The sequence below is a fragment of the Salvelinus sp. IW2-2015 genome, unplaced genomic scaffold (genome assembly GCF_002910315.2).
Source record: "Salvelinus sp. IW2-2015 unplaced genomic scaffold, ASM291031v2 Un_scaffold83, whole genome shotgun sequence".
In the NCBI taxonomy this organism is placed as follows: Eukaryota; Metazoa; Chordata; class Actinopteri; order Salmoniformes; family Salmonidae; genus Salvelinus; species Salvelinus sp. IW2-2015.
This window is the reverse complement of record NW_019942514.1, coordinates 3547673-3691851: the sequence shown is the minus strand read 5'-3', so window position 1 is coordinate 3691851 and position 144179 is coordinate 3547673. Positions and strand designations below refer to the sequence as shown.

Sequence of the window (144179 nt, the reverse complement as noted above, 5' to 3'; positions counted from 1 at the left end):
ATACCAATTGAACAACAATTGAACACCACAGTGTATCTGAACATTGCTGCTGCCCAAACCCAATAGAGCATCTTTGGGATGAGATGGAATGGGCTGTTCGCAGGATGAATGTACCACCATACAATCTGCAGCGACTGCGTGATGCCATCGCATCAGCATGGACAAACATCCCTGTGGAACGTTTCCGAAACCTTGTAGAATCCATGTCCAAAATAATTGGTCCTCTAACTCAGTTGGTAGAGCATGGCTTTGGCTCGTGCAATGCCAGGATAGTGGGTTCAATTCCCAGGACCACCCATACGTAAAATGTATGCAAGCATGTCTGTAAATCGCTATGGATAAAAGCGTCTACTAAATGGCAWGTATTATATATAAGAATTCTGGCTGTTCTGGACACAAAGGGGGGTCTGAACCGGTACTAGACGGGTGTACCTAAAAAAAAACTGTCTGGTGCATGTATATCAGCACTCCTACTCTAAGACTCTTTGTGAATAGGTGCCTGGTCTGTGGTCCCATACATGGTAAAGCTTGTGTGAAGCCGCACAGATCCACAATGTAAAAAGGGAGACACACTGCAAAGGTCCACTGATATTGAGTGACATATACAAGACGTACTAGAACAAACAACAAAGTACAGGATGTAAAATGGGAGATGTATTCACTGACAGCAGCTCTAGTGGGGGTAAAATATAGCTAGAGTGTGAACTATCTAGTGGGTCAGCTACGGAAGGCTCTGGGAGAAGAAGAAGAGAAACATACTGAGGTCGGCTGTGCAATGCTGTGGGAATGATGATGATACCTAGTCAGAGGGGGCAGGGCAGGGGTCTCGGTCAGTGAATCAAACATGATCATAAACCATTTTTAGTTGAGTTCAACATTATATATTTTCTTAGCAGAAACGCTAAAGATTTCCCCTTTGGTGAATTTGTTGCAGAGTGTTCACCATTAACATCAAGTAGAAATTATATACWAAAAAAAAGTTCAACCTAATTGTTGTCTGCTTAGTACAAAGAAACACATCATGGTATTGAATAAGCAAACATACAGGCCAGTACATCACCGTACGATGTTTATGGGCKCTGGGACAGAGGACAAGAAACAAAAAAAGTACCTTTGATACTGAAATTGGGTCAACAGGCCACCATTCCAGTTTATTTATCTACCTGACCGTGCAATTGTAATCTATCAACCAGATTTCCAATGAAAATCACAACCTTTAAGTGAAAACTCACAACCTTTAAAAATGACTCCTCTTGGCAATCAGTATTGCTTCATAAAGTCTCTGGCGAATTTATTTCAAAATTAAAATGATCAACAACAAAATTCAAAGAAGTAGAGTCCCAAGCCCATCTTTCATATTCAAGGTACACTCTGCAGGATGACATCATCATATACCATATGGATTCAACAGAAACCATATCTACCAAGACTTCCATAGTTTCACCTCTACCATGAATCCTTCATTTCCTGAGTGTGCGATCCTAACTAATCCTGGCTCCACACTGCAGCCCAGTGGCCACACACTACTCACCATGTCATCCTCTCCCTCCACCAGTCCGTAAGAGGGCAACATGGCTCCCTCCATGGTGGTGCTCTTGAACACCCCCTTGATCTTGCTGCCGATGCGGCTGATCCCAAACGACTCGCCCCGCTTCGAGGTGTTCCTATAGGCCAAAGAAGAGAGATTGTTTAATTTTGTGACAATGCAGGAGTTGTGCATGGCTTCAGAAAATCGCATGCAGTGTGGGTGCAGGACTGGAAGACAGAAGGGATACTGTATATTGTTCGGGGTTGAGGTGGGGGAGGTAGAAGCCAGGGTAGCCACACCAGACCACAGATAACAGTGAATTGAATGGATTAATAAAATAGAAGTGGATGAAAAATCATTGACGAGATTATAGGATGAGAGTGGCTTGGGGTATACACTCAAACCACACTCATTTGAAAACAAACTAATGTTGCTTTAGCCAAGTAAAAAAGTACAATTACAACACTGACACTTTGTGAATGACTGATGAAACCACACACTGTGTAGTCACCCTAATCAAAAATGAACACTGAAAGGCAACACAAAATTGACACATTCAAATCAAGACCCATAAAGGTCACAAACAAGGAGGCCATGCTGGTAGGGGAACAAATCAAGAAACATTAGCACCACAAGACAAGTACCCATGCGTAGGAGATGGGAGGCGAGGGCGATTTATAGAGGTGGGATGTAGGATACACACGGGCCTCGCAATGGACCCCGACTTACTTCAGCGAGCCAGGGCGTGAGGTTAGACAGCCATAAGAGCCGGATGGAAGGGCTACAATGGACTGGACATGAAGGTGGTGGTTAACGGATGCAGGTGAGGAGGAACCAGGGGTGCTGGACGGGGACTCAGGGCTCTGGGCATAGTCCCACTCCCAGGAGCTTTAGAGCGGGGAGCCATCAGTGTGTAAGGCATGGAACATCCAGAGGGATGGATGGATAAAAAAAAAAACAAGCACTGTCCAAGATGGTGGATATAGGCGAGCAGTTGGTGAGAGAGAGACAGACAAGGGGAGGGGGTTAGCGACAGGGCCAGTGTTCACGCATGGGGGTGCCGAAGCAGAAAGTGCCATTCTCTACTTTAAAAATTCTCCTCGTTCACCTCCTCCTTTCTGACAACCACAGTCCATGCTGCCTTGACCACTGCCTTTATAACAAAGACTGTTCCTACGAGAGAACAATAACTATTCCCCACCCTACCTTCCTTTTTGCTGCAAGGGAGCACAGATCTGTGCAAAAAAATACATTTTTCTCACTTTTCTTTAACAATGTGCGTTATAAAAAGGAGGCGATTGTTTATACATAGCGCCGTTGACTAAACTCCACCAGGGTTTGTCGAGTTTGTTACAAAGGCAGTATTCTTTTCCTCAGACTGCATCCAGGCAAGTATAGTTACATATCTTGCGTGCAGCGTTAACTCGGCAATGGACAGCCGTTGCTGAGCACCATACTGAGGGGGCATACTCACCGGATGTCATCCAAACTCAGGCTATTTCTGGAATAATAGCAGGCACAAGGAGTTAAAGATGACAGGCCACTCAAGCACACTACCAGACGACAGACACTAACTGAACTTAGCCACTGTGAGACAGGTGTGTACAGATAACAGTCTATCTTTATTTAGCTTGAGTAGTATAAGTCCAATGTTATCTGTACACACCTGMACGGCTCATAATAATGGCTGGAACGGAGCGAATGGATTGGCATCAATGCGTTTTGATGCATTTCATGCCATTCAACCTTCGCACTCCAGCCATTACCACGAGCCCGTCCTCCCCAATTGAGGTGCCACCAACCTCCTGTGATAGACACCCTGGTGAATGAGTTAATACGGCATAGAGGAGCTTCGGATTTCCCTTTTGGTCCTAAACCAAATTCTGATGGGAGAATTTATGTACTTGTGAGCACAAAAAGGATCCAAAAAGCTCAACTGTGCCTTCGAGATTAACTAGTCTACCGACACCACGGGTGCACAGTAAAGACAAGCCTACGTTAAGAAAGACACAGAACATAGACACAATATAGATACAACCATTGTTCTATAGCCATGGAAAAACAGCACCCACCTGCTCAGTTTAGAGTTCCTGGCGGGGGATTCGGCCCCCCTCAACAGTTGCCTGAAATACTGGAAAAAAAGGGTCAGGGAGGAAACCAGTCACACATATTAGGACCTCCTCCCCTCTCTGACTATCTATTTAACACTGAACAAAGTACCGTGATCGGGTCCCAGCGTTTTTCCTGATCATTTGACATGAACAGGAAAAACACCAGGCCATAACCATGATATCTAAGGAATCTTATGAATAACTACTTTCCAGATACTCCATGTATTCAGGGATCGGTAGAAGACAACACTATTTCACCTCATGTTTCAGTATGATAATAAAATGAGAGAATCTGTGTAGTGTAATGTATGATGACTTGCTGCACAAGCTCATTGGTCAGTCGTGTGTCCAGTATTGACGACATGATCTCACGTGTGTTTGTGTGTGTGAGACTAGGGTTGCAAAGCTACCTGTAATTTACCAACTGCCACCAGTTTGACGCCAAAACATTGACAACAAATACATAGACTTTCATTAAAAAAAGAAAATCCCCAGGTGTGTAAAACAAATATAAAAGTATATTTTATGGTGAGACCCTCATATTAAAACACCAATGGTATTCAATAATTTAGTTATAAATATATATWTTTTTTTTATCATCATATTTCATTATATGTAAATGTTATACTAAACAAAAATATAAAACGCAACAATTTCAAAGATTTTACTGAGTTACAGCTCATATAAGGAAATCAGTCAATTGAAATAAATTCATTAGGCCCTAATCTATCAATTTCACATGACTGGGAATACAGATACGCATCTGTTGGTCACAGACACCTTAAACAAAAAAGGGTTGTGGATCAGAAAAGCAGTCAGTATGTAGTGCCTAATTTGCTTCATGCAGTGTAACAGCATCTCTGTGCATTCAAATTGCCATCAATAAATTGCAATTGTGTTCATTGTCTGTAGCTTATGTCTGCCCATACCATAACCACACCGCCCCCATGGGGCACTCTGTTCACAACGTTGACATAAGCAAACCACTCGCCCACATGAAGCCATACACGTGGTCTGCGGTTGTGAGGCAGGTTGGATGTAATACCAAATTCTCTAAAACGGCGTTGGAGGTGACTTATGGTAGGTGAAATTAACATTCAATTCTCTAGCAACAGGTCTGATGGACATTCCTGCAGTCAGCATGCCAATTGCACGCTCCCTCAAAACATCTGTGGCATTGTGTTGTGTGACAAAACTGCATATTTTAGAGTGGCCTTTTATATCCCCCAGCACAAGGCGCACCTGTGTAATAATCATGCTGTTTAATCAGCTTCTTGATATGAAACACCTGTCAGGTGGATGGATTATCGTCACAAAGGAGAGCTACTCACTAACAGGGATGTAGACAAATTTGTGCACTAAATTTGAAAGAAATAAGCTTTGTGTATATGGAACATTGCTGGGATCTTTTACTTCAACTCATGAAACCAACACTTTACATGTTGCGTTTATATTTTTGTTCAGAGTACATGTGATACGGCCACACAAGAGGGCCAGAGACATGACAGACACCTGTGGTAATCTGAAGTACCCAAAAGGGCCACTAGATGTCTTGTGATAGATTACATCAAATCCTTGAAAGACACAAATTCTGGTAGACTTTGAAAGTTTCGAGTAATATACCCTCCCTTTGCAACCATAGTCCTGACCTCGTCGCTGTGGCAGAACATGGGGGTGAAGACGTTCTCCAGCAGGGACAGGACATGCTCGTAGGCCTCGAACAGGCAGCGCATGGTCTGCAGCTTCACCACCCCGGCATAAGGGCCCTCAGCAACTGGGGAGGGAAACCTACCACATGAGCATAACCTAACCAAGCTGCCATTTGTAATAATGAACATTCTGTTAATAAAACTGTTCATATGGCTATTTATAAACAGTATTTATAGACATTCTGTTGATAAGGCTGAAGATACCATATTAAAATCCATATCTGAAGGAGAGGATACGTTATTATAAGTTCTCAAAGAGAAAATAACAAAAAGCTATGACTGAGCTATGACAAAAGCTATGACGAATACAACGATCGTGCCTTAAAACTGGAAATGCCAAACAAATCCCTGTGACTCACTATTTTTTATCTCCTCTACAATGAAGGGATCAAAACGGATCTTGTCGATGCTCTCGTCCAGGCAGTAGGTCTCGTAGATCTTCTTCACCTCCTCGTGGAGCGTCAGCATCTCAGAGTCCGACAGCTCCGGACATAGGATCTTGTCGTTGAATTCCTCTGGTGGGGATAAAGGGAAATGTCCAACTAGACTTAACCCAGMGTTGATTAGGCAACAAATCGGAAGCAAACTAATAGTACACGCACAACCTACCAAGCAACAAAAAATAAATGCATATCCACACGGATTCCATCTGGCCGAGGTTATTTTAATAAAAAATAAAAAAATTGCCCAGATCAGCCTCAGCCTGACAGCTTCTGAAGATCAATATTGTCAAGAAAGGCCTGACAATTGTCTGTATAAAGCTATAACTCAGATTTAAGAAGTTGATCAAGGTAAAAATCAGACAATATTTATTTAATTGTGAATGTAAACAGTGACAATGTCTCCTTGAGAATGAATTGCCGAGAGGGCAGCCGCTCATTAAAAACAGAGTTTAATGTTTAGAAGATGTGATGGATGGCTATCATTACTTTTTAATGGTTTTGCAATGACCTCCGGATAAATAAATAAAAATTGACTTGATGCCTGAGTAAGGAATTCAGCTCGCTTCTTAAAGACGGAGCTGAAGAGCCTTTGAATCACAAAAGGAGGATTGCTGGGTTAAATCCAGAGATTAATATTTATTTTCTAAACAGATATTCTCGTCGTTCTAGATTTATTCAAATGGGATGCAAACCATGTTGTATTGTCCTTTACAAATCATTTAAAATAGCCTCCCAGACAATCAACTACTGAATTAATATTAAAAGAAATGAACTCTGGAGTAAAGATACGTTCAATTTCCAACAAGGTGCTCTGGGTTTGTGAGTTGAAATCAAAAATACAACAGTTTGCATGGTGATCTGATAAAGTAGAATGGAGGATCTAAGTGCTCTGTAATAATGGACATAGTGACAGAGGACAAAATGTAATCAATCCTTGAGTAATACTGACGTCTACGAGAAAAGAAAGTAAACTCTTTAGAAGATGGATTTCTCGGTCTCCAAAGATCAACCAGACTAAGGTCTGAGATCAGACGTTGGGAGGTCCTTGGATGTAGACGTCCGTGAGCTGCTCATAGTTGGATTGGATCTATCTAAACATGGGTTAATAACTGCAGTCATGTGTGCTTCTTTGACCAAATTTTAAAATAAATGAAATATATAAAATTATAATAATAATAAAAGGACAATTGAATCAATATATTAGATAGTGAAATTAAGGTTTTATCAAATATGACTGGAGCATATACAGAGATAAATGATCCTGCCTTCACTGTCATTCCAGGAGTCTATAATGCTGATACCTAGAGTTCTACAAACCACCACACACCTCTTGCCCTATTTAGGACAGAAGAAGCTACTACATTGAAAAGGGTATTGCTACATTTATGAACATCCTCTTTCAACAGATGTGATTGTTGTATTAAAGTAATATCAATATTTTTCCTCTGAATAAAATCAAGACATAGTGCTCGCTTAGTTCCAGTGTTTGATTTCTTGGAATCCCCAAGTGGCAAAAAAATACTAGTCATAAGTATCCAAAGAAAAGACACAGGACAATAGGATAGTAGATCTGATTGTCCTGTATTTCAAGTACATAAGTATATTTATACAGAGTGTACAAAAACATTAACAATAAGAGCTCTTTCCATGGCATAGACTGACCAGGTGAATCCAGGTGAAAGCTWTGATCCCTTATTGAGGTCACCTGTAAAATCCACTTCAAATCAGTGTAGATGAAGGAGAGGCGACAGGTTAAAGGTGGATTGACAAGCCTTGWCACAATTGAGACATGGATTGTGTATGTGTGCCATTCGGAGGGTGAATGGGTAAGACAAAATATTTAAGTGCATTTGAACGGGGTATGGTAGTAGGTGCCAGGTGCACCGGTTTGTGTCAAGAACTGCAAAGCTGCTGGGTTTTTCACACTCAACAGTTTCCCGTGTTTATCAACAATTGTGGGAACACAACTGTGGGAAGCATTGGAGTCAACATGGGCAAGAATCCCTGTGGAACGCTTGACACCTTGTAGAGTCCATGCCTCGATGAATTGGGGTTGTTCTGAGGGCAAAACGGGAGGGTGCAACTCAATATTAGGAAGGTGTTCTTAATGTTCTGTACACTCAGTGTAGGTCACACAACAATCCATGAATACTACCTGCTCTTTCCCTTTCCCCATACATTGGTGACATGCAGATGCTGAGTCATACCCCCGTGGGCACCAGATACCACCATATGCTGACAATATGGGTACACCATGCAAACCATAAACAACAACAACAAAAAAAGGTATAATGTTCTTCTATATTAGATATAAACTAAATCCACTGCCGAGTGAAACCGCTACACTCATAATATAAACCAGCCTCAAGACTCCAAGGAAAAGATGCAGTGAAGCAGCAAAAAAGGAAGTTCACATAAGGGTATGCAATTTTATTATAATAAATAGAAGACTTTAGAATACTCTGATACTTTTCTCTCATGCTCAGGCCTCAAAATGAAAGACTATGAGCAAAAGAAAAAGACCCATACAGATTAAATGGCATGTTTTAGGGAAAATAATATTACCACAATGCAGTATAGACGCGGTCTAGTGTAGATGCGGTGTTTGCGTTCCATCTCAATCACCCCGCGGGATAATAGGCTGAAGAGCCCCACAGGTAGCGGCTTCTGCAGGAATGAAATAGCGTCGCTACCCTCCTGGGTCTCAGAAAGCGAGACCAGGCGTAGGGATGAGCGGCATGAATAACACACGTGGTCCCGTGTGGCTCAGTTGGTAGAGCATGGCGCTTGCAACGCCAGGGTTGTGGGTTCATTCCCCACGGGGGGACCAGGATGAGTATGAACTTTCCAATTTGTAAGTCGCTCTGGATAAGAGCGTCTGCTAAATGACTTAAATGTAAATGTAATAATCCTCCATCTCAGCTAAACGATCCGTCATGCCCTGGATGTTCTCCGCATTGATGTTGATATCATGGTGTTCACGCTGTTCCGCTTGTATTGTGTCTGTGCGGGCTGATTGTGTTGTGGCGGACTGGTTTACCTTCGCAATTTCAATCTCAAATTTAGTGAATTTCATCTTGAATGATTCGAGGATGCTAGGATGAGGATGGCGATCACTGTGACTTTAGTAGTTTTTTACATCAGTGCACATTTCGGATAGACACTTTTAGCTCAGCAAGCCTTCCCGACATCAGGAGCAAGTGAGATAGAACCAACTCCTCTTTGACGGGGAGCTGCGTCCCTGTAGACCCATGTACAGAGGGATGCTAACAGCTTTATTTCTTATCTTCTTGATTTGTAGACAGAGACGGAGTAGCCGGCTCCAACATGTTGATATTTCTCTTGGCAGGCATTTCAGCGCACATTCTTGTACGTGATTAGTTCAGATGGTCAAAAGAACACTAGAATTAGCATTTAAAAACTTTGCACAAGAGTGAGCAAAACTCCTATGCCACCATCTTGCTCGTAAATAACACGTCGCTTTCATAGCGTATTACTTTTAATTATTAGGGTGTACTAATTGTCAAGTCTCAAAATCGATATCCATCTTACCTCTATATTGTTTTAAGTCCTGCGGATTCGAGAAGAACGATCAACAGGAAAGTGAGCCTGTCAGATAGCCAGTAATGTAATTTTCCAGATTTTTGACAAAATATTTTACCTCTGGCCTCCATTGATTTATTAACCCTAATTCTGGCCATCCTACAAGGGTAAAAACTCTAATAACTTTGAACGAATGCCCAGACGGCATTCCCAGCCGCGTCCTCAGAGCATGCGCAGACCAGCTGGCTGGTGTGTTTAAGCACATATTCAATCAATCCTTATCCCAGTCTGCTGTTCCCACATGCTTCAAGAGGGCCACCATTGTTCCTGTTCCCAAGAAAGCTAAGGTAACTGAGCAAAACGACTACCGCCCCGTAGCACTCACTTCCGTCATCATGAAGTGCTTTGAGAGACTAGTCAAGGACCATATCACCTCCACCCTACCTGACACCCTATACCCACTCCAATTTGCTTACCGACCCAATAGGTCCACAGACAACGCAATCGCAACCACACTGCCCTAACCCATCTAGACAAGAGGAATACCTATGTGAGAATGCTGTTCATCGACTACAGCTCAGCATTTAACACCATAGTACCCTCCAAACTCGTCATCAAGCTCGAGACCCTGGGTCTCGACCCCGCCCTGTGCAACTGGGTCCTGGACTTCCTGACGGGCCACCCCCAGGTGGTGAGGGTAGGTAACATCTCCACCCCGCTGATCCTCAACACTGGGGCCCCACAAGGGTGCGTTCTGAGCCCTCTCCTGTACTCCCTGTTCACGACTGCGTGGCCATGCACGCCTCCAACTCAATCATCAAGTTTGCGGACGACACTACAGTGGTAGGCTTGATTACCAACAACGACGAGACGGCCTACAGGGAGGAGGTGAGGGCCCTCGGAGTGTGGTGTCAGGAAAATAACCTCACACTCAACGTCAACAAAACAAAGGAGATGATTGTGGACTTCAGGAAACAGCAGAGGGAGCACCCCCCTATCCACATCGACGGGACAATAGTGGAGAAGGTGGAAAGTTAAGTTCCTCGGTGTACACATCACGGACAAGCTGAATTGGTCCACCCACACAGACAGCGTCTCTTCAACCTCAGGAGGCTGAAGAAATTCGGCTTGTCACCAAAAGCACTCACAAACTTCTACAGATGCACAATCGAGAGCATCCTGTCGGGCTGTATCACCGCCTGGTACGGCAACTGCTCCGCCCACAACCGTAAGGCTCTCCAGAGGGTAGTGAGGTCTGCACAACGCATCACCGGGGGCAAACTACCTGCCCTCCAGGACACCTACACCACCCGATGTCACAGGAAGGCCATAAAGATCATCAAGGACAACCACCCGAGCCACTGCCTGTTCACCCCGCTATCATCCAGAAGGCGAGGTCAGTACAGGTGCATCAAAGCAGGGACCGAGAGACTGAAAAACAGCTTCTATCTCAAGGCCATCAGACTGTTAAACAGCCACCACTAACATTAGTGGCCGCTGCCAACATACTGACTCAACTCCAGCCACTTTAATAATGGGAATTGATGGAAATTATGTAAAAATGTATCACTAGCCACTTTAAACAATGCCACTTAATATAATGTTTACATACCCTACATTACTCATCTCATATGTATATGTATATACTGTACTCTATATCATCTACTGCATCTTGCCATCTTTATGTAATACATYTATCACTAGCCACTTTAAACTATGCCACTTTATGTTTATATACCCTACATACTCTATACCATCTACTGCATCTTGCCTATGCCGTTCTGTACCATCACTCATTCATATATCTTTATGTACATATTCTTTATCCCTTTACACTTGTGTGTATAAGGTAGTAGTTGTGGAATTGTTAGGTGAGATTACTTGTTGGTTATTACTGCATTGTCGGAACTAGAAGCACAAGCATTTCGCTACACTCGCATTAACATCTGCTAACCATGTGTATGTGACAAATAAAATTTGAGGTTTGGACCATTTGTTGAGTTAGAAAAGTATCTACACAATTAACATATTTTAACCATTGGTCAAAAGATGCCTTTTTGATTGGACACCCTACACTTATCCATTTTCCTTCAGACTGTCCAAACACTGGGAAGGGTGGAGTTTCTGGGCCAGTACATAGTTGTCAGTCTGTATTGATCTATATCTGGGATAATGGCGAATGGCCAAAGCCTGCTTACCCACAGTGAGGCAGAACTGGAGAACGTGCACGGCCCCCTCCTGCTTGAGGAAGTTCATGAAGCGGAAGAGCAGGTCCTGCTGCTCCCTGATCTCCTTCAGCTCCAGCTTCAGCACCTGAGAAAGAGGGGAGAAGATGAGTGGTTTGGAAGGGCAGTATATGGGGAGAAGAGGGGGAAGGGATGGGTTACCTGGCTACTTACAGAGGGCTTCTTGTTGCGAACGTCAGAGTACTTGTGCAGGAAGTGAACCAAGGTTGAGCTGGGCTCCATGGCGGCCTCGGGAGGAGAGTTGTCGATGAATATGAGAAGCAAATGGTTCACGGTGTCCTAAAATGGGAATGAGCATTGATTTACAACAGAAAATCTATGCCCATTCTGGCTTGTTTATGTCCTCGGAAAGACTTGCAAATTATATCAAGCCTGAAAACAACAATCCTATATGAATCAGCTATGGGTCCGCGGTCAAACGACCACTCCTCATCATAGTCAAACGCTCACTCCTCATCATAGTCAAATGCTCCCTAAAACACTTCTGCGAGRAGGCTTTTCTAATCGACCTGGCCCAGGTATCCTGGAAGGATATTGACCTCATCCCGTCAGTCGAGGATGCCTGGTAGTTCTTTAAAAAGTAATTTCTTCACCATCTTAAATAAGCATGCCCCTTTCAAAAAAATGTAGAACTAAGAACAGATATAGCCCTTGGTTCACTCCAGACCTGACTGCCCTTGACCAGCACAAAAACATCCTGTGGCGGACTGCAATAGCATCGAATAGTCCCCGCGATATGCAACTGTTCAGGGAAGTCAGGAACCAATACACAGTCAGTCAGGAAAGCAAAGTCTAGCTTTTTCAAACAGCTCTAACTCCAAAAAGTTTTGGGACACTGTAAAGTCCATGGAGAACAAGAGCACCTCCTCCCAGCTGCCCACTGCACTGAGGCTAGGCGACATGGTCACCACGGATAAATCCATGATAATCGAACATTTTAATAAGCATTTCTCTACGGCTGGCCATGCTTTCCTCCTGGCTACCCCAACCCCGGCCAACAGCTCCGCACCCCTCGCAGCRYCTTGCCCGAGCCTCCCCAGCTTCTCCTTCACCCAAATCCAGATCGCAGATGTTCTGAAAGAGCTGCAAAACCTGGACCCGTACAAATCAGCTGGGCTAGACAATCTGGACCCTCTCTTTCTAAAATTATCCGCCGCCATTGTTGCAACCCCTATTACCAGTCTGTTCAACCTTTCTTTCGTTTCGTCCGAGATCCCTAAAGATTGGAAAGCTGCCGCGGTCATCCCCCTCTTCAAAGGGGGTGACACTCTAGACCCAAACTGTTACAGACCTATATGCATCCTGCCCTGCCTTTCTAAAGTCTTTGAAAGCCAAGTTAATAAACAGATCACTGACCATTTCAAATCCCACTGTACCTTCTCCGCTGTGCAATCCGGTTTCCGAGCTGGTCACGGGTGCACCTCAGCCACGCTCAAGGTACTAAACGATATCATAACCGCCATCGATAAAAGACAGTACTGTGCAGCCGTCTTCATCGACCTGGCCAAGGCTTTCGACTCTGTCAATCACCGTATTCTTATCGGCAGACTCAATAGCCTCAGTTTCTCAAATGACTGCCTCGCCTGGTTCACCAACTACTTCGCAGACAGGGTTCAGTGTGTAAAATCGGAGGGCCTGTTGTCCGGACCTCTGGCGGTCTCTATGGGGGTACCACAGGGTTCAATTCTCGGGCCGACTCTTTTCTCTGTATATATCAACGATGTCGCTCTTGCTGCGGGTGATTCCCCGATTCACCTCTACGCAGACGACACCATTCTGCATACATCTGGCCCTTCTTTGGACACTGTGTTAACTAACCTCCAAACGAGCTTCAATGCCATACAACACTCCTTCTGTGGCCTCCAGCTGCTCTTAYACGCTAGCAAAAACAAATGCATGCTTTTCAACCGTTCGCTGCCCGCACCAGCCCACCCGACTAGCATCACTACTCTGGACGGTTCTGACCTAGAATACGTGGACAACTACAAATACCTAGGTGTCTGGCTAGACTGTAAACTCTCCTTCTGACTCATATCAAACATCTCCAATCCAAAATCAAATCTAGAATCGGCTTTCTATTTCGCAACAAAGCCTCCTTCACTCACGCCGCAAAACTTGCCCTAGTAAAACTGACTATCCTGCCGATCCTCGACTTTGGCGATGTCATCTACAAAATAGCTTCCAATACTCTACTCAGCAAATTGGATGCAGTCTATCACAGTGCCATCCGTTTTGTTACCAAAGCGCCTTATACCACCCACCACTGCGACCTGTATGCTCTAGTCGGCTGGCCTTCGCTACATATTCGTCGCCAGACCCACTGGCTCCAGGTCATCTATAAGTCTATGCTAGATAAAGCGCCGCCTTATCTCAGCTCACTGGTCACGATAACAACACCCACCCGTAGCATGCGCTCCAGCAGGTATATCTCACTGGTCATCCCCAAAGCCAACACCTCCTTTGGCAGCCTTTCCTTCCAGTTCTCTGCTGCCAGTGACTGGAACGAATTGCAAAAATCGCTGAAGCAGGAGACTTACATTTCCCTCACTAAGTTTAAACATCAGCTATCTGAGCAGCTAACTGATCGCTGCAGCTGTACATAGTCCATCTGTAAATAGCCCACCCAATCTACCTACCTCATCCCCATATTGTTTTTACTTACTTTGCTGCTCTTTTGCACACCAGTATCACTACTTACACACCATCATCTGCTCATCTATCACTCCAGTGTTAATCTGCTAAATTGTAATTACTTTGCTACTATGGCCTATTTATTGCCTTACCTCCTCATGCCATTTGCACACACTGTATATAAACTTTTTTTTCTCCATTGTGTTATTGACTGTACGCTTGTTTATTCCATGTGTAACTCTGTGTTGTTGTTTCTGTCGCGCTGCTTTGCTTCATCTTGGCCAGGTCGCAGTTGTAAATGAGAACGTGTTCTCAACTAGCTTACCTGGTTAAATAAAAGGTGAAATACATTTTTTTTAACCTATATTTTCTAAAATAAACATGTTTCATGGCTACAAAGCACTTACAGGATCAGCCAGGTAGTCCAAGGCGGGGAGGAAAACAGAGCCAGCCAACACCTCTCTTATCAGAAGAGTAAGCGATCTGAGGATAGTGGAGAGACGGGTATGAAAGAGAGAAATGGGAAAACAGAGACCGGGTTCGTATACAGTTAGCATGAAACAGAAACTCCCCGAAACAAGAAGGCACTATCTGAACAACTAATAAGAAATTCGACATTTTGTTTTCTGTCATAACAGTGTGCCCTAATGAACACAACCCAGGAGACAATGACCTGTATTGCCTCAAGAAATATGGTGCCATGTTACCTGCAGTCACAGGCTTTGGGGGGCAAAATATAGGGGAAGAGCATCTCAGTCAACTTCCTGAGGTAGAGGAGCTCGTCTCTGCGACTGCGTAGTGCCACGTGCAGGTCAGGGCCGTACTCCTCCAGTGCTGCTTGCTGCAGATACTCAGCGTTCTTCACTAGGGGGTAGAAACAAGTCAAGGGTCCACTGGTCAAAGTTCCACTCTTTGGAAATAACTCTGGCAGTAAAAGATATTTAAAAATTAAGATGATTACCTTTTTGCCTTGCTTTGGTTATTATTTCAATGTGCTTCATGGAAACTTTAAGCAGTTTGGCCGTGATAAGACCTGGGATATCAACCTGAGAAAGAACATAGGACATAAATATTATTTAAAAAAATATATAATCTTTAAAAATCATCTGATATCTAGAATAGTCTAAATTCTGTTTGTTTCACCTTTTGAGTTCGACGTACGAGCACAGCGGCAAAAAAACGCAGAGTCACTCTCAGCTCATCCACAAACGCCTCATCGTCTGTGATATCCCTTCACAGGAAGGAAAAAAAAACTGGTCATATGTCTGCATATACCATGCCAGAGGATGTATTTAATGCAACACGGAGCACTTGTGAGTAATATACAGTAACAAACCTATACCAGGGATACACAAAGTTTTCAAGAACCAGTTCCAGAACCTTGAAACAGAGCAAAAACATATCACATCTTAGAATGACAGAAGCACTTTCCAGAAGGCACAAAATAAAATGAGTTTGATCCAGTGTCCCATACCTCTGATAGAGAGGCATCCACTTTGGAGGGAACTTTCAAGTCCAGCCATGGTTGATAGTTCTCCAATAGTAATGTTGGTCTGTCAATAGAACATTATTTACATAGAGCACCAGTCAAAAGTTTGGACACACCTACTCATTCAAGGGTTTCTCTTTATTTGTACTCTTTTCTACATTGTAGAATAATAGTGAAGAAATCAAAACTATGAAATAACACATGGAATCATGTAGTAACCCCCAAAAAAAAAAAGATTTAAAAAAAAAAGAGATTCTTCAAAGTAGCCACCCTTGCCTTGATGGCAGCTTTGCACACTCTTGGCATTCTCTCAACCAGCTTCATGATGAATGCTTTTCCAACAGTCTTGAAGGAGTTCCCCCATATGCTTAGCACTTGTTGGCTGCATTTCCGTCACTCTGCGGTCTGACTCATACCAAACCATCTCAATTGGGTGAAAGTCAGGTGATTGTTGAGGCCAGGTCATCTGATGCAGCACTCCAACACTCTCCTTCTTGGTCAAATAGCCCTTACACAGACTGGAGGTCATTGTCCTGTTGAAAAACAAATGAAAGTCCCACTAAACCCAAACCAGATGGGATGGAGTATCACTGCAGAATGCTGTGGTAGCCATGCTGGATAAGTGTGCCTTGAATTCTAAATAAATCACATACAGTGTCAACAGCAAAGCACCCCCACACCTCCTCCTCCATGCTTTACGGTGGGAAAAACACATGCGGAGATCATCTGTTCACCTACTCTGCGTCTCACAAAGACACGGCGGTTGGAATCAAAAATCGCAAATTTGGACTCAGACCAAAGGACAGATTTCCACCGGTCTAATGTCCATTGCTCGTGTTTCTTGGCCCAAGCAAGTATCTTCTTCTTATTGGTGTCTTTTAGTAGTGGTTTCTTTGCAGAAATTCGACCATGAAGGTCTGATTCACGCGGTCTCCTCTGAACAGTTGATGTTGAGATGTGTCTGTTATTTGAACTCTGTGAACCATTTATTTGGGCTGCAATCTGAGGTGCAGTTAACTCTAATGAACTCATACTCTGTAGCAGAGGTAACGCTGGGTCTTCCTTTCCTGTGGCAGTCCTCATGAGAGTAATCATGGACTTTCGTTTCTCTTTGATTATTTGAGCTGTTCTTGCAATAATATGGACTTGGTCTTTTACCAAATAGGGATATATTCTATATACCACCCCTAACTTGTCACAACACAACTTATTGGCTCAAATGCATTAAGGAAAGAAATTCCACAAATTAATTTTTAACAAGGCACACCCGTTAATTGAAATGCATTCCAGGTGACTACATCATGAAGCTGTTTGAAAGAATGCCAGGAGTGTGCAAAGCTGTCATCAAGGCAAAGGGGGCTCCTTCAAAGAATCTCAAATATAAAATATATTTTGATTTGTTTAACACTTTTTGGTTTCTACATAATTCCATATGTGTTATTTCATAATGTTGATGTCTTCACTATTATTCTACAATGTAGAAATAGTTTTAAAAAATAAAGAAAAACCCTGGAATGAGTAGGTGTGTCCAAACTTTTGACTGGTACTGTACATAATGACAATTAACTCCACTTTTTGTTTTCAATTAGTCTGTGAAATATTGATAAAACCCATTAGTTCACTCTGTTGTCTCATCTAGCCAAATTACCAATGTGGGACACTTTCAATTCCATTATGTGCTCCAGTATACTATTTTGCCACTGGGGGTGCAGTAAAACGCCATTTAACAGACTGGTGATAGACAAAATCAACAACTCCAATCAATGAATGTGAACATCAAAATAGTAAGGTATATGGAATTCCTGCGCTATTTTGTCAAATGAATAGAGAGAGATGAACAGTAAACTCAGAGACCCAGCAGTAGGAACATCAAGCAATATTATTCACGCTCAATCCCACATAAATACAATAAGGCCAACGTCCTAATAAACATTCATTCACATACAGTATTTTTGGAGCAGTGATCTCACCTGTGCCTTTTACACTTTATTTTCCCGCAGACTGCACAGCTGTGACCCAAGGGAAACAACTCTTGTTGGTCCTGCTGACAGATACAATACCACCCTCTATCAACCTGGACTATAAGTAAATATATAGTTACAGGTAGAGGTCGACCGATTAATTAGGGCCGACATCAAGTTTTCATAACAATCGGTAATCGGCCTTTTTGGYCGCCGATTATGGCCGATTACATTGCAATCCACGAGGAAACTGCGTGGCAGGCTGACCACCTGCTATGCGAGTGCAGCGTCAAAAGGACCTTGTGGCTGCAAGGAGCCAAGGTAAGTTGCTAGCTAGCATTAAAACTTATCTTATTAAAAAAAATCTAACTACACATGGTTGATGATAATACTAGGTTAACTAGCTTGTACTGCGTTGCATATAATCAAATGCGGTGCCTGTTAATTTATCATCGAATTACAGTCTACTTCAACTTCGCCAAACGGGTGATGATTTAACAAAATCGAATTCACGAAAAAAAGCACAATCCTGACACAAATATACCTAACCATAAACATCAATGCCTTTCTTAAAATCAATGCACAGAAGTATGTATTTTTTAAACCTGCTTTAGTTCAAAGAAATTCATGTTAGCGGGCAATAGTCACTAGGGAAATTGTGTCACTTCTCTTGCGTTCAGTGCAAGCAGTGTCAGGGTATATGCAACAGTTTGGGCCGCCTGCTCATTGCGAACAGTGTTTCTTCCTAACAAAGACTGTAATTAATTTGCCAGAATTGTACATAATTATGACATAACATTGAAGGTTGTGCAGTGTAACAGCAGTATTTAGACTTAGGGTTGCCAACCGTTCGACAAAATACGTAATTTCACTGAAATACTAAACGTTTTGTTTTTGAAATGATAGTTTCCGGATTTTACCATATTAAATGACCAAAGGCTTTTATTTGTGTGTGTTTATTATAATTAAGTCTATGATTTGATATTTGATAGAGCAGTCAGACCGAGCGGTGGTAGGCAGCAGCAGGCTCGTAAGCATTCATTCAAACAGCACTTTACTGCATTTGCCAGCAGCTCTTAGTAATGCTTGAGGCACAGCGCTGTTTATGACTTCAAGCCTATCAACTCCTGAGATTAGGCTGGCAATACTAAAGTGCCTATAATAACATCCAATAGTCAAAGGTATATGAAATACAAATGCTATAGAGAGAAATAGTCGACACGTCACAATTCCTATAATAACTACAACCTAAAACTTCTTAACTGGGAATATTGAAGAACTGGGAATATTGAACCACCAGCTTTCATATGTTCTCATGTTCTGAGCAAGAAACTTACACTAGCTTTTTTACATGGCACATATTGCACTTTTACCTTCTTCTCCAACACTTGTGTTTTTTGCATTATTTAAACCAAATTGAACATGTTTCATTATTTATTTGAGACTAAATAGATTTTATGTATTATATTAAAGTTAAAATAAGTGTTCATTGAGTATTGTTGTATATATACACACAAAGAAAAAAATTACATTGTCAGATTAATCGGTATCGGCTTTTTTTGGTCCTCCAATAATCGGTATGGGCGTTGAAAAATCATAAAATCGGTCAACCTCTAGTTACAGATGTATATTTTCTGTACATAAGGTAAACCTACCTTGGTCTTTGGCTTTATAGACAGTAAGATATTAGGCAACAGAGTCTCTGGGCCAAGAGAGCAGTAGAATGTGACAACGCCAGCCAGGAACGACCAGAAAACCATAATAATGTGCAGATATCTGTGAATTCAATAACATTTTACARATAGCTTACATTGGGAATGTATTATGACTCATTAGTCTACCTCAGTCATTCCTAAATCGATATGCTAACTCAACTGATGCAAATACTGCCTATTCGTGATCCTGAGCATCATGCCAGTCTGTTTTACTGTAGGCAGGCCTACAATTTGTAAACATGTGAAACATTGTAAACATACAGTAGGCCTATTTGTACCTACCTGTTCAACAAAACAGTGGATAAGAGCAAGACAAGTAGAAGGAAGCAGAAGACTGGATACTGGCGGCCCAGTTCTCGCAATAGGTCCAGCTTCATCCTGTGCCTCATCTTCTGCAGGTAGACTCTGATGCATCCCATTGTCAGGATGGACAACGTACACAAGTAATTATAATCACGTAGTTATGTTGCACTTTCACTGGAGAGCAATGGAGGACCTTCCATGATAAACACTGCGACAAATAAGTGCGATGTTAGACCCGTCATATACCTAGGCTAGGCAGAATAACGGTGCAATTTGATAATGTGTCGTCTATACTCACCACAATCAAATATGCAGGATTAGTCAAGCTAGCTAGTTGATGTTTGAAACGCTATCTATCATCATGCTAGCCAAACGTCAACATCCCCTCTCTATACTGCACGCAGCGCACCCATTGACATGCGCACGGTCTTTGACGTGTGCAGGGCACGCGCCAGTCTGCTGTAAACCTGTGTAACCAGTCGAGTCAATAAAGGCTTCACATGCGTTCACCGTCTATATACTTCTGAATATCATTATTATCAATGTCCATCCAACTTCAGCACGCGTACGTGTTTTCGTCGTTAAAATAACTGGACGGTCAGGCTGATGTCACATCCGGTTCATTATGGGATCATGCAACATTCTTGCCGTTATTTTTATATCCCACTTCACCTGCCATGTCCCCTGCGAACATAACGGTGAATATACAGTATTCCAAAATCTAATCACATCGCTACAGTACTGATTTCGTGTAGTGGCAGGCTAGCAGCAAACGACTAACATGCGTGGCAGCAGTACTCACTGTCAACGAAGTGCTTATTATAACTGAATGTAATGATTCAATTGAAATCACAGGATAGTGACGTTACACATGCGCCTCTAGTTGAAGACTCCCTGGGAATGAGAAAGTACACTCAGTGACTGTGTGATGTGCATCAGAAAGCTATAATCAGTGCATAAACTGTGTGACATGGTTTAACAAGATGTCATACAGAGAGTAAGACACAGATAGAAATCAAAAACTTTATTACAAAAATAAGTTACACTCACCTCCATTTTACAGTATAAAACAATTTATTTGCAGGAATGCAAAAACGTGGTTGGCCACCAACAATAGTTTAAAACTGCTAACATTTTTTCAAAAGGTGGTTGTAATTATTTTATTGAGGGAGTTAACAGTGTACAAAACCGGATGAATAGTTCAGTCTCCTTTTCGCTATACATGGAATACGAATAACAGCTGCAGTGTCCCTTTTACCACTGTATGATCACGATCCCCTTCGAAACAGCTACAGGCACACATGCTCGCTGGCTGGGCAGTATGGCAATTCATTTTTAATCAAGAGACTTGATTACATAGTAGCTGGCTTAGAGTTAGAGGGATCATTCAAGATGTCACATGATTGGGATATTTATTTTACAGTAAAGGGGGTGGTACTGAACATAATTCTGATCTATTCTAAAAACAAAAACAATTATTGGAGTGGCAAAGGGACACTGCAGGGCTTTTTCAAAGGCAGTTGATGCCTTTGTTGATGTTCAAGCCTTTACAAAAGTAACATTTTCCAAACTATACAACCAGTAACTACAATAATCTGAAGAAGCAAGGTGTCTTGTTCAGTTCAAAATAGGATAAAAGCAGGGCTTGTTCAGGCTCATCATATGAGATTATTTTTGCATGCCCAGTTTGACTGTTTGCCATGTCAGAGCTGCAGCAAGTCCTTTCGGTTCTGCTGCTGCTCTTGTGCATATTTTGTAGGAAACAAGCCCTGCTTTCATCAATATAGTTTCCCTATTTACAGTACAGGCTGGGTAGTTTAATCCTCTGTACTGAGGTAGTTAACCAACCCTTTAAAAAAGACAAGTTCTGAAAATAACCACTTTCCTGGAATGCCTGACTTATCCATGCCAGGTGGTTACACCTAAAACCTGCAAATGTTCTCTTCAAACATCCAAATCAAACGATTAAGATTAACAGGGATATTCCAACAATAAAAATTGTGATTAGCACAAAAATATACAATAGCATCAAGCTCCTTTGAGCCACTTCAAACTAAGAAACTTAAAAAGTGCAAATTCTTCAATAATTATTTAAAATGGCATTTTTGGGGGGGTGTGGGGCATACAGGGGGAGGCAAGTTTTTCTAAATAATCCGCTGATTGTTTAGGTGGCAGTTTGGGGGAGATGCTTCTGTAAGGCTGGAATATTGGACCATTTTGCTGACTTTTCCATCCGTATCCATTGCAGCTTCTGGTGTAACCCAACACAGTAAGTCAGTCTTCATAGTGACAGGTCAGGACCGGCCTCGACCCCTTTTCCCTGCTGACCAAGCAAATAGACAGAATTGGAATGGAATTCAAAATAATAATAAAAAACAATCACAACACAGAACATAAACATGACATTCAATCATGTAAAAAAAACAATAAAAAAAAACACTAGATTAGGGTGACCCTAAATCTGCAGAGGAGCAGACCTTTCAATTAGTGCTATGAAAGGTGACACAGAAATGTAAAAAAATATCAAACATGTCCAGTCAGATCTTCACGGTAAACTATCAGCGTAACCAGACTTAATCCAAGATAGAATATACATATTTTCATCATTTGGACACCGAAAGCTAAATACAAATCTGTACATTGAAAATTACCATTTGAATGTGAGGCTCAGCTTTCAAAAGACAAGGAATAAAATGGTGACGTCTGCAGACCTGCCAACCTTGAATAATTTTTACGGGTACCACTTCAGTGTGGCGGCGGCACCCCCAGCTCCCATAGCAGCCCGCGTCGACACCCACACTGCTCAAATCATAGGCAAATGCACCTTTTTTTTGCCTAATAATATAGGCAGAAGACTGGCTCAGTAGGAATGGTAGACTATAGACTGTTATGGGTACTTGGTAAGTGGTTGCTCTTCAGTAGATAACTAGAAATATGTTTAAAATGTACAAAATCAGGGCTCTCTCTAGAATTTTCTGACAAGGTGGTGCTGATGTAGACCTACGGTTGGGTAGGGGGAGGTCCACAGGAAGTTAAAGGATTTATAATTTTTGAAAAACCTGTAACTGCCATTACCTGAAACATAGTCTTAAAGTTCATCAAACAATGTAGTCAACAGAAGTCTTGTTTGATCCTAAATTATTTTTTTCCTATGTTAAATTTAGGGGTAATGATTATTCTAATTAATAGGTGTCTCTATGTGGATAGTCTAGTGAAAGTGTAAAACTGGCTTAATTTAGTTTGGGGAGAAAATTCTGAATATAATTCAATTACTGGATGCACTATAACATCCAGTAGTCTGGTTTACTGTAGGCTATTTGGAATATGAAACTGAACTAGGCCTTTCAGCTTGTTTCAGATTCTATCCCTGACATAATCCATCAAATTAGGTCGGACTACTAGGCTGCCATTCATTCAACATACCTTGGTCATTGGCGAACTGACTATTATCACGTCATTAGCAGCCTACTGTTGACACCTATATCAAGAGGACAGACCAAGAACTGACTAATTAACATAGGCCTACTAATCTTTAACATAACTTTGTGAAGAACGGTATTAGCGGAACAGTTCCCTCTGCCATGTCTATTGCCATCCACACAGCGACGTGCACTGAACTACCGCAACACTTCACCGTCTCCTTGCTCATCAATGCGCTCGCGCCTACTACCTTTGCAGAGATCAAAGCCTGTGCGGCCAAGAAAGTGTTCTCGCTAAACGCTGTAACTAACACATACAAATCTGGAAAATGTAGTCGGCAAACAGTTCGTTCTCCATTTTCCCTACCTTTTTTCCTCACACATCAGTAGTATCAATGGATGAAGTGGATTGGATCAGTTGTCAAAAACCACAGTGTGCCAACTAGAAGCCTATTTATTTTAGGGTTGTTTTTCGTACCAGCGTACTTTGACATCAAATTGCGTGCATGGTACGCAAGATATGTCCCGGTTGGCAGGTCTGCATCTTTATGATTCCTTACTTTCAAGGCCTATATTTTACACAGAATGTAAATAGCGAACTATGGTCAATTTATGCCATAAGGAAGAAATTAATGCAGGTTGAAAACATTTGTTTAAGGTTGTGGAGGGGGGGGGCAGTCCTGCCCAAATAGTATGTTTGCATTTTTGTGTAGCTGATAGCAAACATTTGCTATTGACCATTGCCAACACAGCTAGTCCCTATTTACCCAGTGCCCCTTTGGTCCCCTGCACACCTCTGCTCGATCCAGGGCCACTTCCACCTCGCTGAGAAAAGCCACCCACTCTGCCCCTGGGTGTGGCAGCTCCACGGCCCCGGGAGGATAGGGTGGCACCACCACGGGCTCCGCCTCGGGCCCCTCCTCGTCCTCTGCCGGGAGCTTGGAAGTCCTCATAGCCGTAGTAGGGGTCTTCATAGCCACCCCGGTAGTTGTGGTAGTCGTAGCCATAGTAATCGTAGTAATCTTCATAGCCGTAGTAGTCATGTGGGTAAGAGTAGCCTCCTCGGCCGCCGCCTCGTCCTCTGCCTCTTGTGGGAGGTGGCATGTGAGGTGGGCCGTAGTAATAGTAATCGTCATACCTGGGGAGAGGATATGCACTTGTTTAGTAACAGTACAGGACGCATTTGCGCTTGTTAGATCACGTTAACTTTTCTATTCAATCATTCAAAGGTGAAAGGCTGCCCAACAACGCAACTATAATTTTGACCCGTATTTGCAGGCCTCAAGTAACTGAAAATCAATTGTCTTTGCTTACATTTGTGTCTTAGCCGCTTGTCTCTGGGCTTTGCGTTCTTTCCTCTTCTGGTCAGGTGGCTTTGCAAAGACTATTTCAATGTGCTCTCCCTCCAGGTCTTTCCCATTCAGGTCTGCCAGGGCCTGTCAAAAGAGGCAAGTTGAATAACTACACAAAAACAGCCATTGTTACCAGTTTTGTGATACTTTGGTTAGAGTAATATAAAGACTCCAGCATGTACCTTGACTGCGCTCTCTCTCTCCTCAAAGTGGATGAAGGCGTAGTCTTTCAGCTTCTTCACCCGCTCCAACTTGCCAAAATGACTGAAGGCCTTTTCAAGTATTTCCTCCGTTACAGTGCTCGCAAGGTTTCGGACAAACAGCACTTTCACCTGGGAGGAAAATGGTAGTGGCTTATCAATTACACTTGAAAAGTCTGTGTCTCTGTCTCTCTCATACACTGGTGGTTACTTCCATTCTTACTCCCTGGTAAACAGCGTCGAAATCAAATCAATGTTAACTCTGAAATATTTCACAGGTTTAATGGACAGACAATACAAAACAATTTATCACAGGCGAAATGAGTCCTGTTAACTTTGCTCCACTTACCTTGGCCATGACCTCAGGATCAGGGTCTTCTATGGGGTCAGCCCACTCCACAGTCACCACATTCGCCCACACCTTGACCTTGCCACTCATCAGCCGGCGGCGGGCCTGAGCGGCAGTTTTGTGGTCTTCATATTCCAGGAAGCAAAAGCCTCTGTTCTTTTTCTTGTCTTCTGGCTGATGGTACAGTATGACATCGTTAAGACCCTCTGTTGAAAGAGAGGCAGAAGGGGAAAGGCATAAAGGGTATCCTAGCTGAACAGTGACCAGTGCACAAGAAAGCTTGCTCCTTCTCCATGCAAAAATGCAAAGCAAAAACGAATGGAACGGAGTTACTCTAGAGAGTACCTTATTGAAATAGTTGGCAGCAGAACAAAATATCACACATTCATGGAATGTTTCCTTCGGTTTAGTCAAAACATTTAGTGTTCCCTTTCTTTGACACAGCTGTTCTCTTTGGACAAGTCTTGAGACCACGGATTTGTGCCCAGTTAAGTGCAAAGTGTCCAGTCAGATCTTAGCGGTAAACTATCAGCGTAACCAGAGTTACTCCAGGATAGAATAGATGTATTTCATCATTTGGACACTGAACCCTGACATTGGAAATGAGCAATTAAACTGTTGAGCAAATATAGCCCAGCTTTGCATAGCATACCATACATAAACCCAAACTAAATGCAATCTAACACACTAGCAGTTGATCATGATTGCTGCATTCAGTAACATAAGGCAATGTTTAAACACTGTTGTCACTGTAAATATAAATCTTTGTCAAGACAGAATATGACTGGCCAAGCAAAATGTCAATTTGTCCCAGAAGATCATTCAACAAAAAGAGGTGCTGCTTACCTGTGACTTTGGCAAATTCTTCCACAATCTGCTCTTTTGTTTTACTCTTGGGGATGGAGCCAACGAATAGTCTATTATTGGCCACAGAGATGCACACACCAATGTGTTTGCCGGGTCGAATTTCATTGTTGTTACACTGTGGAAAGAGGGGAGTGGGTATGAGAGAGTGCATGACATGTCATGATTGGGTGGGCTAAATTCTCCATTCCTATCATGAGAGAGGATTCCAACAAGTGGTACATACCAGCTTGACAGCCTCCTGCGCCGCCTCTTTAGTGCAGAAAGTGACAAAGGCGTAACCTCTGTTCAGGCCACTGAGGGGGTCCATCATCAGACGCAGGTCCCAAATGGGCCCGGCTTTCTCAAACAGAGGGACCAGCTCATCCTCAAATAGATCTCTAGGGATCTTGCCAACAAAAATCTGAGATGAAAGCAAAATTAGGTTAACTTGGTGTGAAAGAAACTTTGGGTCATTGTTACACAATAAATCTCCAAAATACAGAATGAATGGGTGTCCAGTCAGATCTTAGCAGTAAAACAGCACAATCTGAGTTACTCCAGGAAAAATTACATATTTTCATTATTTGGACACAGAATGCAGAAACACTATCATACACACTGAAGTAAACTATAACACACTAATCAAATACACCATTMAATTATTGTAGAGACATACCTCTGTACCAATTGTGGGCTGTGCCCCTGTGTGAGCAGAATCTGGAGGGGGGCCTCCATACTTCCGCTGACCTGTTGTCACATCGAGCGTGTAGCCAGTTCTCTCCAGCAGGGCCTGTTTATTGAAATAACATGATTGAGGTCAAATGCCTTCCAGAGAACAACTGCACAGTATATGATAATGATGACATGTCTCCATTATCACTTATATTAAAACCATACTTTGATTTTGGCCTCATCTGGTCCTTTATTGGAGTCTGAGACTTTGGTACCCTGTTTCTCCCTCTGTCTATATGTCTTCATAACTCCACAAAGAAAGGCACTTTTGTTCTGTTGATTAAAGAAAAATCTGTACACTTTAGAGGGTGAAATGGTAGCATTTGATTTCAAGACTTGATCACACAATGCAATCAATCCACCATCCCCCGCCATACATACCTGAACATGTGAGAGGTCGCTGTCCTTGAACTGCAACAGAACTTGCAGAGCACCTTCTTCGTTGAACTCTTTCAGAGCCTCAATCGCTCTATCATCTAGGTCACTGTGTGATACCAAACCTGAGGGACATAAAAAAAACATCAGTTACTAGCAGGAACAGAACTACGGGATGACATCTTTTCAAACGGGTCTTGCCACAATGCATGTTTGGGGGTATCAAAGTTCACTTATTTCTGTGACTTCTTTAGGGATTGCTTAAAATTTGAATAATTTGCATAACATAAATCAAAGAAAAGGAACCATCTCAGGAGACCAATATTTTAAATTGGACAAAGTGCATTGAGTAAAAGCACTTTCTTCAACCTCTGCAGAACTAATCATAACAGACGTGATGTTTTAACTTGATATGGCAGTCCTGTGCACTGTACGCCCATAATGAGCTTGTGCACATTCTGCTTTTGGAGGGCCCATCACCTGTCCCAGCCACCGACAGCTGCTGCCATTGTTGCTGCATGTGCCCATCTGCCTGAGACTTTCCAGAGAGACCTCCGCTAAACTGTGGCCTAACTCTTTACTCATCTGTGCTGCTACACTGTAATTATTGAGAACACAAAGTGTCCGTGACACCAGTGCTCTGCCCAGATATACCTTTAAGACAATGGACATGTACCCAAAACATTTATTTCACATCGATATTGGTGGTGTATGAATTCTCTTTTTTCCATTACACTGCAGTACCCATTTTGGTAGGAAACCACAAAAAGTTGCTTGAGGATCCCAATTCCCACATTCAAAGTTAATGTAAAATATGACAGCACATGCAATAGCAAAAGTAAAATTTGTGTACGAATATGCTGGATATTCAATGTGCCTTACCTGCTATGTAAATTTCATCTAGTTTTTCAGCAACTTTCTGTGGTAAACCAGCTTCTAATAAAGTCTGGAAGTGTTCAGAATGGGTAACTGCAGCAGTGGTGTCCATTGGTTCTTCTGGACCATTTCCATTAATATGTTCTGTGGCCATGTCTCCAGAAATCTGTGCAAATGCAATGAGCCAAATTAATCCTGGGTCAAGTGCAAGACTGTTGATAGCTTTTTTTGGGAGGGGGGGTGTCATGCGCAACAGGCACACATGTGGGTTCCCTTAAGTGGAATCAGGTCACATTTCAATTACGATATTGSAATTTGCATATCTGTATCAATTTTGAAAATGCTGACACCTAATAAAAGTATTAATTGCTATTTAGGATAACTGCATACCTTATACTTATTTTCGTTTGRATGTGCAATTTATGAGGAGTTAGCTAGGCTACATGGTGAAATGTGTACACGTAATGACATTTCCCGCCTTTGACTGTGTTGGAATAACAACTTGGCACAACACTGCTATAGCTGCTAACGTTCGCTAACATCACGTTCATCTCCCGCTGCGTAAAATGGCATGGCCTGATCGCTAAATTATAAATTAGCCTACTGATTGCAGACTTGAGCACTACCTAGCTASCCGCTACACGTGTTCCTTCGGTAGAGTACCGCGACAGAGTCTCTCCCGTTTCCGGTAGCTAACAAGACAGTCAGCAAGCATTTGTGCAGGAGCAAATGACATGGTGTGGTAGGCTAACGTTACATCTATCTAGTTAAAATGTTTGATAACGTGTTGCAAATCACTGATAGTTAGCTAACTTGGCTAGTTAGGGTAAATGGAGCAGTCTAACGCGAAGCCATTTCAGTTTGTGCTCATGCAAAAAGTCATCAATGCAGCCAAATAACGTAACGTTTGCGAACTAGCTAACGTTACCCAATTCTCTAGTTAAACTTGTCAAGCAACATCGTTATAGTTTTCATATATAACTTAATTTAGTTAACTATAAACCACAAGTGTTCAGATTGTTAGCCAACGTCATCTAGCTGCGTTATCCATAACGTTAGCTACCCAGCAGCCAGCTAAATAATAGCACGCTAAGTTAAATAATCATGATCCTCCAACCCTGTCAAGTCACAATAACAAACCTAGCTAGTTATCCATACTAGCTAGGCAACGTTAGCGGAGTGACGACRAAATGTTTTCCTAGCCAAATTGGTTACGCTAAACTGTAGTTAGTTCGCGAGTTGAATCAAAACTCTGACAAAGGCAATTATCTCGAAGTTTACACGCTCACGCGCAGAGGTTAGCTCCCTGGTTGGCTAGTTCAGTTAGGTAGTGACAATGATCAAGTCATTCATGATGTAGCATAATTATCCCACTTGGCTGAGTTAGTTAGCGACACCATTAAAACCGCGAAAGCTCATATATGGCTTGATGGTTGACTTAATTCGGCTCGACATGTCCATATGTAGAGCAGAGAGAGGCCTTGTAGTATGGTAACTAGCTAGCTTCGTGGTTTGTCAACGTGCCGCCACATAGGGAGAGTCCATTTTCAAAAAGCCGGTCTGGAGAACCCGTCCCAACCACCCGTTTCCACATTGTTTGAAACACCACACGCTCAACTACTTTAGCTATAAATTGTGCTATGATCACGTGACCAGTTAGTAGTATTCATCATACCTGCCGATGGATCACCAACTTGTATGGTGTTGATTATTTCGGAAGGAAAATTTGATAATTACAAGAGGAAAAGTGTACAACTCCCGGCACTAGTTCAGCTCCACTCATTCACTCTTGAGGATGTAAAATGGCTGCCACGTTCACGCCGCGAGTTTTGTCTCGTCAATGGGGTTTCTTAGACACCCATGCACGGGCTTGCCTTCTATGCATTTACTCTACAGTAGAGTGGAAAATTATTTGTATGTAGTGCTACAGTGATATTTTGCCTCTGATTTTGCATCTGAAATGGCTTGAATGACAAGAGAGGCGAGGATTAAAACTCAACATTTCTGTAAAGATAGATTTTGAACAATAGGCTATCATAACAATGTTCAGCACCTTTGCCTAAATTATTATTAGAATTCTAAATATTTGTAAACAGTATATCAGTCATTTTATGTTTTGGGTCCATTCAGGAAGTTTTGGAATTGAAAAATATCCAATGAAATTTAAATTGTGGAACTTTACAGTTCTTGAATTAGAATTTGAAACGATTCCTGAAATGCCAGAATTTACATGGAATAAACCTCAACCCTTTTCAAATCTTTTATAAACTGGTTGGCTGTTCTTGAGACCATTGTGATGGGCTATTTTCAACTTCATTGCCATTTTTTTTTACATAACTAGTGTCTCATAGAGTGTCTCAGTCATGTTTTTACACAGTTCAGATTCTATTGAATTCCACTGAATATTTTAGAAGAATAATCAGGCATACTGATTTGTGCAAAACCCTGAGGCGTAGAGGCCGGTATTGTTCTCTCAGTCAAACTGTCCTGGTAATGCAGCCAGGGTTTTATTCACTAGTGCACACTGAAAACGTAGCAAAACGGAAAACACCTGTTTCTTATTGGTCAGTTCAGTCTGTTTCCTTCGTGTCTATAATGAATATGACCCTGCTTCTAGTAAGTTGAAATCATCATTGGTTGAGAGAGAGCCGTAGTAAAGAAACACCCTTGAAAATGCCACTTTCCACCACAGCGTGTCACCCTCTTCACTGGCTTGTTTCATACACTTATGATGTGAACAAAGAACTTCAACAAAACAAACAACCAGGCCAATACAGTGTTCACAAAACACAGTATAGTTTGAGTAGATGAGAATTTGCTGATGAACAGCTTTGATAGTCATTGGCTCTAAAAAAAAAAAAAATGCTAAACTGGCACTTGTGAGGGAGCACATGCTGTATTTATGCTTTTCACTCCTCCGACAGACCTTTTCTCAGTAGGCTAATGCTTGGCTTTCACATTTTTATCATAGCCTCTATTCTATCAAGATTGCATGATACTCCACCACAATCTTATCACTTACTGTTGCTATGAGGAGTTGGCTTGAATGCCCAGAGAGTTTCATATTTTACCAGAGCAATTTGAGCATGCCCTTTCCTTATTCATAAGATATGGAGCATGAGCAAAGGGCATGACTAATGTCATTATGCAGTGCCCTTGTCATTCATGAGCTCTAGGATCACCATTTGAGGAAGACAGGACCCTAATGATGGGTTTGTATCTAATTTATTCACTTGGTAGATAGAAGCCTTATGGATAAACGAGCCATCATTGTAAAATATGCAATTTTTTCTGAATATGTCACACTCATAATCAATTTACGTAGCTGGAAGGGGTGGTTGGAAGGACTTTCTGAACTTCATAAATATGCACATAGGCCCCCACACCTCAGTGCTTTATCGACAGGTAAAGCTGAGCTTGGTGACCTGACTCTACAGCAGTCGTATCCGAAAACTCTCCCTATCTCCTAGGGTTTGCTTTCCACCGTCCCTCTGGAATGGGAATCCTTGCACAGATGGAGCTAAGCATACGTTTGTACGACCGTAGGTATAACAATGTTTTATACTCTAGTTATTACAAAGCATTAGTTACACTAATTATTAACAACTGCAGCATTGTTATTCAATTACAAAAGTATACAATTCTCCATCAGCTGTTTAGTTTTGTAATTTACGAACTGTTTATATTGTGTATGACAAGCTAAAGGTATGACTGTTTGGACAGTTTAGGATGGTACCTACGAATTAGGGCTGAGAATTGCCAGAGATCTCACTATATGATATTTTCACGATACCAATAGGATATGTATTGCAATTATCACGATTCTTATGGGTTGAGATTCGATACTGTGATTTTTGCGATTTGATGTTCCAAACATATTGCTCACGATATGTCTGCTGCAGAGGGACAAGAAAGAGACATGCGAAAATGGGTTTTGATCAGTCATGGAAATAAAAGTGCTGAAAATAATTTGGCTCCCTGTTTAAAAAGAAGATGGAGAACAAGCTACACTACATGACCAAAAATATGTGGGCACCTCTCATTCCAAAGTCATGGACATTAATATGGAGTTGGTCCATTCTTTGCTGCTATAACAGCCCCCACTCTTCTGGGAAGGCTTTCCACTAGATGTTGGAACATTGATGCGGGGACTTGCTTCCATTCAGCCGCAAGAGCATTCATGAGGTCGGGCACTAATGTTGCGCCATTAGTCAGTGTTCCAATTCATCCCAAAGGTTGAGGTCAGGGCTCTTTGCAGGTCAGTCAAGTTCTTCCACACCGATCTCAACAAATAATTTCAGTAGTGACCTCACTTTGTGCACGGGGGAATTGTCATGCTGAAACAGGAAAGGGCCTTCCCCAAACTGTTACCACAAAGTTGGAAGCACAGAAACGTCTAGAATGTTATTGTATGCTGTAGCGTTAAGATTTCCCTTCACTGGAACTAAGGGGCCTAGACCGAACAATGAAAAACAGCCCTAGACCAATATTCCTCCTCCACCAAACTTTACAGTTGGCACTATGCATTCGGGCAGGTAGCATTCTCCTGGCAATACGCCAAACTCAGATTCGGCCGTCGGATTGCCAGATGGTGATTCATCACTCCAGAGAATGCGTTTCTATTGCTCCAGAGTCCAATGGAGGCGAGCATTACACCACTCCAGCTGACGCATGGCATTGCGCATGTTGATCTTAGACTTGTGTGCGGCTGCTCGGCCATGGAAACCCATTCCATGAAGCTCCTGAGAAACAGTTATTGTGCTGACATTGCTTCCAGAGGCAGTTTGGAAGTCGGTAATGAGTGTTGCCACCGAGAACAGACTAATTTTAAGCTCTACGTGCTTCAGACGTCCCGTTCTGTGAGCTTTTGTGGCCTACCACTTTGCGGCTGAATCGTTGTTTCTCCTAGATATTTCCACTTCACAATAACAGCACTTACAGTTGACCGGGGCAGCTCTAGTAGGGCAGAAATTTGATGAACTGACTTGTTGGAAAGGTGCATCCCATGACGGTGCCACGTTGAAAGTCATGGAGATCTTCAGTAAGGCCATTCTACTGCCAATGTTTGTTTATGGAGATTGCATGGCTGTGTGCTCGATTTTAAACACCTGTTAGCAACTGGTGTGGCTGAAATAGCCGAATCCACTAATTTGAAGGGGTGTCTACATACTTTTGTATATATAGCGTATGAAGGGAAAATACTGGCGTTTTGGTGCAGGTACAGCAAACTAGCGCAAAACTAATATTCCGATATTGTATAAACGATACGATACAATATATCGTGAAAAATATCGATTTTGCCCCCCATCACTACTATGAACTAGTAATTTGTGTAGAGAAAGTGAGTGATTAACTATTTTCAAGTATTGTAGTATAAGTAGATTTGATTAATATGTTTTCCCCCTATGCTATGGGCTTGCTAGATCATTAATCATTACTCTCCTCATCTTACAGTTTAGGCTGTGCATTTGTAATTTAAATGAAGATTTGGCAGAAGGGCTTTAGTTCRTTTAGTTTCTGTTCAAGTCCCCTTTGATCTTTTACATTAGATTCAAAAACATAATAAATAGCATGAAAGTCAAAGAGCTCCTTGAAAGTTGTCAGCTCTATTATGTGTAATGAGCGTGTTGGCTCTGATATGCATTACTCTAGCTCTCGAGAACCCAAGGCATTAACAAGGCATTCTGCTTTATCCCAAAGGTTCTCAGCTATAAGCACAGRTTACCGTTGGGACCATGTGAACTACGATCCCAATGCTCTGTTTTAACGTTTAGAAACGTCAATAATCATTGCTTGCGATACGGCTTTTGAAACATGGAACTTATCTTTCATATCAGCGAGAAAGAATCTTTCAAATAAAAAATATACATTTCATGTAGCAGGTTTGCACAGATCCATCCAACCAAATCTCGCTAAAAGGCTAGAGCCGGCCCTGCATATGGCTGTGCGCCTCCAGCCAAGGAACTACACTTCCTCCCCTGTTACGCTTACACACAGGTGTTCAAGCACGTTAGATAGCTCATTAGCACAGGTGGTCATCTCTGTCTTCCGTAAACAAGCGCTGTAACATGGAGATATGGCAGTGTGGGAAAACTAACCCTAACTCTATAAAGGTGTGTAGTAATTTTACCTTTAGTTTCAAAAATATATATTTCTCAGTGATATGAAAGATATGTTCCTTATGTTTCCAAAACCGCACCGCAAGCGTTGCGTGTTAATGCTCAGATTGCGCGTAGGGGCTCTTAACAAAACCCCTCCAGACAGAAAATACCTTCATGAATAGACACTAAAGATAACTATCGTCCATGAGAGGGCTATGCATTACTCCAGCTTTTTGGCCAATTGAGTAATGTACTGTATGTGCTATGCATTAACAGTTTTTCTACCAATCAATAAGAATAAACTGAGAAAGTACATTGAAGGACAGCCCAAAGATACTGTACCATCCAGGCCATATTTAGGCCTGAAGCTGCATGACACATCATAAATTGATCCAAGTATTGAGTCATATTAACATATTGTTGACATTAATGTTGTATGCAGGCATTCCAAGATGGCGTAGSAGTGCAGACGGGGTTTGTTGTCCTCTCGTTTACTTTTTGTATTTTTCGTATGTTTTGTATATATTCCAATTTATTTTTCAATCTCTTTTTCTATTTTTAAATTAAATATACCATCTGGTAACCCGTCTCACTCAATGTGACACGGATCCGCTATTTTTTTAGACCCTATAGCCAAAACTTTCATCAGAAGGTAGCCAGCTAATTAGCTAAGCCTAAATTACTAGCCATTTTGTAAAGGCAGTCATTGTTGTTCTCCTCCTCAGACGAGGAGGAGCATGGATCGGACCAAGATGCGGATTGGTGATTAATCATACTTTTAATGAAAACAGCAAACAAGACACTACAAAACTACAAAACAACAAACGTGACTAACCTTCAACCGTCCTGTGTGGCCCAAACACTGACACAGGAACAAACACCCACAAAACCCCAGTGAAACCCTGGCTGCCTTAGTATGACTCTCAATCAGAGACAAACGATACACACCTGTCTCTAATTGAGAATCATACCAGGCCGAACACAAAACCCAACATAGAAATACAAAACATAGACTACCCACCCAACACTCACGCCCTGACCAATAAAGACATACAAAACAAGAGAAAACAGGTCAGGAACGTGACACATTTAGTCATTGTTAGCCACTGCTAGCGACCTTTACCCTCTGCTCAGGCACCAGCCGTTTTTTAGCCTGGATAATACCTGCCAGCCTCGGACTGTTTTTCTCCACTACAACGCCAGATTCCTGCCGTAAACCCCTGGACCATTGATCATCACAGCTAGCTATCTTCAACTGAGTGACCCAGCCCCGAAGCTAGCCCTGAGCCAGGCGCATCTCCCGGCTAGCAAACGAAATTCCCACAACTACAATACCTCTTTCGCCATCTGGCCCGGTCCCTTCGTTGACACGGTCCCCCGCCGTACCACCACGACTGGTCCGCAGACGTAATTCCATCAGCTGTGCCTTCAACCGGCCTTTGCCGGACGACGGAGCAGACGCTTCTACTTACCCCGGACTGCTAACTTTACACGCTGTGTCTCCCGCGTGCTAGCGTAGTAACGACTACCTAGCGGTTTCCCTGTTTCATCTATTGCTCTACACTGGACCCTATGATCACTTGGCTACATAGCTGATGCCTGCTGGACTGTTCATTTATCACGGTACTCCACTTTGTTTACCTTTGTTTATCTGTCGCCCTAGCCCCGAACTCAGGCCCTGTGTGTAGTTAACCGACCCTCTCTGCCTATTCATCGCCATTTTACCTGTTGTTGTTGACTTAGCTGATTAGCTGTTGTTGTCTTACCCGTTGTTGACTTAGCTAGCTCTCCCAATCAACACCTGTGATTGCTTTATGCCTCGCTTTATGTCTCTCTCAAATGTCAATATGCCTTGTATACTGTTGTTTAGGATAATTATCATTGTTTTAGTTTACTGCGGAGCCCCTAGTCCCACTGTACATMCCTTAGATACCTCCGTTGTCCCACCTCCCACACATGCGGTGACCTCACCCAGTATAACCAGCATGTCCAGAGATGCAACCTCTCTTATCATCACTCAGTGCCTGGGCTTACCTCCACTGTACCCGCACCCCACCATACCCCTGTCTGCACATTATGCCCTGAATCTATTCTACCACACCCAGAAATCTGCTCCTTTTATTCTCTGTCCCCAACGCACTAGACGACCAGTTTTGCTAGCCTTTAGCCGTACTCTCATCCTACTCCTCCTCTGTTCCTCGGGTGATGTGGAGGCTAACCCAGGCCCTGCGTGTCCCCAGGCACTCTCATTTGTTGACTTCTGTAATCGAAAGCCTTGGTTTCATGCATGTTAACATCAGAAGCCTCCTCCCTAAGTTTGTTTTACTCACTGCTTTAGCACACTCCACCAACCCCGATGTCCTTGCCGTGTCTGAATCCTGGCTTAGGAAGGCCACCAAAAATTCTGAGATTTCCATACCCAACTACAACATTTTCCGTCAAGATAGAACTGCCAAAGGGGGAGGAGTTGCAGTCTACTGCAGAGATAGCTTGCAAAGTTCTGTCATACTTTCCAGGTCTATGCCCAAACAGTTCGAGCTTCTAATTTAAAAAATGTATCTCTCCAGAAATAAGTCTCTCACAGTTGCCGCCTGTTATAGACCCCACTCAGCTCCCAGCTATGCCCTGGACACCATATGTGAATTGATTGCCCCCCATCTATCTTCAGAGTTCGTTCTGTTAGGTGACCTAAACTGGGATATGCTTAACACCCCAACAGTCCTACAATCTAAGCTAGATGCCCTCAATCTCACACAAATTATCAAGGAAACCACCAGGTACAACCCTAAATCCGTAAACATGGGCACCCTCATAGATATTGACCTCATCCCGTCAGTTGAGGATGCCTGGTGGTTCATTAAAAGTATTTTCCTCACCATCTTAAATAAGCATGCTCCGTTCAAAAAATGCAGAACTAAGAACAGATATAGCCCTTGGTTCACTCCAGACCTGACTGCCCTTGATCAGCACAAAAACATCCTGTGGCGGACTGCCAATAGCATCGAAATAGTCCCGCGATATGCAACTGTTCAGGGGAAGTCAGGAACCAATACACAGTCAGTCAGGAAAGCAAAGGCTAGCTTTTTCACACAGAAAATTTGCATCCTGTAGCTCTAACTCCAAAATGTTTTGGGACACTGTAAAGTCCATGGAGAACAAGAGCACCTCCTCCCAGCTGCCCACTGCACTGAGGCTAGCGACACGATCACCGATAAAACCATGATAATCGAAAAATTTAAGCTGGCCATGCTTTCCTCCTGGCTACCCCAACCCCGGCCAACAGCTCCGCACCCTCGCAGCTACTTGCCCGAGCCTCCCCAGCTTCTCCTTCACCCAAATCCAGATCGCAGATGTTCTGAAAGAGCTGCAAAACCTGGACCCGTACAAATCAGCTGGGCTAGACAATCTGGACCCTCTCTTTCTAAAATTATCCGCCGCCATTTGTTGCAACCCCTATTACCAGTCTGTTCAACCTTTCTTTCGTTTCGTCCGAGATCCCTAAAGATTGGAAAGCTGCCGCGGTCATCCCCTCTTCAAAGGGGTGACACTCTAGACCCAAACTGTTACAGACCTATATGCATCCTGCCCTGCCTTTCTAAAGTCTTTGAAAGCCAAGTTAATAAACAGATCACTGACCATTTCAAATCCCACTGTACCTTCTCCGCTGTGCAATCCGGTTTCCGAGCTGGTCACGGGTGCACCTCAGCCACGCTCAAGGTACTAAACGATATCATAACCGCCATCGATAAAAGACAGTACTGTGCAGCCGTCTTCATCGACCTGGCCAAGGCTTTCGACTCTGTCAATCACCGTATTCTTATCGGCAGACTCAATAGCCTTGGTTTTCTCAAATGACTGCCTCGCCTGGTTCACCAACTACTTCTCAGATAGAGTTCAGTGTGTKAAATCGGAGGGCCTGTTGTCCGGATCTCTGGCAGTCTCTATGGGGTTGCCACAGGGTTCAATTCTCGGGCCGACTCTTTTCTCTGTATATATCAACGATGTCGCTCTTGCTGCGGGTTATTCCCTGATCCACCTCTACGCAGACGACACCATTCTGTATACATCTGGCCCTTCTTTGGACACTGTGTTAACTAACCTCCAAACGAGCTTCAATGCTTCTGTGGCCTCCAACTGCTCTTAAACGCTAGCAAAACCAAATGCATGCTTTTCAACCGTTCGCTGCCCGCACCAGCCCGCCCGACTAGCATCACTACTCTGGACGGTTCTGACCTAGAATACGTGGACAACTACAAATACATAGGTGTCTGGCTAGACTGTAAACTCTCCTTCTGACTCATATCAAACATCTCCAATCCAAAATCAAATCTAGAATCGGCTTTCTATTTTGCAACAAAGCCTCCTTCACTCACGCCGCAAAACTTGCCCTAGTAAAACTGACTATCCTACCGATCCTCGACTTTGGCGATGTCATCTACAAAATAGCTTCCAATACTCTACTCAGCAAATTGGATGCAGTCTATGTTTTGTTACCAAAGCGCCTTATACCACCCACCACTGCGACCTGTATGCTCTAGTCGGTTGGCCCTCGCTACATATTCGTCGCCAGACCCACTGGCTCCAGGTCATCTACAAGTCTATGCTAGGTAAAGCTCCGCCTTATCTCAGCTCACTGGTCACGATAACAACACCCACCGTAGCACGCGCTCCAGCAGGTATATCTCACTGGTCATCCCCAAAGCCAACACCTCCTTTGGCCGCCTTTCCTTCCAGTTCTCTYCTGCCAGTGACTGGAACYAATTTCAAAAATCGCTGAAGCTGGAGACTTACATTTCCCTCACTAACTTTAAACATCAGCTATCTGAGCAGCTAACTGATCGCTGCAGCTGTAAATAGCCCACCCAATCTACCTACCTCATCCCCATATTGTTTTTATTTACTTTGCTGCTCTTTTGCACACCAATATCACTACTTACACACCATCATCTAATCATCATCATCTGCTCATCTATCACTCCAGTGTTAATCTGCTAAAATGTAATTACTTTGCTACTATGGCCTATTTATTGCCATACCTCATGCCATTTGCACACACTGTATATAGACTTTATTTTTTTCTATTGTGTTATTGACTGTACGCTTGTTTATTCCATGTAACTCTGTGTTGTTGTTTCTGTCGCACTGCTTTGCTTTATCTTGGCCAGGTCGCAGTTGTAAATGAGAACGTGTTCTCAACTAGCTTACCTGGTTAAATCAAGGTGAAATAAAAAAATTATAAAAAAATGTATTTCTGWGATACAAATGACTTGTAAATTATATGGGACTAGGGGTTAAGTCTAGCTACAGTCTCAACCCACTGGTTACAGACGTCAATTTAAAGTCTATTGCACATTGTTTCAACCAGTGTGTGCCCAGTGGGAAGTCACTACAGCCCACATGATTTTGGGCTCTTGTCTGGGCTAGTCATCACTAAATTAATTTAGTGGTGGAATGACATAACACAGACATAGCTGAGGCTGATCATAACCACTGATTCTGTTTCATGACATGGCTTCATGATGAATACATTACACAAAACTGTAGTCCAATCACATTTTATGCATTCCAGTGGTGCACAATGTGAAACTGTTCCTTTCAAACATAGTTATTGAGGTAATAGGTGAGATCTAGGTGAATACTGAGGACATTTGTGGCACCAAGTCAAACTCAATGAATGCTTGGACCCAACGTAGGCCAATATTGAGAAGTTAATAGCCTTGCTGATAAAAAATTATTGTGTCATGAGGCCATTTGGCTAGGAACTAATTTTTGGTGTATAAGATTATAATAATTAATGTAAGACGAATATGAATTGCCAACCCCAAGATGTCTGCTGCCTTCTGAGGCACAGTGGGGATATTTACATTACGGAGCTGATAGACTGGGAACACGATGGAACATTAATTTATCTAACGTGAAAGAACACTGGACCAAGATCAATGATGGAAAGAACAACTCTTAAAAGAAGACCTCTAACGGCAATCGAAGGACATTAGAGTTTAGCTCCAGCAATTCAAAGAGCTTTGCCTACAAGTCAGCATATAAAGTTGAGAGATGACAGAACCTCTCCTGATTTATACTGGCAGTACCTCCTCACTGATCCAAGAAAGTCTTTGGAAGTCTGGGAGCCAGAGCCAGTGCTGTTGTCTCCATGTCAGAAACAGACATTTACCCTTGCTGATGGCCAGTCCCGAGGGCACTTGGGTAATCACACTGACCTACAAATTTCTTCCTAGGTGACCTTCGAATGAAAAGCTCTTGGAACTTTGATGTTGATGTAATGGTTGATGTAATGGCCAACTGCCATCCACTATTAATGGCACCTGACGTTGAGGTACGAACATAACTCAAACTGGATTTCATCAGGAGAACAGGCTGTTCCGGTCAAGGGAAGCATATTCTCTTCTTTATCTGAAGTGGCTCTTAATGTGCTGGCAGAATGATGGGCCTCCTAACTGCATGCTGTGTCATCTCCACCAATGCTTAGACTTTCTGGATTACATGTTGGATGTAGGGACCCATGTATTCGACAGAACAAAGCCAAACCAAATTCATCTAAGCATTGCTGTCCTTGTAAATTGGGACTTTTGTGTCCTTCTCAAATCGCAACATTATCAAGCAACAAAGTTGAAGTAACACRTTGGTTAGGCTATATAAAATATGCATGGTCGTGCCAACATCCACAATTATAGGACATAGATAATTCCTTGTCCATGACTTCTGAAAAAGGTAATAATCCATGCATTTAATTACTAATTTCATTCAGACCCAATGAGGTGAAACAGGAGTAGACACTCATTGAGCTGAGTGATAGCTGTGATTGATATAGGTAACAAAAGCTGCCCTTAATTGAATTAACCACAACTCTACTCATCATCATCCACAAGGATGTGTATGGAATTTTAGGCCAAGGGCTGTTGAAACAGTTTAATGTATGATATTTCACGTCTGAGCCCTCTACTCTGTGGCTGGAGGTGGTATAAAATTAGAGAGTTTAGCTATTTCCCTCACACTGACAGCCTCAATCGAGCAAGGGCAAGTACATGGACACGCTATGCAGCCGAAGGCCTGGAAACCTACTCTGAAGTCAATGAAAGAGGCCTTGGCGAATACCTTCGGAAGGGGCAGGATTCATCACGGCACAGTGATGCAGAGAGACAGGGTTTTGTAATGTTCATCATGCATCACAATTAGTAAGTGTTTATGACATGAAAGCAGACAGCTTTGTCAAGATCTCCCGTCAGTTTGCCAATACGCATTTTCATTCAGTGCTTTATAGAACTGGATCATTCTACGAATAGTGTCAAAAATAAAAATGTATTTAACCTAATTTTAACATTCTGTCATAAAGAGCTGATATTTAACTTCTTAARAAACATCTCAAGGGGTTAAATTAAGAAGAATTACTATAAAGTGACTAAGCTCAGCAAAAAAAGGACCCTGTCTTTAAAAGAAAATTCGTAAAAATCCAAATAACTTCACAGATCTTCATTGTAAAGGGTTTAAACACTGTTTCCCATGCTTGTTCAATGAACCATAAACAATTAATGAACATGCACCTGTGGAACAGTCGTTTAAGACACTAGCTTACAGACGGTAGGCAATTAAGATCACAAGTTATGAAAACGTAGGACACTTAAGAGGCCTTTCTACTGACTCTGAAAAAACACCAAAAGAAAGATGCCCAGGGTCCCTGCTCATCTGCGTGAACATGCCTTAGGCATGCTGCAAGGAGGCATGAGGACTGCAGATGTGGCCAGGGCAATAAAATTGCAAATGTCCGTACTGTGAGACGCCTAAGACAGTGCTACAGGGAGACAGGACGGAAAGCTGATCATCCTCACAGTGGCAGACCACGTGACTCACAGGATGGTACATCCGAACATCACACCTGCGGGACAGGTACAGGATGGCAACAACAACTGCCCGAGTTACACCAGGAACGCACAATCCCTCCATCAGTGCTCAGACTTCCGCAATAGGCTGAGAGAGGCTGGACTGAGGGCTTGTAGGCCTGTTGTAAGGCAGGTCCTCACCGTCGCTGGCCCAGACAGGACTGGCAAAAGTGTTCTTCACTGACGAACGCGGGTTTGTCTCACATGGGGCGATGGTCGGATTCGCGTTTATCGTCGAAGGAATGAGCGTTACACCGAGGCCTGTACTCTGGAGCGGGATCGATTTGGAGGTGGAGGGTCCATCATGGTCTGGGGCGTTGTCACAGCATCATCGGACTGAGCTTGTTGTCATTGCAGGCAATCTCAACGCTGTGCGTTACAGGGAAGACCTCCCTCATGTGGTACCCTTCCTGCAGGCTCATCCTGACATGACCCTCCAGCATGACAATGCCACCAGCCATACTGCTCGTTCTGTGCGTGATTTCCTGCAAGACAGGAATGTCAGTGTTCTGCCATGGCCAGCGACGAGCCCGGATCTCAATCCCATTGAGCACGTCTGGGACCTGTTGATCGAGGGTGAGGGCTAGGGCCATTCCCCCCAGAAATGTCCCGGAACTTGCAGGTGCTTTGGTGGAAGAGTGCGGTAACATCTCACAGCAAGAACTGGCAAATCTGGTGCAGTCCATGAGGAGGAGATGCACTGCAGTACTTAATGCAGCTGGTGGCCACARCAGATACTGACTGTTACTTTTGATTTTGACACCCCCCTTTGGTCAGGGACACATTATTCAATTTCTGTTAGTCACATGTCTGCGGAACTTGTTCAGTTTATGTCTCAGTTGTTGAATATTGTTATGTTCATACAAATATTTACACATGTTAAGTTTGCTGAAAATAAAAGTGTTTATTTTTTTGCTGAGTTGATATTCAATGTGCGGGACAAAATTGAGGCTATGATAAAGAAGTTGGAGCTCTTCTCTGTCTCCATTAACAAGGACAACACACAGGTCTTTCCATCATTGTATGATTTTTTGTGTGCAAATTAACTCAAGTTTACGGACAATGTTGAATGTGATATAGCGAAGCACCTGAGTGAGCTGGGAGCGCAATTCCGCAGGTACTTTCCCGAAACGGACAACARAAACAACTGGATTCGTTATCCCTTTCATGCCCTGTCTCCAGTCCACTTACCGATATCTGACCAAGAGAGCCTCATTGAAATTGCAACAAGCGGTTCTGTGAACATTTTATTCAATCAGAAGCCACTGACAGATTTCTGGATTGGGCTGCACTCAGAGTATCCTGCCTTGGCAAATCGTGCTGTTAAGACACTGATGCCCTTTACAACCACGTACCTATGTGAGAGTGGATTCTCGGCTCTCACTAGCATGAAAACTAAATACTGGCATYGACTGTGTGTGGAAAATGATTTAAGACTGAGACTCTCTCCAATACAACCCTACATTGCAGAGTTATGTGCATCCTTTCAAGCACACCCTTCTCATTAACCTGTGGCGAGTTATTCACAATTTTCGATGAACAAATAAGGTTTTCTATGTAAGATGGTTAAATTAAGAGCAACATTATTGATTATTATTATATTGTTATTTGTGCCCTGGTCCTATAAAAGCTCTATGTCACTTCCCACGAGCCGGGTTGTGACAAACTCACACTCATTCTTATGTTTAATAAATCTATCGTATAGTGTGTGTGGCAGGCTTACAAGGATGGCAAAAAACAACATTTGAAAGTGCGCTGACCCTGGTGCTAGAGGGGGTACGCAGCTGGAGGTTGAATGTTTGAAGGGGTACGGGACAACAAAAKGTTTGGGAACCACTATTCTAGACGATTCTGTGCTTCCAACTTTGTGGCAACAGTTTGGAGAAGGCAATTTCCTGTTTCAGCATGACAATGCTCCCGTGCACAAAGCGAGGTCCATACAGAAATAGTTTGTTGAGATCAGTGTGGAAAGGCTTGACTGACCTGCACAGAGCACTGACCTCAACCCCATCGAACACCTTTGGGATGAATTGGAACGCAGACTGTGAGCCAGACCTAATCGCCCAACATCAGTGCCCGACCTCACTAATGCTCTTGTGGCTGACTGGAAGCAACGTTCCAACATCTAGTGGAAAGCTTTCCCAGAAGAGTGGAGGCTGTTATAGCAGCAAAGGGGGGACAAACTCCATATTAATACCCATGATTTTGGATTGAGATGTTCGACTAGCAGGTGTCCACATATTTTTGGTCATGTAGTGTATATGAGAGAGAACGAGAGATGATAGTGTTCTTACACTTTTCCTGCCAAAGGACTCTGAATATGCACATACAGTCAGGTCCAAAATGTATAAACTATGCCTAGCCAAAAACCTGGTTGCTTCTGCCAGGTGTCTGAAACTTGATCACAAGTGGATCTTCTAGCAAGACAATAAACCGAAGCACACATCAAACTTCTCAAGGAAATGGTTCATTGACCACAAAATCTGCTTTTTGAAATGGCCATCTCAGTCTCCGGACTTGAAAACCTATGGTTTGAATTGAAGAGCGCGGTCCATAAGCGCAGATGGAGGATCTGGAAAGATTCTGTAAGGAGGAATGGTCTACGATCCRTCCCAATGTGTTCTCCGATCTCATAAAACATTTTAGAAAAAGGCTCAGTGCCTTGATCCTCGCAGGGGGAGGGTGCCCGAGTATTGAAAATAGGGGTGCCAATAATTGTGACCCATTTCATTTTGAGAATTTTTTTTTTTTTTTAAATCTATAGTATTTCTTAGAGCAATTGTGTTAGTATAATATCATATAATTCCCCCTTTTTTTGCATACAATGTATCTCAGTATTTGCATTATTTATTTTATGCCGTCTTTTTTGCTCATCTTTATCAAGGTTGCCAATAATTTGTATTCATCAAATATCCTCATAAGACCCACATTGCAAAGACAAGTAGGATGAGTAGCCACACAAGTAGGCTACTCATCCATGGACAATTTATATCTCATTACTGGTCTCCATATTCATTTATACAGCAGGATGCTTACTGAGGCAATTCAGACTAAGTACCTTAGCTCAAGGATACCATCTGGGACTGGAACCACTATCCTTTCCAACATGCCCATGAACTGAGGGGAAAATGTTTTGGAAACTCACACTTTTCAGGGATCAGAGAATGTATCCGATCATGTCTCCTAGCTATTATGGAACATTAAGCATCAAGAAAGAGCCTGAATGTTGGCAAGCATGAGTTCAGGGATGCCATTTAGGTCAGAGACAGATGGGAAAAGAGCTACATTATACACTTATACAATAGTGTACTGGACTCAGACAGCTACCTCACTCAGCAACATTATTTGGGGTATTGGTTGGGATGACCTGCATATTGTAGGGGTAGATTCTCTGACTCAGGGATTTCCAACCTAGAGGGCGGGATATTCATTGATTTGAGGGGTTCAATTATAGATGTATATTTTAATATAGAGATTGTTTATACCGATCTTAAAGCATACATCCGCGATGCTTTAGGCTAAACATGCTGTAAAATGCCAGATGAAGACATGACTCTTATTGCCAGGGGAATATCTTGATTTGTCTCCGTGACATTCAGAAGCTGAGTTAAGACCTTCTCAAGTCGAGGAGTCAAAGGATTTGGACATGGGTAGTCTTAATTTTTTTGTACTTTTACCCCCTTTTCTCCCCAATTGGTTCTTTTGTGAATTTCTCAAATGTAAAATAAAAAGGGGGGCCTGGGGGGAAAGGTTTGGGAACCCCTGTTTTGACTATAACACTGACAATAGCCGATATCCAATGGGTGATCATTGATGCTCATCTGCATGAAGTTGATGTTCATTAATAGTAATGTCATGCATATGCATGTGTTGCGCAAATGAACACAAATGCTACTACTGTATTATGTACATACTTGTGTGGCATGGGGGGAAAGTTCCATCCATCGCCAATGCACAAACGTGGCTATGTTGCTAGCATCTCACGCTATGGAGTAGCCTAATGTCACATTTTGTACTCCAGGAGACAGAGAGCCCTACCGTCACTCCGTTCGGGAAAAAAATGCTCCCTCATTGGCGCGCGCGCGGCAGTTGGACAGTGCCAAACTCCTGCACTTGCGATTTCGTGCATTCCTCTGAAGTGATGGATGTCCGTCTGACCTGTCCTTACTCCTGAGATGAGGAATATCTCGAGGTGCGGACGCACTAGCGATTAATACTGCCGACTTCAGACATATTTGAGAGTCCCATCACCAACACACAACATTTGTTGTAATGGATAAACGAAGATTGAACAATTCGGAAGGTAGGCTATGTGCCCACATTTGTAGCCTGATTTATGTTGCCCAATTTGGTAGCATACCATATTAGATAACGATTTCCCCCCCTTATAGTTTCATTTTATCATACTGCGGCTATAGGCCACTATCATATTATAAAATGTAATATTTATATGTAGCCAATTTTTTAAAATGTTGTTACGGTATGTTGGTTATGGATCAGCTCCCGTTGTTGTGCTTTTGTTTTGCTCCTTCATCTTCTTCATTTCATCTTTGAATGCATTATGGCATTGCCAGAAGCAAAAATGGTAAATAATAACCTCTACAATATAGGTTCTTGAGTTTAATGAGAAATATCAGGACCAACTCAAACAAGACGATCCCAAGCTTTCACCATGGCACAGGTGGTGCAGGTGCTGCGATGTCTAGAATAGAAGGCATGCATGCCACAAATGTGAACTTTAAGTTAAAGTCCTAACAACTGTATGTTCAGTGTGCAAATGAAAAATAATTTAGGAAAAGTCAAGTAACACCCAGCACAAATATTTAATATGTATCAATGGGAGTGACTGAGTGAACTGCATGTGTATGTTTGAGCAGTAGACAAAGTGATGAAGGGTGATGACCTTGCATGACCAATCTCTTTAGCATGAGTCATGTCAGTCACTTGTGGACACAATGCTCTCCGGAGTATGGGGCACAGTATGACCATTGATGTTATGCCACAGAGCGGCTTGGATTGACTTCCAAAATGAAAATCGAACTCAGCTCAGCTGCTGCCTTGACCAAACAGTTGAAAAGCAATAGTGTAAGCCACACCATGTAATGGCAGGTATTTCTACTCAACAAAGTGGTTAAACTTGAAGAGCTACTAGCTGAAATTACATAGTTATGACACCATTCAATTATTTGAAGAACACTGATTGCACAGGGCAGATATAAATTCTAAATTTGAAAGGGAAAGTGGCATATGCACAAGAAACCTGTCACAACTTCTGCCGAAGTTGGTCCCTCTCCTTGTTCGGTGTGCCCCCCCCCCCCACCCCATATCCTTGCCCGAAATTAATTGTTGTAGTGTGCACGGTATGCTGGTATTTACCGGGTTTTGTTTGACCCATTTATTATTATTATTCTATTGACGGTGGTTTATGGTTATTAAACACAACCGTTGTAAATCATTTTCTGCTCTCCTGCGCCTGACTTCTCTGCCGCCAGTAGTATCGCATTACAAAAACCATTTGAATATTGTTCATATTAGGCTTCCCTTGCTCAATGGATACACACATCAGGCTAGACATGTTTGTCAATTGTCTTTTCATAATTGTTGTTTTTGTATCAACAGTTGAAACCTTTGGAAGTGTCACTCTGACTGAAATGTGTCATTTTTAACATGGTTTTTAAAGCCCTGTATGCAAACAGCCATCTACTCCTGCTCCTTAGTACATAATAATACAATTATGTGTGCTCCCCATACTCCTAAATTGAGTTTAGGGAAAAATTGTTACATTTAGGGCTTTATGCTGAGTATTGACATTGAGTCATGGGGCTGCAATGAGTTAGGATGCTGAGCATAACTGCCTCCAATATGACTGAATATTTGTCTCACTGATTTACTTGGCTCAAAGATTCCCTGATCAGTTCTGCCACCGTGTGGAAAAAGGTTGTCTGAGTGATCTACTCATTGAGAAGAAGTGACATTTTGAGGACAAAAACTTCAACATGTATCTTATTCAATTTACTGTGTTATGCATAACTTACTTAAATCAATGTTTTTTCACACAAAAAAATTATAAATAATAAACCCCAAATATTTTTTTCTTCCCCTTCACAGTTGGCTCCAAATAAGGGAAAGCATGGAAGTAAGAGAGAGAAAAGGATCTGCGTTGGAGTAGGGACACAGCCAAATGTATCCTAATGAGAGAAAGAGGAATATATGGTGGATAGTTGTAGAGCTTAAAAGTTTAAACAAACTGCATGTCAGAAACCGCAGGCTGCTTCTAAATGAAACCAGAGAATGATATGGTGCTGGTTGTGACCCTCCTCAGCATTGTGACTATGATCACTGCCTTATTGAACGTTTCAGTCATACTTGCGATCATGAACACCAAAAAACTCCACCTGCCRGCCAACTACCTGATCTGTTCTTTGGCTGTCACTGACTTCCTGGTGGCCATCTTGGTGATGCCCCTAAGCGTCCTCTACATCGCCACAAAGAGGTGGATGTTGGGATGTATAGTCTGTGAGGCGTGGCTGAGCGTGGACATGATCTGCTGCACCTGCTCCATCCTGCATCTATGTGCCATCGCCCTGGACCGCCACTGGGCCATCACCAACGCCCTGGAGTACGCCTGCAAGAGATCCCCGCGCCGCGCCGCCATCATGGTCACCATCGTGTGGACCATCTCCATCCTCATCTCAGTGCCGCCTCTGTTCTGGAGGCACAGCGGGGATGACAACTTCGGCAACTACACCAAGTGTATCATCGAGCATGACCACATCGGCTACACCATCTACTCCACCTTCGGGGCCTTCTACATCCCCATGGCCCTCATCCTCATCCTCTACTACAGGATCTTCATTGCTGCCCGGACCTTGTACCACAAACAGAGCTCCTCTGGGAGCCTGTGTAAGAAGAGAGCTAGCAGCCACAACTGCCTCAGTAGCTGCTGCATCGCACCAACGTCTCTCTGTGCGTCTGAGCTGTCTACCTCGGATCCCGTGCTAAACACAGAGCTGAATAGAGTCAACGATCCCACCGGCCCAAGCCAGGTAGCGGGGGACTGGGGGACTTGTGATGAGAGGACCCAGATCTGTGCCTCCAGAGAGAGGAAGGCTGCCCTCACACTAGGCCTCATCCTGGGGGCTTTTATCCTATGCTGGCTGCCTTTCTTTGTTAAAGAGTTGCTGGTGGGCATCCGGGTGTTTCATGCCTCAGCACAGGTGTCGGACTTCCTCACGTGGCTGGGATACGTTAACTCACTCATCAACCCCCTGCTCTACACCAGCTTCAATGAGGACTTCAAAAAGGCTTTTAAGAAACTGCTCCGATGTAACAAGCGCAAATAGGACTGCTTTCTTGGCTGTGTCTGGGCTGATTGTTGATTGGCTGTAGAAAATGTATTAAAGAAGCCAATTAACATTCTGAATCCTAGAATACAATTACTGTAAGAGTGGAGTAAAGAATATTTATGAGTCATGACATGATTGCGCCATAAGCTAAAAAGAGCCTTTAAATCTCAGACATTTCATGTGCTATCCTCAATGCTTATTGAGTTACATCTTCCAGGTCTAGTCTCCAACGCAACCAAGGCCGGGAGATTTAAAAACACACCGGTAAACAGAAAGATGAAGAGATAGTACTGCGTCTTAAAGGGGCAAACAGCAGTTTAAACAATAACAAAGCGGAGACCCCACCACTTCTTTGGTAAACAGCTGAAGGATGGGGTTGGAGAAGTGTTAACACTCAAATTCATAGACAGAGCAATGGATGCAAGGACTGACCATCCATGATATCAATATTATAGTTGTATCTATGTTTTGAGACTATAAAGTGTTTGTTTACAATTACATTGTTTACAAACAATGGAGTAAAACAAGCTTATATTTMGGGTTCTGATGGGGTACAACAGCTGAAATATTACGTTTAGATGTTATGTGATACTAGGAATGTCGTCATGTCAGATGATCAAACTTTATGTAGCTGAAGATATCAATCCCCACTCCTATACCGAAATAGCTAATCATTGTCTTACCCTTTTCCCTTCTTTTGCAACGCAGCATGTGGCTTCAGAGGCGATGTTCTTTGGGACCAACATGGTTTTCTTGGACCGTAGTGGGGTTGGATAAGCTCTGGAGAAGCAGCAGCCTGTACACTGGTAGATAGGGGCACACAGGTTTGAGAGGAGGAGGGGGGGGGGGCAATATTTGGAAGGTGTTCTTAATGTTTTGTACACTCAGTGTTTATCACAATTATAAAAGTCAAAAAATGTATGTAGCAATCACAGATTGCCCCTTTAATATTCAACATTCATTATTCATTGCTTGCATTCATGTTAGCACTGTCCCGGAGGATTACAAAGCTCGGCCATGGACTAGTCCTCATGGTTTATATAAGAAACCCCATTTATTTCACGACAAATCTTTCACTTTTGTGTGTATATATTTACTTATTTTGGGGGGGGGTTATAATCCTGCATGGAAAGAGMAATCAGATATTCAAAGTATTAAAAATGACTTTAGATTTAATGATTTACAAAGCAAAAGACCACGAACATAAGTTAAACTAATGACCCAATGACCCTGCCTCGCCCTCTGAGACATAACAGCAGTTATCTAGTAACATCATCCCATCTGTTTAAGGGATTAAAAGCTCCCATCCAGAGTCAGGATGGAAGGATGGAAGTGTGTTTTGACTTGTGACCGCGTGTGCTGTACCTTTTTTCATTTCAAGGATTATGAGGCAGGTAGCTAAGTGGTCAATGCCTCGCAGAGATCACTGATAAGGTTGGAGGGGTTCACCTAATCCCCGTTGAGCACATGGGCAGAGGGACAGCGGTATAAAAGTTAATGATGGGAGCAGTAGGCTCTTCACTGAACGCTGAACAGGCTTCCACCAAGAGACACATACAACAGGTAATGCTTTTTCCACTCAATATATTGGGTTTCCATTGTATTGTTTCACTGCTGTTTTTGTGTTAATGAGTTTTCAACTATGGTTTTCTTCATTTTTCTTGTCAGGTTATTGCCACCCGCCACTATGATGTGCTTGTTTAAATTAACTGGAGTGTCCCTCATCCTGTCCATACTTCTGTATATCGCAGACTCTTATCCAAACAGTGACATGACAAACAGTAAGTTTTACGTTACATTACTTTGAAAGTACTGTTTTTATTAATGGTCTACATGTTCTGGAAACAAAATGACCGGTAAGTTGTTCTTGGAGTAGGTTGTCATTAGAGAGAATATAAATTGGTACATGACCTCCTTACTCCCAAAAAGTGTGTGCTTACAAGGAAGAGAGACAACACATTGGTGTTGCATGGTGCATCAAGTTTACAGATCAGACTGTTCAATAGATTTTCTGTTAATTAATGTCTTTATTATCTTTACAGTGGGCTGTGAGGAATGCAAACTGAGGGAGAACAAAGTCTTCTCAAACCCGGGCGCCCCTGTCTATCAGTGTACAGGCTGCTGCTTCTCCAGAGCTTATCCAACCCCACTACGGTCCAAGAAAACKATGTTGGTTCCAAAGAACATCACCTCTGAAGCCACATGCTGCGTTGCAAAAGAAGGGAAAAGGGTAAGACAATGATTAGCTATTTCGGTATAGGAGTTGGGATTGATATCTTCAGCTACATAAAGTTTGATCACCTGACATGACGACATTCCTAGTATCACATAACATCTAAACGTAATATTTAAGAAAAACTCAAATTTACCAAATGTGTTTTTTAAAACCATCTCTCTGTCTCTTGATTCTCTCTCTCCTCTCAGGTGGTGGTCGACAACATCAAGCTGACGAATCATACAGAGTGTCACTGCAGCACTTGTTATCACCATAAGTCATAAACTCTCTGTGAGGGCTGGAAATCTCCTTGATTGCAGAAGTAAAAGCTTGGCAACAGATACTATATATTTTGCACAACTCATTCCTGAAGTTCCTTGTGTTTTAAAAGCCTAGTGCAGTCAAAAATGTTATTTTCCTGTGTTGTATATATATTTTCACACTACGAGGTTGGAATAATACTGTGAAACTGTGAAAATTATGATAGTGCCCTTTTAGTGTAAGGTGTTTGAAAAGACCACCTGAAATGTCAGCCTGTTTTGGTGGGATGGATTTGGGCCTGCCTGGTAATGTCATCAGGCGGTAAATTAGTTAATAGACAAATAAGAGAGTTCCAAACCTCTCTGCCAATAACAGCTAGTTTAAAATGTTCCCCTTCCACTCAGACCCCTCCCAGGCAGTCCTAGCAAATTCTTGCTTGAGAAATTGCTCTTTGCTAAGAAGCTATTTTTGTTTATTTTTGACCATTTTAATTGAAAACAATCACATTAAGATACTTAATGGTTACCCTGAAATGATTTGATATTTAGATAAAAACAGTTGCATTGGACCATCAAGGGAAATCACATATTAGGAAATCATTGTGATCCACCAAAAGTGATAGTCTGCTGAGAATATTTATAGTGCTCTAATGGTCACAATTATATAAAGTTGTATTCCTGTACTGTGTTGATCAAAAAAGACTTTACTGTATGAATTGAATAATTATTCAAATGTCCTTAACATGCATATTATTTTTACACATGATCTCTCCTCTGCTTCTTTTTTGAGAAACTGATGCCTTGAGTAAAACCAATGGTTTATGGTTTTACGAGAAAAAAAAAATATTGTTCTTCCCAAACTACACCACACTCAATAGCATATGGATCAACAAAAAAATTGTATAATCACACAGCCTCAGGTAGGCCTAGTATATATGTTTATAGGCCATACTATGAGTTTATATGTCCTCAAGTAGCCTAACAAGCTGTAGGTTAAGCATGATATTTACTAAAATACTTCAGAACTTTGTAGTATTGGATTGCATGTGGGGAACATTATTCGATTACAACCACAGGCCTAGGCTGATGGGCAATACGCAATTTGTAGTCTAGGTTATATCTAGTAGGCCTATTAACATAATTGTCAACATCTTATATGAATCTTTCAATTAATAAGTAATGTATTATGTTTTTTTGGTTTATCTTATTTTTATATAAGATCATGCACGCTTGTGCCGGTAACACTGATGTAGCGCTTTTATCGTCGTCTCTCCCCTCCCCCTGTCCGTGCGTGTGCAAGTCTGGCAGCGTAACATCTGTGCGTACGCGGTCGTGATTGTTGTGAAGATGGCGGGGGGAGAGACAGAGAAGGAATATGACACAAGGAAAGCTATCGAAGGGCTCCGAGAACGGTTCCAGGAATTGACCACAACGCTAAAAGAAAGCTCGGAATCACTGTCTGAGGCCTCTTTGCGTTTCTGCCAGGAATTCTGCCAGGTCAGCATTTTTTTTCTTCCAACTACCCATCCTAGTGGTTTGCAGTCTTCCATCCAGCTTCCAGCCTGATGATGCGCGTGTACGTTAGGTACAACAATGTAGCTAGCTCGCGCTAGCCACATCAGAACATAAAAAACGCAATTACTCCCTGTTTTAACTTACAATGATAGTAGTTAGTGGACTATATACATCATACGTGTTTTCCGATATTTAGTTCATTCTCTTACTTTCGAATTATACCCGAACATCACTAATTTTCCCAAGCTAGTTAGCGAGTTGCTAGTTGAATGCTGGCTAGCTAGCTAGTTAAGGCTCCTTGATGCTGGGAAGAGCTAGTTAGCTTTTTGTGCAGACTTGTACTCACATGCTCTAGCTGTTAGTGTTTTAGGTTTTGCACGAGACGAAACATCATTCATCCATGTAAACGTGCATATTTTACTTTAAATTATGGCAACAGAACGTTTTTCCTTTCGTCCATTGTATTAGTGGATCAATATTGAGTGTGCCTGCAAAAGTATTCTATAGGGCCTGGTGAACCTAATGGTATTCATTTTCATGCACAGCATAGGTTAACTACSTATGCATAGTTTTAATTGTTAGAAAAACAATATTAACTCATCAGCCTGTTTGTGGGTAGGTTTATTCGGGTTTGTGCTTCATATATAGTCTTGGGTTTTTTGTGTAATGTGGCAAACCTGGTGGGCCTTGTTTGAAGCCCCATCTGTGCGAAGTGATTAATTCATTGGTCACATTAGGGATTATGAATGAATCTCATATCAGGCTCCATTTGGAGATAAGACGACAATAGTGTTTTATCTGACACTGACTGTGTAATAAGAATAAACACAAGATTGGCTAAATGGTTACAAGGCTAACTTACTAAAACACAGGGTTTTCTCTGCAACCTCTAAATACCTGGTCACCTCAAGATTTTTGTGTGTTTATTATCATGTGCTGAGAATTACATATTTATTTTCATATGTTGGAGATGCAATGAAATACATATGTTAGGCTACGTTTAGCAATAGCCTGAGTTGTAGTCTATTTAGGACTGTCCTTCTTAGAGGACCCTTACTCATTGAGCAGAGATTAGGCTTCCCTTCGACTGGGGGAAGGGATGACAGGCAGGGAGAAGATCGTCAGTGCTTGTAGCATTCAAGCTAGTCTCACTCTCAACTTTGAATGTTGTCCTGCATGGGTAGCCTATTAACTACTCCGTGTGGTTTAGCCTATTGTAGGCTACTGCATACACTATAGGCTCCATTCAGCAGCTGGGCTTATAGAAGTCCAAGCAGCCTCCTGTATAATGCTTGTGTAGCTACAGTGCCTTCAGAAAGTWTTCAAACCCCTTGACTTTGCACATTTTATTATGTTACAGACATAATTTAAAATGGATTAGATGTTTTGGTCACTGGACCACAATACCCSACAATGTTTAAGTGGAATTATCTTTTTATATCTTTTTTTTTAAATATATATACAAATGAATGAAAAGCTTAAATGTCTTGTCAATAAGTATTCAACCCCCTTTGTTATGGCAGGCTTAAGATCAGGAGTAAGAATTTGATTAACAAGTCACATAAGTTGCATGGACTCACTCTGCATTAATAGTATTTAACATGATTTTTGAATGACTACCTCATCTCTGTACCCCACACATACAATTATCTGTAAGGTCCCTCAGTCGAGCAGATTCAACCACAAATACCAGGGAGGTTTTCCAATGCCTCGTAAAGAAGGCCACCTATTGGGAGATGGGTTAAAAAAAACAAGAGACATTGAATATCCCTTTTGGCATGTTGTTATTCATTACACTTTGGATGGTTTATCAATACCAGTGGTGGAAAAAATACCCAATTGTCATACTTGAGTAAGAGTAAAGATATCTTAATAGAAATTGACTCTAAAATACACTTAAGTATCAAAAGTAAAAATAATTTAAAAGCAAACCAGACGGCACCATTTTCTTGTTTTGTTTAATTTTCGGATAACCYGGGGCYRMCRCKKKACWCWSASARKWRWTWRAKAKWKWYKYRYTGTMTWMWGWGWSRKCKKSAMKWSAGASASWGMYGAMYWSWSMGYMYTMRTCTRMWMKWYWGTGTGWYWYWGASAKWWTTTRTSTSRRSRMKWYKYRWRWKAAWYTYWKAKGWYRWRTTMMGMGMMGMYGWYWAAAYWYRWRTTTTTTTTTTTWMYYYWATAMWMWWYWYWAAYWMMWMARKCKKAAAAWYKSARAAGTAGTACTTTAAAGTATTTTTACTGAAGTACTTTACACCACTGATCAATACACCCAGTCACTACAAAGATACAGGTGTCCTATGTAACTCTGTTGCTGAAGAGGAAGGAAACTACTCAAGTAATACTGCAAAAACAATCCAATAGAACACATTACTGAGTACCACTCTCCATATTTTCAAGCATAGAGGTAGCTGCATAATGTTATGAGTATGCTTGTAATTGTTAAAGACTGGGGAGTTTTTCAGGATAAAAAAGAAACAGAATGGAGCTAAGCACAGGCAAAATCCTAGACGAAAACCCTGGTTCAGTCTGCTTTCCACTCGACACTGGGAGATGAATTCACCTTTCAGCAGGACAATAGTTTAAAACACAAGGCGAGTTCTTCCCAGGAATACAGTGAATGTTCCTGAGTGGCCAAGTTACAGTTTCGACTTAAATCTATGGCAAGACCTGGTTGCCTAGGAATGATCAACAACAAATTTGACAGAGCTTGCATAATTTTGAAAAGAGAATTGGGCAAATGTTGCACAATCAAGGTGTGGAAAATCTTAGACTTACCCAGAAAGACTCTCAGCTGCAATCGATGCCTAAAGAGCTTGTACAAAGTATTGACTCGGGTAGGGCTGGGTGATTAGGGCAAAATATAAAATCATGTTATTTTATGTTTTTGAATAATAAAAGTTATACATTTGCTTCATGGAAAGTGCGTGACCATAGGCTGGCAACATCCATTGAAATCCTTTAGAATGTGTCTTTCTCAATTCTGATTTGTTTTATACTGTTCAATTCAACTTCAACCAAATCAATTTCTGCATTTCCTGCACTAATTTGAGATCATTTTCACACTGCCATGTAGGGTTGCACGATATGGGCCAACAACCTAGGCCTTATTTTTAACCAAATGTTGCAATTGTGATTTGACTTGTGAATTAGAGAAAAACACTTGGGTGAGCTGTTGGAATGATGGATATATAATGATTATTCTCCTTTTATAGCTAGAATATAATAGTGGGCACTTTGAATAGTGTTTGACATGAAAATGCCAGAGATGCGTTATTGTGAAAGGGTAGGAACCGAAGTGTTGACAAGTGTTTCCAAGGGGACCCTATAATCTTTGGCTACATTGAATGTTTTCTCTTAGCTACTTCATGTAGKTTACTTATTCATGCTTCGTGTATTCCTCTATGATTTAAAAGATAGTGTTGCACAAACATGCAGATTTAGGTCTATACCATCACTGATACAATCAGGCAGTATAGCTAATTATGTTCTCTTACTCAGTACATTTATTAGCTAGCTAGACAGCTAACTTAGCATTAGCAGCAAAGAAGATTTAGGCCCAACTTGCTAAGAAAAGACAAACTAGCTGTTTGCAGATGTAAGAAACACAAATTAAGTGTAATTGTAGAACGCTAGTGGATTTATATTAAGAAGCAAAGTGAAAACGGCATCATTGTCGTCAACATTGTTGCATGGGCTGCGTTGACCATGCAGACTGAACGCAAGTGTCTTGTTTTCGAGGAACAACAAATGCGCTCCTTGAGTGATGGGGCGGGGCTAGATCTGTGTGGAAACCAGCATGGAGCGGGAGAGAGATGACTCAAGTAGCGAAGTAAACTATAAAAATGGACAAAACACGGCGTATCCCATTTAACAAACCAAACATTCAAATACCGTTGTAGAAGGTAAAGTAAAAACCCAAACCGGTCAGTGTATTGTAAAAAGCCCTACTCGGGGTGAAATACTTATGTAAATAAGATATTGCTGTATTTCATTCTCAATAAATTTGCAAACATTTCGAAAAACATGTTTTCACTTTGTCATTATGGGGTATATTGTATGTAGATGGGTGAGAAATATATTTAATACATTTTGCATTCAGGCTTTAACACAAAATGTGGAATAAGTAAAAATATTTTTCTGAAGGCACTGTGTATGTTGGTTCATCTTTCTTTTTTTTTATTAGACCACATATATGAGGTGAATGTTCGCATTTTACCAAGCTAAAGCTAGCTATCCCAGAAGTTGCTGTCGAACAAATTATGCTTTATTACAAACGCAGTATTTTAAACACATCGTTCGTTGCCGGTGTTTGCTTGTTTGCAGACTTTTTTTGTACAGCTTTGACAGTGCTACTGATGGTAGTGGCGCTTGGCTTGCACGTGCAAATTCCTAACACACAACATTCTACAATGGAACTGTTATTTGACGTGTATCTTTTTTGACACGCGAAGACACAAACGGCATTCCATGGTATGTCGTGAAGCTTATAGCAGTGCTATTACTGTGTAACTCCGGTAGGGCAACATCTGAAAAATAGCGCACTTGGTAGTGTATGCCGGTGCTCAACCAGTCGGCGAAAGCCAACATCACCCACGACAGAACAGTTGATTGTCAAGGGCAATGAATTCCGTTATCTTGGCGTTAATGGATTTCGCCTTTGCTGTCTCTCTGAAATGTTCTTACTCCATCAATTGCCGGCTCACTTGTTAACTGCTCGATTCACACAGCAGACATTGTGGGCTAGGTTAGGAATGCTGTGTCGCACAGAATTGTACATTCCGTCATTGCATCATGTACCTACGTTATATAGGTACGCACGTCGGCGTTAAACTAGACATCGGGCCGATACAGATGTTGGCTTTTTTGGCTAATATTGGCTGATTTTCCTATATGTTCACCGATATATTGTGCATCCCTATTCTTTACATTAGTAATTGACATAAATATTCCTACAGGAGACTGTACTAGGATTTATACAGTGCATTCGGAAAGTATTCAGACCTTGACTTTTTCCACGTTTTGTTACGTTACAGCCTTTATCGAAAATTGATTAGGAAAAAATGTATTTAATCAATCTACACACAATACCCCATAATGACAAAACACAGGTTTTTATGAATCTTTGCAAATGTTATATAACCCCCCCTGAAATATCACATTAACATAAGTATTCAGGCTTTTTACTCAGTACTTTGTTGAAGCACCTTTGGCAGCAATTACAGCCTCAAGTCTTCTTGGGTATGATGCTACAAGCTTGGCAGCCCAGTATTTGGGGAGTTTCTCCCATTCTTCTCTGCAGATCCTCTCAAGCTCTGTCAGGTTGGATGGGGAGCGTCGCTGCACAGCTATTTTCAGTTCTCCAGAGATGTTTGATCGGGTTCATGTCCGGATTCTGGCTGGGCCACTCAAGGACATTCAGAGACTTGTCCCGAAGCAACGCCTGTGTTGTCTTGGCTGTGTGCTTATGGTCATTGTCCTGTTGGAAGGTGAACCTTTGCCATAGTCTGAGGTCCTGAGTGCTCTGGAGCAGGTTTTCATCAAGGATCTCACTGTATTTTCCTTTTCATCTTTCCCTCGAGCCTGAGTAAGTAGTCTCCCAGTCCCTGCCYCTGAAAACCATGCTTCACCATAGGGATGGTGCCAGATTTCCTCCAGATGTGCTGCTTGGCATTCAGGCCAAAGGTTTCATCAGACCAGAGAATCTTGTTTCTCATGGTCTGAGAGTCCACTTGGCAAACTCCAAGTGGGCTGTCGTGCATTTTTCTGAGTGCCTTCTGTCTTGGCACTCTACCATAAATACCTGATTGGTGCTGGTTGTCCTTTTGGAAGGTTCTCCCATCTCAACAGAGGAACTCTGGAGCGCTGTCAGTGACAATCCCGTTTCGGAGCTCCACGTACAATTTCTTCGACCTCATGGCTTGATTTATGCTCTACCATGCACTGTCAACTGTGGGACCTTTTTTATATATAGACAGGTGTACCTTTCCAAATCATGTCGAATCAATTGAATAATCAAGTTCAAGTTGTAGAAACATCTCAAAGATGAATAATGGAAACAAGATTCAACTGAGCATCAATATTGAGTCTCATAGCAAATTGTCTCTATTCTTACAGTACCAGTCAAAGGTTTGGACACCTATTCATTCCAGGGTTTTTCTTTATTTGTACTATTTCTACATTCTAGAATAATAGTGAAGACATCAAAATGATGAAATAACACAAATGGAATCATGTAGGAACCAAAAAGTGTTAAACAAAGATTATTCGATGGAGCCACCCTTTGCCTTGATGACAGCTTTGCACACTCTTGGCATTCTATCAACCAGCTTCATGAGGTAGTCCCCTGGAATACATTTCAATTAACAGGTGCCTTGATGAAGGTTAATTTGTGGAATTTCTTTCCTTGTTAATCTGTTTGAACCAATCAGTTGTTGTGACAAGGTAGGGGTGGTATATAGAAGATGGCCCTATTTGGTAAAAGATCAAGTCCATATTATGGCAATAAAACAGCTCAAATAAGCAAAGAGAAATGACAGGCCATCATTACTTTAAGACATGGTCAGTCAATCCTGAAAATGTCAAGAACTTTGACAGTTTCTTCAAGTTCAGTCACAAAACCATCAAGCGCTATAATGTAACTGGCTCTCATGAGGACCACCACAGGAAAGGAAGACCCAGAGTTACCTCTGCTGCAGAGGATAAATTKATTAGTTACCAGCCTGAGAAATTGCAGCCCAAATAAATGCTTCACAGAGTACAAGTAACAGACACAACTGTAAAGAAGAGACTGTGTGAATCAGGCCTTCACTGTCAAATTGCTGCAAAGAAACCACTACTAAAGCACACCAATAAGAAAAAGAGACTTGTTTGGGCCAAGAAACACGAGCAATGGACATTAGACCGGTGGAAATCTGTCCTTTGGTCTGAGTCCAAATGTGTGATTTTTGGTTCCAACCGCCGTGTCTTTGAGACGCAGACTAGCTGTACGGATTATCTCTGCATGTGTGGTTGCCACCGTGAAGCATGGAGGAAGTGTAATGGTGTGGGTGTGCTTTGCTGGTGACCCTGTCTGATTTATTTAGAATTCAAGGCACACTTAACCAGCATGGCTACCACAGCATTCTGCAGCAATACACCATTCCATCTGGTTTGCGCTTAGTGGGACTATAATTTGTTTTTTAACAAGACAATGACCCAACACACCTCCACTCCAGGGCTATTTGACAAAGATGGAGAGTGATGGAGTGCTGTATCAGATGACCTGGCTTCCAGTCATCCAACCTCAACCCAATTTGAGATGGTTTGGGATGAGTTGGACTGAAAAGTGAAGGAAAAGCAGCCTACAAGTTCTGGTGTCATCTAAGCAAGACTCATTGAAGAATCGAAAATATATTTTGATTTGTTTAACACTTTTTTTTTTGTTTACTACATGATTCTATATGAGTTATTTCATTGTTTTGTTCACTATTATTCTACAATGTAGAAAATAGTAAAAATAAAGAAAAACCCTTGAATGAGTAGGTATGTCCAAACATTTGACTGGTACTGTATGTAACAAGGTTTTTCTGATTTTTATTTTTCAAAATTGTCTAAACCTGTTTTTGCTTTTTCATTTTGGGGTATTGTGTGTAGTTTTAAAGATTTACCTAATTAAAAATAATGTTTTTATCCAGTTTCGAAGAAAGCTGTAATGGAACAAAATGTGGAAGAAGTCAAGGTCTGAATACTTTCCCAATTGCGGTTGAATGGAGCATCCCAGGACTGAGTCTCAATGGACTTCTGTATCAGGGCTAGGTTTTGACTTGACACATTTCAAGACATAAAGGAAAATGAACTAGCCAACCATTTCCAAGGGGTGCTGCTTGACAGGACATTGCCTAATATATCTGGCTGTGATACCTTTTTGGTTGATTATATAGTCTGAAACGATGCACTGAAAAACAACATTTCTTAAAGTTTCTTCTCAACCATTACAAGCCAGAATGTTGAATAAAATGTATTTACTCTACCAGTTGTTGGTCCTTTTGTTAATATAAATTTTAGAAAAAATAACCACAGAAGTATTAATAAAGCTGCAATATATACAGTGGCTGTCTCTTATACACATCTAGATGTGTATAAGAGACAGGTATATAACTTTTTGGGCGACCTGACCAAATTCACATAGAAATGTGTGTTTTCTATGTCTGTCATTTGCATTGAAAACAAGTCTAAGAAGCAGTAGATCTTTCTATGGCGCAATTTCTATGCTTCCTGTTCTGAAGTGTTTCATTGTTGAGTCTTCAAACAGCTGAAAATACAATATTTTTGGTTATCTAAAATATATTTCACAGTGGTTTAGATGGTAGAATGCTGTACTTGCTTGTTTCTGTCACACAAACAGAAATTAGGCAAACTTACAATTTTAGCAACCAGAAAATGACAGATTTCTGTATAGAGCAGCTTTAAACCAACTTGAAAACAAGGGTCTCTGTGGCGCTCATGATTTGTTTGTTCATAGCCCGAGGTAAGCGCACAAGATTTAAGTACATGTACGCGATGCACGCATGCTAACCGAAGTCTTGCAGGTCTTTACATGGTTTTGAGCATGTGCCAAATAATAGAAATCTCAATGCCGGTAACAGAGTTTGAAAAGGCAGTTTAGTACTTTCCTGTGGATATTTATTCTCAAATTTAGAGAGAAAAGGATACTCTACCAGTTACCTGTGTGGGTTAAGTTCAAATGTAATTTTATTGAACATTCTTGCTTGTAGATGTTGTGAGTTAACTTTCCAATTTTGTGCAGTGCATTGTTTGACTGTATGGTGGTTTGTTAATACACTTATTTGAGTAAAAGTCATACCGCATATAAAATAAAATCGCAACAGCTGTTATTGAAATGGTTGATTCAATTTTATAAATGCCAACAATTTGTACGTTGTGATTCTTTTTGTCGGTTAAATTATTATGAGAAATGGCGGTGGAAAAGCCTTTTTAATGCTCTAATATTGAAATAATACCCATCATATCAAAGTAAACTTGGCGTCACGCGATATTGTGTGTGTGTGGTTCTCCCACCACGACTCGTGAAACCATGCACTTTATTAGGCTACAGATAGAATAACTTATGAACTTCACAGGATGGTGAAAGTGCACTATGATTAACTTGATGCGCCTTTCCAATAAATATTGAGGTGACATGATACATTTTTGGCTCTGTTTGACAAATAAAAAATATTCTTGCTCTTATCCATAATCTCATGTAGACTAGCCTACCCGCTGTATCTGCGAGCTGTTCGCTAGAGCGTACGTGCCAAGACTAGTGGGCACATTTGCACTAGGTCAACATGCAAAGTTTATCCACAACAAGTCAGTTTGGTGGAAACATGTATATTTTCTTTATGAAGATTTTAGGATCTTCACATTWAAATCCAATTGGATGGAAACCTAGTTAGTCTGATATATTAGGCAAGACAGTGCCATAAGCTAGCACAGGGATGGGCAACTCTAGTCCACGGGGCCTGATTGGTGACACTTTTGTACCGTCCCCTGCTAACACACCTGACTCCAATAATCAACTATCCAATGTCTATTTCAGTTTTAGAATGTAATTTGTTTAATCAGGTGTGTTAGCTGTGGGGGGGGGGGGGGGGGGGGGAGTGTGATACCAATCAGGGCCCTGAGGGCAGGAGTTTCCCATCCCTGGGCTAGAGTAAGGACTATTATTTATAGGGCTGGGATGATGCCAGTATCACAGTATGTTTTCCATGGCAAAAATGTAAACACTAAGCAGGCCAAACTCTTTGGTCCTTTAAAAACCTGCTATATGTAAAATATTATGTGCTATAGCTTGGCAAATAAATTAAATGTGACTCTGGATGAGGGCTGTTTTCATAAAAAGTTTTGTTTCGTTGCCACAATATTAAACGAGTATGGTGGTACTGGTGTCGTTCCGGCCCTGATTATTTCCCAATTGTTTTGGTAGTTGTGGTTTTTTCAATTTGCTATTTTAATGGAGTGTAGCCTAATTTACTTGGAAGGACTAATACTTAATGAAATTAGTCCATTTGTCATTTTCTATGATAATTGTCAAGTAGTTAGAAAGTTGAAAAAATACAAATAAATTTAATAGCAAGCACTAATCAGCTTGCCACATTTTATTCCAGACTCTGAGAGCATGCCATGATGTTGTCATTTGTTTACAGATCCTTGTGGAACATGCAGGCCGATGGAAGACTGAGGAGGAGCCACTGCCTTTACTGGAGGCGTACACAGTGGCCATACTCAGTTATGCGAAGGCCACGTCCTGTCTCTCCTCCGAATGTGAAAATGTGCCACTCGTTCTTGAAAACCTAGCAATGTGAGTACTCGATAATGTCTATCTGATTCATATGCATGGATGCTTCATGGAAACAGCTATGCAGTATTTCAGATGGTGCTAGGCCTATGTTGTTGAATGACTGTTTGCATTCCACTTCTGCTAGTGCTACTGACCAATACAACTGTATCCTGCTTAGGGTTGTTATGGTGATCGTATTACCGCCACACCAGCGGTCGTGAGTCATGATGCAGTCAAATTCCAGGTGACCGTTTAGTCACGGMAGTTAGGCTTTTCCAAACTGATGCTGCTGATGGTTGTTAGTAGCGTACCAAACATGCTAACTGCCTGGTACTCTGCACTCTTGTCCCTCTAACTCTGACATCAATGTAATCTAAAATCTAATCAAACACTTCTTGAGCTCATTTTGTGCTACACAATTGCATGAGAAGTTGATGGCCTCTTTTAAAAAGAGGATCCCATTTTTTTTCTAAATGCTAGGCCTGCTATATTTATTTCTCAACTTTCCTAATATTAAGCACATTGCTTCTCTTTAAAACAGGAGTATAGCCTACCTCGCTGGTATGAAAATGAACCACGGGAAAAGCGCCCTCCAGTRGCTATTTAAGTGCATAAATGCCATGTATTTTTTATACGCTGCCCCTGTTTCGTGACGGGTGCGTGATAATGGTCCATTCTAAATCAAAACAAATTTCACCCATATTATTTTGTATATGTAAAGACAAGATTGAATCAATAATGTGATAGGTGACGATATTAGCCTACCACTTGTGAATTGTGAATGATGCCCAGCTTAAGGCAAGAAACAGAACATGCTTTTTTAACCTTTTGTAGCCTAGCCCKTAGGCCTATATGTTTTGATAAGGTTTGTATCACAATTAAAGCGGCCAAATAACTTAAATTGAAGCGCATTTATCCGCTTTACAATGGGTGTAGGAGCCTAACTGGCATACATACACAACGCGTGAGTCAAGTTTGGGGAAGATATTTTTATGGTGAAAATTGCACCCTTATGGGCCTCCCTAGTGGCACCAGCGGTTTAAGGCACTGCAGTGCTAMAGGTGTCACTACAGACCCGGGTTCGATCCCAGCTGTGTTGCAGCCAAATGTGTCTGTCTTCACTTGTAGCCTGTGAGAAAGACCCATTCACGTGACGGAGAGCCATGTGAGTGAGAGGTGCCGAGTGCTTCGGGAATGCAGCCGGGAGAAGGGAATTTTAATATGTTCAGCCCAAGGGCACAACGGCCACTGGCCGCAAAAGGCATGGATTTTTTAAGGGACATTACGGCCACACAAAGGGGATGCAGCCGGGAAATTCAAGTGCTTGTCAAATTGTGAATGAGAGACTGATGACGTGTGTACAGCTTGCGCAAAAAACAAAGCTGAGCTCATGCAACTTTTTTCAAATCATCATTAGTCGCATCATGTAGCATGTGTAAAAAAAAATCTAAACGTATAGCCCAACATTTGTATCACAACTGAAGTTACATAACTAAATTAAGCAAATATGAGTACCTGTTTCTTTATTAACCGCTCAACACAGAATAGTCTTGTGCGCACTCCCTCAAATCGTTTGGAGAAAATATCCTTTCTATTTTATTCAGCTATGTTCAATTGTATGCTTCATACTATAAAATAATGCCATGGAATTCTAAGCAAATCTTGTCTGCTAAACGAACTAGTGTAGCCCACAGCCATATGGCATAGCCATATCAGGGCCTAACATAGGGACAACTCAGAGTATGCTATTCTGTTCTAATGAAGTAGAATACATTTTCTTCAGACCTGTCTAAAATAATTGATTTATTGTGATGGTGTAGGCTATATTACATGGATTTACTAGACTTTTTAAAATGTAGATGTTCCAAAGGTCCGCATCAATGGCTTGTAGGCTATGCTAAATGTGTTTGTTAATTAACGGTCAATTACCGTGAGACCGACAGTTATTTGCTTGACAATCACCGGTTGACAAAATGTCATGACTGCCACAGCCCTAATACTGACGCGATACGAYCGTCGCAAAATAAATTTAGAAATCTATATTATCCAATTACTGCACCCACACTGCTTGCGCGAGCAAACGAGTGTCTGCGTTGCCAAGGGATAAAATAGAAGTCAGTTCTATTTGTGACGCAGATCGCACTGCAAGTCCTGCCTCTCCCATCTCCTCATTGGTTATACCCACGTGGGTGACAAAGACAAACGAGGTCGGTGGTGGTAATTCACCGAATTTTTGAAAGTTGCCAATCGCAATATAAAGTCCAGAGAAGGAGGAGAGATGACTAGAAACGATTCGGTTGACCTTTTTATGTGTGGATAAATTGTCGGAGTAGGGGACCTTGTGCATTTCAGGTAAAATAACAACTCAATGTATATATCCCAGGACACATTAGCTAGCAACAGCYAGCTAGCTAAATAGGACAAATTAGCCAGCAAGTGCAAGCTAGCTAGCTAAATTGCCATAAATGTTTAATGCTTTTTGACCTGTCCCAAAATTAATGTAATTGGTTCAGAGTTTTTGATATTTTAACCTGTGTGTCGTGATTTGTGTTTGGTGTGGGGGGACAAAATACATTTATGCACAATGGCGCACGCACGCAGCCGGTTTGGGTTCCGTGTAATCCTGCCTCACTCATTTCACAAGCTAAATAAATTAGGCTTCCCTTATAAGAGCTGCGGCAGAAGTTCTTTCATTTTAGTCATCTGCACACAACTTTAGCAGCATTAGCATGAACTTAAAGAAACTCATAGAATGACCCTGTTTTACTTGCAGGAGCTGTCTGGAGCTCCTTCTCTCACTGCCTGAGCATGTCCCTGGTGCCTTATGGGGGGAGTTTCAGTCCTCTGTCAAGGTTAGTCTCAATGTTGCTCTTTTTTTTTTTAAATCAACTTTGCATAGAACAGAAATGTATGGAGTGAACTTTTTTTATTTATTTTATTTTTGTACTGCCAATTCTCTAGAAAAAGAGTGACACGGTGTTGCTTTGCAGCTGAATTGGAATATGCATGCACATATCACAAACACTATTTGACATAATTGGAGAATCTTGTGTTTTGAAAAGTTGGTTTGTATATCTGAAAAGTTTTATGAAGTTATTTCCTTTCCTTTATAGTTGGCACACAGCCTTTTGCAAGAAAATGGGAACACACAGCTTCACATGCTATCAGCTATGGCACAGGCGCCTGGTGTGTGGAACAACACCACTCTGTGCAGCATTCTGTCTAATGAGATACCTGAAATTGACAGAGGTTCGTTTTAGCCTACCTGTTTTTTTTCTCTTCCTAGTAGAAAGTTTTTGCTATATGTGAGTTGACTGATTAAATGTTGTGGTGACTGCTCAGAAGTGCTATCTGTAATAGTGTTCTCTTTCTCTACTCCCCAGTTAATGAGTTCCTGCAGATGGAAGGTCCTACACTCCTTAATATGCGAATAAAGCACCTTATCAAACAGAATCGAACAGAGAAAGCAGCCGTCTTAGCGAAGATGTGCTCGGAGTATCCAGACTACGAAYGAAAAGGGAACTTCAAGCAGACATACTTTGTTTGCCTGTGTGTGACAAAAACACAAGAACAACTCATGCAAGAGGTGAGTGAATAGCATTTACATCAAGTCATTTACCAGGCAAGTGCATTCGAATAAGGGGGCTGACCAAAGGCTTGTCTTTTAAGAAATTAAAAAACTCCTGTTTGATAATGATGAATGAAGACGGCTCTAATGTAAAATGGTCAACTGTGGATGGCAATGAATTACCATAATGTTTTTTCTGTGCCAGATCACGCAGGTAGACTGTAAGGATGCATTGGAGATGATTTGTAACCTGGAGTCGGATGGGGATGAAAAAGGAGCCCTTTGTTTGTGCTCTGRGTTCCTCAAGCGGCAGCTTCTCCAGGGAGATGTGTATTGTGCCTGGTGAGTATTGCCCTCTTCATTTTCCACTTGCTCTCACAATTTAGAGCGGATGTTGTATGTTGACGACAAACTATCTCTTGTAAAGCCCTTCGTGTGTAGCAGACCAATAAGGATATACTTTTCTTACAGGGAGCTCACACTATTCTGGAGTAAGCTTTTAATGCGGTCAGAGTCTTCAGCAGATTCATTTCTTGATCAATGCAGAAAGTTGGTCCTGCTATCAAGGAACGTCTGTCATATCCTCTTCCTCATCAAGGTTATCCAGTCCGAGGTGAAATTCTTTGTGTAAAATTGTATACGTTACTGCCTGGATATAGCCTGTAGCGATTTATATTCTCATGACTGACTTTGGCTTTATTCTTTTCTCAGGTTGGAGGAGTGGGACTGCCTGTGTGCATTGAAATGTGCATTCGAGCTCTACAAATGGCATCCAGTGACAACACAGACAGCAGGACAACCATCTGCAAAACTATTTCCTGCCTTTTGCCCACTGATTTCGAGGTGAAACAGGCATGCCAACTAACAGAGTTCCTCAATCAGCCTACTGTGAACTCATATTATGCTGTTGAATCACTCTATAATGAACCTGATGAAAAGCGTGAGGATGAGAATCTTCCAGTACCCAACTCACTACGCTGTGAGTTACTGTTGGCCTTGAAGACACAGTGGCCTTTTGATCCAGAATTTTGGGACTGGAGAACCTTGAAGCGCAATTGTTTGGCATTGATGGGTGAGGAGGCATCCATTGTGTCATCTATTGACACTCTCAATGACACTGATGAGGGACTTGAGGATGATGCAGCAGAAACGGGTTCAGAGTTCAAAGACCTTGAGGATTTTATTTTGAACACAACAAATGAATTGAATGAAATTGCAGATGAAAAAGAGAAAAATAGGGAAGCTAAGAAATTAAGGGAGAAAGGGTTTGTTTCGGCAAGATTTAGGAATTGGCGAGCCTATATGCAGTATTGTGTTCTATGTGATAAAGAGTTCCTTGGCCACAGGATAGTCCGTCATGCACAGAAGCATTATAAAGATGGGGTCTACACCTGTCCAATTTGTGCTGACAGCTTTAACACTAAGGAGATCCTTGAGCCACATGTAGCATCACATGTAAAGCAATCTTGCAAAGAGCGACTTGCTGCAATGAAAGCAACTAGGAAATTGCCCAAGCCAATGCAATCCACCAGCAGTCATTGGAATCATTTGAAAGATAGAGCTGTCGTTAAGCTTGAGGCAGAGACCAATATCATTCCAAATGATGCTAATTTTCTGGATGGAAATCACAACAGTGCTGAAACTGTCATAGTCAATACTCAAAATCCTGTACAAACTACGGMCAGTCCTCCAAAGCCTGTACAAACTAGATATGAAGCTGAATTTACAGAGGATTGTGTCTGCCCTGTTACATACTGTCAGAAGGTATTCAAGTTTTTTCGGAGTCTTGTAACGCATGTAAAAGCCCACAAAAATGACGAGGAAGCAACACGTTTTTTGGAYATACAACGACAGAAGGTTGTGTGTCAGTATTGTCGTCGGCAGTTTGTTAATGCCAGACATCTGAATGATCATTTGCAAATGCACTGTGGTGCTAAGCCATACTATTGCATACAGCTGAATTGCACAGCCAGCTTTCACTGCAATTCGGAACTTCTCATGCACAAAAGACAACACACTGACTTTAAGGCACGGTGTATGTTCCCTAATTGTGGAAGGATTTTCAATGAGGCCTACCTGTTGTATGATCATGAGGCACAACATTACCTTACATTCACTTGCAAAATAGCTAATTGTGGGAAGATTTTCTATTCACAGTCCCAGCTAAATTTGCATCAGCAGAACCATGATACAAATGAAGTGCCCATCACAAGTGAGAATCATCCTGAACTTAAAATGGAAKCTTCCACCCAGTGCTCCGCTAGTCAAGAGGAAACCTGCTCTGCCTCTGTCATTCTAGATCAGAAGACTGCACATGATTATGTGAAGGAAGGAGTAGTTAAATCAGGTTCGTCAACATCAACAGTTCCTGAGAACCCAAACGGCACAGTGAAAATAAAACATTCAGTCGAGAGCATGTTGAATTCTGTTATCAATCCTAGAAAGGAGTTACAGAAGTGTTATGTTCCACTCATCAAAACTAAGCTCGGATTGGAGAATGCAAAACTATCTCCTGATGTCCCACTCCAAGATATGATTGCCAATTGTGAGGATCAAAATCACTGTGGAACCAATCCCTTGAAAGGGTATCCAAAAGAGGACKTGGATAACCAACCAACTGAAGCTGTTCAGAAAGTGTTACCACAGGCCTTTCCTCTACCAGAAATTAAGAGRGAACCCCCGTTTTTGCTACATCCATATGAAAGCACTCCTGRAATAACTGGTAGAGATGAAGATGCACATAGTTGTCCACTTGAAGCATGTGACCGCAAATACAGTACCCCCAAAAGTCTCTCCCGACATGTAAAGAAAAARCACCCAGTTATTTTTGAAGACTGGAAACTGGCTAAGAAGTACAAGAAAGTTGCCAAAATAACTTCGAGAAAGGTTCCYTCCGTGAACAGGACTTCAAAGGACCAAACATCACTTCATCAAGTATCACAATGCAGAAATACTGGACTACAGCAGTTCGAATATCCGATGGCATGTTCAAGTTTACCTGCTGTTTGCCCTCCTTGGGAAGCCCCACCAAATCAAACTGGGCTAATGCAGTCAGAGATGGGTGAAGCGTGGACATCTACATTGAACAATTGCTATGCAGATGTCTTCCATCCGAATGAATACACCAATAAGAGTGTAACTCCTTGGCAATCAGAATCTCATCCAACTGGCTATCCATTAGAAAGGGGCAGAGAACATACACCAGCAAATATGCATGGCAGTGCCATCCATCCCATTAAATCYGAATCAAGTTTGATGAATCAGATGTCAGAATATGTGTCAAGCTCGCTTATGCTGGATAATGGAGGACACATGCACAGTGGAGGACAACACTATGGGATAATTAACTCTGGGGTTAATACAGATAGTGTTGATGTTCCCCTAATGAGAAAAAACTATTCCAGTATGTTTTCCCAAGAAAGTAGTGGTAACAATTTGTCAGCTGGAGGTTTCCTTGCTTCATATGTCCCAGATGACTCTTCCAATCTTAATTCAAGATCAAGGCCATCAACAGACATTCCAAGCAATGTATTGAGTCATGATGGCCAAGTAGCACCAAGAAACACAGTGGAGATGACCAACATTGAGAACATAACCCATTTTCCATCACCCAGTTATGAGAATCAGATGAACAGCTCTGTAGATGACATGCTTCTTAGTCCACATGCTTCTATCCAAACAGATTTCTCGTATGATGAGAACACATGTCATGCAGAATCTGAAGCTATCCCTGCAGACGACAAGAATGCTGTTCATGAGACACAGACAGTAAAACGCTGCAGACTCAGCAAGAGAACGAAATGGCCTGCTATTATAAAGAATGGTAAAGTAATCTGCCGAAGATGCTTTAGAGAATTCTCAAGCACGAAATCTCTCGGAGGTCATCTTTCGAAACGCTCCCAGTGCAAACCATTAGATGAAATGGATTTAACGGATGATTTGCCTACATCATTTCTCGACTTTCTCAATGACCCAAATGTTCCTGAAACCAATGGCTCAACAAACAACTTGGTAAKTGTTGAAATCCCACAGGAAGTTGTTGGTAATCTCTCCACACCAAATACCTCTGATTTGGCACAAAAGGAAACCTCAAAACCACTGGATTCTCATTCATTAAACACCTTTCCTTCAGTTTTGACAGGTGGACAATCTAAACTCTGCCCAAATAAAACAGGAGTTTGGATAGAATTGATACAGTCAAAAAATAATGTTGGTAGTCAGCAGAAGGAGGAAAAGTCAAATGATAGTCTTGCTGAAAAAAGGTCAAATACAACTTCCATTGCAGCATGTCAAGATGACAAGGTTATAGAAATTCAAAATGCCTTACAAATGTTGGATTTAGTTGAAGCTGCACATGAGAAAAGTTTGCAGGAAAATTGTTCCTCAAAGTACAATGACCGCCAAAGCAATGCAATCTCAAGCGATAATGTCATGCAAAAAGATAGTGATCAAAGCATGACAACAAAACTGATTATGAAGGAGGACCAGAATCGTGACAATGGCCCCAAGCCGTTCAAGTGTGAAATGGATCATTGTGAATATGGGTTCATGACCAAAGAGGCATTGTTCAGACACCTTGCTCGAGTTCATGATTACACAATTGAGATGATTGAGYACCTCAAGAAAACCCCAGTCAAATTCTCTCCATATCCTTGTCACATTTGCCCGAAAACATTTACCAGAACCACAGGCCTAAGAATTCACTATGAAAAGGTTCACCACCTGACACAGGCAGAGATGAACAAGTTAAAGGTTGGAAGTCGCAAAAAAAAGTCAAGCAACTCTACTATTGAAACAGAGGTAGAGAGTAGTAATGGAACTGGATCTTCGGTTGTGTCGACTTTAATCAAACAAGAGCCACTTGATATTGACATTGGCTGTCCAATGCAAAGCACAAATCAAGAGGGACATGCACTGTCCTCTGAGATCATTACAGCAGGAGATGTAGTACAAGAGGATTCCTTCCATCAGTCAACAGTTGAGAGAGTGCAATCACCACAAGATACTCTGGAGGACCTTGACAAGTCATTTTACCAGTTAGAATCACCATCAAAGACAGGATACACCAAGAATGAGCCATCAATGACAGCCATGCAAACGAACCACACCCCAGTGTTGAAGCAGAAATTCGGTCAAGATGACACACTAAAAAAGGGACCGGAAGCAAGTTCGAACACTAAATATTTTAGCCATGCAACAGAGGCGATATCCAGCCAGGCTGTGAAACCCTCACCTGAAAAGGCAAGTTGTTCAAAATACACAATATCTAAAGATGAGGTTCATGTACAAAAGAAAGAAAAGTTTCAGAAAAGGTTGGGGATTCAACTGTGTGATGCTGACAATTCTTTCAGTCCATATAGGCCGTACCGTTGTGTTCATGAAGGATGCGCTGCAGCTTTTACGATCCAGCAAAATTTGATACTTCACTGTAGGGCTATGCATCAGTCATCCCTTCCCCTGCCTTCAGGAGACCTTGATACTGATATCCCTGGTCAACAAGCTGCTGAAGTCCCGAATAATGAAATCAGATGTCAAGTGAAAGACTGTTCAAGGATATTCCCGGGGATCACAACCTTAGTGCAGCATTACCTCTTGCTTCATAAATTCACTCGCGATAAAGCCACTGTTATGATGTCAAGCATCAAGGTAGGGACATTCCAGTGTGACCGGTCAGAATGTACACTCTCCTTCACATCTGTGGAGAAATACATTGACCACATAAAAAACTTTCACAAGGAAATAAACATCTCTGAGAGAGGCAGTGTGGATCAGACTTTCAAGTGTGAGTATGATGGCTGTGACCGGGTCTACACTACAAAGTCAAACCTCCTTCGRCATGAGATGAAAAAGCATAATTTAATTTATATTCCCAGAACACAGCAACAGAGAACAACAGGCGTCATTCCCAACAATGGTAAAGAGAACATTGAAAACAAATTCAAAGTGAAGAAGAAAAACACTAAGAAGAAAGATGACAAATCACCTGACCACTGGACTAGCTTTGGAAAACCCTCTCTGAAATCTATGGATGAAGCATCTGCCATGTGCACAAAAAACTTCTCTTTGCAATACCCATGCATGATAAAAGGCTGTGATGCTGTTGAGAGGGCTGAACGGAATATATTCAGACATTACACCACACATGGCCTCACTGAGCGATATATAGAGGATCAGAGAAGCCAGTTCATTTTCTGCAAAAAGTACCCACGCTCAAGATTCAAAGATGCAAACAAATCCGAGGGTATGTCAACAGACACCTCCGCTGAGGAGACGGACCCTAATGAGAGTGAACCTGAGATTTCAAAGACCAACTGTCAGGGGCAAGAAGCGTTGGATGGTATCATTCAAGCAGAGGCTAAACTGTCAACTGATGCTAGTTCTGAATCCCAGTCTTCTACTTCAGAGGTCAAAAAGAGGGGGCGTCCCCTAAAATCGGAGCGGCGAGCATTAGCTTGTCCGGACAGAAGATTGACTCTGAGAAATCGTTCAGCAGATAAAGTTTACCAGTTGACAGACACTTCAGACCAGAGCTTCACTGCTTCTCAAGAGGAAGAAACGGAGGATGGTGTTGCACTGGACACTTTGTTAAAGTTCCTGGAAACTTCACCATCGACCCACACTCCCAAAAGAAAAATGAGTGGAGGTTCAAGAACGGAGTTGCCATTAAAACAGCAGCGTACCTTTCAGCAGAAGACGGCCAACATTATATGCGAAACACCTGATATATTTATTGAAGCCTGTCAAAACCTTGTAGACTTCAGAAATCCTCTCAGTCTTCAATCGGTGAACAATGTGAAGATAGTAATGGACAAAACCTTTTCCAATGGTGCTGAGCGTTTGCTAAAGCAACTTCAAGATATGCGACCCATGGTTTTAATAAAAAAGTGGCTTCATAGTTGATGGATTGCTCACAGCCTGTTTTTATTTTTTACTCTTAACTCAGGATTAGAAAAGTAACATGCTGCAAACATATGTTAATATTGTTCAGATATCAAATGGTTAACTGTTTTCACCATTAAACAATTGAAGGAGTATTTTCTACTTATTATGGTTGATTTTAAATTTGGGTAATGTATGTTAGTCATATAAGAACCAGGTAATCTATAGGGAACATAGACTTTAGAACATGTTTGTATTTATGAGGCTTCTAGTACTAAAATTGTTTTTGCTAAATGAAGAATTTTAAGGAAAAACAGTTTTTATATATCCCTATGGGATTATATTTTTTGTTTATTTAAATGTTTCGACACTAGTATCTGTAATATTTACATGTCTTCCACAAAGTGTTAAATAAAATAACTGTTTGCCTTTGTAATACTTGTTTGCAGGATGTTATTTACATTCAGTATTATAACGCAACTATGTGAAGAGCCCATTTGACACACACATTGAGTTAAACCACCATAACCCTGAACCTTATTGAAGGCATAAGAACTGACTTATAATTTGTAATTGATGTATTTATTCAGCCAGACCGTTTGAGCTAATGCTAATGTGGCTATCATACAGAACTACAAATGCCTGTCTCAAGCTTCACATCACTCACCAGGGCCATGATTATCTGGATGATACTGCCAAAGGTAAGAATCTCTGGATCTGTTAACTATCTGTTAGCAACATTTTGTATTTGACAATTCTGTGAACTGTCTTGAGCAAGTTTTACATTTACACTAGCTGTTATCTAGCTAGCAACTAGCTCATGGTTAGCTAGTCAGTAGCCTCAGGCTACAAAAAAAAGGGAAACCAGGGGAAGTCCATGGCACAAAATCAGTTATAAAAGSGGTGGGAACKCGGTGTAAATCAGTGATGCCATGCAACATGTCAAACCAATCAAATGCCTTGTTTGGGCGAGATTAGTGTCAGGTGCATCAGTGTGTGAGGATGGCGGTGAAATTGGAGGTTTAAAACCCCATCAAAATATGTTAATGTATGCCGTGTTTGTGGTGAACAGTACAATTGTAACAGGAAGAAACAACCTTTTGGGAGGTAAATCGTCTTCATTGCGATCGGACTACACACGGGCTTTAGAAAATAAAGCAGGACCTGTCTCGCTGAGTGATGGGTTTTCACAAGCAGTATGTGGCTCSTGTCGCAATCTTATACTCAAATAAGATGTGGTGCGGCTGTTTCGACCACCAGAAGTCCCAAAAGAGTGTCTGTTCAGCAAAGCACAGAGAGTCCGACAAGACCAGGCCTATTCGGGGACGAGATGACCAGCTGCCAGATATAGGAATGAATCTGCTACACGCACCGGTTTTTGGTGCATCATCGGCTTTAGGTGACGACAACTACAGTGATCACCGTATAGTTAAGGTGCTCTACCTTTGAACAACAAAGCTTTCTACAGTGAACTGTTGTCAATGCTAGAGGCCATGCAGCTACAGGTTAACTTTTTGGGGATTGTTTGTTTATTATCCTTGTATTAATCATTGCACTCTTCGTAGACTTAACATGGAAAACAGTGTTTTGCAAGTCCGACAGGCTCACATGTGTAGGCTACATTTAATAATATCTTCAGTTGATCAAAGTGACAATTGCAGCCTAGATCAATTATACAGATACTTTGACAGGTGTTTTTTTTAATTGATTTTTTACCTTTATTAACCTAGGCAAGTCAGTTAAGAACACATTCTTATTGTCAATGATGGCCTAGGAACAGTGGGTTAACTGCCTTGTTCAGGGGCAGAACGACAGATTTGTTTGACCTTGTCAGCTCGGTCCAACGCTCTAACCACTAGGCTACCTGCCGCCCCTGATGAAGTAACTGATGAAGCTCATTTTATGTGACACAAACTTTGTATCATTGCAAATGTGCGGCATAATGCATGACGACAGTCTCTCAGATATTAAAACCTTATTTTCCTTTTATTTAAGGTCACTGTTACAACTACTTCTGGTACCAAATCATGAATAGTTAGAGGTCCTTTGGAAAGATTTGGTGTACGTCTTCAAGGTAATCGGCCCAGAGCAATGCCAAAGCATTTGATGSAAGTTCCAGGTTTGTCACAAGTTATCAAGCGACCACTAAATATGGTGACTGCGGAGTGTAGACGATTGACCAGTAAAAGGGTGGACTTTATACTGCAACACACAAGTCCCTTAGTACTGAAAGAGTGTATATGTGATACATTTTTGGATGAATGGAAAAAGTCAGAACCAAGAATGCTGGAATTTTTGCAATGTGTGAGCACTTACTCCATGGCTGGCTACAGGAAAAAGAAAAAAGCTTCAGAAGGTGCAAATAAGTGCACAGTGGCCATGACAACTGCCACTATTTTAAGGGCACATTAAAATGTATGTGTACACAAATGTTTCGTAATGCGCTTGTCATACATAATGGTGGGCCAAAAAGAGATGCTTTGATTGACTATCCAGGCTCGGTGTCTGTGTCRAGGAAGAGTACACTGACAAAGTTGAAACAACAGATTGGTGAGTCATGGGATAAGAAATGCCTCCAGTGGAAGATATACAGTTGATGTCGGAGGTTTACATACACCTTAGCCAAATACATTTAAACTRAGTTTTTCACAATTCCTGACGTTTAAGCCAAGTAAAAATTCCCTGTCTTAGGTCAGTTAGGATCACCACTTTATTGTAAGAATGTGAAGTGTCAGAATAATAGTAGTGATTTTATTTCAGCGTTTATTTCTTTCATCACATTTCCAGTGGGTCAGAAGTTTACATACACMCAATTAGTATTTGGTAGCATTGCCTTTAAATTGTTTAACTTGGGTCAAATGTTTCGTGTAGCCTTCCACAAGCTTCCCACAATAAGTTGGGTGAATTTTGGCCCATTCCTCCTGACAGAGCTGGTGTAACGGAGTCAGGTTTGTAGGCCTCCTTGCTCGCACGAGCTTTTTCAGTTCTGCCCACAAATTTTCTATAGGATTGAGGTCAGGGCTTTGTGATGGACACTCCAATACATTGACTTTGTTGTCCTTAAGCCATTTTGCCACAACTGTGGAAGTATGCTTGGGGTCGTTGTCCATTTGGAAGACCCATTTGCGACCAAGCTTTAACATCCTGACTGATGTCTTGAGATGTTGCTTCAATACATCCACATAATTTTCCCATCTCATGATGCCATCTATTTTGTGAAATGCACCAGTCCCTCCTGCAGCAAAGCACCCCCACAACATGATGCTATCCCCCCCCCCGTGCTTCACGGTTGGGATGGTGTTCTTCGGGCTTGCAAGCATCCCGCTATTTCCTCCAAACATAACGATGGTCATTCTGGCCAAACGGTTCTATTTTTGATTCATCAGACCAGAGGACATTTCTCCAAAAAGTACGATCTTTGTCCCCATGTGCAGTTGCAAACCGTAGTCTAGCTTTTTTATGGAGGTTTTGGAGCAGTGGCTTCTTTCTTGCTGAGCAGCCTTTCAGGTTATGTCGATTTATAGGACTTGTTTTAATGTAGATATAGATAATTTTGTACCTGTTTCCTCCAACATCTTCACAAGGTCCTTTGCTGTTGTTCTGGGATTGATTTGCACTTTTCGCACCAAAGTACGTTCATCTCTAGGAGACAGAACGCGTCTCCTTCCTGAGCGGTATGACGGCTTTGTGGTCCCATGGTGTTTATACTTGCGTACTATTGTGTGTATCTTAAGGCATTTGGAAATTGCTCCAAAGGATGAACCAGACTTGTGGAGGTCTACAATTGTTTTTCTGAGGTCTTGGCTGATTTCTTTTGATTTTCCCATTATGTTAAGCAAAGATGCATTGTTTGAAGCTAGGCCTTGAAATACAACCACAGGTACACCTCCAATTGACTCAAATCATGTCAATTAGCCTATCAGAAGCTTCTAAAGCCATGACATCATTTTCTGGAATTTTCCAAGCTGTTTAAAGGCACAGTCAACTTCGTGTATGTAAACTTCTGACCCACTGGAATTGTGACACAATGAATTATAAGTGAAATAATCTGTCTGTAAACAATTGTTGGAAAATTACTTGTCATGCACAAAGTAGATGTCCTAACCGACTTGCCAAAACTATAGTTTGATAACAAGACATTTTTGGAGTGGTTGAAAAATGAATTTTATTGACTCCAACTTAAGTGTATGTAAACTTCTGAACTCAACTGTGTGTGTGTGTGTATATATAGATATATGAGATAGAAGCTCAGCAAAAAAAACGTCCCTTTTTCAGGACCCTGTCTTTCAAATATAATTAGTAAAAATCCCAAACTTCACAAACCTTAATTGTACATGGTTTAAACACTGTTTCCCATGCTTGTTCAATGAACCATAYACAATTAATGAACATGCACCTGTGGAATTGTCGTTAAGACATTAACAGCTTGCAGACAGTAGGCAATTAAGGTCACAGTTATGAAAACTTAGGACACTAAAGAGGCCTTTCTACTGACTCTGAAAAACACAAAAAGAAAGATGCCAGGGGTCTCTGCTCATCTGCGTGAACGTGCCTTAGGCATGCTGCAAGGAGGCATGAGGACTGCAGATGTGGCCAGGGCAATAAATTGCGATGTCCGTACTGTGAGACGCCTAAGACAGGGAGACAGGACGGACAGCTGATCGTCRTTGCAGTGGCAGACCACGTGTAACAACACCTGCACAGGATCGGTACATCCGAACATCACACCTGCGGGACAGGTACAGGATGGCAACAACTGCCCGAGTTACACCAGGAACGCACAATCCCTCCATCAGTGCTCACTGTCCGCAATAGGCTGAGAGAGGCTGGACTGAGGGCTTGTAGGCCTGTTGTCTGGTGAGGACCTGTCTTACATCACCAGCAACAACGTCYCCTACGGGCACAAACCCACCGTCGCTGGACCAGACAGGACTGGCAAAAAGTGCTCTWSACTGACGAGGCGCAGTTTTGTCTCACCGGGGGTGATGGTRGTATTCGCGTTTATCGTTGAAGAAATTACTGTTACACCGAGGCCTGTACTCTGGAGCGGGATCGATTTGGAGGTGGAGGGTCCATCATAGTATGGGGTGGTGTCACAGCGTCATCGGACTGAGCTTGTTGTCATTGCAGGCAATCTGAATGCTGTGCGTTACAGGGAAGACCTCCCTCATGTGGTTCCCTTCCTGCAGGCTCATCCTGACATGACCCTCCAGCATGACAATGCCACCAGCATTGCCTGCTCGTTSTGTGCATGATTTCTTGCAAGACCGGAATGTCAGTGTTCTGCCATGGCCAGCGAAGAGCCCAGATCTCAATCCCATTGAGCACGTCTGGGACCTGTTGGATCGGAGGGTGAGGGCTAGGGCCCCCCCCCCCCCCCCCCCAGAAATGTCCCGGAACTTGCAGGTGCCTTGGTGGAAGAGTGGGGGAACATCTCACAGCAAGAACTGGCAAATCTGGTGCAGTCCATGAGGAGGAGATGCACTGCAGTACTTAATGCAGCTGGTGGCCACACCAGATACTGACTGTTACTTTTGATTTTGACCCCCCCCCCTTCAGGGACACATTATTCCACTTATGTTAGTCAAATGTCTGTGGAACTTGTTCAGCTTGTCTGTTGTTGAATCTTATGTTAATACAAATATTTACACATTAAGTTTCTTAAAAATAAACGCAGTTGACTGTGAGCAGACGTTTCTTTCTTTGGTGAGTTTGAGACCTACAGTACATACTGTACACATACATAGCCTATTGGCTAGAAAAATGTAACTCCAAACACATTTTCGCTAAAAGCAGCTGTTTAGCTCAGGGGCCTTTTTCTTGCCATGGAACCCTGCCGAGACAGACTGGTGACCTAGGGACCCCAATCATGTTAACCCCCCCAAAACATTATTCACTTGTCTTATCAGATGAATGATAATGGCAAGGAGAAGTAATTAACATTTTCAAATGAATGGACTTGGTACATAGTTGGAAGAGGAAGTAATAAGTCTAGCATACCTTTTTCTAGCTAATAGGCTAACTCTCAATCTGGTTTAGCTGGTTGAGCAAAGGTGAGCCACGTGTTGGCAAAATATATGTCCAGGGCCCTGTTTCCCGATAGCGATGGAACTAAGGCTGACAAGTGTTTAAACTGGCATCTTTCCAACAACGGCCAAAGATGTAACATGCGTTTCCCAAAACACCACGCAGAGAGAACGCTCGCTTAGTGAGATGTTGGGGCATGTGTCGATACTAATAGGATCGAAAGAAAGTGAGCACTGCTCTCAGATCCGCTTTCTCCATTCAAATCTTACCTTAATTTTATAATTATTTCACAACACTGATGACGGATCAGCTCCAAGAGCGATATTAACACCTACAGCTACAAATATTGAGGTGGCTTATTCCAATGCCTACCCAATAAAAATTGACTAAATCACTGATTTGGCACAACATTGCGCATGTTAGGTTACATACACATCATGAAATATATTGAGAGAAATTATTAGACAGTAACCTACAAGTAGCAGAATAGAACTCCATTGTCAAACCAAATACAATGTTATTTGTCAAATAGGTCTTAAACGAGGTGTAGACATGCTTACATACTTACTGGCCCTTACCACTATTGCAGAGAGAAACATTTAGAAATAATAGAAAAATAACACAATGAATAAATGCACAATAAGTAACTAACTTTAGCTACAGTGCCTTTGGAAAGTATTCAGACCCCTTGACTTTTCCCATATTGTTACATTACAGCCTTATTCTAAAATTTATTTAAAAAGTCTTCATCAATCTATACACATTACACCATAATGACAAAGCAGAAATTAGGTTTTTAGAAATGTTTGTTATGTAAATGTCATATGTATATATATTTTTTATTAAGTATTCAGACCCTTTACTCAGTACTTTGTTGAAGCACCTTTTGGCAGCGATTATAGCATTGAGTCTTCCATGGTATGACGCTACAAGCTTGGCACACCTGTATTTGGGGAGTTTCTCCCATTCTCCTCTGCAGATGCTTTCAAGCTCTGTCATGTTGGATGGGGTGTGTTGCTGCACAGCTATTTTCATGTCTCTCCAGAGATATTAGATCGGGTTTGAGTCCAGGCTCTGGRAGATCCACTCAAGGACATTGAGACTCGTCRCGAAGCCACTCCTGCATTGTCTTGGCTGTGTGCTTAGGATCGTTGTCCTGTTGGAAMGTGAACCTTCTCCCCAGTCTGAGTTCCTGAGCGCTCTGGAGCAGGTTTTAATCAAGAATCTCTCYGTACTTTGCTCCGTTCATCTTTGCTTCGATCCTGACTAGTCTCCCAGTCCCTGCCGCTGAAAAACATCCCCACAGCAAAATGCTGCCACCACCATGCCTCACCCTAGGGATGGTGCCAGGTTTTCTCTAGATGTGATGCTTGGAATTCTGTAACTAGACACGATCCTGTGTCGGAGCTCTACGGACAATTCCTTCAACCTCATGGCTTGGTTTTTGCTCTGACATGCACTGTCAACTGTGGGACATTTTTATATAGACAGGTGTGTGCCTTTCCAAATCATGTCCAGTCAATTGAATTTACCACAGGTGGACTCCAATCAACTTGTAGAAACATGATCAATGGAAACAGGTTGCATCTCAGCTCAATTTCGAGTCTCATAGCAAAGGATCTGAATACTTACGTAAATAAGGTATTTCAGTTTTTTTAATACATTAGCAAAAATGTCTAAACTTGTTTTTGCATTATCCGGTTTGCTTAATATAAGGAATTTGACATGATTTATACTTTTGCATTTAATACATAAGTATATTTTAGCAATTGCATTTAATTTTGATACTTAAGTATATTTAAAAACAAATACTTTTTGACTTTCTTACTCAAGTAGTATTTTACTGGGTCACTCACTTGTCATTTTCTATGAAGTTATTACTTTTACTCAAGTATGACAATTAGTTACCTTTTCCACCACTGGTGACTTCCTAAAACAAAATGTGACAAAATACTAGAATGTTGTTTTGAATGTTTTTGGTAATTGAAAGTTATTTCCCCTCTATGGGGCACCATTTTCAGCCATTTACTCTTAACTGCATGAATTGAACGTTGTCTGAGGACCTGTGGGGAGCCTACATGTTTTAATGCTCTAGGCCAGGGATTCCCAAACTTGGTCCTGTCATGTACTGTCCYTGCAGTCTCTATTGGGGTTCCCCACTGGACAGCTCTTATCTGGCATGTCTTAAAAGTAATCTCTCTGCTCATCACTTGAGACGAGCAATCAACCAGGCTCCTTTGTATCTGCATGGATGTTAACAAGATGTTTGTTCTCTACAGTTTCATTGTAACAGCTGTGGGTSTACTATAACTTGTGCTTCACCCATCCTACTGGCTCCAAGGAGGCTGAGGTTATCAGGTCATGGGGCTCTGTCCACATACTCCCCATCTCTGATTGTTTGCTACCTGCTGCAACAACCGATTTGCAGGACCTGCCTGACTCATAAAGCTTGCACACAGTAATAATCGTTTGTAACAATAATAAAGCAATACAGCAAGGACCAGTATGTTCACAATAATGGAAATCTAATGCTGAATGCTGATCAACAATATAAGATTTTTTTAACAATGACACATTTTTCTTGTGGTGCTTGACATGGAGGGACTTTAGGGAATGGGAGGGCCTGTGGAGAGTGTTTGACTGAGGCTTTGCGAGGGGTGGTCAATGAACTGTGTTACAGCCATTTCTGCACCTTTAAAAAAAAAAWGTTTTTACATTTGCTTTAGTTTGTTACATTTGGTTTTTGGTTCTGAGATTACACTGCAAGTAAAACTTTAAATACATCTATTATATGAAATATATGGCTGTGTATGATCGCTGCGTCTACGTAATCATTTAGAACTTATGACCTCAAACAGTCTACAATCTATAGGGCCTGCTTGAGAGGGAACAGGTCCCAACTACCAGGCATTGAAGCTCTTCCTGATAGCCCATCCCCTGGATCTGAGGAGAGACTTTCTCATCTCAGCAATGCTGGAATAGTATGCACACAGTACAGTTTTTATACATGGCAACTCACAGTAGTTGTCCTTTTTATAAAATGCATAACGTGGCTACAGTATCGGTTTGCTACATTAATTTAATTTTGGAACTCTTTGCCACTGTTTGCAATCATCTGGGACAGATTGACAGTGGCAAGGTCCTAATGTCGAAGTGGCACTGACAACAACGACGACACTGTGTACAGCATGTGTGTGTTCTTCAGCAGTCTTGGGGGCTTCTTCCAAAGTCACTCTTGGTCTCAAAACAAGGACCTGCACCTGTTTTAAGAAAGTGTTAAACATAACATTGTAAATGTAGTTGTTGAACATATAATTTGTGGTGGGGGGTTGGGTGAGGTAGCCTGGTAGAACAAGACCGACACATGTATACCGCTCCCCAATAACGTAACTACCATCCTCCTTGGTAACTTTTGACAATTCGACCCCTAATTCTACATGATTGATTTGAGCATGATTGATTTGTGTGTGTGTGTGAGAGAAAATTACTTGCATAAAAATTATGTCCATCACCCACACTTTGGAATCCAAGACCTAGGTGAATTCCTCTGACATCTCAAGGTATGATTTGTAGGTGTTGGGGATCTCCAAAACACATCCGCAGGTCTGTGATTGGGGGCTTATCACGAAGTCATCACTCTTCGTCTGCACCTGTATAAGAAAGTAAGACCAAACAGAACAAAGAAACACTAAATTACAGAAGTCGCCTCTTTGACATTGACGTTGACATTGAGACTGGTGTTTTGTGGGTACTATTTAATGAAACTGCCAGTTGAGGACTTGTGTGGTGTCTGTTTCTCAAACTAGACACTCTAATGTACTTGTCCTTTTGCTCCGTTGTGCACTGGGGCCTCCCACTCCTCTTTCTATTCTGGTTATAGCCAGTTTGCGCTTTTCTGTGAAGGAAGTAGTACACAGCGCTGTACGAGATCTTCAGTTTCTTGGCAAATTCTCGCATGGAATCGCCTTCATTTCTCAGAACAAGAATAGACTGACGAGTTTCAGAAGAATGTACTTTGTTTCTGGCCTTTTTGAGCCTGTAATCGAACCCACAAATTCTGATGCTCCAGATACTCAACTAGTCTAAAGGCCAGTTGTAATGCTTCTTTAATCAGGACAACAGTTTTCAGTTGTGCGAACATAATTGCAAAAGGGTTTTCTGATGATCAATTAGCCTTTAAAAATGATAAACTTGGATTAGCTAACACAACGTGCCATTGGAACACAGGAGTGATGGTTGCTGATAATGGGCCTCTGTACGCCTATGTAGATATTCCATAAGAAAATCTGCCGTTTCCAGCTACAATAGTCATTTACAAAATTAACAATGTCTACACTGTATTTCTGATCAATTTGATGTTATTGTTATTTTAAATGGACAAAATGTGCTAATCTTTAAAAAAACATGGCCATTTCTAAATGACACAACTTTTGAACGGTAGTGTATATGTACATATTACCTCGACAAACCTGTACCCCCACACATTGACTCTGTCAGGGGTGGGGAGTAATGGATTACATGTAAGGGATTACAAAAAACGGTAACTGTAATACGTTACATTACCAGCAAAAATATTGTAGTCAGTTTACTGATACTTTTGAAAAATTTGATTACTTCGAGGATTACTTTAAAATTTATTAAGGATGTTTGCGGAAGAAAATCTTTGACACTTCTCTGCTTTCTCAATGACATGCAAATGAGCATTGAAAAAAGGCTCAAGTTTAAGTTMGTTCCACCTGAACGAGTCTGACCACAAGTCAGAGACCACTATGATGATACCAAATGTGCTTAATGGATCGTGGGTAAAGAGCAGGAATATACTTTTTTGTAGGCTACAGTCCAAGCTGTCTTTCAATGGTGCGGCGTCCAAAGATTATTCAACTTGAATAAATGCTTGGAGGTAAGGATGGCAGCAGTGGTGTAGTCTACGGCGATACGGATATCACTTATTATTGATATCTACATAGCGCATTGATGTGAATCACACTGCTGCTCTCTGATTTAGCTATTTGCACCTTATGGATTGTGGTTGTTGTGGATGGCTGTTCACAAATCTAAATGGTTGAATTCAAGAAGTTTAAGCTGCCTATCAATCATTGTTTTTGAAACCAGTGGACAGCCAGTGAAAAATGCGCTCTTGCAACAGCTGCAGAGTGCGGATCCAAGCCTATGGAATAAGTGGGGCTTTTATTGATCAATTTAATTCACGCTGATAAAAATCKATAGGACTTGGAATTACTGAAATTTTGATAGACTTTGGTTTTTAATGTAAAAATAATTTAATCGTATTATATGTACTAGAAAGCTATGGGTTAGAAGAAGCCTACATAACCACCCCATAAAGTAAAATGTAACATCCATTTATGGCCACTGTAAACTTGAACATAGATTTATCCTGCAATAGATGTCGTTCAATTGGTAACATACATTTTTGTCTTCTAATGCCTCTTAAGGGGAAAGTAATCTAAAAGTAACGGAATGGAATCAGATTACGTTACTGAGTTTGTGTAATCAAAAAGTTATGTTTTAAAATTTTGGACAGGTAACTAACGGATTACATTTAGAAAGTACCCTACTCTGTACCGGTACCCCCTGTATATAGCCTCGTTATTGTTTATTTTATTGAGTTTGTTTAGTAAATATTTTCTTAACTGCATTGTTGGTTAAGGGCTTGTAAGTAAGCATTTCATGGTAAGGTCTACGACCTGTTGTATTCAGAGRATGTAACAAAACATTTGATTTGATTCTGCTGTACTTGGTTCTGTTATTCTTCTCTTTGGAGATAGAGGCAGCTGCCATGAAAGTTTCATCTGCTGGAAAGATATAGACTTAAAATGTTTTCTTTTCTGAGTTCGTATTGTTCGACCAATGAAGTAGATGGGTCTAGCGCTCCCTTCGTAAAGTCTCGCATCTTAAATTCCAAATCATTGACATGCCCTAGTTTTCTTTTTCCATTTGGAAAGAGAAGTGCCTTAGTGACCTCCAACAGCTCTGCCATAGTAACCGTCTTTGGTGCCTTTAATTGTCTTGTCCCACCACCTTTTCTTTGCCTCTAACTTGGCAGAATGAGTCGACTCCAACTTGTTCCAGCCATCCAATTTGGAAAGTACGTTCTGTTTTCTTAGCGTTGGAGTTTCCACAAAGTTTTGCAGACTACTTATGACTTTTCTTTAGGCTTATGGAACAATTAAAAAACGGATCTGCAGCTTTGAAAACACTGGATCCCTGGAGAGCGGCCACTTCTCTTTTGCAGTACTGCCTTACGGCAATACGATCACCAAATCTGGGCACGTATTATGCGAGTTAGGCATCCGTCATGACCTTGACGACACTGCAGTAAATCTGAAAACAAAAGAGGAGAGTAGTTACAACTTTGTGCAATTAACTTTATTTGATGGATGGTTATAGTGGATGGATGAATACATAGCTCAATTAAAGCAAGAATCCTTCATTGAAACAATAACAAAGCGGCCAACCCTGCCTCTTTTGGTAAAAAGCTGAGTAATGGGCCTGGTGTAATGTAACAACTCTCAAATTCATACAGAGCTATGGATGCAAGGACTGACCATCCATTATATCAAAATAAAAACAAGATCAAATTTGGGTTCTGATGAGGGGGGTGACTGTTGAACTAAGCTCATGAGGCATTTCTAAGTTTAATATTTTTCAAGAATCAATGTGTGTGTGTGATTTTTATTTTATTTTTTATATATAAGTCCCAAAATGGTGTGACAAACTGGGCCCCAACTATCCACTGCCCAAAAGCGGGAGAATTAAACAGTGCATTTGGAAAGAATTCAGACCCCTCGACTTTTCCCACTTTGTTACGTTACAGCCTTATTCTAAAATGTATTAAATACATTTTGTTCCTCAATCTACACACAATACCCCATAATGACAATGTGAAAAAATGTTTTTAATGTTGTGAGACTCGAAATTGAGCTCAGGTGCATCCTGTTTCCATTGATCATCTTTGAGATGTTTCTACAACTTGATTGGAGTCCACCTGTAGTAAATTCAATTGATTGGACATGATTTGGAAAAGCACACACCTGTGTATATAAGGTCCCACAGGAGGTGACCAAGAACCCGATGGTCATTCTGACAGAGCTCCTCTGTGGAGGTAGGAGAAACTTCCAGAAGGACAACCATCACTGCAGCACTCCACCAATCAGGCCTTTATGGTAGAGTGGCCAGACGGAAACCACTCCTCAGTAAAATGACAGCCCGCTTGGAGTTTGCCAAAAGGCACCTAAAGGACTCTGACCATGATAAACAAGATTTCTCTGGTCTGATGAAACCAAGATTGAACTCTTTGGCCTGAATGCCAAGCGTRACATCTGGAGGAAACCTGGCACCATCCCTACGGTGAAGCATGGTGGTTGCAGCATCATGCTGTAGGGATGTTTTTCAGCGGCAGGGACTGGGAGAATCGAGGGAAAGATGAACGGAGCAAAGTACAGAGATCCTTGATGAAAACCTGCTCCTGAGCGCTCAGGACCTCAGACTGGGGTGAAGGTTCACCTTCCAACAGGAAAACGACCCTAAGTACACAGCCAAGACAACGCAGGAGTGGCTTCGGGACAAGTCTCTGAATGTCCTTGAGTGACCCAGCCAGAGCCCGGACTTGAACCCGATCGAACATCTCTGGAGAGACCTGAAAATAGCTGTGCAGCGACGTTCCCCATCCAACGTGACAGAGCTTGAGAGGTTCTGCAAAGAAGAATGGGAGAAACTCCCCAAATACAGGTGTGCCAAGCTTGTAGTGTCATACCCAAGAAGACTTGAGGCTGTAATCTCTGCCAAAGATGCTTCAACAAAGTACTGAGAAAAGAGTCTGAATACTTACGGAAATGTGTTTATTCCATTTTTTGGGGGGGAAAAACTGTCATTATGGGGTATTGTGTGTAGATTGAGGGGGGAAAACTATTTAGAATAAGGCAATAACAAAACATGGAAAAAGTGTAGAGGTCTGAATACTTTGCGAATGCACTGTATATCTGGCTAGGCAGCGGCGCTGTCCTTTCAGCACCACAGAGTTGACCAGGGTTCCCCAAATGTCATTTCCATGTTATTTGGTTGAGTTTGCTTTGTTTGTCATGCATGCGTCTTTAACTTCCTTAAATAAGTAGGCTTTCTATATTTCATTTAAATTCATCATAAACCTAGATTTATTTGTCGATTTTATCTGTCATTGATTGTATTTACTGGGAATCTGTTATGTGCACCGATAGCAGCCTTGCAGTAACATGACAGCCTTTAGTGGCTTGAATATCAATTTTCTTTCGTGAAGCTCATTAGTTATTTATGGTTTTAGTTATTTATGGTTCGATATATATATATATGAACAACATTCCTCTGATGCATTTTATTTATCTGGCTAGAATGTTGTTTTGAGGAGACACTTTTCTTTGACACTTTGAACTGCATTTACTAGTCATGTTTGTTGATAGGCTGTCATTTCACTACTACTTTTGGTTATAATAACCTACGAATTAATTGTTTGTATAGTATTGTCATTTATTATTGAGAAACTCTTTACTGCCTTTTTTACTCCCTTTTCAGAACTATGGCTGAKTTTATAGTCAACCTGAGTCTACTCCAGACTCTGTGGATTTCTGTAGCTCTATGAACGGCGACCTTAAGTAGACTTAAGTTAAGTCATTTCAATAACCTGAAAAGTTAGGACCTTCGCTAGCTGTCATAACTGAATGATGCATGTTTACGACGCAAACTAAAGACACCATGCGCAAACTCGGATTCATGATGCATGTACAACATGAACAGCGCCATCTGCTGGATAATTGAGATTACACCATGAAATAGCACTGACATGACAATGGTTCAGGTCATTGGAAAGTTTATTTTGCCTGCCCCTTACCGTACTGTCAACTACATTATTCTATTGCTAATTTGTAAATACAGAGCTCAACCATGCACAMAACGCAACTTTTTCCTCCCGGAACTACGCTAAATGTGCTTGATGTGCCTTGATGGGTTTGATTGTTTAATTGTCAGAGGCAGAAAGGAATCATTTCTAGGACTGGAGGCTTCGGTGTTAACAGGTGCAAATGTCAATGATGGTGCGCGCTCATCCCTGCGCTATAACTATTTTGTTATGAAACCCCTAAAASTTAGCTATCACGTAGGCCTACCTTTTCATTGATGAAGGTCTGTACGAGATCCTCATCAAACCCTCGATCTCTCAAAAAGCGCAGCAATTCCTGGCTCTGCTCCATCTCTTAGCTAGCCTATACTCCGGAGGATAGAGGGGGCAGACTGGTTAGATATATATCAAAAGCTAGCTAGCTACGTATGCTAGCCTGGCTATCAGCTAGTATAACGTTACAGGTGAACGTATTGTCATAGCAACAAATCAAATAGCTATCAATTGCTTAAATTGCTACACCGTGAACAAGCAAGACAGCTAACTAGCACAGCTGAGTCCGTCAGCTACATAAGAAATTAGAAATCAATTAGGGGTGCATACACAATGAATGGAAAAACATGCAGATTATTAAAATTGAGGGAATGAAAAAATGTAATGAGGGAACGAATACAAAATCGGAGAGAACTGCTAAAAACAAAAACACGAATTCATTTGAAATGAACACTGAAAAATCAGTGAAAGGATTTTTTTTAAATCGGGAGAATTGATACTAGATTAGTCTGGCCGTTTTTTGTTCCCCACCACCATGACTACTAAAGTGCTCCGTATAATCTGTAAAATAATAAAACATATTACAGTCAGTCACATTTCGACAACTTCATCGGTTTCAAAGGTAGGCTAATGAGTCAATTTGTTTTATTGAGATGCCCTGTTGGGAGTGGTAAATTAATACATAATCGTGGCAAATAACGTTACATCTTTCCCACGTATGTCAGCTGGTTTACTAATTTTAGCTTGACAAAACGACTTTACCTATAATTTTGTCATCTAGCCACAAAACTTGTTTATTAAATTATTGCTTGTTGTCAGCCAACTGAAGTCCCAATGATCGTGTCATCATGTATATATCCCCCGCATGTCTAGGGTTGCTTTGTGTTCAAGCCCAGTGCCAAAAAGAGAAAGAAGAGGCCAACTGTGGGTGAGTGATTTTATAGATTATATGGGCCTGATCGCGCGCGCGCGAATGTTTTCTCCAGAGGATTATTTCGCTCATGGCAATGCGGACACAGAGAATAGCAGACATTATTGGAGAAAATGAAGGCAGACACCGAGGTGAGAGCATACTCTGTTCATTATCCTCTCAACATTGGGCATTGGCATCATTGTGCTTATGCCAATCAGCTGTGCCGTGTTTAGGAGGAAGCAATGTTCCAATATAAATATATAATATTGAACATCTATAATTGTCATGCAGAATAGGGAATTGTGTCGGCTCTATTTATTACATTTCTATCTGTAACGTTGTGCACATTTCACCTCACTGAAAAGTTACAAGCTTTTATCGGGCATGAAAATGTACATTGTTTACTCTTTACAGTTTCTGCAGGATGAGCTGAACAGGATAATCTTAGACAGCCTATTGGAGTTTATCAGAAAGAGTGCCWCCACTTTCCAGCGGGGCACGGATGACTGGGCATCAGGTATGAGAGCCAATGAGATTCCCACAGCTGCCCTAGTGCGTGGTATGTTACTCAAAAGAGAGGGTGTTTTGCATGACCAGGGCTCATGCAATATGCCTAAATTAGTGTATTTTGATATGGTGTCCATGGGATAGAGATGAACTATATAACTGTATGTCTCTTCTCTTCTTACTGTGTTGGAGTGAATGTGCCAAATCATGAAATTACCTTCCAGAGCTCCTCTGACCAGCTGCAGCAGTCGGTGACTCCTTTTGTTGTCTCCATACAAGCCAAAGAGTGTGCAGGTCAGTCCCATGTATGTGGTACTTGAGAAATAACTCTTATTTCTATTATTAGTCAGCAGTTGTACAAATTCCCTTGTTATTTGAGGTTGGTAATTGGGTAGATTTAATTTATTTATACTTTGATGTAATAAGTATCTGCATGCCATTTTTATTATGACACATGGATACTACCGAACTCAAATCTTCATATTTTCATTTGGTTCTGTTCTCAGCCCTGAAGCACCTGATGCAGAGGGTTCTAGAGAGACTGATGGGTGCTTGTGTGTCAGTGGATGTTGAAGAGGAGGAAGAGCCTAAGCAACACAGTACCAATGTTAACCAGAAGAGGGTGCACTGCTCCCTTGGCACGCTCTGTGACTGGTACATAACTTTTTTTTTTCGTCTTTATTTAACCAGGTAGGCCAGTTGAGAACAAGTTCTCATTTACAACTGCGACCTGGCCAAAAGAAAGTAAAGCAGTGCGACACAAACAACACAGAGTTACACATGGAATACAGAAACATACAGTCAATAACACAATAGAAAAGTCTATATACAGTGTGTGCAAATGAGGTAAGATTACGGAGGTAAGGCAATAAATAGGCCGTAGTGGTGAAGTAATTACAATTTAGCAATTAAACACTGGAGTGATAGATGTGCAGAAGATGAATGTGCAAGTAGAGATACTGGGGTGCAAAGTAGCAAATATAAATAACAGTATGGGGATGAGGTAGTTTGATGGGCTATTTACAGATGGGCTATGTACAGGTGCAATGATCTGTAAGCTGCTCTGACAGCTGATGCTTAAAGTTAGTGAGGGAGATATGAGTCTCCAGCTTCAGTGATTTTTGCAGTTCGTTCCAGTCATTGGCAGCAGAGAACTGGAAGGGAAGGCGGGTAATGGAGGAATTGGCTTTTGGGGGTGACCAGTGAAATATACCTTCTGGAGCACATGCTACGGGTGGGTGTTGCTATGGTGACCAGTGAGCTGAGACAAGGCGGGACTTTATCTAGCAAAGACTTACAGATGACCTGGAGCCAGTGGGTTTGGCGATGGATATGTAGCGAGGGACAGCCAATGACAGCATACAGGTCGCAGTGGTGGGTAGTATATGGGGCTTTGGTGACAAAACGGATGGCACTGTGATGGACTACATCCAATTTGCTGAGTAGAGTGTTGGAGGCTATTTTGTAAATGACATTGCCGAAGTCAAGGATCGGTAGGATAGTCAGTTTTACGAGGGTATGTTCGGCAGCATGAGTGAAGGAGGCTTTGTTGCGAAATAGGAAGCTGATTCTAGATTTAATTTTGGATTGGAGATGCTTAATGTGAGTCTGGAAGGAGAGTTTACAGTCTAACCAGTGTTAAGAGAATTATGTTCTCAATGTTCATAAACTGAACTTCAATTAACTACTCAGTCTGCAACCCAGAATTTGTAAGATACTGGTTGAAATGAAAACAGACAGAGGCCCAGCCTACAATAGTCAAATGTTTATTCACGAGAACGTTCTGAAGTCCACAATACAAAGACATCCATTTTATAGCGGCGCACATACTTCCACACAAACAGTAGATATCATACGCACATACATACACACGAACAGTAGGTATCCTACACACATACTGTATCACTAACCCGCCGACAAAGATTAGGGAGACCGTGAGAATCACTCCCTGTCCTCKCCCAAGATTAGGGAAACCGTGAGAAGTACTCCCTGCCCTCTCCCAAATTTCTGTGGCCCCTAGCCAAGGTCGGCACCGAATTTTGCTCAGACAGTCTGTGTTTAAGATACTATAAAGACATATTGTACAGATATATTGTTTTCCCCTAATTCTGACTAAAACTACACACATCATTTATTATAATTTTACTGACTAAAACTACACACATCATTAATAATAATTTTATGATTCTAATCAATTTCATACAATTATATGGTTTCAGGGTGGAATATTCTAATCATTAATTTAAACATATAAATTATATTAACACCAAACACCTAGGTATTTGTAGTTGTCCACATATTCTAAGAACCATCCAGAGTAGTGATGCTAGACGGGCGGGCAGGTGCAGGCAGCGATCGGTTGAAGAGCATGCATTTAGTTTTACTTGCATTTAAGAGCAGTTGGCGGCCACGGAAGGAGAGTTGTATGGCATTGAGGCTCGTCTGGAGGTTAGTTAACACAGTGTCCAAAGAAGGGCCAGAAGTATACAGAATGGTGTCGTCTGCGTAGAGGTGGACCAGAGAATCACCAGCAGCAAGAGCGACATAATTGATGTATACAGAGAAACGAGTCAGCCCGAYAATTGAACCCTGTGGCACCCTCATAGAGACTGCCAGAGGTCCCGACAACAGGCCCTCCGATTTGACACACTGAACTCTATCTGAGAAGTAGTTGGTGAACCAGGCGAAGCAGTCATTTGAGAAACCAAGGCTGTTGTCTGCCGATAAGAATGTGGATGATCCCTGACCTCTGTCTCTGTTAGATTGATTGAATGGAGAAAATACACTTGTACTTGTGAGGGTACATCTAACATATGTTAAAAATGCTAATGCGTGACATGCTGTATAATCTCCCCGTTCTTTGCAACAGTCGGTACGTGGAGCAGTTTCCTGTGATGTTCGTCTTTGGCATCYCCACGTCTCCCAGCACCATTCAGCACATGCTACCCCAGTCCATATCCTTTCTGCTGTGCATTGAGCTCTTCCAGTCCCTGTCCTGCACCCAGCACCTGACCACTGTCATAGACAAGGTAGMTCTGTAGCTACCATGGATCCATCCATTCACTTTGATGTAGTTGTATTGGACACAGTGATCATGCTCCTCTGTGCCCCATTCCTAAAGGTGCAGTTGAATACCAACTAGAGATCAACGTACATAACGCAGATTTTCACTCTTGATCCCCATTGATGACATGATRATTTTTTTGTTTTGTTACACATGTCTATCTCAAGTTAGAATTCAGACTTCAGTGTGAGTATTGCTTTCCCATCTGTGRCTCAAGGTAATCCTGACCCCACTGTTTCCTGTTAACCCCAGTGGCAAGGTGCTGCAGGTGCTGGTCAGCATCTTCCTCCACCACGATTTCTCCGTACGCAACTTCATCAAAGGCCTGCAGGTGAGTACTGCCCTCTGATTGTTGGTGTGACTGTTTTAGAACTGTTCAAATGTGTTGAAYTGGAATAACTGACTGACTGAACACAATGTTGACTGCTCTGTATTGTCTTTCAAAGACTAACTTWGAGATGTGGGCTGGATGTATTATTTTGGATTATTCCTGTGAATAGTTACCTTATGTTTTGCATTGCTTGTTCTCAGGTTTGTGTGTGTGTTGACCATGGGGCCCCCTTACCAGTTGGCTCTGCTGGACCACTTCCACAGCCAGCCTCTGAGCGTGCTGTGCTGTAAGGAGGTGGCGGCCCTGGGCCAAGTCACACATACGCACATGCAGGCCCACAAGTCTCCAACACACACACACACTTCTACCCATATGATGGTTGAGTAACATTATTTAAATGTTGTGTGGTTCGTCTGTTTAAAACTTGTTGTGATGCTTGGTGTTTACCTCACACCCTTTCCCCTAGGTACGTAGAGAAGCAGGCTCCCCAGGGGCAAATGTAGCTGTTGACCAGTGATGACCATGTGAAGGTAAATATTGAGTGCTGTTGAGAGGTTCTGAACCTTATATTGACAAGACTGAATTATGAGCTTACCGTAATGTATTGATTGTGTGTCCTGCCACTCTTTTTAGGAAGTGTGTCAGAAACTACTGAAAGTTCTTCGCAAATACCATAASAACTACTACCCCATTCTGAGGTGTCMCCACGTTCTAACGTCTTCTCTACCTAAATGCCCTCTGAGGAAACCGGTTTGAACATTTTGTTTATCAAGGTTGCCATTGAAATAATACCTCATGTTAGGAATGTAATTGTAGAGCATGGCACCAACTGTCTCGCCTGTTCCACATATGCCTCGATTTTCAGATAAGGGAACTGCACATATCCTGTGTGGGTTTTTGGGTTTTCCAATTAAGACCTAGACAACCAGGTGAGGGGAGTTCCTACTAATTAGTGACCTTAATTCYCCGATCAAGTACAAGGGTGGAGGAGCAAAATCCTGTAGACACTCCGCCCTCCGTGGAATGAGATTGACAAGTGCCTTTGACTTGGTAACTCCATAGTGGAGGCAGGGAGCTGTGGTGGAACACAAGCGACTGGGTTGACAGAACCTGATATCCTCGGTATATCTACTTGATTACATMATTAGCTATTTACAATTGAAATATTAGATGGTACTTCAGTTAAAGCATTACCCTGTTGTGACGACATGAAACTTAACATTTTATTGTTTTTTTCCCTTCTACTAAGTACATAGGTTTGAAAGCAAAACAGTCAATGAAATAAATAACATTTTGAAAGCGGAAAAAATCMAATGAATTGAAGTTAGTCTTTGTAAAGTCCCATACAAAAAGGCTCTGGGGTATTGCAAATTATCTTCTCCAAACTGTACCTTCCACTTGCTAATAGATTGACCAGCAAACCTTTGTCTACATTCCTTTATCATATATACATGTGTAACAAAGAAATAAAACAGTGAATAAAGTCTGGAATGCCAGATGTCTTTATAAAAGTGAGTGACAACTTATCGATACAGGTACAGCAGGAGAAATATAGGCCACTGGTAGAGGGGGTCCATATAATTACATTAGGAAGCACATAGTTGCTTACGTGAGAGAGAGATTACCACTGACAACGGCTTAGATAAACCTTTGCCCAAAGGAGAAATATGGCACAGTAAGACGTTTCATTAAACCAATCACTTGCATGGATTTCCAAAGATTTAAACTCTAACTTCCAGCAAGAGAAGGTCGCCTGGCAAAGTCGGTCTCTCAGGAAACATCTGGAAATGAATAGATAAAAGCAGAAAACCAGACATATTAACATAATCTTTAGAGTTTCTCCATTCAGGTGTCACAGTTGCCTTCTCACATTCAGCAATGGAATGGTACATGCACTGAGAATTAAATAGAAAAATGGGCAAAACAATACTCACAGCTTGCAGGTTGCTCTCCAAATCTTCGCATCAACTGGTCATGTGTAAACTTCACAAAAGTGTCATATTGTTCTGTAATAGAAATGTGGGAGGAAAGGGAGGGGTTTAATTTGCCTGTAACTAAAAACCACATGGTGCACTTTCTGAATTGTCCACTGTCCACACCTGCCAACTTGGAAGTCATGGTCTCCTCATATTCCTCCCGCACTTTGTCTTCACGCTCCTTCAGTAGACGTTCACAAATCATTCCAACTTGTCTAAGAGTAAATAAGGGCTGTTCTTTCTTTGATGGAGAAGAACCTCCAGCAGATGTGCCTGCAGAGGACACAAGTAAAGCAATTAGGTCATTTGCATGTTGGGGGGGAAAAAAGGAGTAGTTCCTTTATTATTGTGGATCTCCCCCACTCACCAGGGTTTAGGCTAATAGTACACTATAAGCTCATAACAAACCTGGCATACTGGATCCACTAAGATGGGGTGGAGACTCTGGCGAGTAGCAACCCTCTGTCTGTTGGTAAACTCCATCTATGTGCTTTCTCTTCTGAATGCGTTTGTACTCCTGCTTGATGTTGTTCAGAATTTGCTCTAGAATAAGATAGTACACAGAGTCTAAATTATTCAGATAGGACGTCGGTCAAACAACTTGTCAAATCTAATGGAGGCCTCGCACTACAGTGCAATCCTTATCACTCCTTATGGCCGACAACAACATGTTAACAAAGACAGTACAGTATGAAGATATGCAGAAACTGCTTCTCCAATAGAAATCCCTGATCACACTTGTCAGCGATGTCAAGATGATGTTCGCTAGCAAAGCTCATGCGCAGAAACACGTCATCGGGTCTAACAGTCTTGTTGCGCAGGCTGTCAAATGAAAGGCACTCKTTTGATAAAAAAGTTTGTTACTTTCACAAGGTTGTAGTAATGACAGTTGCAGCTACTTCAGACATGGGCTCGAATCTAGGTTTTGGCTTTAAAATGAAAGAAAATTAACAACTAAGGATAAATTTCACTTCTCCCATTGACTTGACAAACCCCGGTCTGATCTGTATGGAGCGAGATAGCTGCCAATAGGTTGAACGTATGTATCGTTAGGACTGTAATAAAATCCATATGTAAATTGTTAGGATCATAAGAAAAGCCATTAATGAAACATGGAGCGTAAAATTAGATCTGTAAACGTATGTTACGACTATGAATGAACATTTACACGTTTAATTCTTAATTTACGTCTCACTTTACTGGGTTAAAGATCTTTTTTATGTGTACAAACTTTTGTCAGCAATGCAAAGGAAGATAGCTAGTCAATCAAGCAACTCTAGCCCAGAAGTTAGTTGCTTTGCAGCGTCTGGTTTCAATTGCAAAATAAGTCTAGAGCTTTTTTTTAGATCTGCATTCAATAACAACGTTATACCAGTAGATGGTGTAGTATTGGCTTGGGCCTTTGACTTGTGTGAGAATGATAAAGACACAGAAGTAAATATGATTTAGGCTAGGCCTATTCCGCTATCAAAATATGCCATGCTGTTGTGTTATTTAATGGCCATATAATTGCATAATTTATTTTTATAGCCACGTGGGGCTACTGTGGTGATCATGTAACCTAATGAATCACACTTTTTCCAGTATTTCAGAGTACGGACTATAGGCCTTTATTAGGCATTTTGACTGTTGTTTTTAAGAATTCCACTCTTTATGTAGGCTTGTTTTAGACATTTGCGTTGCACAACCACATCACGCAGAGGCTATATCCATGTCAATAAATGATGAAACAAAATATTGSRTAAGTCTTGGCTATAACCCGTCCTGAGCGAAATAGCCAAGGYGTCCCAAAGACTATCTATAGACTATTCTTATTGCCAGATCTGTTTAAGCTATCAGCCACTGCACGTGCTTCAACTATTTTGTTTTAAAATTATTTAGATGCTATATTTAGAGGCCTGGGAGCTAGGGTCTCTTTTAAAGGGGAGCCCTATAATAAAAACAGGTATAAAACACAAATAGAGTTCTAAAATTATTCCGCAAGACATCAGTACCCAAAATGATAGCCTTCAACAAAAGCCTTCAACTTTTAGACATTGCAATTTAGGATTTTTTATTTGGATATGCCTAAATTAAACATTTAATTGTTAAAATGATAGGCTAAAGAACCTTTTGATAATTTTGAATACTCATAGATTTCAATAAATAAATGGATAAGAATGCTCTATTCTTTGATTTAGTTCCTATTGCAACTCAGACAAATTACTGAATGGATGGCATACTGACTGACCTGAATGAAGGATGAATGCAATGTTCAAATATGTTGGAATGACGAGTTGCACGCATCATGCATGCTCATCACTTTATTTGTCTAGTAGGCAAATAGGCCTACATTYGGGTATAACTATGGCTGCGTGCCTCCAGAAGTGCATCTTCTGAGGCTGAGGGGTGCTTTTCCAAAGTCGCGTGGTGCTGCAATGAGATCACAAGCTCTTCAACTGGGCAGCAGTGTCACGATGGAGGGAATAGCCTATATGGAGACTACTTAAGACCATTGCAACAGAGTTACTGTAAAGTGTGGGAATAAGCTTATGTCGGACTTAGCCTACGTTTAACCTCTCCCTTATTCATTTCACAGTCCATATGTTCATGACCCGGTTCATATAAATCATGTCAAATTATTTTACATTCATGTTAACCCCTCGTACAGAGTATGCTTTGGCAAGATTGAGTGACCTATTATTGTTCTATGTTTCATTATTCCTGGTAGATACTACTGGTTATGATTGCAGACAGAGCCCAGAGAATGGAATGGTGCAATATTGAATTAGTCTTATTTTGATAAGGTGCATGGATGGGGATGTCCACGTCACCCAGAGATATACCCATGCTTTAGAGATACAACAGTGAAGTTTCAGTCCGCTAGGTGTAGGCATAACACAGCTAGTGCTATCTAGACTTGCGCTGGTAAACAAATCCATTACATTAAGTACCTAATGTGAAGTAAACTTAACTAAAGAGTAATAGAGAATGGAGACTTAACTTGAAAACATGCTGGATACCTCTTAACGGTTTCCTTGACTTTCGTTTTTTTTTAATGCTGTGTTGTGCTTGTATACAGCACTCCTCACAGGCCATTTGGTGTGCGTTTTTTTGTTTGTTGGTGATATGAAACTGACAGAAAACTCAAAAGGTATTATTGTTCGTAAAGATTGCAACAAGATTTGTTCAAGCCTAAAATGTTAGTCCGTAATCGTAACATGGTGTTTGTATGTTCACAGATGAAATTTAACGTTTACATTTCATGTTTCACGCATGGCTTTTCTTACGATCCTAACAATTGACATCGATTTTCTTATGATCTAACGATACGTACGTTCAACCTTATGGCAGGTCTCTCGCTCCATAAGTCTGCTTCGCAATGCGTTCCCGTAAGTATCACAATGTTGCGCCTCTGGGTTTGAAAACACGGATATTTTTTCAAGATAGTGCATTTGGAAAGTATTCAGACCCCTTGACTTTGCCCATATTTTGTTATGTTACAGCCTCATGTTACAGCCCCCSCCCTCATCAACCTACACACTATCACATTTACATAGGTTTTCAGACCCTTTACTCAGTACTTTGTTGATGCACCTTTGGCAGAGATTACAGCCTCGAGTCTTCTTGGGTATGACGCTACAAGCTTGGCACAACTGTATTTGGGGAGTTTCTCCCAAGCTCTGTCAGGTTGGATGTGGAGCGTTGCTGCACAGCTATTTTCAGGTCTCCAGATATGTTTGATGGGGTCAAGTCCGGGCATTCAGAGACTTGTCCCGAAGCCACTCCAGCGTTGTCTTGGCTGTGTGCTTAGGGTCGTTGTCCTGTTGGAAGGTGAACCTAATCCCTAGTCTGAGGTCCTGAGCAGGTTTTCATCAAGGATCTCTCTGTCCTTTGCTGCGCTCATCTTTGCCTCGATCCTGAATAGTCTTCCTGTCCCTGCCCCTAAAGAACATCCCCACAGCATAATGCTGCCACCACCATGCCTCACCGTAGGGATGTTGCCAGGTTTCCTCCAGKTGTGACGCTTGGCATTTAGGCCAGAGTTCAATCTTGGTTTCATCAGACCAGAGAATCTTGTTTTTTCAAGGTCAGAGTCCTTTAGCCTTTTGGTAAACTCCAAGCGGGCTGTCATGTGCCTTTTATTGAGGAGTGGCTTCCATCTAGTTACTCTACCATAAAGGCCTGATTGGAGAAGTGCTGCAGAGATGGTTGTCCTTCTGGAAGGTTCTCTCATCTCCACAGAGGAACTCTGGAGCTCTGTCAGTGACCATTGGGTTCTTGGTCACCTCCCTGACCAAGGCCCTTCTCCCACGATTGCTCAGTTTGGCTGGGCGGTCAGCTCTAGGAAGAGTCTTGGTGGTTCCAAACTTCTTCCATTTAAGAATGATGGAGGCCACTGTGTTCTTGGGGACCTTCAATGCTGCAGACATTTTTTGGTACCCTTCCCCAGATCTCTGCCTCGACACAATCCTGTCTCGGAGATCTACAGACAATTCCTTCGACTTCATGGCTTGGTTTTTGCTCTGACATGCACTGTCATCTGTTGGACCTTATATAGACAGGTGTGTGCCTTTCCAAATCATGTCCAATCAATTGAATTTYCCACAGGTGGACTCCAATCAATTGTCAGTATGGTGTACTTTGTGTAGATTGAGAAAAAACATTTATTTAATCAATTTTAGAATAAGACTGTAACGTAACAAAATGTGGAAAAAGTCAAGAGGTCTGAATACTTTCCGAATGCACTGTAGCTGCAGCYATAACACAAGTAGCTATTGGCTAACATGCTAACTTAAAAAGCCCAGTGCKATTAACGTGATTTTCCTGTGTTTTATATTTCCACACTATGAGGTTGAAATAATATTGTGAAAAATSCCCTTCTAGCATAAGAGCTGTTTTAAAAGACCACCTGAAATTTCAGCCTGTTTTGGTGGAATTGAGTTTTGGCCTGCCAGCAATTTTTCTTTTTGACTATTGTTTTAAATTAAAATCACAGTAAGGTACTTAATTACCCATAAATTATTTGATATTTTGATTAAAAACAACTGCTGCATTGGACCTTTAACGTGCAGCAAGATTGCCCACTACCTGGCTTGCAAGATGTCTGGTATGAGTTTGGGTTCATCCGGTATAGTACTTACCAGCTGATAGTCTGGATGACACTTCTCCAAATGGTGACGGCTCCATGCGAAGGTATTTCCGTGGTGATGAGGAGGATGATGATGGGGACACCGGAATACATCTTCTCCTTTTAGGGGACGTCGGACTCATCAATGGATCAAAATCCATGGTCCTTTTCAGGGTCGCTCCACACGCCATGATTTGAACCTAGGAAGGTCTACAAAGACCGAACGAGGAACAGTGTAGCTAATGCGAAACACAAAAGAAAATGGCTTTCTAACGTTCGTTAGCTAGCTAAGAAAGAGCTTATCTGATGGTTTTTCAGCTAGCTGGCTAGCTTTGCAACTTCGACAAGTCCAGGAAGGAGTCTTGCGACTGTTGTTGGCTACCGTTAGCTAACTTATCACGCTAACGTTAGCTAGCTAGCGTTAACCAACCAAATTAAAACAAATTCCCTTCCTTTTCGGGGAAAAGTTGCCCTCCTCTTATCACTCCGACGCCCGTGTAACGTTGACTTTTGTTACACTCTTACCTATCTTATAACGTTATCTGTTTGGATGTCCTTAGCTAGCTAAGTTATACATTCAAACGAAGATATAACTTGCTGCCTAACGTTACCATCTTGAAAGGCAGCTAACGTCAGCTTTTTCTTGTTTTTGACCACCAGAGCCGTCTGTTTCTCATATTGATGACGTCAAATATTCAATTATGCGCTCATGCCGGGTGGGTTGGGCATGCGCTGATGAGACTGATGATGGTTGGATTTGGACTGCGCTCCCTGCAATCTGGGATCCATAGGACGTCCCAACTCTGACATTAGCCGATTGAAGTTGAAATGTAAAATGGTCAAAGAGTTAGATAAGGGTAGGGACGTCTCAAGYATTCCGGATAGCACTAACCTTTGTAGTGCAGACAAAAGTTGGTCGTTTGTGTGGTTATGGAATTACATAATAAATTACATCATTTCACGCTGCTACCCATATACATTAGTATATATCCAGTAGCCATATTCATACACATTCTTGTTACTTTAATCTTGAAGACTGGTGTATTTCCATTAGTCTTTGCCTATCTCTTTTGCTCTGCAAATGCATGGGCCCGTAATGTGAAATTGCTTGTTTCACTTATAGGTTTTGTGCCTTTTCTGTTAGTTTTTCACTTTATATTTATTTTTATCTTGGGTTTAACTAACTTTTCGAGGCAGTACAGTACCTCACAAAACATCCCATGTCCCATGTGCCACTGCCTACACCTCTTTCTCCTCCAGACTGACAAAAACATATACAACCAAAGCCCGATAAGACTACTTACTTCTGATAAGACTATATCGTGCCTGCCTTATGAGTACTGTGCACACTTGACTTTATTCAGAGGCTTGGAAACTAAACCACATAAAGGTGTTTAATCATTTTGAAAATAAATTATGATTGTAAATGAAGTATGTGCACATTTTATCCTAGTAGAGACATCTTAAAAATTCACATTCCTTTAGTTCTTCACTGACTTAGAGGGCAACTGTAGATTTTCTTTCATTTGTCATTGTTTTGTCCGTTTTTGGATGATGATGGATTGTAAAGCTTTTGGTGTAAGTACAGCTGCAATAAAATACACTGGTTATTGTGTTTCAATTGCTGTGATCAGATGAAAACATTCATATACATTGCTTATTACTAAATTAGCTGGTTTGGAATAAGTAACTGCACATAAAAACGTTATAMTTTTTCTGTCTCTGTTGTTTCGTGAGATAACAAGGTCTATTCTTCACAGTAGCATTGCAGGTACTTTGCCGTCCTCAATCTCATGAGATGCAAGAAATACATGTGTATTATACTGTATGTGGTTCACAAGCTGCTTTCCTGAATGTTTTTTATTTGAAACAGAAATTAAAATGTGTATTCATAGAAAAACACTTATTTAATGCATATGGAGAGGGGGAAAGAACATATTTAATGCTGCACAACATTACATGTGGTTGTGGTTCTTCTTTGTGGGAAATCTGTCTCCGCATAAGATTAAATAATGAGAATCATTGAAAAGATGTACATGATCTACTTTTGTATTTCATAACATGGCCCTCAATTATGCATCACTCAAAAAATAAGAATCAAAACAGTTTCATACAGCATGCTTTATGACAAGAACTACAAACCATCACAATGTACTAATTTACAATATAAACAGCAGCCAATTTCACCTACAAGCACTTTATAGAGACAAACCATATAGTCAAAGGGCAGATCAGCATGCCACTAAATACACAACTGTGCAGTTTAACAATGCTTATCGCCATTATTTCCCTATGAAAATAAATGAATGAAGTTCTTCTGAAAGATTGAAATAAAAAGCCACATTATCTTATCCTACAGCTACATATACTTCAAAGAACTGAATTAYAAGTTGATGTTTAGCAAACTTTCAGTGCAGTGCTAGTTGGGGTATTGACTATTCTACATAATTCCTTCAGAGTCGATTCCTTCAGTCACATGATGGCAGACGCAGTTGTCTCAGGGGAGACCAACAGGGTAACRTTGGCCAATTTCACAGTGATGTTTGCACAGCTAGCCGTGGATTTGTAGGCTGTGGCTGTGCCTTTTACGCTCKTGCTGTGGCAATCGGACTCAGCGCTGTTGTCCAGTAGTTGAGAAGTRCCCCTGCATGTCTGGCAGATGTTAAGAAAGGCCCGGCGCAGGTCCTTACTCCTCAGGGCGTAGATGATGGGGTTGATGGTGGAGTTGAGCAGGCAGAGCATGCTGCAGAAGGCAAAAACCGTCTTGATAAAGTTGTTCATCTTCCAGAAGAGGTCGTAGACCATGATGGCCAGCACAGGGCCCCAGCAGATGACGAGGGCCACCAGAATCAGCACTAAGGTCTTGGCCAGGCGGATGTCCATGCGGGCCTGCTCGGGTCGCATTGTCTGCACCTTGGTGCCATGCGCTGTGTAGACGATGATGCTCTTCTGGGAGCGCCGGCTCATCATGCGCAAGGCGTGGTGGTGGGCCTTCCACAGGATGAACATGTAGGCATAGATGATAAACAGCAGCAGCACACTGGTCATCCCTATCCAGAACATCAGGTACTTCACGTCAATGAGTGGGAAAATGTCAGAGCACACTGAGTTCAGTTGCTTACAGTTCCAGCCCAGTAGGGGGAGCACCGCGATGACGATTGAGATAGTCCACATCATGCAGAAGGCGATGACAGCCTTTGTCTTGGTGACGATCCGCTTGTAAGCCATGGGCCTGTGGATGGAGATGTAGCGGTCTATGGCTGTGAGAAAGAGACTGCCCACAGAGGCACTGAAAGAGGCGATGACCCCACCAAGCTTAAAGAGAAACACATTGGGGCTGTCTTTCCGGTGTAGCACATGGAAGTCCAAGAAACTGTACACAAATATGACACTGCCCAGAAGGTCAGCCACAGCCAGGCTTCCTATGAAGTGGTAGGAGGGCCGACAGCGCAGGGTGCTGGAGTGGAGGATCACACACAGTACGATAAGGTTCTCCAGCACTGTGAAGGTTCCCAGGGTGAGTGCCATGATCGCTACTACCAACTGCTGGCTGGGGGTCAGAATCATGAAGCACTCCATGTCCACAAAGTTCTCCCCGCATTGGATAGAATCCCCGCCGTCCACAAAGGTCCCATTGCCAACCAGATCAGAGAAGTTGGTCTGGTAAATGGAGTTGCCATTAAAGATGAGCTCCTCGTCTCTAGCTACTCCAGGGAAGTAGTTTCTAAGTGGGGCAGAGTGAGCCTTCTGTAAATGGAGTCCAGTCTTGGCAAAGCCAGAATCAATGGACGGGTCACTGTAGCTCACATCGTTGGAGCCAAGATATTGCAACCCGTTAGTTATTGTTCGGAAAGTGGTGTCATGTATTCCATCCAGAGCAGACTTCATGGCTGTCCAGTTGGAAGGTCAATTATGTAACATAAGATGAGTATCTAGAGAAAAAAGTTCCAATTTAGAAATTATCATTACTTTTTATTATTTAGTTTAATTGTGACATGGGGGATGGCAAACGTGTATGTATTTAACTGTGGGTGATGTGGGTATGTTGCTGGGTGACATTATTGACATCCCTGCTGTATCAGCCAGCTGACTCTCCAGCAGATGCGTCTCAGACAATAGTGAGAGAATTAACAGTCGATGACAAATTAATGAGACCCATATCTAACCTTCTGTGCTGCCCCCAGGATAAAAAAAAACCATTGCATTAAGTAGCCTATGTAGGTCAATCTTTCCTTTCAATTAAGGGGTAATCAAGGATTACGTTTCAAAATAATGATTCAATTAATTATGCATCAAGGTAGTTATATTCTCTCAAGACAAGATTGATTTGTTGAATCAATCTATAGAATTGTACATGACTATGTTTTGCTCTCATAGATAAACAGTACATAACCCTTACATTTGATAATTAATATAGCTGTACATTTCGTAAAAAAATACAATAACCTACATAGGCCTATTCGACAAGTCTGTTTTTCATTAATAAGAAAGTACAGGCTATTGAGAATAATTGTGATAACATTTTCATGCAGATGTTTATAGATAAGCAAACCATTTACTGGTTTTGATATAGGCTATACAACAATGTGACGATGCCACTTGTCCCACTCATGAACGAATAAGAAAGACCAACAATACGTAAGGTTGCAGAGCGGCTGCAGGCAAGGAATTAGACTCGCATAAGAATAGACACTGTCATAAGGTCATAGCGAAATCAATGAYGTAAAACATGTTTGACTATGCATTAACGCAACATTTGATTTTATTAAAACAAAATGTGTTTTTACCTTCACATTCTTTGCACAAATAACTTGCGTCGATCCATATGCTAGATTTAATTTATTACACGAAGACAAGAGAAAATGTATCCACATATCCAATCTCAGGAATCGTAGCCTATTGATGTCAACAGTTGCTTTATCAAAGTGTATCAAAAGTAGTTTTTAATTCGAATTTTCGTCATGATGAGCCTCGCATCATTGTTTAGTAAAGCCAAGAGACAGCGATGTGTCTGTCTGAGGTATGGGATTATTATTTATAAGGAAGGGGTCGCTTTGTGCGCTTCTGTGTCACGTGCTCCGAGGTGCCACAACGCCTTGGACCAGTATAGTGCGCTCGCATCGCATCCCAACATCCACGCTCACTCAATAATGAGACACTCCATCATTTTGAACACCCACCCAACCATTATCGACCAGTGTGGTTGAGGAAAACGAAAGCATGAGTACCATTATTCTAATTAATGTTAAAACACTAACATTTACTTGGTAAACCACTTTTTATTACTATTGTGTTTAGATTCTCACTTCAACCTATAAGAAATGATGACATCCACTAATGGTAGAGTATGCCATTTATTGTGACTGGCAGAAAGGCATGATGTGTTCTATAGCCTGGAAGGACGGGTGAGAAAAAATAATATCCAGCCAAGTGTGATATATTTAACCACATGTAGCAGTGTGTAGAAAAAMATATAATATCAGGAGCTGCAGAGGTGTTAAAATGAGGTTGTGTGTGTGTAGTGGGACAACTGCAGAGAATAGGCTGGTAAGTGGGCTATTAGAGTCAGCTGCCCATCATGTGAATCCAGTCTGAGGATTACTTCGCATTGAGGAAGTTAATTATTTATTATTTATTTATTCAGGGAAAACCAATTGAGACCAAGGTCTCATTCACAAGGGTGCCCTGATCCCAGTAACATAACAATCAAATACAATATGAAAAAAAAKCTGCGATCAATACAATGTAAAATAAAAATACAGCACAACACAATATTTTTTTTAAATGGTTACATGTCCTCAATCAAAAACTTTAAATTACCTGAGTGGCACCAGAATATTTGGCTGCCTCTGATCTAGTCTAGAAAATCGGACCATAGGCAACAGTGACTAGGGTCTGGTTTCAATCGAAAGCAATAGTAGGCTAAGGGCATCTTTTTGTACGTTTTTCTTTATACGTTTTSTTTCCCTAACTCCAACGAAAATTATCCCTGTAATTCTCATTTTTTGTTATGACGCAACAAGCAACCTGGTCTCAATATAAGAGGTATAATACTATACCCCCTCGAAGGCATATGATACYTTACATCATCCAATTCGTATGTTATTGTACGACCGGGTAAGATGTATGATACTATACGTCCTATAATTTCTATGATATTGTACTATTCCTTTCATAATGTAACGTAACATTACATCATGGCGCCGGAGAAGATGGSTGACGTTTTACGTGCTCCTAACCAAATATGTTTTTTTTTGCGTTGTTTGTAACTTATTTTTGAACTTATTCTGTACATATTGTTACTGCTACCATCTCTTATGACCGAAAATAACTTCTGGACATCAGAACAGCGATTACTCACCATGAACTGGCAGAAGCTACTTTTTCCTTTAACGAGTCCGACGAGCCCTACGTGAAGGWCATACTGCCCGATCCCCGTCATTTGCGTGACGAGAAGACGGAGAAAAAGAGGACTGAGGTCAGGCTGCCTTCTGAGAATTCGTAGGCGATCGAATAAACCCCCACTYCCTTCCGTTCTACTAGCTAACATGCAATCATTGGAAAATAAAATCAAAGACCTACGAGGAAGATTAAACTACCACCGGGACTTTAAAAACTGCAATATCTTATGCTTCACGGAGTAGTGGCTGAACGACGACATTATCAGCATACAGCTGGCTGGTTATACGCTGTATCGGCAGGATAGAACAGCGGCGTCTGGTAAGACGAGGGTGGGCGGACTATGTATATTTGTAAACAACAGCTGGTGTACGATATCTAAGGAAGTCTCAAGGTTTTGCTCGCCTGAGGTGGAGAATCTCATAAGCTATAGACCCTATTATCTACCAAGAGAGTTATCATCTGTATTTTTCGTAGTTGTCTACATACCACCACAGACCGATGCTGGCACTAAGACCACACTCAATGAGCTGTYTTCCGCCATAAGCAAACAGGAAAACGCTCATCCAGAGGCGGCGCTCCTTGTGGCTGGGGACTTTAATGCAGGGAAACTTAAATCCGTTTTTACCAAATTTCTATCAGCATGTTAAATGTGCAACCAGAGGGAAAAAAACTCTAGACCATCTTTACTCCACACACAGACACAAAGCTCTCCCTCACTCTCCATTTGGCCAATCGGACCATAATTATATCCTCCGGATTCCTGCTTACAAGCAAAAATCTAAGCAGGAAGCACCAGTGACCCGGTCAATAAAAAAGTGGTCAGATGAAGCAGATGCTAAGGTACAGGACTGTTTTGCTAGCACAGACTGGAATATGTTCTGGGATTCTTCCGATGGCATTGAGGAGTACACCACATCAGTCATTGGCTTCTTTAATACGTGCATCGATGACGTCGTCCCCACAGTGACCGTACGTACATACCCCAACCAGAAGCCATGGATTACAGGCAGCACCCGCACTGAGCTAAAGGCTAGAGCTGACGCTCTCAAGGAGCGGGACTCTAACCCGGAAGCCTATAAGAAATCCTGCTATGCCCTCCGACGAACCATCAAACAGGCAAAGTGTCAATACAGGACTAAGCTCGAATCGTACTACCATGACTCCGATGCTCGTCGGATGTGGCAGGGCTTGTGAAACATTACAGACTACAAAGGGAAGCACAGCCGAGAGCTGCCCAGTGACACGAGCCTACCAGATGAGCTAAACTACTTCCATGCTCACTTCGAGGCAAATAACACTGAAACATGCATGAGAGCACCAGCTGTTTCCCGGACAACTGTGTGATCACGCTCTCCGCAGCTGATGTGAGTAAAACCTTTAAACAGGTCAACATTCACAAGGCCGCAGGGCCAGACTGATTACCAGGACGTGTAATGCGAGCATGCGCTGATCAACTGGCAAGTGTCTTCACTGACATTTTCAACCACTCCCTGTCCGAGTCCGTAATACCAACATGTTTCAAGCAGACCACCATAGTCCCTGTGCCCAAGAACACTAAAGTAACCTGCCTAAATGACTACTGACCCACAGCACTCACGTCTGTAGCCATGAAGTGTTTTGAAAGGCTGGTCATGGCTCACATCAACAACATTATCCCAGAAACCCTAGACCCACTCCAATTTGCATATCGCCCAATCAGATCCACAGATGATGCAATCTCTATTGCACTCCACACTTCCCTTTCCCACCTGGACAAAAGGAACACCTATGTGAGAATGCTATTCATTGTCTACAGCTCAGCGTTCAACACCATAGTACCTTCAAAGCTCAACAATAAGCTAAGGATTCTGGGACTGAACAACTCCCTCTGCAACTGGATCCTGGACTTCCTGATGGGCCGCCCCCAGGTGGTAGGGGTAGGTAACAACACATCCGCCACCAACAGAATAATATCAATTGCCCTGAGACCACATTGCTGTTGCCTAGGGTTGGGTTTTGAGACAAACTTTGAACAGACAAGTCTATGGGGGTTTATGAGGGTGACAGGGTTTGTGAGGCTGGCTATTTTTGCTAGCATTATTTGTGTGGTGTGTGTGCCCGTTACCACTTTTTTGCCCATAAATATTATGAAATAATATGTAAAGATTGAAGTAGTTCCTCTCTGTGTTGCACAGCTGCAAAATTACTTCCACCGTGAACCCTGACCCCAAACACCCCCTCCACCAAATGAAAAACAACTTTTCGGGATAATAACATACTATTTTTAGATGCAGCATTTTGGAAAAGGTTCAGACACTTATCATTGTGTATGTGACCTCTACAATATAGCAAAGATGGAATTCAGCACTTACTCTTGGACTGTCACAGAAACTGTGTCCAAAAGCAACACTGTATTTAAATGCCAATGATAATGTATTCATAACACTTTATCAGGCCCATTAGGTATACTCTGTTCCATGTCTCTGCATTTGTAAGACTGTAAAATGTCAGGTGTTATTAATGTAGGACTGCATTAATTTGTTTCTGCATGTGTTTTCTGCCTCACAAATGTAGCCTATGAGACATGGACAAAACAGAGTAACATAGCATTGATGAAAATGCTGTCTCTCCCGTCATATGAAACAATATGAAAGAAAACATTAGTCTTTCCATCCAGCTCTATTACGGCCATACATTTGAAGTGTCATTACCAAGAAAAAGCACCATAATGCAAAGGGACAAAAATTTWGCCCTGGCATTTCAGCAACATCAGCCCACATCACCACGCGCCAGGGGTGAAAGTAGATTTAATTTCTTACAGGTACGGGGCACCCAAGCAGGCACGCAAACTTTTTTATAACCTAGGTGTAATCAAACAATTACATATAMAACCCAAATAAATGTAATATGATCTCTGTGGGCCTAGTAGCCTATTACCTTTTTAATGTGGCATAAACACAACCAGTCATCCTGTTTTCATCTGATTGTCAAACAATCACTTCCAAAGGCGCTCCTGTAGGCTACCCGCGCATGTTAGGCCACTCAAAATAATTCTAGCATTCAAACAGTGCACTGTGCACCCGCAATTTGATGAATGGAAAGAGACATCCGTTAAAAAATAATTAAACATGTATTGTAATGACATTCTGCGGTTGTTGTCTGCCTGCGTCTCGGTCTCGACCACTCATCTCTGCTTGGAAAAATATAAGTGTTCTCTTTSAACCACAATGKAATTTGTAGCATATACCATTTTTCATTTGGCTGATATGAGGTAATGTTAAATAATAAATAGCCTACATTTTTCTTGGCATTTTGTGTTAATTATTGTGATAGGTTCACGATTTTACCGTACCGGCTTACTTTCATCCCTGTCGCGTTCACACAGCACAAACAGTAATGACACACCCCTCGACTTTTTCCACATTTTGTTGTGCTACAGCCGGAATWAAAAATTGATGAAATTAGATTTTTTTGTCACTGGCCTACAGACAATACCCCATAATGTCAAAGRGTAATTATGTTTTTCAACATTCTTACAAATTAATACAAATGTAAAGCTGAAATGTCTTGGGTCAGTACGTATTCAACCTCTTTGTTATGGCAAGCCTAAATAAGGAGTAAAAATGTGCTTAATAAGTTGAYTCCAATGGTGTCTTRAAAACAGTTAGCGTTTAATGTATTTGTATCTGTATTTATTATGGATCCCCCATTGGCTGTGATAGGAGAAAACTGAGGATGGATCAACAACATTGTAGTTACTCCACAATGCTAACCTAATTGACAGAGTGAAAAGAAGGAAGCTTGTACAGAATAAAAATATTCCAAAACATGCATCCTGTTTGCAAAAAGGCGCTAAAGTTTACTGCAAAGAATGTGGCAAAGCAATTCACTTTTTGTCCTGAATATAAAGTCTCATGTTTGGGACAAATCCAATACAAAACATCACTGGTTACCACTCTCCATATTGTCAAGCATAGTGGTGGCTGAATCATGTTATGGTTATGCTTGGCAAGTACTAGGGAGTTTTTTTTAGGATAAAAAGAAACAGATTGGAGCTAAGCACAGGCAAAATCCTAGAGGAAAACCAGACACTGGGAGATGAATGCACCTTTCAGCAGGACAGTAACCTAAAACATATGGCCAAATCTACACTGGAGTTGCTTACCAGGAAGACAGTGAATGTTCCTGAGTGMCCGAGTTACAGTTTTGACTTAAATCTACTTGAAAATCTATGTCTCTCTACCAATGATCAACAACCAATTTCACAGACCTTGAATAATTTTGAAATTAATAATGGGCAAATTTTGCACAATCCAGGTGTAGAAAGCTCTTAGAGGCTTACCTAGAAAAACTCACAGCTGTCATCGCTGCCAAAGGTGCTTCTACAAAGTATTGACCTCAGGGGTGTGAATACTTAAATAAATTAAATATTTCTGAATTTCATTTTCATTATGGTGTATTGTGTGTAGGCGGATGAGAAAAAAAATCTATTTTGATTTCAGGCTGTAACACAACAAAATGTGGAATAAGTCAAGGGGTATYAATACTTTCTGAAGGCACTGCAATTGTCCTCATAGTCCAAATATGAATGCCTAATGACTTTTCCAGTCCTTAGGCATTTTTTTTGTCCTCAAGTTTGCCTTTGACTCCCATTCTGTGTATATCATAGCTATCATATTTGTGTCTGGCTCGTATTCTTTGTACGGCAATTGGAAACAGGCAGCGCAAACAAAGATGATTGATGATTATTGTCATGAAAACGGTTGTCTTCAGCTAGTAGGCTAATAGRTCCAGTTGCAGGCTGTTTGTGGGAGGCTAGGGGACAAAAGGAAGAAATGGGGCCTATCTCTACATATACTGCATGTTGTGGTGATAAGGTCACCAGGGGACTTTGGGCTTCTATGCGCAATATAAAAAGCCCACAGCAGAAAATGTACAATTCATTTTGTGGTCTCACATTACAATAAATCTCTCTGTGCACACCAAACCGACATGATCTCCATGGGCTAAGAGGTACAGTTTGTGAATGGTGATGTGTGGTCCTATGCAGGGTCCACATTGTGAGTTATGTTTCACCTGAGGATTTTCATCTTCCCAGTCATTTTGGCCAAATGTAAGCAAATGGGTAAACGTCACAAGTTGTTGAAATGAAGGGGTTATACTTGTCATTTGYAGAAAAAAACATACTAGCAGTGTGTCTTGAATAGCATCATTCTGCGTCATTCTGCCCTGTAAAAGAAGGTCTTGAAAACACTTTGGTCATGTGACAATATCACAATGAAATACATGTTTTCAAGACTTTTATTTCAAGACCTACTTTCTATTTTTAAAAGACCTACTTCCAAGACATTTTCTTCTTTCCTGGAAAGTGCCCTATGCCCTGCCAAGACATCTCCCGTGACCACAGTCTGTATGACCAGACAAGACCCTCATACATCACTCATCAGTGGTCAACCTCACATAAGGTGAAAGGCTGTTCCATATGTATACATCCTGGGAAACGGAGGTATCAGCTCTCCTTGACCACAGACTGAACCGAATGACTCTGAAGTAAAGCATGATATGCTTGGAGTCATATCACTCCTGGGATGAATCCATGCCTCCCAGAGGGTACAAACCCCCTGCGACATGGCACTAGATCTTTATCCTTATCCCTTTTTCCTATACCAGCAGAATAGTACTGTTGCTGTTTAAGATAAGTAGCTAAAGGATAATTGCTTTTCCTACATAGACCAGTAGTCTATTTTTCTTCTCCCATAGTAATGGAAGATCCACGTGGAGACAGACTGGGATAGGGGTGTCATGACGTTGGCCTGTGGGTAAGGTTTATGACCCCCCCCCCCCCATAAATACCTTTCTCCCCTCTCTCTCTTGACTCTACTGAAGGACTCTTGAATAGCCTTTGTTAAACATAGAGAGTCTGGGAACATCAAACGGTGGGGGGAAAGGAACCATATTTCGGTAATAGAACCAGTTGAAAATATGCGTTGGTACTTAATGAATATGATGACAGTTCGGTTGCCATCTGAGACATTATGACTGATGACAGGACGACATAAACTGTATCTGGGAAAGTCTACACATTCTAGTTATCAGATTCACATGGAATTGTTGTGCAATTTAAATGTTTGAATATGAAACTATTTGTGAAAAGATTAAATGTAATTGTAGCTTCCAAATGAGAGAATTGGGTTTTCATAAGGTTAGAGCTCAGTGGCCCGCCCCTGTGAAGAGACATGGGTTATAAACTATGAAACACACCCTTCTCTCCCTCCACTATATAAGCCCTCAACGAAAATGTAACCATCTGTTCCGAGGACGATAGGACGACGGTCCATACGTTAAAAAGGACTAACATGTCAACTACAGAACTAAGCCAACCTCAGTGTGAGCTTTGGTTGTGAATGGTATGAACTTTGAACTCTTATTCACTAAAGAAGTGAGACATCCTAGCCGTTGAGTTAGCAACAGCAGCTGTAAACGTGGGCTAGGAAAGGACGGACGACGTATCCAGTCTAACACACAACGAAGATACTACAACGTATCCAATTTACCACCAGAGACATTCTTCCGAGGACAGGAAGATCTCTGTTGGGCAACACGACCAGCATCTACAACCAACCTACCGGAGTGCAGCTCAGAGTAAATATTTATTGCATTTTCCTTTTCCAAATGGGCGGTAATTTAGAATGCATAAGATACTGTATTTACGATAGCACAGCTTCTCCCTTTGTTCCTCAGTCTTCCCGCTCTTTCACTCAAACCCAACCCCCTCCCTTTGTGTAACCAGCCATCATGTCGGCTCCTTCCACCAGGGACGTTTTCTGTATGACATAATTTGCATTCTGTGTATATGTAATTCTGTGTGATTTAGTTAGGTATTTAGTAAATAAATAATTAAACCCAATTTTGTATTGCTGATTCAACTTGTTAGCCAGGATTCGTGAAGATAACCAAGAACTTACAKATTTCAGATGAGACTGAAATAAGGTGACGATTAATATTGACCGCTATTGATGTAAAATATTACTAGGTCTTTCAGAGTTTATTCGGAAGATAACAGCTCTATAAACACTCTTTCGTGGTGCCCCGACTTTCTAGTTAATTACATTTACATGATTAGCTTAATCAGGTAATATTAATTACAGAGAAAGGATTTTATAGAATGYCATGTCATATCACTTAATCCGGCATAGCCAAAGACACGACAGGGGAGTACAGTCTGTTACCTCAGAGAGGTAGAGATGGCATATAGGTGGCTACATGCAAGCAGTGAAAATGTGATTCTGTTGTTAGTATCTTACTGTACAGCATTACTGCTCTCTCACATACCCCGCAGAACATCAGATATTTACGCATTCTTGTGTAAATCACCTCGTGTTTTCATGAGGTGTCCCCAAGTCACACCATTTTGATGTCAGGTTCTTACTGTACATCTGGGTATAGTATGTGTAACAAGTATGCAACATGTGTGCAGATGTGGCAGAAACACAATCTTTCCATCTTCATACAAAAATAAGTAAATGAATGCAACTTGACAATGTCATAATGGGTCGTTCTTGAATTGCGGGGGCATTTGCCTCCCTTGCCTTTGCAACTATCAATAACACAATGACAAATTGTTACACATCATACATGTTTTTGTTTATATTGAACTGTTGATAATTGATAAAACATAATGCCAGTCCTTTAAACTGCAAAACGTTATGTTTATGCATTGTTTAAAGTACTTAGGGTAAGCAAATTGGCTTGTCCCAGTAGTGATGTGACATGCTTTGGGGATTTTGAGATATCTATTATTTTGAATGCCAGAAAGTGAACAAAAGCATTTCATGTATTTTATAAATCAATAAAAGCAAAGGCCATTTAAACAGTGACTATAGAAAGTCTACACCCCCTTGAACTTTTTTCAAATTTTGTTGTGTCAGTGCCTCAGAGTTTCATACATTTAAATAAGGATCCCCCCCCACCCCCCACTCACACCATACTCCACATTTTTAAGGATGTTTTTTTTTATTGTGAAAAAAAACGATATATTCAAAATACAAAGCTTAAATATCATAATTGTATCAGTCCCAATCCCCCTGAGTCTGTTGGGATAGGTCTCTACCAACTTTGCACACCTAGATCTGGCAATATTTGACCATTCTTCTTTACAAAATTGTCAAAGCTCTTCCACAAATTCTTTGTGGAGCATTGATGGACAGCAATCTTCAAGTCATGCCACAAATCTTCGTTTGGATGTAGGTCGGGGCTCTGACTGGGCTGACGAGGACATTTATCTTTTTATTCGTTAGCCACTCCACTGTAGCTTTGGCTGTGTGCTTCAGGTGGTAGTCATGCTGAAAGGTGAACTTCCGCCCCAGTTTCAGCTTTCTTGCAGAGAGCTGCAGGTTTTCCTTAAGGACTTTTCTGTACATTGCTCCATTAATTTTGGGTGATGTGCCGTGTTGGGTTTGCGCTAAACATAACGCTTTGCATTAAGGCCCTCCAAAAATATGTTTGTATCGTCAGACCACAAAACTTTTTGCCACATGGATACAGAATCTCTTGAATATTTTTTTTGCATACTTCAAATGGGAATCAAGGTGGGCTATCTTAAGTAATGGCTGCTTGGGGCACTGTTGTTACATGCACGCTTTGACCTAAAAAATGCCTGTAACTCTTTCAAAGTTGCCATTGGACTGTTGGTAGCTTCTCTGATCCGTCTCCAACATGCTCAGTCATCCAATTTGGAGGGATATCTTGATCTAGGTGTGGTCTTAGTGGTGCCATACACCTTCTACTTCTTAGTCTTGACTGTGCTCCAAGGAATATTCAAGGCCTTTGAAATCTTTTTATACTCATCCCCTGATCTGTGCCTTTTCACAACTTTGTCGCAGAGTTCTTTTGAAAGCTCTTTGGTGCTCATGGTTGACTGTTTGCTTTGCATTTCATTACCCAGCAGAGGGAACCTACAGGAACTGCTAAATTCATTCTGAAATCATCTGAATCAATACATGTTAATACAGGTTTTTAATACAGGCCAATTAACTTGGGGTGTGATTTTGAAAGTGATTGGTTACACCTGAGCTAATTTAGGATTGCTATTACAAGGGGGTGGACACTTATCCAAGGAAGCTATTTCAGTTTCGTTTACTTTTAGATTTTCCAAAAAAAGGAGAAGAGCCTTGGACAGGGAGCTGACCAAGAGCCCGATGGTCACTCTGACAGAGCTCCAGAGTTCCTCTGCGGAGATGGGAGAACCTTCAGTTGTAAAAACATCTCAAGGATGATCAATGGAAATAGGATCCACCTGAACTCAATTTCGAGTCTCAAAGCAAAGGGTCTGAATACTTATTTACATAAGTTATTTCTGTTTTCGCTTTGTCATTATGGGGTATTGTGTATAGATTGATGAGGGAAATGCTTTATCAATTTTAGAATAAGGCTGTAACATAACAAAATGTGGAAAAAGTCAAGGGGTCTGAATAATTTTCGAATGCGCTGTATGTGTATTAAAGCAGTAAAAAGTTAAGTATTTGGTCCCCGTATTTATAGCACGTAATGACTACATCAAGCTTGTATCACGAATAGAAATGAATGGTAAATCATGTATTGTGTCATTTTGGAGTCTTTTTTATTGTAAATAGAATATAATATGTTAATAAACACTTCTATATTAATGTGGATGCTACCATGATGTCCCAATACTTTTGGAGCTCACTGTATGACCTTCGGTGGGCCACAAATTAGGGTGAGGCACCCCGCACTGCCTTTGTCAGATAGTGACAGACAGTGACACAGTGTGAAAGCCGGCTGTGGGGTGCTGGCCTGCTTAACGGAGCTGCATGATAACACATATATCCAAAATCCATTTTAGCAGTGTCCATTCCTTGAATSAACTTTATTGATGTGTTTTTTTCTAAGGAGAGGACTCCACATCTCTCTATCTGGGATATTCTTCTGTCCTACACTGTGCCGACATTAATGATTTCCCCCATGACTACTCTCGCTCAGTTCAGCTCAGTGACACACTATCTTTAAGTCCCTAATACACTGGAAGTGTCTCACAGGCTACAGGCAAACAGCAGATGTCTGTGTAGCTTTGAGGTGAGAGTGCTCCTGACAGGACCTGAGTTCAGAGAGGAGAGGAAGTGTTAGGCGTATAGAATGTCTGAACATTTTGTTAGAATCCCCTCCAGAGAYAAAGCACTTTGAGCATACAGGGCAGTAAGGAGAAAAATGGACAGTAAATTTGTGTCTCTCTAGTTTCAGGTTGGAGGGGATACTCTGTGTCAAATGTAACCAGAGAGGCACATCATACGAAATACTTACAGTACCAGTCAAAAGTTTGGACACAGCTACACATTCATGGGTTTTTCTTTATTTTTACTATTTTCTACATTGTAGAATAATAGTGAAGACATCAAAACTATGACAAGTGCTCAGCACATGWYGGAACTCCTTCAAGACGGTTGAAAAAGCATTCCAGGTGAAGCTTGTTGAGAGAATGCCAATGTGTTTAACACTTTTTTGATTACTACACGATTCCATATGTGTTATTTCGTAGTTTTGATTGCATGCAGTTTATTAGGCTCCAGATGAAATAAGTTATGATGAATTTCACAGAGTAGTGAAAGTGCATGGTAATTGATGCTCCTTTGAATATCGAGGGTCTTATTCTGGTGACATCATGATCGATGCTTGGCTGCCTTTTGACAAAAAAACATCTCGCTCTTTTGTCCATAATCATCTCATCATGTTGGCAAGCCTTCCTGCACTGTCTGCCATGGCGATTTTAGCATGTAAATCCTGGTGGGGCAAACTCACTTAAAAAATACGTTGCATGCCAGCAAAGCCACTACACAACACAACACTAACCAATACATGAATTGCACTATAACGGTGACAAACGGAGCCTACAAACCGTTAGGGCCTTCATAAAGCTGTCCCAAACAGCAGAGCTTTCTTTTCAGCCCCATGGAGTGAGTCCTTACCACCGCTACACCTGTCTATCAGCGGAGCCTTGTCTGGCAGTGAAACAGTTCATTCAGCCTCATTTACCGCCTTTTTAAGAAACATAGCTGATATGGCTGACTTGCTTAACAAATGGGGTTTCTACGGACAATTGAGATGTACAAACTATGGCATGAGGGAACAATGAGTGGATAAGAGGCAATCCATAATTTTGCTTAAGAAATGAATGACCGAGCTATGACGGACGTAGTAAATATAACTTTGTTCAGCACTTTTGAAATGTACAGCGACAGGATCATCATGCAAGCATCATGCAAGACATTTTTGGACTCACCTTGTTGTGCTGTGCTCTCCTGAACAGGAAGGTGGTGCAGCGGTTCTTCTTGTGGGAAAATTTTGTTATCAAACTTCATCATCAAAGTTTTGGCATTTCTAGATTTATGGTGCTTTCAAGACAACTGAGAACTCTGAAAAAAACAAGGTCGAAACATGGCGTCAGTGATCTTCAGGTCGGAGCTCTAGAAAGAGGCCCGAACTCCCGACTTGGAATTCAGAGTTGGATGACCGTTCAAAACTTATTTTCCCAGTCGGAACTAGTTTTTTTCAGAGTTCCCAGTTGTCTTGAACTCACTGAAGTTGGAGATTTCCCAGTTCCAGAGTTACCAGTTGTTTTTAATGCGGCAGAAGTCATGCTGGATTGACAGCATGGCCAATGTATTCGGAAAGGCTCTGGAGCAACGAACCGCCCTTGCTGTCTCTGCCTGGCCGGTTCCCCTCTCTCCACTGGGATTCTCTGCCTCTAACCCTATTACAGGGGCTGAGTCACTGGCTTACTGGTGCTCTTTCATGCCGTCCCTAGGAGGGGTGCGTCACTTGAGTGGGTTGAGTTACTGACGTGATCTTCCTGTCTGGGTTGGCGCCCCCCCTTGGTTTGTGCTGTGGTTGAGATCTTTGTGGGCTATACTCGGCCTTGTCTCAGGATTGTWAGTTGGTGGTTGAAGATATCCCTCTAGTGGTGCGGGGGCTGTGCTTTGGCAAAGTGGGTGGGGTTATATCCTTCCTGTTTGGCCCTGTCCGGGGGTATCATCGGATGGGGCCACAGTGTCTCCTGACCCCTCCTGTCTCAGCCTCCAGTATTTATGCTGCAGTAGTTTATGTGTCGGGGGAATGGGGTCAGTTGGTTATATCTGGAGTACTTCTCCTGTCTTATCCGGTGTCCTGTGTGAATTTAAGTATGCTCTCTCTAATTCTCTCCTTCTCTCTTTCTTTCTCTCTCTRGGAGGACCTGAGCCCTAGGACCATGCGTCAGGACTACCGGGCATGATGACTCCTTGCTGTCCCCAGTCCACCTGGCCTTGCTGCTGTTCCAGTTTCAACTGTTCTGCCTGCGGCTATGGAACCCTGACCTGTCCACCGGACGTSCTACCTGTCCCAGACCTGTTGTTTTCAACTCTCTAGAGACCGCAGGAGCGGTAGAGATACTCTTAATGATCAGCTATGAAAAGCCAACTGACATTTACTCCTGATTATTATTTGACCATGCTGGTCATTTATGAACATTTGAACATCTTGGCCATGCTCTTTTATAATCTCCACCCGGCACAGCCATAAGAGGACTGGCCACCCCTTATAGCCTGGTTCCTCTCTAGGTTTCTTCCTAGGTTTTGGCCTTTCTAGGGAGTCTTTCCTAGCCACCGTGCTTCTACACCTGCATTGCTTGCTGTTTGGGGTTTTAGGCTGGGTTTCTGTACAGCACTTCGAGATATTAGCTGATGTACGAAGGGCTATATAAAATAAATTTGATTTGATTTTGATTGATATTCAACTTTTTCTGGCTCATGGTGTTGCATGTGAATGTTTATCCTTTTAAAAAGGAAAAGAGACCCTTAAAGCCAGAATTGTACCACACACCCACTCTACTGAATAGCAGGCTAGTGATTGCTTTGCAACGTTTGCAGTTAGTCACTGATTCCAATGGCCGATGTTTATGTCCAATGGCCGATGAGCACCGATACCTTTTATCTTAATTTCTCTTCATATGACAAGGATTGAGAATTAAAAACAGGTTCAGCCCCTGGTTCGACCGTGATCTTGCAGAGTTACTCCACCTCAAGAATTGCATTTGGCAAATGGCTCGACACGCGCATACTCAGGCTGACTGGCTATCGTTCAGGCAAATGAGAAATAAGTGCACTRAGGCTATCCGGAAGGCCAAAGTTAGTTACTTTAAGGAGCAGTTCTCTCTCTGTGGCTCTAACCCCAAAAAGTTCTGGAAAACGGGTAAAGACCTGGAGAATAAACCCTCCTCCTCACAGCTGCTCATGTCCCTTAACGTTGATGATGTGGTTGTTACTGACAAGAAGCACATGGCTGAGCTCCTTAATCACCACTTCATTAAGTCTGGATTCCTATTTGACTCAGCCATGCCTCCTTGCTCGTCCAACATTTCCTCATATCCCACCCCTTCTAATGCYACTATCCCCGATGCTTCTCCCTCTTTTTCCCCTGCCCCGCTACAAAGTTTCTCCCTGCAGGCAGTCACTGAGTCTGAGGTGCTAAAGGAGCTCCTTAAACTTGACCCTGAGGATTGAATGTACACTAGRTGTACCATTTGACCGTTTCTAGGCATAAGCAACATAAGTGGCCGTTGTATTGGATTTACCCTAAATAACACAATGTATTCAGGACAAAAAGTAGCAATGTTGATCCATCCTCAGTMTTCTCCTATCACAACCATTAAACTATGTAACTGTTTTAAAGTCGCTATTTGCCTCATGGTGAAATTCCTGAGCGGTCATTTAGAAAGGACGCCTGTATCTTTGTAGTGACTAGGTATATTGATACACCATCCAAAGTGTAATTAATAACTTCACCATGCACAAAGGGATATAATGCGCTTTTTTACCCATCTACCAATAGGTGCCCTTCTTTACAAGGCATTGGAAAACCTCCCTGGTCTTTGTAGTTGAATATGTGTTTGAAATTCACTGCTTGACTGAGGGACCTTACAGATAATTGTATYTGTGGGGTACAGAGATAAGGTAGTCATTTAAAAAAAAATCATGTTAAACACTATTATTGAGGGCCTCTCGAGTGGCAGGGATGTCCTTGTCCCATCGTGCACTAGCGACTCCTGTGGAGGGCCGGGCGCAGTGCACGCTGACATGGTCGCCAGGTGCACTGTTTCCTCCGACACATCGGTGCGGCTGGCTTCCGAGTTAAGTGGGCTTTGTGTCAAGAAGCAGTGCGGCCTGGTTGGGTTGTGTTTTGGAGGACACACGGCTCTCAACCTTCACCTTTCCKGAGTCCGTACGGGAGTTGCAGCGATGAGACAAGACTGTAACTACCAATTGGATACCACAAAATTGGGGCGAAAAAGGGGTAAAAATATCTATATATATTTTTATAAACATTTTAAAACGCTATTATTGCACACAGAGTGAGTCACTGCAACTTATGTGACTTGTTAAGCACATTTTTACTCCTGYACTGTTTTATGCTTGCCATAACAAAGGGSTTGAATACTTGTTGGCTCATGACATTTCAGCTTTMCACTTTTAATTAATTTGTAAAGATGTCTAAACATAATTCCATAATTCCACTTTCACATTATGGGGTATGTGTAGGCCAGTGACACAACATCTCAAWTTAATRAATSTTTAGTTCAGGCTTTAACGCAARAAAATGTAGAAACAGTCAAGGGGTGTGAATATTTTCTGAAGGCACTTTAATAAAACCTGCAATAGGGTGAATGTAAACCAGGGAAAAAACACACAATTCTAAATGAAATAGTTAAAACCATTCCATAATATTTAGGCTATAGTAGAACCCCCCCCCCCCCCCCCCCCCCCAGCCCAGCACCTCTGATCAGCTCACTGCATGTAACATATTTTCATGAGAGTGATGAGGGTGAATGTGTTGACCTTTCTTGCTGTATTGAGCCTGGTRAAAAGAAGACAAAAAAAGGTCAAAAGAAGTTCCAATCTTCAAATAGTCTTAACCTTTTTGTGATGATTACCATCATCATATTATCCAATGTGTCTGTATAGCTGTCCCAGTGCTGTAGTAATTCACACATTCTTACTGTTTCTATCCCTCTGGCAATTGGCTCTGACTACTATCTATGTCCCCAATCAAATAACATCTAGACAAATGCAATTATCAATCCCCATTTGAAATTACATTTAGGGAGATTATGAGGAGGAATAATACAATTTTACCCGCATTGGAGGGCAAATCACCATAGCAACTTCACCAAYACTCTTTGACCGTACTGTACCAGACACTCTGATACTCATTATGTCACATATGTAAACCTTCCCAAGAGGCATACAGTATACAGTACAGAGCTATAGCAGTCATTGGCTGAGGTAGTATTTTCATACATCCCTTGGTGTAATACAGTACCATGGTAAATGTCAAGATGAGGGCAGAGCTTCTCCAGTGAAGGCCAATGCCACATGTCTTGTCAGGAGACTAAACTGAACCATCTCCCATTGTCTTCTATGCAGCCCATACATCTAAATGGTTTACCTTTTAACTACATTGAATCTCTCTCACTCCAACTTGTGTCCATGTCCAAGGTCAAGGGAGTTCATTGTTAGGTTTTGATTGATTAATGGCACTGTCAAACAAGGACACCTGTTCGCACAGGAAGATCAGCATATTATACTTTTCATCAAGCCCAAATGTYAAATTGATGTCCCAATATATTATTTAAATGTGGCCTCTGGAGCACATGGTCGTTATSAGCCTCCCTTCATTCTGTTTGAGGAAGCAGTGGTTTCAGAATGGGAACATTGATTATGTCATTGATGTATGAGCTTTAAATATGTCACTGATAGACAAGACTTGGTTCCYACTGGCTGGGACAAAGTCAGTGTAATGTCACAGGAGGTAGACATCGGGATCTCTATCTATAATCATAGGATATTACAGTGATTTGTCTTCTGCTGTTCATCTGATCTGTCATTGTTTTCCATCCACTGTCCCCTCTATTCTTTCAAAGAAGATAAATCACTCTCAGTTCATCAAAGGAGACTGTTTCATTTTAATTATTTGATGCTTTAAGGATATTGTTTAATAGAAACACAATCTTCCCATGATTAGAATACGGATACAAGATGTTCTAAAGCTAACAAACATCTCTGAGTATGGGTGCAGACTCTGCAGAGTGATATACTGTTTCGATTCAGTATTGACATTTAATTTGGGATGATGCCATTCCATCAACGATGTCATGCTCCGAAATAGTGTATTAGGAACCAATATTATCTGGTCATGTTGAACAGAACCATTATAGAAGGGGAAATTGTAGGTTCTTCTGATCAATTTGTGTCTGTACTATCATGGATGGCATTTTCTTTGGCAAACATCTCATCTACTAACATGTTTCTGATTGGAAATAGTACTGTTGATTATAGTAGGGGTGAAGTCCGCATTTTGCATCCCTTTAGTCACAGCATGGAGTGAAGCCATCATTTAGCTTTTTTTTTGTAATCACTGATTGCAGAAAGTGAAGATACTCGTTATAATTTCCTGTGAAATTATTTTCAGATTTTGTGATTAGTATACATTTTATAATAGTAAATCTGAGCTGATTGGATCTCTATATGGAAAAAATGAGTCTTTGTTAAGCAACCATGGCAGATATTTAGATTTTCCCAATTTCTCCTCCACTAATACTTAATGAACAATCCTGTGAGAACACTTGTATTACTGTAAAAAATGTCATGACAGGCCTAATGTAAAAATAACATTTGTCTGCAAACTTTACAAATGTCGACTAAATAAAATACGCTAGACAAGATATTTTTGTGTCGATAAAATTAATTATGTGACAAATGTTGCTGGAAATGCATTAATGCACAATATTGATATAATAACCATCGCATCGAAATAAACTTGGGAGTTATGCGATGACATGTTGTGTGGCCCTCCCACTAAAATGTCTCAAAAGCAGGGTTGCCAGGTCAAGCAAAATTGATAGTCTAATGACCACTCAAAACRCGCCCAAAAGGCCTGAAAACTAGCCCAKACCCCGGGGGTGCCTTATTGCTATTATAAACTGGTTACCAACGTAATTACAACAGTAAAAAGTAATGTCTTGTCATACCCGTGGTATATGGTCTGATATACCACGGCTTTCAGCCAATCAGCATTCAGGGCTCGAACCAGGTTTATCATAGTAAATAAATCCCCTTTGCGCATGTGCATAACTATAGATAAACCCGACAGGAGAGTTTTAGTGGATTTCGAAATCTCTGAGCAAGAAAAACTTGAATCAACATAAAAACTAATGTTAGGCTATTGGCTATTGTGCTGTTATTATGTGCCAAATATTAAGACTACAAAAGACCCATTTTAATAGTCATAGGCTGCAGACTCAAATCTTGGTTTATGAATGTAATTAAAATTTGCCATGGTTTGCTTGGATTAAGGCAAGTATTCTATTGCCCCTGATAGGCCTAGATCTCATTTCCGATGGTATACAGTAGCCTAGACAAGATGTAGGCAAGATGTAAACTGAACGATTTAGCAACTTGCTTAGTTCAAATTATCAGACTAATTTATTCAACATGAATAGCGAGGCTATTAAGAGGTAAGAAGTGTTTCCCAATAGCCTACTGGAATAGGCTACTGAGGATGGGGTCATCATTTGAATCACTGAATTAAATATAAAACATATGTATATGAACTGAATATGCTTGTCAACAACAGACAGTGTTTATTTTTTAGAATTTGTTTTACCTGTAGCCTAATCTCCTCTCGCTCACACGACTCAGCCAATAGCTGTGCTGCTCTCTCAACACACACACACCCCTCCGGCCCTCCCCACCACTCACTCAGCAACAGCCTGCCTCAGTCAGCAGCAGGTCACAGTTAAATATATTTTTTAAAGGCGGCAGTGTGCAACTAACATGCTGACCAGACCGCACGCGTGCACCATCGCGCGCATGTTGATTTTGTCACCCCACACCAGACACGATCAGGACACTCAGGTTGAAATATCAAAACGAACTCTGAACCAATTATATTAATTTGGGGACAGGTCGATAAGCAAACATTTATGGAAATTTAGCTAGCTAGCTTGCTGTTGCTAGCTAATTTGTCCTGGYATATAAACACAGGGTTGTTATTTTACCTGAAATGCACAAGGTTCTCTACTCCAACAATTAATCCACAGATAAAACGGTAAACCGAGTTTGTMTCTAGTAATCTCTCCTCCTTCAGGCTTCTTCTTCTTCGGACTTTATATGGTGGTTGGCAACCAACTTTAAGGTGCATTACCCCTCCGACTGGACTGGAGTGTGGATCTCAGTTTATCTTTCAATCACCCATGTGGGTATATGCTCCTAAAAAACAATGAGGAGATGGGAGAGGCGGGACTTGAGGCGCATCACACGTCATAAATAGAACCAAGTTCTATTTTAGCGCCTGGTTACGCGCGCAAGCAGTGTGGGTGCAAAGATTGAAAACATGTATGTGTACATTTATTTTGCAACCCGCAACAAAAACCCYCAATTTTCACCCGCGACATCGTTTTCAAAGTAGCCCAATTTTGCAGGAAAACCGTGAACATGGCAACACTGCTGGAAAGCATGCAATTTATTAGTCTACAGATGAAATAAATTATGATGAACTTCACAGGGTGGTGAAAGTGCAAGGTGATGAAATTATGCTACTTTCCAATAAATATTGAGTGTCTTATTCTGGTGACATGACCATCGATGCCTGCCTGCCGTTTGACAGTTAAGCAATAAGGCAGAGGGGTTGTGGTATATGGCCAATATACCATTGCTAAGGGCTGTTCTTATGCACGCATCACGGCTTGCCTGTACACAGCCATTAGCCATCGRATATTGGCCATATACCACAACCCCCKGAGGTGCWTTATTTATACTGGTTACCAATGTAATTAGAGCAGTAAAAATACATGTTTTGTCATACCCATGGTATAAGYTCTGATATACTACGGCTGTCAGCCAATCAGCATTCAGGGCTGGAACCACCCAGTTTATAAATTACAATAATCTGGTCGCCACTAGTTACCACAACCACAAAGTCATAAACCCCTATCTATTTCTGCAACTTCTCTTCTTAAAATGTGATTTTAAACCTAACCCTAACCTTAACCCTAGCCTTTACTTAATTTCTAACCTTATGCCTAACCCTAACCTTAAATTAAGACCAAAAAACGATTTTTTCCCCCCAATACATTTTTACGATTGGCCAATTTGTACTTTGTGGCTGTGGTAAGTAGTGGAAACCAATACATTTGTCCATAAAAATCTCATCATGTAGGCTGGCCTACCTGCACTCTATCMGCAAACTGTTGTCTAGAGCGCATGTGTCAATACCAGAGTGGGCACACTTGCTATATCACACAACATGTTTTTTTTTGTGAGAAAACCATCGGATGAGTTGAAAATGCAATGGAAACCCATTTCATTTGTATGTGTATTATGTCAACATGCACAGCCTTTRACAGTATCTGCAACAAATCAATTTGATGGAAACACATCTCTGGTTTGAAAATGCGCATATTGTTTTTATGTGGATTTGAACATATTTGCATGAAAATCTGTTGCCAATTGGATGGAAACATAGCTACTAATAAAAAAAGGGTTGAATATGAAATGTAATCACACCCTACTTATTATGTAAATATTATACTGTTGAAGGGCCAAATGTGACCTAATGGGTATGATGCATTGTGCATGAAATCATCCAAAATGTATGTGCATTTTGTGATGTGAATACTGATGTTTGGCTGATCAATACAGTCAAATCCATCAAGTAATTTAATCATGACTCTGGTTCAGTAGCTATTAATAATGAGTAGCTCGTTTTAATTTCATATTCATGATATTATGGTATCATTCTTGTATGACTGTGTCCATGAGCAGAAGACAAAACAATGTAGAGACAACATTATTCTTCATTCAGAAAAAGAATTGCGTCATTACTAGAGGTTAACATTTAAATGATCAAGCACATGACATTCAAAACAATGTAGAGACAACATTATTCTTCATTCAGAAAAAGAATTGCGTCATTACTAGAGGTTAACATTTAAATGATCAAGCACATGACATTCATTAAATTGAATTAGTTCTGCTGGATATTTCAGTAGTATACATAGTAATTGAATTAAAGTAAATATTTTTAGGATACTCATACTTTTTCKTACTATAGAAACATTACTTAACAGCATTTATCACACTAACAGCCAGGGAATGCACAAAGTAAATGCATCAGTAAACACTTGCAATAAATCAAATCATACACTAACAAGTAACCATGTGGACATGGTCTCTAGTGTGTAACAACAATACATGTTCAAAATGTGTCAGGTCTTGATTTAAACACCCTCTTCTATTTTCTATGGACAACAGGTCATGATAAAACCCTTTCTTTAAAGAGCGAATATTAAGTATGTGCATTATTCAAGGAGTGTGAATCCAAGGAAGCCGTGGCCAATCACATTAGCTCATGAACACCAAGGACAAGGAAGATGCCCCAGAGTTCCCATAGGAGAGTTACCAATTACTCTAGCTCTCTGGCTGATGTGTTGGCGTGAGTGAGTGCGTGCGTGAATGCGTAAGTGCGTGCATGTATGCACGTTTGTAACTGTGAAGTTAGAGATCCAACCAAAAATGAAAGAAAGAAATTTGAATATTTTATTTGTTTCTTTAAACCTTCTAAGAAAACATTTTCGACATATAACTTGGACAAAAACAAAACCTAATGTTACCTCTGAGAGACCCTGTTTATGACTCACATCTACTCGTATCCTCCAAGTGGCTGTGACCAGTCCACACTGAGGTAGTGGATATTACCATTTGTGACTGCAGGTGTTCCAGAGAGAGAGAGTTCACCTGAGGACAATGACACTCCTATCTGATCCTCACCCTTCTTTCCCCCCGCCCACCTCATGCCTACTACGCTAAATCACAGTAGATCCATTTCATAGCAACAGCTTGACTTTTGAGCTACAGTTTCACCTTTTTGAATTGAACCACTGTGATGAGGAATACATCAGCCTTCTTAGTATTCAGAGTGAGACAACGCAACATTTGTGATATCGYTGTGTTTTTATACCCGACAGTGCACTCCAGTCCACAGGAGGCTGGTGAGGGGAGGACGGCTCTTAATAATGGCTGGAATGGAGTGAGTGGAACTGTAATAGCGTGTGTGTAGGTGGCAGGGAAGTCAGGCGCAGGAGAATCGAACTTGGTATAAATGGAGTCGTTTAATAGACTTAACAAAACTCCATAATCAAAATTACAAGATAAATAAAAGTGGGTACAAGAACCCYTCGCGCACCAATACATAATACACAAACATACAAACAAACAATCTCCGACAAGGACATGTTGGGAAACAGAGGGTTAAATACACAACATGTAATTAATGGGATTGGAACCAGGTGTGAAGGAAGACAAGACAAAACCAATGGAAAATGAAAAATGGATCAGTGATGGCTAGAAGATCGGTGACGTCGACCGCCGAACACCGCCCGAACAAGGAGAGGGACCGACTTCGGCGGAAGTCGTGACAGAAACGGTATCAAACACATGGAAACCATGTTTTTGATGTGTTTGATACTAATCCATTAGCTCCGTTCCAGCCATTACTATGAACCCATCCTCCCCAATTAAGGTGCCACCAGCCACCTGTGCTCAAGTCCCTCGTCACCAGACCATGTTTTATTTATACCGCTTTTCAAAGACCTATAACCCATCATCTCAACAATGAATGCACCAGAGGAAGAATCCTGTGATGATGAATCTATCTGTGAGGTAAAATGAACTATCTTCCTTAGTGATAAGTCAACTGCTGTAATTCAAAGGTCATGGCAAAGAACATGTAAACTGGTGAACTAAATRAATAATAAAGATATGTGGCATCATTATGATGAAAATAGCAATGGAAGGATGCACAGATACGAGAGAAAGAGACAAATGAATCACAGACCCAAACCAAAAAGCTCATCTTCAAAATATTAATAGATCTAAATATCTTTGTCCTCACCTTACCAAGTGGGAAATATCCAACAAAGATCTTTCCATTGGGGAATGCACTGCGATTGTAGCTTCCGTAGCTCTCATGTCTTTGTGAATACACATGCAGGGTTCAGTGTTTGAACTTTCAAGCCAGTAGAAGACATTCTAGTCGTAATAAGCTCTCACAGAGGAGGTATTGTAGGTCCTCTACCAAAATGTAAAATCTGTGAACGCTCCACCGACACTGACTTAATTAAAGATTTGTTTGCCTGCTGGATTGTTGTTGTCTGTATGTATTAGTTTACACTTTGTCGCTTAGTATTGGGGACTATAGGTTTGATACAGACAGACACACAGACCAGTTCCAACCTTAGTTCCAATCTCATTGTTGGTACTTTTGTAGCATTGGATGCGTCTGTTTGAGAAATGTCTAATGATTATTTTTCTCCTCATGACCAGGATGTAGTTGTCTCTGCACTGCACTGAGACTATGACGGTACACTACAATGCCATTTTAGCCTCTCAACAGACTTAAGCACAGCATGCGGTTAACCTTTTGTGGACAGAAAAACCATGAGACTGTGCTAACCTTTGATTCTCTAGACCTCTCCACCCACCCTGCTGATAGGCTATTCTGCAGTAGGAGGAACAGCTCACTCTTTCCTGTTCAGCGAGACTCGGAACAAAGGGTGACATTATTGAGACTGGCAGCAACCGTTTCTGTGGTTTCACAAAGGAACTATACGCTCCTCCAGTGGAATATTGGGGAGTAGCTGGGCAGTTGTATGGGCTCTCTGTGTGAATCTTGAGAATCACAATACACTGAGTAACAGAACTGAAGTAGGCAGAAGAATAGGACCCCCATGCATAATTTATCTAAGGAGAGAAATGCATTACAACATTGTTTTGTATTACAATGCTGGGGAGGAGCTTTTGGAGGGAATATTTGTGTTTTAGCAAGCATTTATATACTGTATTATGTTTTACCTGATAGACAAAAAAGTACCTGGACAATATTTTGTAACAGTTTTTGTCATTCGGTCTTCACAAAACCAGGACCATTACTGAGAGAATCCCACCCAACCTCCTCCTAGACCTACAGGAAGAAAAACATTTTTTTCGAAGGTGTTTACCACAGCAGGAGTGCTGTGATTGTGTGTGCAGTGTGACATAAATGACAAGAAGGGCTGTCAAGCAGCATGCAAACAGACACTCTCAAGAGGCCATGCGGCCTCTCCTCCAATTATCAGAGCTCTTGGCCTGAGGAGCAGTGCATGCTGGGGTGTGCTTTTTTTTCGATAGTGGTATTGAGATCCCATCTTTCCAGAAATAATGACAGAATGACAGTTCACCTCAGTCGACTGAAACCTCATGTTTTAAAACCGTCTGATCAGTACTGTCTGAGTGTGTCTCTGAGGACATCACTGATTGTGATGAGAGTCAATGACACACACACACACACACACACCACACACACACACACACACACCACACACACACACACACACACACACACACACACACACACACACACACACACACACACACACACACACACACACACACACACACACGCACGCACGCACGCACGCACGCACGCCCACGCACGCACGCACGCCCACCGCACGCACGCACGCACGCACACACGCACGCCACACACACACACACACACACACACACACACACACACACACAACAAAGGTAGCACACAACACACACGATGCAGTAAACACAGGTCTTTGTTATCCAATCACTAATTTCATTGAAATGAGGAGCACATTTATTCTGCCCAGCAACACACTATTCCCTAAGGAATTCCTGTTGTTGTGATGCCTGTATGTGCATATCATATCACTCTACTTTGGATTGATGCCAATTCACTGACGGATTGCACTGATCAAGTCATCACGTCAAGGGTTACTTGAAATATTGAACATAGGAAATGTCTCTATGTTGCTGCAAGAGAGAACTTTATGGATTTGGCAAGGATTTTATTTGGCCCATCATTCAGATTGGCATTCCTGGCACCTTTATTTCATATTAAGACACGAGTTGAAATGTATTCTACACTATTGAGCTAATATCGTACCGTCTGTTTTAGTAGTGCAATAACATAGATATTATATTAGAATGTTTTATCCACCACTGAGAAACGGAGAGAAAGCTGACGGAAATTGTTTGGCATGGACAGTCTTGATCCTCTCAGGGTAGATATTAAAGGGTATGAAGCACTACTAGGTAATCAGGTGGAATTAAACAGCTGTCCACAAACTAAATCAGTGGTTAAGAAAATAGGAAAGCAAAAGGGTTATTTCCCTCATGTCAGTTAATTGACAGACAATAGAGAGTGACACCAGTGGTGTGTAAAGTAAACTGAGTGACAGGCCCTGTCAGAGAGGGGTACTGGTGACAGCATGCTCTGGACTGTCCAACAACATCTCCTCCTGTGGCTGACAAAGACCCCAATTAACCCCCCAACTCCTACACGGCAGCCCCTCTATACACACACGCGCACGAAGAGTGCGCACACACATACACACAGCGCATGCACACAATTGCTCTCTCTAACACACACACACACACAAACGCACACACACTTGAGTCCTCTGTCGTAGCGTGACAGCCATATGGCCTTGTCTTTATTAATTTGGCACTAATTGAGCTCGTTCCGCTGGGTCAGACCTTGCTCGCAGTTGTGTAGCCCCATCCCAAGGTACTTCGTTGTTTCCTGCATGAGTGTTTTATTATTCGAGTGACCATGAAAAAAGTATTTTGACATTCAAAAAAGGAGGGGGGAATAATTTATTCCTTCTATGCTTTTATTTCACGCTATTGTCAGTTTGGATTTCATTATTAATTCAAGGTGAGAGACAAATGTTGTATTCAATACAGTCTATTGTCTTTTTCACAAATTGGATTCTGAAATAATTCCTGCAAAACCCTCATTCTGTCAAATAATAGGATTTTAAGTGCTGTAGGCATTGATATATAATACAGTAATAACAACCATGGAGCATGTTGCTTGCATCGGCACAAAAATATTACTTTGGGTCCCTCTAGTGTAGTAATAGTGAAAAAGAACCTCTGATTCTATTTATTAGTTTCATATTAATTGAAATGCAGAATGCTGATGGACTTCACTCGATTCGCTTCTCGTTAAGCCTACATATGTGAGATTGCAAAAATGACACCATTCAAAATAGTCTCAGCCTTGCTTATGACCATCTATAGATTAAGACAAATGCTTTTCAGGCCTACTTAAAAAAAAAAATCTAGTTAATTTCAGAATGGTTTAAATTATAGCCCCATAATAATTACAGCCTTCCTCAGATACCTCACATTGAATAAGTGCACATTCTTACTCCAGACAGTAGATGGCGGTGAGACACCTCTGCCCTAGTTATTATCTCAAAATCAGTATGCCACAGAAAAATTAAAAACATAAACAACTTTTACTGCGCAAGACTATTACTAGTTTGCTGGACTGCTAAACAGATTACGGCACTAGGCTTTCAATCACGTGAAAATAGAATGCAGTTGAAACACAATATTMGATCCTGCATAGACACAATTCAAGACAAGCTGTTCATTCTAAGCCAAGACATATGGTGYTGTCCAGGGCCTTGATATAGGGAGAAACAGTCACACGACAGGCTCGTTCGTTTTCTCTCTGATGATAACTTATGGGAAGTTTAAAGTCACATACTGCCTACCGCAGTTAGGGCGACATGGGGCCCATTAGGTGGCAAAGACGGGGACAGAGCTTTGAATGTGGGATTCCTATGCGAGTACGACGCATTGCCAGGTATTGGCCATGTATGTGGACACAACCTTATAGCAGAAGTCGGTGTGACTGCTGCACTAGGGCTGAGGATTAGTAAGAGAACCAACAGACTGTCTGACTCCTCTCCGTGTAAAGGTACATTTTTCCAGCAGCGAGTGCATATATTGTGGCATTAAAGGTGTGTCCAGTTGTCCACTTACTAAATGATTGTGCATGGATAAAATGTCACCTTCTGACATTTGAATAAATGATCGATTGACCTACTGATTGATTAAATTGCCTCAGTTAACACAGCCATGTGTCATTGCCATAGGTGACAGTTCTTGGGACCSCAGCAGAAGAGGATGGAGGAGGGAAGGTTGACCTCATCCTGGCTGGGGCATTTGAAGACATGGATGTTGTCTTCATGGCTCACCCCGCTCAGCAGGATGTTGCCTTCCTACCCTGTGTATCCATTACAGAGTGAGATTCTGTTTCTGCCGTCTGTATCCAATTCCAGTTTACAACATTTTAACTGAACGTTATATGCTTCCATTTTGGTTCAATCTTTGTTAATCTATTCTCAGTGTGACAGTGAAGTACCATGGGAAGGATTCTCATGCTGCAGCTTACCCCTGGGAGGGGGTCAATGCAGCAGTGCTGGCGTACAGTCAGTTCTGAGGCAGCAGCTAAAGCCAGACTGGAGACTCCATGGTAAATAATGAATGAGAGAGGCTCCTACTGTCATGTACCTGCATGCAGGGGCGCAACTTTCACTGGGGACGGGAGGTATACAGTTGAAGTCAGAAGTTTACATACACTCAGGTTGGAGTCATTAAAACTCGTTTTTTGACCACTCCACAAATTTCTTGTTAACAAACTATAGTTTTGGCAAGTCGGTTAGGACATCTACTTTGTGCAGTAATTTTTCCAACAATTGTTTACAGACAGATTATTTCACTTATAATTCACTGTATCACAATTCCAGTGGGTCAGAAGTTTACATACACTAAGTTGACTGTGCCTTTAACAGCTTGGAAAATTTCAGAAAATGATGTCATGGCTTTAGAAGTTTCTGATAGACTAATTAACATAATTTGAGTCAATTGGAGGTGTACCTGTGGATGTATTTCAAGGCCTACCTTCAAAACTAAGTGGCCTCTTGCTTGACATAATGGGAAAATCAAAAGAAATCAGCCAGGACCTCAGAAAAAATTTGTAGACCTCCACAAGTCTGGTTCATCCTTGGGAGCAATTTCCAAATGCCTGAAGGTACCACGTTCATCTGTACAAACAATAGTACGCAAGTATAAACACCATGGGACCACGCAGCCGTCATATCGCTCAGGAAGGAGACGCGTTCTGTCTCCTAGAGATGAACGTACTTAGGTGCGAAAAGTGCAAATCAATCACAGAACAACAGCAAAGGACCTTGTGAAGATGCTGGAGGAAACAGGTACAAAAGTATCTATATCCACAGTAAAACGAGTCCTATATCGACATTACCTGAAAGGCCGCTCAGCCAGGAAGAAGCCACTGCTCCAAAACCGCCATAAAAAAGCCAGACTACGGTTTGCAACTGCACATGGGGACAAAGATTGTACTTTGTGGAGAAATGTCTCTGGTCTGATGAAAAAAAAATAGAACTGTTTGGCCATAATGACCATCGTTATGTTTGGAGGAAAAAGGGAGAGACTTGCAAGCCAAAGAACACCATCCCAACGTGAAGCACGGGGTGGCAGCATCATGTTGTGGGGGTGCTTTTCTGCAGGAGGACTGGTGCACTTCACAAAATAGATGGCATCATGAGGAAATAAAATTATGTGGATATATTGAAGCAACATCTCAAGACATCAGTCAGGAAGTTAACGCTTGGTCGCAAATGGGTCTACAAATAGAAAATGACCCCAAGCATACTTCCAAAGTTGTGGCAAAATGGCTTAAGGACAACAAAGTGAAGGTATTGGAGTGGCCATCACAAAGCCCTGACCTCAATCCTATAGAAAATTTGTGGGCAGAACTGGAAAAAGCGTGTGTGAGGGCCTACAAATCTTACTCAGTTACACCAGCTCTGTCAGGAGGAATGGGCCAAAATTCACACAACTTATTGTGGGAAGCTTGTGGAAGGCTACCTGAAACGTTTGACCCAAGTTAAACAATTTAAATGCAATGCTACCTAATACTAATTGAGTGTATGTAAACTTCTGACCCACTGGGAATGTGATGAAAGAAATAAAAGCTGAAATAAATCATTATCTCTACTATTATTCTGACATTTCACATTCTTAAAGTAAAGTGGTGATCCTAACTGACCTAAGACAGGGAATTTTAACTAAGATTAAATGTCAGGAATTGTGAAAAYCTGAGTTTAAATGTATTTGGCTAAGGTGTATGTAAACTTCCGACTTCAACTGTATATATATWTAWACTACGTCCCCCCCWCGTTTCTAAAACCAAAGTTGCGCCCCGGCCTGCATGTGTGGGCATAACCATTGAAAGTAATGTTTTGATTTGATGTGCTTTAAAGTGATATTTTGGTATTCACCTGTTGCGCCTGTGCAGTTAAGTATCAAGTCTTTGTGTACACCATTGATGGCTTCATACTGTAACAGCTGTTGAACAAACCACCATACCTGGCTGATCCACAGTCTCTGTGTACACCTCTTTCTTATCAGACATAAAGGTTCAATTGGCTTCTTCTTTGTCTTCTTCCACAGGCATCATCAAACATGGTGGAGTGAAGCCTAACATCATCCCAGCCTACACCGGGCTGGAGTACTACAGTGGAGCACTCCACTGGTCACGGACCTGTCTGACCTCAAAGCCAAGGTAGAGGCCTGCTTCAGGTCAGCTGCCATGGCAACTGGTTGTCAAGTKAGCATGCTCAAAATAGCATTTTTTTCCGTTGTCCCTTGTTTACCATCAAGGTTGAGGGAAAATATGTTGGTGGGTAAGTTGTGTAAGTTTATTTCCCATAGGTGGGGAGAACTTATCCAAACCACACATATTCCAACATCCTTCCCAACACCACCCTTGCACAGCTCTACGAAGAGAATGGTAGAGCCTTGAGGATTGAGTTTGTGGAAGTGCAGAACAATTTCTCAGGTAGAAAAAATTAAATAATAATAATTGTAGAGAGAMTAATATTACTGGAGATGAGCACTTGTCTTCATAGTCTTGGCAGGTTCCACTGACTTTGGCAACGTGTCATTTGTCGTCCCTGGGATACACCTTTTCTTTTACATTGGCACCGATGCACTGAACCATACTGAGGAGTATACCGCAGCTGCAGGTAGGATCCAGTAATAAAAAGAGATGGGTACTGCTCAACTTGATTTCAGCCTATTTTAAGCTCTATAAAATAAACTGAATACAGAAAATGGATACAAAATGGACCCTGGTACAGACTGATTTTCTGACCGTTATGACATTATTCACATCAGTGTAGGCTGTTGAGGGGAGGACGGCTTATGAGCCATCCTCCCCTCAGCAGCCTCCACTGATTCACATGCCTATTCCATTGAATGGTCCAGGTGCAGAAAAGGCCCAGTTTTACACGCTCCGGACGGCCAAGGCCCTGGCCATGACAGCTGTGGATGTACTGTGCTGCCCTGAGCTGTTTCACAAGATGAGGGTGGAATTCTCTGAGGCCAAACTGAAGCAGGAGCAAGGACCGAAAGARAAGGACACTACTGGCTCCACACATTCATGGAAAAAACATTGATGACCTCGTGATTAACAGGAAGTATTGATTCAAACTACCTCTAGTCAGAGGCTGCTCTGCAATCAGTGCCAAGTTGCTCATGATTTTCGAAGAATGGTAATCATTGTTATCAATGAAGCAATTCTAATACACCATAAAGCAAAGTTTCTAATGAGAAGCTACAACATTGCAATTACTGTAATATGTAAATTTCCATGTCTTTACTTTGCAGTAGGCTAGTTCAAAACGTGTTCTTCCATTTCAGATGCAATGACTTCCTCTTTCTCAGAAAACATCACATTTTATTAAATATGTTTAACAGTGATCACAACATAGCTTTACATAGGTGTGTTGAGTGATTCTGCTCATATTGATTATAAAAAATAAGGGGTATTTGGAGACACAATCTCTCCTAGTAAGACAATAATATATCCATCCTGTAGCTACCATATGAGGTTATCTACGAGGTTATTTATTCAAACGGATTCAAAGGAGAACAAACTCTAAAACCTGAAACGACTAATACAGTGAATCTCACATAATAATATACACGAAGAGACATTCACTTCAAAAGTATGAAAATAGTGGGAAAGAAAACAGTCTAAAGTGATTTGTACATTTGGCTTCAAATAACCTAACCTGTTTGTTTCTTATGTATTAGTGTCACATGTAGTTGTGCTATTGATGTGAAAATGATCACAAAGTGAAATGGTTGCTTATTACCAACAAACTAGTGTTTAAGATCAGAAGCAACGATACATAACATCCAAATAGTATGTTCATATTTTAGAACGGCAAATACGAAAATAAAAATTCAAGATATCGCCTGAAATTCAAGCTTTCGAGTTTAACGGGCTAGCGCTCTCCGGGGCACTATCTAGTCATAGTCATGCTAAGTCACTAATATATACACGTCATCTCAAGGCCCTTCACCCAGTGGGCAAGCCTTAAGATCTGAAACCTATCAATGTTGTTTATCAGTTGCTTAGTTGTCCATTGGTCACAATCAACATGACACAATCCCAAAAAGATCGAATTTAGAATTAATCGTGACCATAATTTTAAAAAAAACGTCTCAATGTCAAATATATAATCAACAAGGGGCTATACGTTCTATGGGAAATAATTCACAACATTGTATTTCAAAATTTGACATTCCCAAAACATTGCAATCAAAAATAGTTTTTCAACCCCGATGCACCAGTTATCAATATTAATTAGTCTGATGTTTGAGAAACCATATTGTAACTGAACATTTTCAGTGGATGTTTAAATAAAAATACTGCACTCAATTTTGTAATGCTTGACCCGGTGGCTCAGTGGAAATGACGATAAACCCTTATAACTGTTTTCTTGAATGGAAAGAGTACATATTTAAATAAGTCCATTTAAGAGGCTCGGTCAAGAAGGCAATGTTCCTTGCATTTTATGAGCCATATCTCTTTCTCTGTCTTGAAAAACAGACAAAAACATGTTCTCTCTGTGGCCACTATCCCTGTTAATGGAGACCTGGGTCATATTCATTAGGGCACACTCTAAAAATCGACAAGTTCAGGTAGTCCCACTCCCTCCCTGTTTAAGTCAGTTCTCTGTCCATTTGGTGCTTAATAAATATGACCATGTTGTGCTCTAACTGCAGCATGTGAGTGTGATAGGGTAGAAGAGTCCTTCCCCATTTGTGGCACAGGCCAGGCGTTAGGAGTAGATAGACCAGTAGATGATGTTGAACAGGGCGTAGGAACCAGGGAATAGGACCCGTGAGTACTTGTCTATGGCGTGGGTGTCTATCCAAATGTTCACATAGCCTGGCCTCTTTACCTGGCCCGTGAGCTGGGGATCCCCCAGAACCACCTGGGCCAACATCCTCTCCTGCCTGCCGCCGTTCTCTGGCATCCCATAGTTCCCTGCTGTGCCATAGTTCGCTGTGCTGTTGACGTCCATGGTGGTGTAGCCGGAGATCTGGGGGTCGCACGTCATGTCGTCCGGGTTGCCAATGCCACAGGTACAGGGCAACTGCAAGTATGCGGAAGTAAAAGGTGAATTAACGGACAAGACTTAAACTACAAAACTGAAGTATTTGAAGTGGCTTTAAAGACACTAATATGTCTTAATATGCAACTTATTTTGCATAGGACTTCTAAAGAAGGTTGTTTGTGGCAAGAAAAGTTTTCGGGGACTCTGTGTTGAAATACTTCCTCCTGAGGCTACTTATGCAGTTTAAGCTCCGTATGCCACAACATTTGGCATATGGAGAGATATGAGCAATGTTGTGCACCAGATGTTGTCCTAAAAATAAATGAATACAGAAAAGCAGAAAAACATTTCATGTTAATGAAATTAAACAAAATGTACCCTTTCTCTTAGCTTCCTCTCTTTCCGTTCCTGCACGGTCGAGAGGTAGTTGACCGCTGCATACTCTATGACCGAGAGGAAGACAAACACAAAACTGACCCACAGGTAGATGTCTACTGCTTTGATGTAGGACACTCTGGGCATGGAGGCGTTGACTCCAGTGATGATGGTGGACATGGTGAGCACCGTGGTGATACCTGGACAGTCAAAACAGAGGGTTCAGCAACCTAGGTGATTTGACACCGATCTCCATTGAAATAGCTTTTTAGTCTGTCCCTTTACAGTTCATTTTAAGCCTCATTGGGGCCACCATTGAGACCAAACATCACAATCAAACACATGAGCATCAAGACTGTACTACATCTCAAATAGAAAACTGAAATATCCATTAAACCTAGAGCTAGAAACTTTCTTGTCCTTCTYGCAAGGGCCTTTCATACCCAAAGGGACCCTAGCGGGGACAGCCCTGCGGTCAATCCAGAAGGAGACCCAGGACAGCATGACCATGAGGGTGGCAGGGAAGTAGGTCTGGAGCAGGAAGAAGAAGACGTGGCGTCGTAGAGTGAAGTGGATGTACAGACGGTTGTACCAGCCTGGGAAGGAAAAAGAACACAGCTGATATTCTACGCAGATCCTGTCCCTTTCATTTGTTTCCATTCCCACAGTGCAGAGGTCTGAAACTCACGACCCGCTGGCTAAATGCGGCCCGCAAGGCAATTTAATGTGGCCCATGGTTGTCTTAGTAAATATGTGACTTCAGGGTTACCTGTACTGCTATAAAAGGCCAGCTTTGTAGTGGTGTGGAACTTCTGGATGAGGAACTGGGATAAAGATATCCTCTCGTCCGTGTTCAGTGACTCGTTGCCTTTCTTCCAGTACAGCATGAGGTCATCGTCCGTGTACGCGTCTGATGAGAGAACGTTAAAACCCCCCCAATGAATACCTCACATGATTGTGATAAAACTGGATCAAATGTCATCAGAGATGTGTAGGTAAATGGTGAAGTTGAAAGATGCACTCACAGCTCTCTATCTCCAGCGAGCAGGTCTGTGTGTCCAGAGGGAAGCGACTCAGGTCCATGTTGCACATGGCCGTGACTGTGATTCTGTAAGAACAAAAGTGACAGCATAGCATGACTTATGTCAATTTAACGTCTAGTTTTGATTTACATTTGGTTGAGTTTTCAACTAACGTGAATTCAATCAAAAAAATGTCACCATGTCATTGGGTGAAAAAAAGACGACAAAATGCCCCTACGTTGATTACTATTTGCAAAGCCAATCAGTTTTCCACATGATTTTTTGGGGGTGAAATGATGTGGAAACAGTGTTGAGTCAACCAGTTTTTGCCCAGTGGGATGTCACTGAAGGACTTATGTATAACATGGGTTACATGAGGTCTCTATTTGGCTGGGGAAGGGAAAGTGTTTAGCATCCATTTCAGTGTTGTCCATCTGTCTCATAAAATGGAAAATTATGTCACGCACTGTATATCTTTCAATGGACATAATTTAGTCAATGGACAAAATATGTGTTAAGATAACTCATTCAAGTGTTCCAGGTTGTCCAATTCAACAACCCAGGAAGGTTGCACGCACGTGACCAAACCTTTTCCCATATGGTAACATTACATGCTTACTAAGTAGCATGTTCAATAGCTTTGTTTAGCAGTCCAACAAATCGGCCTTCTTCATATACCTTGATAAATTAGTTTGAACATGAGCTCAGCGCTAAATCCAATACCCTTGAGGGTAAGTCATCAAATGAGGGTCGTGTTCAGCTAGCATGAAAACGTTCGGAAACAGGGTACTATCGGAACCTGTCCAATAAGAAACGCTTGTTTTCGTGTTCCGTTGCAAAACTTTTTCTATGGTGTGCCCTAATGGACACGGCCCAGTTCTCATCATTCTAATACAGGAGAGCTGAGCAGCTACCTTAGACTGTAGAGCACATTTCCGTCAGGGTGCACCCTCAGCATGACGTTGTCTGTGGTGGTGTCATGGATGAAGGACCTCTTGGAGTGGACGAAGAACATGTCAGGAACCCAGATCTTCTTGGCCAGCCTGCTGTCGAAGGTCATGCTCTGGTTATTGGTGCTGGGGAAGGACAGGCGCTCGTCCTTCCAGTAGTGCCTCAGGTACAGGGTCATGGTGAAGTCCTGAAACAACACAACAGGGGCTTGTTATGGCGGTGGTGGGGCCCTTTGTCGGGGGACAATCACACCTATCGATGAAGCTGCTTTTTGGATTGAATGTAGGTACAGCATGTGTTGAAGGATTCCACATATGAGATATCTGATTTGAGTGAGCTTAATTTTTTGTGCTTACGTAATATTCATGAAAGGCTTCTCTGGTTGAAACATTTTCTAGATAGTGGAATACTTTTGCAATAGTATGGGGCAAAGATTTAGCTTGGTCAAGCAGACTGACTGCTGTGCTCACGTTTCCTTTAGCTTCAAAGTGAAACAGAATGTGAGCTATCGCGCTATGAGGCTTGTTACACCAGGCTAGGAAAGATTACTCTTCACTGTGTAATAAAAATACTCAAATCCCACTCACCATATCCACTTCAGAGATTGTGTCCAGACTTTCAACCTGAACATCTACCCCAACTGGAATAGGGGGTCCTGTAATTAAAGACAATTATATTAATATAAAGTTCAGTGAGAGAGTAGATTTTCAGATTGAATTTACTATATTTGACCTCTTTTCAAAAAGCTATCAAAGAAATGTAATTACAAGAGCWCTACAGTTTTTCCGTCATTCATTCATGCATTGCTGTAATGGATACTCATTGATTCTACCACAGAGAACATCATGTGTCYGGTACACCACCCCGTTCACGAAAATGGTTCACTCCTACAGACAGTGAGTCACATGGCCGTGGCTTGCTATATAAAGCGGGCAGACAGGCATCGAGGCATTCAGTTACTTTTCGATTGAACGTTAGAATGGGCAAAACGAGTGACCTAAGCGACTTTGAGCACAGGTTCCAGTATCTCAGAAACAACCGGCCTCCTGAGCTTTTCAAGCATGACAGTGCCTAGAGTTTACCGAGAATGGTGCGACAAACAAAACACATCCAGTCAGTGGCAGTCTTGTGGACGAAAACAGCTCGTTGATGAGCTGAGAGGTCGAAGGAGAATGGCAAGAATCGTGCAAGTTAACAGGCGGTCCACAAGCAGGCAAATAATGGCGCAGTACAACAGTGGTGTGCAGAACAGCATCTTGGAATGCACAATTCGTTGACCCTTGTCACGGATGGGCTATTGCAGCAGATGACCACACCGMGTTCCACTCCTATCAGCTAAAAACAAGYAGAAGCCGCTCCAGTGGGCACACGATCACCAACACTGGACAATTGAGGAGTGGAAAAACATTGCCTGGTCCGACGTCATGCTGATGGCAGAGTCAGGATTTGGASTAAGCAGCATGAGTTAATGCCCCCTTCCTGCCTGGTGTCAACAATACAGGCTGGTGGTGTAGTGGTGTGGGGAATGTTTTCCTGGCACACGTTAGGTCCCTCGATACCAATTGAGCAATGTTTCCATGCCCTGAAGAATTCAGGCTGTTCTGGAGYGAAAGGGGGGTCTGACTCGAAACTAGATGGGTATACCTAATAAACTGGCCACTGAGTGTATTGTGACTAGGCTGTGTGGAGTATACAGTAGTTTTATTCAAATACAGTGTAGGCCTATTCATAGGCTGGATTTGCTTGTGCCATGACTGGATATTTATGACCTATTTTAGCCTTTACTCGCCATCATCCGCCATTGTACAGGAATACAATTAGGTCACAATGGATGAAGTTGTTGCAGCGTCAAACATCTGGAAGCTATTGAGATCTTTTTTTTCTCTCTTCCAGACAGTTTTGGAACTGGTGTGGCAAAAGGAGACATTTTTTGCCCACTTAACCCGGAAGCCTGCCGCACCAATGTGTCGGAGGAAACACCGTGCAKCTGGCGACCATGTCAGAGTGCACTGCACGCCACAYGAGTCGCTAGTGTGCGATGGGACAAGGACATCCCTGCCGGCCAAACCCTCCCCTAACCTGGACGACGCTGGGCCAATTSTGCGCCGCCCCATGGGTCTCCCGGTCGCAGCCGGCTGCGACAGAGCCTSAATCTCTAGTAGCACAGCTAGCACTGAGATGCYATGCAGTGCCTTAGACCACTGCGCCACTCGGGAGGCCCAATAGTAGACATTTTAAAGGAGGATCATTCATAGTGTGATGTTTTTATCACTCAGATTACTCTTACAGTCTGTTATTGTTTAWTTTTATATATTCATAAAACAAGATATATTTGGCCATTGTTCTGGTCAAAAATATGACATTCATTTTCAGCAACCCACATGTTGCTTGATCCATGGGCTTGTGTGAAACACATTTTGTCATTTGGCCTAGATCATTGATGTATCTCTGACCTGAGATGGCCGTCCTCAAGGTATTATGGATTCCAAACGTGTAAATAACTCAAAAAGAACATGTCACTTTAACATGAGAACCCATTAAGCCTTTCACTTGTCATGTTTTGTCATTATTATCATGTCTGTCCCTGTGTTTTCACCTCTGCTGGTCTTATTAGGTTCTTTTTTCTCTCTCTCTCTCTCCTCCCTCTCTCCCTCTCCCGCCTCTCTCTCTCTCTATTGTTCCGTTCCCTGCTCCCCAGCTGTTTCTCATTCTCCTAACGACCTATTTACTCTTCACACCTGTCCCCTATTTTGCCCTCTGATTAGAGTCCCTATTTCTCCCTCTGTTTTCCGCTTCTGTCCTTGTCGGATTCTTGTTTGAATGTTTGCTGTTCTGTGTCTTGTTCCGCCTGTCGTGTTCTTTGCTTCTTCAGATGCTGCGTGTGAGCAGCCGTGTCTATGCTCAGCTACGGCCAGTGTTCCCGAAGCGAACTGCAGTCTGTGGTCGCGTCTCCATCGTTCCTCTCCTATTGACCGAGAGGATTCAGTTTCCTGTTTTGATTACCATTGTTTATATCCAGGAGAATCATT

The 144179-nt window shown here is 41.6% G+C and overlaps 8 protein-coding genes and 2 pseudogenes across 18 annotated transcripts in view; 5 read left to right on the top strand and 5 right to left on the bottom strand.

The window, feature by feature from the left end:
• Nucleotides 1-20271, bottom strand: part of LOC112068101 (sorting nexin-14) — a 30008-nt gene extending 9737 nt beyond the window's left edge. For 4 of the 7 annotated variants that reach the window (XR_011475105.1, XR_011475106.1, XM_024135128.2 and 1 more), the window contains exons 1-17: nt 19978-20271; nt 19659-19887; nt 19317-19437; nt 17671-17744; nt 15686-15764; nt 15548-15591; nt 15355-15442; nt 15173-15257; nt 14919-15075; nt 14619-14694; nt 11734-11859; nt 11533-11647; nt 5708-5863; nt 5289-5413; nt 3601-3659; nt 2258-2416; nt 1532-1664 (exon numbers count right to left, since the gene is read on the bottom strand). Coding sequence is in view for 5 of the 7 variants with exons in the window: in XM_024135128.2 (XP_023990896.1) it covers nt 1532-1664; nt 2258-2416; nt 3601-3659; nt 5289-5413; nt 5708-5863; nt 11533-11647; nt 11734-11859; nt 14619-14694; nt 14919-15075; nt 15173-15257; nt 15355-15442; nt 15548-15591; nt 15686-15764; nt 17671-17744; nt 19317-19437; nt 19659-19795 (1734 nt within the window). In the remaining 2 variants the exon portion in view is untranslated. Of the gene's footprint in view, nt 1-1531; nt 1665-2257; nt 2417-3002; nt 3030-3600; nt 3660-5288; nt 5414-5707; nt 5864-11532; nt 11648-11733; nt 11860-14618; nt 14695-14918; nt 15076-15172; nt 15258-15354; nt 15443-15547; nt 15592-15685; nt 15765-17670; nt 17745-19316; nt 19438-19658; nt 19888-19977 lie in introns of all 7 variants that reach the window. The other 3 variants (XM_024135130.2, XM_070438018.1, XM_024135132.2) reach the window with 3 other exon arrangements.
• Nucleotides 20272-21796: 1525 nt separating this feature from the next.
• LOC112068100 (heterogeneous nuclear ribonucleoprotein Q) lies at nt 21797-34997 on the bottom strand. Of its 4 annotated transcripts, none has more exons than XM_024135121.2 (12): nt 29504-29647; nt 27835-27994; nt 26959-27077; nt 26743-26850; nt 26522-26635; nt 26090-26266; nt 25846-25981; nt 25000-25205; nt 24633-24782; nt 24413-24534; nt 23893-24236; nt 21797-22002 (listed from the first exon to the last, which is right to left on the bottom strand). In XM_024135121.2, exons 2-12 carry the CDS (start codon nt 27980-27982, stop codon nt 21974-21976), a joined length of 1653 nt encoding a protein of 550 aa, XP_023990889.1. In that variant the 5' UTR covers nt 27983-27994; nt 29504-29647; the 3' UTR covers nt 21797-21973. The 4 variants fall into 4 exon arrangements, with proteins under 4 accessions (XP_023990889.1, XP_023990892.1, XP_023990888.1 ...); XM_024135124.2 differs by lacking the exon at nt 29504-29647 and adding an exon at nt 34765-34997 and having other exon boundaries at nt 21856-22002; nt 23866-24236; XM_024135120.2 differs by having other exon boundaries at nt 21856-22002; nt 23866-24236.
• On the top strand, nt 31246-49238 carry LOC112068118 (5-hydroxytryptamine receptor 1E-like). 2 transcript variants are annotated; one of them, XM_070438017.1, is made up of 2 exons: nt 31246-31374; nt 47933-49238. In XM_070438017.1, exon 2 carries the CDS (start codon nt 48103-48105, stop codon nt 49165-49167), a length of 1065 nt encoding a protein of 354 aa, XP_070294118.1. In that variant the 5' UTR covers nt 31246-31374; nt 47933-48102; the 3' UTR covers nt 49168-49238. The 2 variants fall into 2 exon arrangements, 1 of the variants encoding a protein (XP_070294118.1); XR_011475104.1 differs by lacking the exon at nt 31246-31374 and adding an exon at nt 46038-46127 and having other exon boundaries at nt 47933-48021.
• Nucleotides 49239-50014: 776 nt separating this feature from the next.
• LOC112068117 (glycoprotein hormones alpha chain 1-like) lies at nt 50015-52387 on the top strand. The gene is made up of 4 exons (XM_024135160.2): nt 50015-50733; nt 50839-50951; nt 51213-51400; nt 51595-52387. The coding sequence occupies exons 2-4, from the start codon at nt 50858-50860 to the stop codon at nt 51667-51669; spliced, it is 357 nt and encodes a 118-aa protein (XP_023990928.1). The 5' UTR covers nt 50015-50733; nt 50839-50857; the 3' UTR covers nt 51670-52387.
• Nucleotides 52388-52924: 537 nt separating this feature from the next.
• LOC112068099 (zinc finger protein 292-like) lies at nt 52925-74361 on the top strand. The gene is made up of 8 exons (XM_024135119.2): nt 52925-53142; nt 63345-63499; nt 66252-66330; nt 66592-66727; nt 66862-67064; nt 67252-67388; nt 67518-67659; nt 67758-74361. Exons 1-8 carry the CDS (start codon nt 52993-52995, stop codon nt 73944-73946), a joined length of 7191 nt encoding a protein of 2396 aa, XP_023990887.1. The 5' UTR covers nt 52925-52992; the 3' UTR covers nt 73947-74361.
• Nucleotides 74362-89647: 15286 nt separating this feature from the next.
• Nucleotides 89648-95038, top strand: LOC112068098 (origin recognition complex subunit 3-like; annotated as a pseudogene).
• Nucleotides 95039-95136: 98 nt separating this feature from the next.
• Nucleotides 95137-102262, bottom strand: LOC112068097 (akirin-2). Its single transcript, XM_024135117.2, has 5 exons — nt 101027-102262; nt 96312-96446; nt 96027-96176; nt 95862-95933; nt 95137-95708 (listed from the first exon to the last, which is right to left on the bottom strand). Exons 1-5 carry the CDS (start codon nt 101202-101204, stop codon nt 95698-95700), a joined length of 546 nt encoding a protein of 181 aa, XP_023990885.1. The 5' UTR covers nt 101205-102262; the 3' UTR covers nt 95137-95697.
• An 852-nt stretch (nt 102263-103114) lies between these two features.
• Nucleotides 103115-106057, bottom strand: LOC112068096 (cannabinoid receptor type 1A-like). Its single transcript, XM_024135116.2, has 2 exons — nt 105801-106057; nt 103115-104945 (listed from the first exon to the last, which is right to left on the bottom strand). Exon 2 carries the CDS (start codon nt 104899-104901, stop codon nt 103486-103488), a length of 1416 nt encoding a protein of 471 aa, XP_023990884.1. The 5' UTR covers nt 104902-104945; nt 105801-106057; the 3' UTR covers nt 103115-103485.
• Nucleotides 106058-129110: 23053 nt separating this feature from the next.
• On the top strand, nt 129111-136849 carry LOC112068067 (xaa-Arg dipeptidase-like; annotated as a pseudogene).
• A 289-nt stretch (nt 136850-137138) lies between these two features.
• The window catches only part of LOC112068095 (gamma-aminobutyric acid receptor subunit rho-1), a 16397-nt gene continuing 9356 nt past the window's right edge, over nt 137139-144179 (bottom strand). Inside the window, exons 4-10 of the mRNA XM_024135115.2 lie at nt 141738-141805; nt 141114-141337; nt 140203-140285; nt 139947-140087; nt 139621-139773; nt 139181-139377; nt 137139-138841 (exon numbers count right to left, since the gene is read on the bottom strand). Of these exons, the coding sequence (XP_023990883.1) occupies nt 138524-138841; nt 139181-139377; nt 139621-139773; nt 139947-140087; nt 140203-140285; nt 141114-141337; nt 141738-141805 (1184 nt within the window). The 3' untranslated portion in view covers nt 137139-138523. The remainder of the gene's footprint in view (nt 138842-139180; nt 139378-139620; nt 139774-139946; nt 140088-140202; nt 140286-141113; nt 141338-141737; nt 141806-144179) is intronic.

Excerpts from the sequence above, each read along its gene's own strand:
- LOC112068100 (XM_024135124.2), bottom strand. The coding sequence starts at position 27,982 with ATGGCCACAGAACATATTAATGGAAATGGTCCAGAAGAACCAATGGAC. Across the intron at positions 26,851-26,958 it reads GCGACCTCTCACATGTTCAG|AACAAAAGTGCCTTTCTTTG; the intron begins GTATGTATGGCG and ends TTTAATCAACAG. Across the intron at positions 24,237-24,412 it reads CAAGCGGCTAAGACACAAAT|GTATGACGATTACTATTACT; the intron begins GTAAGCAAAGAC and ends TCCTCTCCCCAG.
- LOC112068097 (XM_024135117.2), bottom strand. The coding sequence starts at position 101,204 with ATGGCGTGTGGAGCGACCCTGAAAAGGACCATGGATTTTGATCCATTG. Across the intron at positions 96,447-101,026 it reads GTCATCCAGACTATCAGCTG|AGCAAATTCTGAACAACATC; the intron begins GTAAGTACTATA and ends ATCTTATTCTAG. Across the intron at positions 95,934-96,026 it reads CATGACTTCCAAGTTGGCAG|AACAATATGACACTTTTGTG; the intron begins GTGTGGACAGTG and ends TTTCTATTACAG.